At 42.1% G+C, this 139,435-nt stretch overlaps 14 protein-coding genes across 21 annotated transcripts; 9 read left to right on the top strand and 5 right to left on the bottom strand.

Annotated features, from left to right (window-relative positions):
- Positions 1-116: 116 nt before the first annotated feature.
- Positions 117-40,259, top strand: LOC108011956 (serine-rich adhesin for platelets). 7 transcript variants are annotated; one of them, XM_065868927.2, is made up of 7 exons: positions 117-1,029; positions 11,038-11,082; positions 30,792-32,474; positions 32,788-33,565; positions 34,311-35,053; positions 35,173-36,403; positions 36,997-37,494. In XM_065868927.2, the coding sequence occupies exons 3-7, from the start codon at positions 30,853-30,855 to the stop codon at positions 37,048-37,050; spliced, it is 4,428 nt and encodes a 1,475-aa protein (XP_065724999.2). In that variant the 5' UTR covers positions 117-1,029; positions 11,038-11,082; positions 30,792-30,852; the 3' UTR covers positions 37,051-37,494. The 7 variants fall into 7 exon arrangements, with proteins under 7 accessions (XP_065724999.2, XP_036668664.3, XP_036668660.3 ...); XM_036812769.3 differs by lacking the exon at positions 36,997-37,494 and adding an exon at positions 37,516-37,838 and having other exon boundaries at positions 143-1,029; positions 35,173-35,546; XM_036812765.3 differs by lacking the exon at positions 36,997-37,494 and adding an exon at positions 37,516-40,259 and having other exon boundaries at positions 146-1,029; positions 34,323-35,053.
- Positions 40,260-45,280: 5,021 nt separating this feature from the next.
- Positions 45,281-46,862, top strand: LOC108011957 (clumping factor A). The gene is made up of 3 exons (XM_017077216.4): positions 45,281-46,402; positions 46,502-46,630; positions 46,699-46,862. Exons 1-3 carry the CDS (start codon positions 45,452-45,454, stop codon positions 46,750-46,752), a joined length of 1,134 nt encoding a protein of 377 aa, XP_016932705.2. The 5' UTR covers positions 45,281-45,451; the 3' UTR covers positions 46,753-46,862.
- A 332-nt stretch (positions 46,863-47,194) lies between these two features.
- Ube4B (Ubiquitination factor E4B) lies at positions 47,195-53,910 on the top strand. The gene is made up of 9 exons (XM_017077230.4): positions 47,195-47,551; positions 48,146-48,464; positions 48,544-49,974; positions 50,205-50,776; positions 51,572-51,968; positions 52,031-52,143; positions 52,462-52,786; positions 52,847-53,189; positions 53,250-53,910. The coding sequence occupies exons 2-9, from the start codon at positions 48,249-48,251 to the stop codon at positions 53,516-53,518; spliced, it is 3,666 nt and encodes a 1,221-aa protein (XP_016932719.3). The 5' UTR covers positions 47,195-47,551; positions 48,146-48,248; the 3' UTR covers positions 53,519-53,910.
- An 812-nt stretch (positions 53,911-54,722) lies between these two features.
- On the top strand, positions 54,723-56,471 carry Ugt37B1 (UDP-glycosyltransferase family 37 member B1). Its single transcript, XM_017077175.4, has 2 exons — positions 54,723-55,450; positions 55,509-56,471. The coding sequence occupies exons 1-2, from the start codon at positions 54,768-54,770 to the stop codon at positions 56,437-56,439; spliced, it is 1,614 nt and encodes a 537-aa protein (XP_016932664.3). The 5' UTR covers positions 54,723-54,767; the 3' UTR covers positions 56,440-56,471.
- Positions 56,472-56,527: 56 nt separating this feature from the next.
- Positions 56,528-57,388, bottom strand: LOC136116666 (uncharacterized). Its single transcript, XM_065863876.2, has 2 exons — positions 56,741-57,388; positions 56,528-56,677 (listed from the first exon to the last, which is right to left on the bottom strand). The coding sequence occupies exon 1, from the start codon at positions 57,222-57,224 to the stop codon at positions 56,748-56,750; it is 477 nt and encodes a 158-aa protein (XP_065719948.2). The 5' UTR covers positions 57,225-57,388; the 3' UTR covers positions 56,528-56,677; positions 56,741-56,747.
- Positions 57,389-60,166: 2,778 nt separating this feature from the next.
- On the bottom strand, positions 60,167-68,969 carry mTor (serine/threonine-protein kinase Tor). The gene is made up of 7 exons (XM_017077221.4): positions 68,444-68,969; positions 68,169-68,389; positions 67,374-67,943; positions 66,353-67,086; positions 64,353-66,294; positions 61,714-64,269; positions 60,167-61,574 (listed from the first exon to the last, which is right to left on the bottom strand). Exons 1-7 carry the CDS (start codon positions 68,667-68,669, stop codon positions 60,408-60,410), a joined length of 7,416 nt encoding a protein of 2,471 aa, XP_016932710.3. The 5' UTR covers positions 68,670-68,969; the 3' UTR covers positions 60,167-60,407.
- A 464-nt stretch (positions 68,970-69,433) lies between these two features.
- Vha68-1 (Vacuolar H[+] ATPase 68kD subunit 1) lies at positions 69,434-73,219 on the top strand. The gene is made up of 5 exons (XM_017077237.4): positions 69,434-69,573; positions 69,909-70,040; positions 70,262-70,959; positions 71,383-72,360; positions 72,458-73,219. Exons 2-5 carry the CDS (start codon positions 69,965-69,967, stop codon positions 72,548-72,550), a joined length of 1,845 nt encoding a protein of 614 aa, XP_016932726.1. The 5' UTR covers positions 69,434-69,573; positions 69,909-69,964; the 3' UTR covers positions 72,551-73,219.
- Positions 73,220-74,304: 1,085 nt separating this feature from the next.
- LOC139355161 (CD209 antigen-like protein B) lies at positions 74,305-75,283 on the top strand. The gene has a single exon (XM_070999511.1). The coding sequence runs from the start codon at positions 74,319-74,321 to the stop codon at positions 75,255-75,257; it is 939 nt and encodes a 312-aa protein (XP_070855612.1). The 5' UTR covers positions 74,305-74,318; the 3' UTR covers positions 75,258-75,283.
- A 2,060-nt stretch (positions 75,284-77,343) lies between these two features.
- Positions 77,344-86,174, top strand: Yip1d1 (Yip1 domain-containing 1). 2 transcript variants are annotated; one of them, XM_017077240.4, is made up of 6 exons: positions 77,347-77,532; positions 77,592-77,797; positions 79,302-79,336; positions 81,227-81,337; positions 81,890-82,074; positions 85,686-86,174. In XM_017077240.4, the coding sequence occupies exons 1-6, from the start codon at positions 77,438-77,440 to the stop codon at positions 85,846-85,848; spliced, it is 795 nt and encodes a 264-aa protein (XP_016932729.2). In that variant the 5' UTR covers positions 77,347-77,437; the 3' UTR covers positions 85,849-86,174. The 2 variants fall into 2 exon arrangements, with proteins under 2 accessions (XP_070855611.1, XP_016932729.2); XM_070999510.1 differs by lacking the exons at positions 81,227-81,337; positions 81,890-82,074; positions 85,686-86,174 and adding an exon at positions 79,408-79,984 and having other exon boundaries at positions 77,344-77,532.
- Positions 86,175-92,630: 6,456 nt separating this feature from the next.
- Positions 92,631-93,861, top strand: kune (claudin kune-kune). Its single transcript, XM_017077183.4, has 2 exons — positions 92,631-93,587; positions 93,651-93,861. Exon 1 carries the CDS (start codon positions 92,713-92,715, stop codon positions 93,487-93,489), a length of 777 nt encoding a protein of 258 aa, XP_016932672.2. The 5' UTR covers positions 92,631-92,712; the 3' UTR covers positions 93,490-93,587; positions 93,651-93,861.
- Positions 93,862-104,363: 10,502 nt separating this feature from the next.
- On the bottom strand, positions 104,364-108,256 carry Vha68-3 (Vacuolar H[+] ATPase 68kD subunit 3). Its single transcript, XM_017077251.4, has 2 exons — positions 106,963-108,256; positions 104,364-105,516 (listed from the first exon to the last, which is right to left on the bottom strand). The coding sequence occupies exons 1-2, from the start codon at positions 108,130-108,132 to the stop codon at positions 104,434-104,436; spliced, it is 2,253 nt and encodes a 750-aa protein (XP_016932740.3). The 5' UTR covers positions 108,133-108,256; the 3' UTR covers positions 104,364-104,433.
- Positions 108,257-108,489: 233 nt separating this feature from the next.
- On the bottom strand, positions 108,490-113,073 carry LOC108011973 (V-type proton ATPase catalytic subunit A). The gene is made up of 5 exons (XM_017077235.4): positions 113,012-113,073; positions 111,780-111,877; positions 110,246-110,943; positions 109,201-110,178; positions 108,490-109,134 (listed from the first exon to the last, which is right to left on the bottom strand). Exons 2-5 carry the CDS (start codon positions 111,853-111,855, stop codon positions 109,042-109,044), a joined length of 1,845 nt encoding a protein of 614 aa, XP_016932724.1. The 5' UTR covers positions 111,856-111,877; positions 113,012-113,073; the 3' UTR covers positions 108,490-109,041.
- Positions 113,074-117,320: 4,247 nt separating this feature from the next.
- On the top strand, positions 117,321-118,238 carry LOC108011952 (uncharacterized). Its single transcript, XM_017077205.4, has 2 exons — positions 117,321-117,423; positions 117,489-118,238. Exons 1-2 carry the CDS (start codon positions 117,331-117,333, stop codon positions 117,972-117,974), a joined length of 579 nt encoding a protein of 192 aa, XP_016932694.4. The 5' UTR covers positions 117,321-117,330; the 3' UTR covers positions 117,975-118,238.
- Positions 118,239-124,988: 6,750 nt separating this feature from the next.
- LOC108011954 (cylicin-2) lies at positions 124,989-126,651 on the bottom strand. Its single transcript, XM_017077206.3, has 2 exons — positions 126,262-126,651; positions 124,989-125,747 (listed from the first exon to the last, which is right to left on the bottom strand). The coding sequence occupies exons 1-2, from the start codon at positions 126,415-126,417 to the stop codon at positions 125,055-125,057; spliced, it is 849 nt and encodes a 282-aa protein (XP_016932695.3). The 5' UTR covers positions 126,418-126,651; the 3' UTR covers positions 124,989-125,054.
- Positions 126,652-139,435: the final 12,784 nt, after the last annotated feature.

Here is a 139,435-nt window from a genome sequence, read left to right as displayed (position 1 = left end):
ACCGCGGATGCTCCACCTCGCTTCTTCTTGGTCCGCACTCGCCGCACTCTCTTAAGCGCGGGCTCTCCTGCGGCGCTCCGCTGGCTCTCTGGTTCTTCTGGTTGGGCCACCGACTGGTGGGGCTGTCGCTCTGCAGCTGCGTTCGTGCGCTTTTTGAAAATAGTTACAAGATGGTTGTCGAAGTGAGTGGAACGCCGCAGCGGTTCAACGGAAACGGTCGCATGGACTCTTGAGCAGCCGAAGAAGCTCGCTTCCGAAATCGCCAGTAGAAACTGAAGCACAATCGCGTTCTTCTGCGTTCTTCAAGTGGAAACGCCAGCACAAAAGCAAAAAACCCACAACACTAGTTCCTCTGCGAACGGGAAGAATTCCAATTCCCATAGCCAAAAAACCCAGTGAAACAAGAAGTGCATTCGGTTCTCCTGCTCGTGGAGCTATTGTTATTTTTAAATCGCTGACCGCAGAATATTTTTTCTGCTCAAAATAGACGGCAACACACAAAAAGCGATGCCGCCGAATCAGAAATAAACCGAAAACCCAAAGGGTAAAAACTCGAAAGTGCCAAAACAAACAAGAATTTCACTTAGAAAAAGTGCGTGTTCTAAAAATATACAAATACAAAACCGCAACAAGGTGGCGAATAGGAATATTTTGCTGCCCAATCTCAACCGAAACTGCATTTTGTTAAATATATTCAATCTGGAGAAGCAAAGTGTCAAAGTGTAGTGCAAAAATATTTATAAATCTCTGCCAAAACATAAACAACCAAAAGAGAGAAGAGAATTCTACTCACATTTCGTGCATTTTAAAAGATTTTCGTATTTTGGAATACGAAATAAACAGAAACACAAGAAGCGGAATCCATTAGTTCCGCATTAAAGTGTTAAAATAAATTAAGTCTTGGATACTCCGTGAACTTTGCATTTTGGAATACTTCAATACTTCAGCAGCATTTTGGATATCCGTGCTAGTGAATTCTATATATATTGTCGTTCGATCTGGAGGACCTAAGGAAATAGTTTCACAAAGGTTGGTAAACAACTTGTGTTTGTGATCGCTGTGATTCTTGAGTAATAGATTGTGGCTGGCATAAAGAAATCCATTTATTGCCGTCGCAAAATATTTATATTATGCACACGTCATTAAGCATACGACAGGTTGGCCAATGTAAGAATCTGCTTGTGAACCAGCAAGTGGCCATGAGAAAAGTGTAAACAAGAAATATCGCCGTTTGTTTGTTAAATAATTTAAAAATATTGAATTATTCAATATGTTTCATTTTAAAGTGTTAAACTTTTCTGCCTGTGTTCTAAAAACAATTTTATTTTAATTTTTTACTAAAAATAAGTGTTATGTATTTAAGTGTAAGGTATTTAGTCATGTATTTATAATTAAAAATGAATTAACATTTGTGAGTCGTAAAAGTAAAAAGAAGTGGTAGAACTTGTTAACATTTTCTGAAAAATTCATTTTTTATTAACATTTTACTAAACTTTAAATAGGAAGTATATAATAGTTAATAGTTAATAACAGTAGTGCAAAAGTTTTAGAGAGGCGGACTAACAACCGACTAAATTGATCGTGAGGAATTAAATACAATACCGTTATTTGTATAAAGCTTTTCTTAAAAAAATAATCGAAAAAAGTAATGCGGAAAATGTGGGGAAATTAGTAACCAAATTTGTAAAATACATTGTATTTTAAAATATCCATTTTTCAATTTCTGCTAAAAATTCTGCTACATTTTTAAATTTAAATTTAAATTTAAAATTTAAAACTTAAAGACTTAAAAAAAAACTTTTTTAAAGACTTGTAAAATATTCTCTCACATATTGTTTTATTAAAACCGTACCAACTGTTTTAATTTGGAATTAACATAAGCAGCTGGGGTTAGGTAATTGAAAAAGCCCGACAGACTTTCCAGGGAAAACGAATCCATTTCCATCAGACCACAAACACCTGGACACAGCCAAGAGTGGGATCTTTACAAAGAATAATACTTGAGCCCCAGCACACACAAGACGAGTACTGTAAACAAAAGTCCCCGAGTGCATATCTCATTACCAGACCAAGGATCATCGTCAAAACAAAAGAAAGAATCGCAAGAAAGAACAGCCAGTATAGGCAGAACAAAAAGTCGAAACTTTTCTCATTATCAACGCAAGTGTTTTCTGCACTCTTGTTTTCCCTTTATTTTTTCGTATGTCTTGCAAGTAGAAGTGTCAGTCAGGGCCATGGATATGGCCACCGGCAGCTGGGCAGCTGGTCAACCTCAGTTCTCGGTTCCCAGTGGCAAATCCCACACCTCACACCGAAATCAACGTCATTCATAAAGCCGAAAGAGGAAAAAATTATAAGACGGGGGACATTTTTTACATCTGTCATAAATTTTCCTGCACTCGCACATAAATCTATTTTCTGCATTTTATTTGTTTATTTAAAAATTCTTGTGCACACCGAGAAGAACAGAAAGACGAGAGCCATAATTTGCAGCCTGATTGATGTGACAATTCCTTAATTAATTTTTGTTGGAAATACGCCTTACATATGACTGCCATTTAATTAGCAAATCTGTTTTTGGGAGAGGTAATACATCAGGGTAAATGATGTGATGCGAGTGCAGCAGAGAAATGGGTTTATTCACACCGCAGAATCTATTATCTGGCTCGTTTACCTCCCCGCGGCCAGGTAATTGACCCCTACTAATGTCCTGCATTGCCCTTCCTCCTCAGATATAACTCTATATATATGTGACCGTGTTACCTTTTCTCACGAATTGTCAATCAAAATATCATACCCACCGAAGCATTTTGGCATTGTTAAAAGGCAGCGCCCAAAAATTAAGTAAAGCAAGTATAAGAGTTGCTGATAAGAACTGGGTGTTGTGTGCTTCTGTTGAGATCGAGTTCAGTGACTTAACTTATCACTGCCTGCTGAAACTTTTTGGCTCAACATTCTTCGTTCTTCTGGCTTCTTGTTTCTTGCTTCTTCTTCTTTTCTGCTGATAAGACTGGCTGAGGCTGAGACGCCGAAGAAACCGAAGCCGTTGCTAATGTGATTACGCTGCATTTTAATAGTCCAGCGAGAACAGAAATCTGGATGGGATGATGACAAATGCTTGATTCTTATTTAAAGTGATTAACCGTCTTCCAAAATGTTGCATAGGTTTCTGGCAAAATTACTCAGCCATAAACAGGAAAGCATGTAAAAAATTTAAGTCAACATATGAAAAGAAGGTGGCTCTTTCTGAAACCATGGGTTATGATTTAAATATGCAGTGCTCTTAAAGTCTACGTACGATATAAAATACATGAACTTCAAGAAAAAGTTGCAGTTTTTGTGCAACTTTATATATTTATTTATTGTACTCTGTAGCCAAAAGTTTAAAACTTAAGGTACAGGGAGGAATCGGCCATAGTTGCTAAGACTTTCGGCAACTTCACATAATTTATAAGTTATTTATCAGTTTCTCAAGCATTCGAAAACTCCATTATTTATACACCTTTGCTTTGGCAATTATTAAGAATACATTTTCATATCAGACACAAACTCCTTAGGTGGGCCACAAATCAAAAGGAGGAAAAGTTTTTGTTGGCAATAAATAATTTAAAATTAATTGGGCAAGTTGAAGGATATATTTTCAATTAAAATTGTGGTGGAAGGGTCCAATGGCGACAACTAAAATCCTTGAAGAACTACCACTCGAAATCGGGCCATAGTCAACAAATATTTCCGATCCATAAACATTGTTAAGAGTGCAGAAAGCATTATATTTTAACAGCACCATCCCCTCAGTGGCCCACCCAATTAGCTTGGGCTACTTGTGCAGTAAATAAGCCACAAAAAGAAAAATATACAAGATGCTGAAAAAAACAAGAACGCGAAGGATGAAAAGCTGGCAATAGAGGCAAATATTTTCTGCGCCATATTTTGCAGCCAACGCACATAAATAAGCTCTAGACCAAGAAGCCAAAAAGGCAACAGAATGGGCGTAGCAAAACTTGGTCGCATTGTTGCTGCCACTGCCGCTCTGTTGTGGTTGGCAACTGGCCAAAAAGACATGGCCAAATGTGCGCCAGTGCTCGCTGCCAGCCATCATCCAAAATTCGGCCTCCCATCATCCCCAGCCTCATCCCTTCGTTTTGCCTGCTGCCTGCTGCCATCGGCCAATTTCTGTTGTCGGCTCGCTAATAAATAATTTTAATTGTATTTCTTTTAGCCGTACTCTTTTATTTGGCTGCCCCACTTCTTTGGTAATAAAAAGATTTCCATTGTTGCACTAGTTGGGCTGCGGGAAATGGCTAAAAAACGTGATCAACAGCAAATTGAGTTCGCCTTTATGACTTGGCCAATTTGCACAGTGTGTGTGTCTTATCAGGCTGCAGCGACAGCATTGAGGTTGGCCAGGTTTTCCCCTGCTTCTCCCCATTTTTTGTGCACATTTTCCGTGCCGTCTGCTGGTGCCTCCTCCAATCTTCGGTCGACAAATATGTCGAGTGCTTGACTTGGGCAAACTTTGTCACTGATAAGACTGTTGAACACCCCGATCAGCCTTCCTCCTGCTCATGTTCGGAACTCTTCAATTTTATGCTTCTACACGGGAAAAAAGGTTGCTTAAGTCCAATTTGATCTTGAAAATCTTTTCCTTAAGAAAATGAGCTCGAAAAGTATTATTTAATCTTATAATATGAGTTGTTGAAACTTTTGTATTTTTAATCTGAGTTTTTTCTAAATTTCGAATAAGTAATCGTACATTTCTTTCATTCCAGAACTGTTTACAATCTAAAAAAACATTTATTTAAAGCTTACACTCGAAAAGAACAACAAAATACGAATACAAAATATTTGTTAACTTACGAACATTGTCTAATCGGTGACCAATCAGGGCCTTTTTTTTCTCCGTGCAGCAAAAGAACCATAATAACCATACGCCACGTTGCATTGAAACTGAAATTAAATGAAACGAAAGTTGTCTTGGTTGCAAGCTTTTTTTCGGAGACTTGGTCACGTCTTCAGTGCACTTTTGCCCCTCGAGAGGGGGGGGGGGGGGGGGGGGAGGTTGCAAGTGCGGGGTGTTCGGTGGTGTGCAGTGACATTTATTGCAGCTTGTTATTGGTGTTGCTGCAGCAGCAGCGGCAGCTGAATCAGTGGTCCCTCACGAGTATCTGTATCTACACACAGCCAATGCCCGAGTGTAGTACGAGTATCTACATGCAAGACACACCCACACAGAGGCAATGAGTTTTATAGGCGCTTTCAATACTGGGCCAAGGTAGTTTTTATCTTTTTACTTTGCCATTTCATTGTTGATGCGATGGGCGTTGTTGTTGCTGGTCCGTCTGGCAGCTTTATCCGACTTTTTGTTGCCTTTTGTAATTGCAATTTGCAATCCTTGAACAACTTGTGCTCTCTTTTCTTCGCCATTCTCCCATTGCCGGCTGTCTCTTTAATTTTTCATTACTCATCTGCTTAATTTTATTTATTTATTTTTCCTTTGCCAGGTGCGAGGAAATACACAGAAAAAGCACGTGCTGAGATACGCTTTTTCGTTATTTTACAGCAATTGCGAATTTTAAGAAATAGCCACAAACAATAGTCAAACTTAAGGCAATAAACAAAATTTTAAATTCGTAATTTGTTAAAAAATAAATGATTTTTTAGTGAAATTGATTTATTTTACTAGTCAAAGGTCTAACCAATTCGGATACAAAATACACACAAAATCTCGAACAATAATGATTTAAAATATTTACAAATTGAGAAGCTCTTTCGCATTTCAATTTTGATTTTCCTTCCATTTGGTTTGTTAGTTTTATGTTTGTTTTCGATTTTCCAATGACGTCTGCCAGAAATTTTCCATTGCACCGAGACAATTGGCAGCCAAGTCAAGTCAAATGAATGCAATTGGCACACATACAGAGGCACGCCCGCCCACCCCCAGTCCCCTCGGAAAACCCCCTTCCCCACGCCCCTGCACTTGTATCTCTTATTCGATCAACCTTCCTTTCTTGGCTTGACTCTTTTGGTTCGTTTTTCAAACAATGCCAAGCTGTCAAAGCTATTGATTTGAGTGTGCGACTTATGTTTGCCATGTGAATGCCTTTGAACGCCCACCCACGCCCTTTTTCCCGTGTCCAACCCCCTTTCCCGCCCCCACCTACCATCTCGGTATCCTTCTCGGCTGTCTGCGTGTTGCAATCAATGAGTTTTCCTTGGCAAGCGCTTTTCTTCTGCGCTTTTGTCCTTCTGGCTTTCTCCTCGTTTGATCCTTCCTTTCACTTCTTTCTCCCGCCCCCTTTCCCTGGCTTTCAAGCCCCTCCCCCTGGGCTTTTGCCACTGCACATGTGACTGCATCTAAAGGCAAAAATGCAGAGCGAGCACTAAAAAAAACAAACGGAGCAAGGGAAGCGAAAATTTTCCACTGCACAAACTTTGTTGCCAAGCTTGTTTTACTTAAATTGTATTTGTACAAGGCTTCAACACTGCCACTTTTCATCCAAACTCCCTGGAAAATTGCCTTTTTTGAGCTTCCAAAAAAGTGCTAACTTGTAGTTTCTGTTAGTTGGTTAGTTGGTCTTAACTTGCCGCTTTTTGCCTGAACCAATTCGGAGTGGAGGAGAGACAAAGTAGAAGTCAGGGATTTCTTGGTCGTATATGCCAGAATCCAGCTGGTTAGGGCCACTCCATTCCGACCAGGCAATGAACCAAAAATCTAAGGCCAATTCATTGGCCCTTGGCCGCTGTATTGCCAGAGGGAAAACAGCAACAGGGGAAAGGTGGCCATAAACAAGCCTTTCCAGCTGCTGAATACATGGGCATAATCTATGGCCCCGTCCTTGTAGCCCGCCCCTCGCATATCACTCGACTTGGCCCCGGAGGCCTTTTGTTTAGATTTATTGCTTTTTCTGTTTGTGCTCCAGTCCTGCCCCTGCCTGGGTTCTTTTAGTTGATAATTGATGAACATTGTGACTGCTGCACAAAAGGACACCCCTGCACTCGCCCACCCAAGCAAAACTGGCCAGAGATCATCTCGGGCACACACACTTCTCCGTTCGAAGCCCATCCATATATGCAGAGGAGACATGTCAATCACACTGATTCAATTAAGTGAAGTGCAGCCACACAAACAAACAGGCAGGATACACACGGGGCCAACACCAATACAAACAGACTCGAGAGCCCAGTCCGGGCAATCGAGAATCGACCTCAAAACAATTGTTTGCCTTTGTACTCCAATTGCGCTCAGAAGTAGGCAATACAAATGCTCAGCCGCAAATTTCAGATCGGAAGAAGTGATTGATAAACAAAAGTCTTCGGGAGGGGGGATTGATTAAAATAAATATCAATTCTTGTCATAAATTTCACTATCCATAGCATTTTGAAGTTTCATTTCTTATGTTAATTAAGGTTTTCTTTGACATTGTCTTACACAAAGTGTTACAACGACCTCGGTTTGGAAATCGTCGATTGTCTGCCTACAAAAAATTACTCAGTTTTGCCATATAAGTGACATAAATAACAATCGGGGGAACCCCTCGCCCTGCTCGAACCCTCAACCCACTCAGCTGTCAACAAAGTCATTGCAGGTGTTAAGGCGTGAACGTGCACACAGGAATATATTGGTCGGGATGCGAGTGCTAAGAACTGCTGTTAACTGCTCTCAGGACTGAAATCATGTGCCAAATGCCTTCGAGCGGCAACTAAAAGTCGTAAGCAACAGGAGCAACAAAAGCAGCCGCTGCGATGAGGATGCTTTAATGATGACAGCCCAGGAAAAGGAGAAGAACTCAGCTGAAAGCCAAGGACCGAAATCATGGGCACATAGAAATAAAAAGGAAACTGGGTATTCCAAGCTAAGACAGTTACATATCATGATTTTTTAAATTAAACATTTGAAGGATATTAATTACTAAATTATTTTTTAATTTATATATGTTGATAATTCTTTATTTTCCGTAGTATCCTGATATAAAATCGAATGCAATGTGTTTCTCTCTGTGCAGTTCATTGTTTTTTCCCGGCTGTGTGTGTGGTGTGTGTTCAAGTTGAATGATTGCCGGCGCCTGCTGCTGACAAGTGTTGCGTGTTTTGAATATAGTCCTACATCTATTCAGAAAGTACGTCTATACCCGCTCAAGTATGTCCTTTCGACTTGTCGCCTAATGACAAAGCCAAGAGAATTTCGAGCTCTTCAAGTGCTTTGTTTGCTGGCTCACAGCGATGTTGATTGGCGCTGTCGAGGGTTATTTGCTCGTGCTGAAAGGTCCTTCAAAGAGAACATATGTTTGATCTGCATGCAAGGAAAAAGGGCCCTTGAGTTACTCATTTAGTGGGGTAGGTCCTGTCCCAATTCATTATGCCAAGCTCTAGCGGTCAGCTTAAGAATACATGTCAGAGTGGTCAAAAGGAATTTTAATGTTAACAAATTTGAGAAATACTTTGTTAACTGTTTCTCAGCCATAAAATGTTTTGTTACACTTTAAAGAAACAGTTATAAACTGCCTATTTTGTTGGTCCAGCTCTCATATTCAAATGTTTAAGTGGACAGTGAATAACCCGCCCAAAACGCCCTGAACAAAAGCAACTGGCTGAAATCCTTTTGTTGATTGACTCACCTTGAATGCCGGCAACTTTGCCTTTTAGCTGACCTGAAAGTTTGTTAATGCCATTCCCCGGATGGCGATAGAATCCCGGCTATGCAAACTGCTGCAGCTGCTGCTTAGCTTCATTTTAATTTTTAGCTGCTGTGCGAAAAAGAGCAACGAATAGAACTTTACCGTCGGGCTTTTGTGCCACTTCTCATGCTGCATTGCAAATTTTTTCAATGTTGCGAAAGGAGATTATGGGGTGGCGAAAACTTTGTAGCACTCATTTCATTCAAAGTTTGCCGGCACGGAACCAAGTCGTGGACAATTGAAGGACTTACTGCAGTACTCCGGGGGTCATTCAATGGGTCATCAATCATGCCACGCCTTCCAATCAAAACATGAAGTGCCGAACTGGGGGTTCCGTTCAGGTTAGGCCAGCCATATGTGGCCCAATCCCTGTGTGTCTGGCTTGGCCTCCTAAAAGGCTGCAGCAATTTCGTTGATTAGCCTTGTGTCTGCAAAAGTTTCCTTTCCCCACCATTTTGTGTTTGTTATGGCTAAGCATAAAAACTAAACGTTAACGCACACACTCACATATGTTATGTAATTGATACGGAATGATGATGAGAAAAAGAGAGAGCGTAGAAAAGGACATGCCTCAGCAGTTAGGTTATATATGCAGGTATTCTTTTGGGAATCCCCAGTTTTCTTTGGCTGAACTACAAATGCCCAAGAAGGCTTATGGCACTAACAGTGTTCTTGATAAAATCCTTAAATATTATTTAACTTTTCCTTTGTCTTTATAAAACTCAAAAGTTATAAATTCGCACACCTTTTCACTTCAGTCATTTATTTGCTTTTATTTAAATTTTATAGCTTATAGTGCATTTTCTTGTTCGACTTTTAACAGCTTTTCCTCGGAATACCTTTGCCTCTTGCCTTTTTATGTGTGACGCTTCGTTTTTATTGCTGCTTGGCTCGCCTCAAGGTAACAGGCGATGCATGAATGTGGGTATTCACACCACAGAATACTCCCACCCACGGTGCTATTCTGCCACCCCAAACCAAACTCAAACCCAGCCCAAACCTCAGCCATTCCTCAGATGGCGGCCAACACCCAACGCAGCATCATTTGGGCCTGGCTTTATTCCCATTGCCCCGCAGCCCCCTTTGGCACAGGTGCACCTTGATATATGGGCTTGAGGTTGGCCCAAAAGCAGTGGGGGTGGCTCTGGCACGGGCCAAAGTCGTTTTGGGCTTAGGTCGGCGCTGATATATGTATATGGCCACGTGGCAATCGCCAGATCCCCATGGCATATCTCTCCCCTCGTTTATTCGGCATGAGCCACATTTGAGTTTCTAATCAAGGTAATTTTATGTTTGCCAAGCTCGACTAATGCCAAAATTACATTTTTAGTCGTTCCGCCAACAAAGTCCCTCCGTTTCCTTGCCACTTTCCCGCCCCCTCCCGCTGAAAGTGGTTTTTGGCCAACACGGCGTGTGCGTGATAAATGCAAGCCAACATTTGGCTTATCCTTAATGCTCATGCGAGTGCCTGTCTGTGTGGGTGTGCGAGTGCGGCTGCGACTGTGGAAAATGGCTATTCTCTTTGAGCTGCTAATTAGGCCAACATTGTGGGAGGGAAGCCAGCCAAACAACAGCAGCCAATTGTATGCCAAGACAAGCCATTAACATTAGTGGGAAGGATATTGTTGTGTGGCGAGGAGCCAAACAAAGGGTCACATTTGAGGCCGCGTTTGTTGCCTTGACTTGCTGACCAGCGCAGGCCAAAGACGCGACTGGAAAACACTTAAAAACGAGCCAGGCATCCAGGATATCAACTATAAATATAATAATATATTACATAAATATATCAATTATTTAAGAAAAGTCCAATCAATTCTCAAAACTCCTGGCCCCCAAAAAGTATGCTATTTACAATGTGGTCCAGCATAACGACGTGTCAGTGTGAGGTGCACGACCCACTTGACAGCTAAATCCCGATACGAATTGATGCATCCAATCAACCATTTCGCCAGCCATCCATCAGTCAATCAATCAATCAGTCAAGCGACCAATTGCGCCTGCGTTTAGGGTCAATAGAGGAGCGCCTGTCAACGATGAAAGTTCCAATAAGAGGGTGTCGGAAAACTCGCTCTGGTGTGTGGGTGTATGGGCTTGTGGCGGTGTGTGTGGCTGTGGTGTGAAGTGCATCACTTAATGCATCAGTGAGCAAACGATATCTGGGCCATTGGCACTAAGAGTTCAGAACATTTTCATTCCCAGCCTTTTCTTTGACATGCTTAAACATGTTAAAAATCATTAGTTGATAAGTCTAACTAAAAATAGGGATATCAGGAGATTGATGATTTCTACTTATATTTTCCTTATAATATAAAAAATTGAATGATATAATTATAATTTATGTTTACCACTTTTCTCTTTGTAGTTGACATGTTTAAAGCCAACGAGGAACGCTTCATTTTACAAATCGGTAAGTGGAAATTTCAGTGCTCCAAATACATATGGGTTGTGCTCTGCTTAAAAGCTCATTAAAAATTGAATGCATATGCAAATTCAAAGTTTTATTGGGGAGGCAGTCAAAAGGTACGAGTGTGACCCAGAAACGCAGCTGAAATTGAAGCTAATCAAAAATACATATTGACACCACAAGGACGTCAAAAAAACGAGGAAAATAATGGGAACTCGGCAAGTGCTAAAGGAAGAAAAGGGAATGCCATTCAAATGTTGATGTTGGCACTTTTCACAGCATTTTCCCTTTGCAAGCCAACTAAATATATGTTTGTTTGAGATCTTCCATGTGTGAGAGTGTCGGTTATACAATTTCCCACTTTTTGTTTTGAATATTTGGCAACATTTCAACTAACTGACACGCTCAACTTTGAATTCCTTTTCTCTGGTCCCCTCTGTCACATTAATCATACGCCATGTGTTACAGGCCGGCACATTGGATTACCATGGGCTCAAAAAGAAATTCTGGCCAGCACATGAAAATTTCATTAAATTTTAAGCTTGTTATTGTCTGTCTGTCCCTCAGTCTGTTATGGGCCGGAATCTGGCTTGGGTTTCGAGTTTCTGTTGTTGTTGCGATGACAAACGCCCCGAAAAGCTGTCATTAGTTGAAATCACATGTCATTGGCAGGGCGAAAGTGACCCGAGCGTGCTCGTCATAGGAACCCTAGAGAAAGGCGTAGCCAAGGGGGGTCGAAAGGTCTTTGGGGAAAGAGGTGAGCCTCTTGGGGCGAAAAGCTATTAAAGATTTATGTGGCACCTTGGCTGAGTGACTTTGAGAGTTGGCTTTCAGAAGACTTTCTTTAAGATTTGTTTTTCGAAATTTCTTAGGACTATATTTAATTTTGTAGTTCATATGTGGTTCATAGTAATTAATGGAATTGAAAAGAACACTAATATTTAAAAATTAAATACTGTTAAGTATCTTGTTAGTAAAGCGAGTCCTAAAACAGTTCTTAGTACAAGTCGTCCCCTATGTAAATTTCATTGCCTACGCCTATGAGCCCTTGTCAAGTGTGAAATTTGTGTGTCTGTGAGGCACCGCCATGTGTGTATGGCTGGTTGTGTTGGTGTGTTTGCCTGCATCTGTTGTTGTTGGGTGCTTAAATGTTTGCCTACGTGTCACTCTTGTCATTGGCAGTTGCGCTCTCGCTCGCACACAATGATGCTTTTATGACGGTTCATTGATATTCATTTGTGTGTGTGCCATTATATAGAAATATCCTTGGTACGGGAAGTGTCCCTTTAACCCGTTAAATAACTTTCGGCCAAATTCGGATATACCAAGTCGAGCGCTGGTTAAAAAATCAATTAAACCCATGAAAGGCAGCTGGGGAGGAAGACAAAACCGGCAAGGGACCGCAAATCGGCTTATGGCCATAAAGCGAGCTCCAAACGAAACTCAATCAAAAGTGAAGTTTGATTTCCTGCATGCGACTTTCCTTTATTTCCTTTTCCTTGCATACTTTGCTGCGCCCGGGAGAAATGTTGGAGAAATGCTGGCAATTTCCAAGTGCTCAGTCAACTCTGTCTCAGTGTTCCTCGGCCATTTCCCCTTTATTCACTGCCTTTCTCACTGCCTGTCTTTTTATTTCCCTGCCTCAATCAATATGGCTTAGGCGGACTCGTTATAAATTCATGTCCTGCGCTTTTCTTTATTTTTTGTGCATGGAGACCCAGCATGAATATGAATGAACAAATGAATGTGGGTATGTACAACTGTGGTTCAAGTAATAGCTTAACCAAATATTTGTATTCGCTTTTGAATCGCCATATATAAGTAAAATTATCATAGAAACATTTATCTCCAAATTTAAATCGAAAACTAAGAGCCAGTTATTAATTTTAAATCAGCATATTTAAAAATAAATTATCTAGGCTACATTTACTTCGGAATTCAAATCGTACATTTTTTTACCTTTGCTTACTACAATTTTAAGGAAATGTTGATTTACATTTAAAAAAAGGAATTTGTATTTTTGTGATGTGGTAAAACAATAAGTACATCTTTACAATTATCTTCTACAAGAAGTGCCAATTGTAGTACCTATTATCTTGACCATAACTGTTATATAAGCCATATAACTCGGCACATTTCTTATGACAGTTTTTTTCAGCTTTCCCTTTTGTCCTGCCTTCTCTCTGTTTGGCTTTTTCTACGCCAATTGAACTATCTAAAAAGAAAACTCTTTTTCTATTCCCCCTCCTCTTGTTGCCTTTTGTGCGGAAATTCCTTTTCAAAATCCTCTCCACCAGCAGGATGGAAAAGTTCAAGTGTCGACAAACTTTAGCTTCAAAACCAAAGCAAACAAAATCTCATCAATTTTTCAATGCTCACCTTGAGGAAGAGGAAACCCAAAACAACAGCAACAAAAATTAGCAAAGTTAAGGGCGAAGCGGAAATTTCGTGAGGTTAAAGGGGAGGAAAGGTGGGAGGACTTTCCACATCCCCCAGAAAGCCCATTGATATACATCTTCTAGGCCGAGAGCAGACACTGAGACACTTAATCCGCACGTTTACACCTCAACGCACACAACAAACACTCGCAAAGGGGCGGGGGCGTGGCCGGGGGCTACGTTACCTCCGACTTGGTATTCACCATAAATTTGTGTATCCTACTTAATAATTAACCGGAGAGGGGGGCGTGAAAACTTTGAGGCTTCCTCCACAAAAGACTCAAAGACAGCTTAATAAGGATGTGGCATGTGAAGGTCGTGAGGGGGAACCCAAAGGGGTTGCCGTGAATGGAAAGTGGGGAAATCAAAGGTAAGATTAGCTCCAATATGAGGCCAAGATCGGGAGAGGACCTAAAGCAAGAATAAACTCTAGAGACCTCCCTATTAATCGATTTTCTGGAGATAAATTGCGATTCATCGAAGCGGTATAATAACCCACGCCAGGTATCAAATTAGGTGCCGGAAGGCTTTCCATATGCCTTTAATTAAACTCTGATATAGGTAATAGGATTTAATCAAGACTGTTTAAATATGTTTTTACTCGGAACACTTTTCATTATTATAAAATCAAAACTCTCCCTAAGAAGCTGGCTTCCAAATCATTGTAATTCCATTTAGCATTCTTCCACCGCAAATCAAACTTATATCCAATCATAATCCCTCCTGACTTCCATGAAATGATTGACTAAGCTCAACCAATCAAACCAACGTCAACAAATTCTCCCATAAATACCTTGAAACTTAAAAAGTTTTCGCATTCAGCGTCCTAAGCTTTTCCAGAGAATTTCCTACTCCGTATTTACTTTTCCTGCGGTTTTCGCTTTCTTTTTCTCGCGTCAGCAATAAAAAAGGTGAGGGAAAAAGTTAGATGATTACAAGACAAAATGCGGCGTTGCTTTAATTGCACTTGAACCCCCGACCTTCGACTCCAGGCCAACCCCCCCCTCAGTCACCACGGCATCCAGTTCGAGTTAATTTGCTCGGCGCCTGGCTCAACGATGTTCCACTCGCTCATTAATTACAGCTTAGTCCGACCCGCAGTTGGTCCTAATGATTTACCTGCAGATGCTGAAGGTGCTCTCACAAATATTGCTGTTCGCGGTGTTCTTACACTTCTGAAAAATACTTTCTATGCTTGTTCTTGGAATAAGAGATTAGGGTGCTAATAACATCAAACAACCAAAGTCGATTTAACTGCAGAATATGAATACCAACTCAAATAAATTAAGCCAGTTAAGAAATCATGCATGGAATATTTACAAAACTAATGCTTGGTTCAGACTTTCCATATATTTTTCCGAGTATTATATCCAACGAGTATTATCTCCTAGAAATGTTAAAACAAATGTTTTGTCTAATAAAATATTTAAATATGTATGTATGAATATGCTTTTTTATTTTTTAGGCTGTTCTATTTTAATAAAGTAATTACAAAACTAAAACAAAAAATTAAAAAACAGTTTTTTGTCTATATTTTTACATTTGTGTAGAATGGCTACTTTTTTTACTTTAACTTTCTTGCGCCTTATTATTTCCTGATTCCTGCCACTTCGCTCACCGCCCTTTGCACTTTTCCCTCTGTGGCATTTCCGCTGTGGCTGCGGCTGTTTGCAAAAGGACCTTTCTTTGCCGTGGCTTTCCCCGGCTCTCTATCCTCCATGCTTTCTACCTTTCCCCAGCTGCCGCTTCTTATTAATGCTTTGTAATCAAATACACTCTTACTTATCTGGCCCCGTCCCCGTTCTCTGCATTTTTCGTTGATTATTTTGAGCTCTGCGTACTATCTGATGGCCACCCGCCATTTCCCTCACTCTGCGCATTTAATTAAGCAAATAGCAGGAAAAGTTTGTTTGTTTTTTTGCGGGATTTCCCTTTTGCTATTTTGGGGTTTTCCAGGGGTGGGATTGATGCTCACTTGTTGCGCACTTTGTGGCATTTTCTGGCTTCCTTTTCGCCGGTGGTCACTTTGATCAAATAATCAAGCAAAGAGTCCACGTTTGTTTATTCGAAAAAGAGTTAAAGGAATTAATCTAAGCATTTAAGAAGTTAATTTTGTTATTTTAAAAACGGATTCAAGTTTGGCTTAAACGCTTTTTATACTTGTGTTGGTACTAAAAACCCCGACTTAGTCAGTTAGTTTAGTTTGTTTCAAACTTCCACTATGGTTTAATTCTCATGTCATATTTTCTATGTGAATTTGCTGGATTTTCCCTGTTGGCCAAGTGTGACGGTTGGTAGCCCTCAGAAGCCTTCTCAGGTTACACTGGAAAGGAACTCGCATGTTGCATAGAAAACATATAAAAATAGAAAGTAAAAGTGCATTTTAAAATATATTTTGTTAATTTAATGAAAGTCGCTTCGCTAAAATACTATAAATTCCAGGTACTTTAAAGTCATTCTCTATTGGCACTCAACATGAATTTGTTATCTTTCCTTAATGGCATTGATTTCTTTTGTGCACCCGTGAGTGTGTGGGAACCTTTCGCAACAACTTGTCGCCTTTCAACTGCACTCGCTTACCAATTTGCAACTAAATTTGCACGGCTGTCGCTCAGGGGAGTAGAAAGAGGGGGAGAAAGGCAGCCACCCGCTCACGTTTGCCAGCCGGAATTTAATAAGAAAATATGCTGCCAGCACCGTGACAGAAGTGGAAATGGGGAAAATCAAGAAAATCGAGAGGGAATTCCTCTTAAAGCGACTGGCGGGCGAAGAACCGCAAATGCAGTTTAATTTTAATCAAATTGCAGAGCAATTAACCAGTAAAAAGGAGCCAGCAAGAGTGGGGAGGAAGGGGGTGGAGTCCAAGGAGACGACACAATTAATAATGAATTACACGCAAAAGGGGGCCTGGGAGAGGGAGGGGGGCAGACTTACTCAAGCCAAAATGTCAAGACTGCAACTACAAACAAGGTTGCCACTGGCGAAGACAACTTAATTAACCTCGACCTTCTCCTTACAACAACTGCAATAAAAACGATGACAACTGGCTGACGTCAGGCCACCACTGCCGTCCCGCTCTAACCCAAAGCGCCCGTCTCGCTCACTCGCTCGCATCGCAGCTTTTCAGCGCTTCAATGCCGAACGGTGGACATCGTGGGCAAGTCGCCGCTTTAATTTCAATTCCAGTTGACCATCGCCAATTGCCGCATTAAGCCATCAATAATAAACGAAAAGAGAAAATTAAAGTGCATGAAAAAAGAGCTTAAATAAATATAAAGGTTGAAATATAAAAGATATTAAGTAACTTAAAGCAATTAATACAAATTAACTATTTCGAGGGGAAACTATCATGAGTTAGTTATTTATTTAAAGAAATATTGAAAAAGGTCTTTTATATTAATGTCACATAATAAAAATTTTAATAGTTTGCTTGTCAAGCGCAATAAAAATACATTTTAATCATTTACCACCTTATCAAAGCTCATAAACTCCCTAACTAATAAAAAACATTTAATATGGACGAGTCGTAAACTGTTTAAGACCTTTTTTCTGTGCACACAGCACTACCCAGCTAACAAATGCGTGTTGACGCATTGCGAATTTGCGCATGCGCGCACTCCCAAAACCGAAAAAGCCAAGCCGGTGCCCCTTCTCCCCCTCTCCGCCGGCAAGCGTCACGCTGCGTATGCCGGCATAGAGCCAAACCTGTTTGCCAGCCTCTCTCAATGTTGCACAAGTGTCGGCTGATGTTGCTGCTGCAGTTGCTGCTGCTGCTGCTGTTGCCATTGCAGTTTCAAGAACCGGGTCAAGGTTGCTGCTGCAGTGCATCGGCGATCGCAGTCGGCGGCGGCGCAGCAGCGCAGCTTTCGCCTTGTGCGCTTTGCATTGAAAGTCAAGTTCGCGCACACATGTGTTTGATTGACATTGGCCGACGGCGGCGGCAGCAGCAACAACGATCATGGGAGATCGGCAGTAAAAAGCACACGAACCTGCAACATGTAGGTTGCAGTTCTCTTGGTGTGACCATAGAAAAGTGGGATCAGTTACGTAAGTCGCAGATATTTGAGGATATGTCAGCGCTTCAAAAGGATTCAAAACTCTGCTGTTTTCTAAGTCACTCAAAGTATATGACAATCGGAATTCATATCCATTAGGTTATAATTTTCCATTCCTCTGGGCATTTTTCTAAGGCTTGTTCAGCTATGCCCTTTGCTAAAAAAGTATCTCTTATTTCCTAGCCCCATTTCCAAACAAAACACTGCTATTAATACAATGTGTCAGCAACAACTCGCACAAGCATTACCACATAGTAAACACACTCAATTGAGTTCGAATAACAAGTGCTTTCTTTAATATTTTTTAGCACCATTGAAAATACATGGGTATTTTAAACGAAACGCATCTATTAAATAAAGCCTGTTATCCTTTTTCCTGGCTGCATATTCAACATGTTCCAAATTTTTGCACACATACACTTGCAATACGTTAATTGGCCTCAACATAAATTCCGCTTGAAATATTTATTTTGTCCAGCGTGCCACATGGAAATCCTTTCACATTTTTCTCTTAATAGGTTTATGTTTCATTCTTCCATTTTACCAATTCAATTCGCTGCCATGTGCAAAGCCCAGTCAATTGGTTTATATGAATGCAATTCGATACTGAGCAAAATTGTATTAATTGCGAGATACAATAATTAATAATATTTTAATGAAATTGTCAGGCCAAGAGCGGAAAATTAAAACAGAAAAATTCGCATTAAAAGTGGCAATAAAATAAAGAAAAGGCAGACGGGGAAATTGAGGGGGTTTTCCATCAGCTGCAGGCAGCAATTTAATTTTGTTTGTGGCAACATTCTCTCACTGATTAATGGCTAGCCACGCACAGAAGCCAACCCATCCAACCCATCCAACCCATCCAACCCATCCAGCCCAGCCACACCCCTTTTAGGGCCGCTCAATCTGCTCCTGGCTGGGAAAACTCGAGCGCAAGTTAAGCGAAATGCTATTAATTTTCATAAGTAAATGAAAATTGATGTACGTAGCTGCCACCGCCCACTCCACCATGCACACAGATATAGAGGGCCTATATGGGATCTTACGAGCAGAGGTTCAGTTGTGGAGGCCTTGGCAAGTCGAATGGCACTTGAGTGCAAGTGTTTGGCCAACCATTTCTACCTAGATCGCTGGGCCTTCTATGAAGTAATTTCAGATATTGTTCCCATAATCTATATAGGTTCCACCGTCAACAAGCGAGCGCCGTCATTCAGCAAACAGTTCTTAAAGTCATCGAGTGCCAGACCATAACACACTAAAACGGAATTTATTTATACTACGTAGAGTCTGTTTATTTAGATGCACCAGAGACCCTGAAAACTGCAGCAACTGAGACAGCAACACGCGGCAGAGGGAGATGACTGTAGAGCGGCAAGGAGACTGAGTGCGATGAGATAGCATTGAGCAACTTGGCAGCCTCGATTGTGCACTCATCATCAGTAGTTGCAGTTGCTGCTGCTGCTGCTGCTGATTTTACTGCTGCTCCACCGGCAACCGCAATGCCAAACTGCGACTCAAATGACTCAAGAAGTCGCCTCTGATAAAAACTGGAACACTGCCATGGGTTTTCGATACCCTTTTCCAAAGAAGTAAAGTAAAGTATTGTACAAATAATGAACATGTTTTTAATCGTTCTTGCCCAAGAACTTTTATTTTTATATTTCTGCTTAATAGAGCATCTCAAGTGCTTGATTCCATTCCTTTAATTTAGCACCATTAATATTATTGTTATTTTTCAAAGCGATGCAGGCCTTCGCAGTTAAGAATAAATTATGAGTCAAGCCTTAACCACAAAAGTGGATGCCAAAGTGGTTCACTCTTGATGTGGCTTTTAATATCGTAGTTGTTGTCGTCGTCGCTCTTTGTGGCTGCGAAAATCAATTGTCACAAGGCCAGGCTTCGGCTCAAACCCCCTCCCTCCCCACCTGCCCCTCCTGCCCACCATCGCCCTGCACGCAATGCTGCTGCAGAGCCAAAACACTTTTTTGCTGCTGATCTTGAACCAATTGCAAATTGCTAAAACGCAGCCAGCAACAGCAACAGCAGTCGCTGTCACGGCCACCTACAGATACAGAACACTGTTTGAGATACATTTATAGGCATGCCATGGCATTGACTGGCATCAATAAATTAGAATTAGAATTTTTCTCTCTGCGCGCTCTTCGCTATTATTCGGCACCGGGGCGTATGCGTGATAAACTTGAACTTGCGCGTTCTCATTGCGATTCGGTGTGTGAACCGTATGCCATATTCCACCTCTCATGTGGCCATATTTGCACATTGCGCATACGCAGCGGTGACCTCGCCTCGGACAATGCAACTAATTAGCGATTGCAGGCAGATAAACAGGCGAGTGTGTGTGCGCTGCGGACAATTGTTTGATTATCAATTAGGTTCGTTCGGCCCAAGTGGCTGACCTTAGCGGGCAGATAGCTTTAGATAGCCGAGGTGTCGGAGTCTCGGGCCCCGAAAGCCCCCCTTATCTGTCTCTATCGCTCCTCTATCCCTGGCTGGAACAAACGAAACCAATGCCAAATGCTAAGTATCTCACAGCACAAAGCCATTGAAATTTGCATGTGCTGTTTTGTATCTCTGTTAGAAACATATCTCTTCCTCTGTTTCTGAGTTCTTCTCTTCATGTCTGCGAAAAGAGCTTTTAAATGTGTCATCGGCTCACTTGTTGATCACACTCTTTCAGTTTTATATTTAAAACGAAATGATAAGTTCTTAATCCAAGTTCTTTCGCATTAGTACATGCTGTGTCACTTTCCTCTTAATAAAATACAAAAATAAGTACTTAGCTTTAAACATTCCCAACTAATTAATCACCACATTAGTAATCTCTTAATTTTAATATGTTTGCTTAAAAATAAATTCGTGGTTACAGACTTTTTATATTTTTCATCATACAAAAATTATCAGCAACTTTTAAGGGATGCCTACTGTTGCCCTCTTTCTTATTCAAGAATCTAACATCAAAATGAACATGACCTGACATTTCCAGACAACCCAAGCGACCTCGAAAAACGTTGATCAAAGACCAAGCCCAAATAAAAATAAACCAAGCTGGAGCAAGATGAACAGTAGAGGGGTAAAAACAGGGGGTTACACTGCGGACATGACAGCTACAAATAAGAAGGGGAAATATCAGAGCGGGGAAGTAAAACACATGCCACATTTGCAGCATTCTTGGACCTTTATTATTAAATTGGGGAACTTTCCAAATGCAAATACTTTCGTCGCACCCTGCGCTTGCGACATAATTAAAGTGCGATCCATAAATTTGGCCAAGGCAAAAACGATGCATAAATTGTTTCCCTCTTTTTGTGGAATAATTGCAATTTATGGGAGTTTTGCGGCCTATCGACGCGTGGCATCGGCGTCGCCGTCGCCCCATAAATTTCGACCACACTCCACTCTCGACTGGCTCGAAGAATATTTAATAAACAAAACTTGCGCTAATCGTTAAATTATGATTAATGTGCCGACAACAAACATAAACTTGCCCGTCCGAGAACTCCAAAAACGTGCAAATAAAGCGTGGGCGACAGCGTCGGACGTGCCTAACGAAATCCCAGACAAAAGACAAAAGACCAAAGACCAAAAGACCAAGATGGAACGAAATACAGAACCCGAAAGTCGAGTCCTTGAGGGCGAGTCGTGTGTGTGCTAAAATATGCGCTGCCATGAACTCTGCGGGGCAACAAACATGGAAACTTGGCAGGCACTACGTGATAATATGTGACGAAGTGAATAATTAGAGGGGATGTGCTAAAGAGCAAGGCAGCAGAGTTGATGATTAGAGTCGGGAGTAGTGGCGATATCATGAAGTGCCTGCCAGTTTAATGAAGGGTAAACCATATGCTATCACTCGGTACCAGAAAATATGTTTTAGGAGGATTTGGGGTAGGAATATACAAAAATATTGTTGAGTAGAAACTAAGAACTTGAAATAAAATATACATTTTATTTGAAATACACTGTTTAATATTTATTCTGATTCTAATTGTTAACCCAAATGGATGTTTATAATCCATGAAAATAAAGGGATTTGTATGCAATACAATAATATAAGAACTTGAACCATGGTACTAGAGATGATTTCTAAATCCTGTATTCGAGTTTACATACTTCAGGTCACCACAAGAAAGCAGGCCAACTTACTCACTATCTCACGCCACAGGATAAAACCTTTTGCAATCTGCCACACCGCTGCATAATTTCCATCTGGCCTTGGTCTTGTTTTTCCCCCAATTCATTGGCCATGTCACCGTCTGGGCCAAGTTGGCTTTCCGCCCCGCCTCTTTTGCATAATTGAAGACAGCTTTTGCTGCTGCTGGTTTTCCTTCGCCTCTCTTTTTTGAGCCAATGGCGGATTTTAGCCTGGCTCAGCTCTGAACTTGCCTAGACCGAAGGCGGCTTATTAAATATTAAAGCTCCGACTGGGGACCGCTAAATCCTGCGGCTGTCAAGGTGCCGCAGAAACTCAACTCAAAAGCCTGTCACACATCCTGCAAAGCTGGATGGAAAATCGGGGGCAGGAGGGGCGACAAAGGTGTTGCCTGCCACCTGCAGCCGAATTCAATTTCTTGTCGTCCGCTTAGTGCCTCTACCATCTTGTCAAAGCCGAAACTCAGTTGCAAGACTGTAAAAAAATGGAAAAAAAGGAAAAGCTCGTGGAAAACCATGGCGGAGAAGTGGAAAGTGAAAGAAAAAATCAACTACTGAAAGTATTATTATTGTTGGTTGCACCTGGAGGTGGTTTACTTTGTCACGGATATGTTTTCTTTAGACTTACCATGTCAGACCTGACTCTCTATATATATCCCCGTGTGTGTGCTTCCCCTCGGTGTGTTCGTGTGTGTGTTGAAACATGCCGGAAGTTAAATAGGAAATTTTATATGCTTTTATAACTGTGCACGTGTCTACAAGTGGCGAGCTCCGAGTTGCTGGCTGCAACCAAAGCAAAAAGTTCCTAACTATATGGGTATATGTACACAGCAGCGGGCAAGTAAATAACACATAAATGGAGTTTATGAAAGGGATGCTTAGAGCATTTCATAACTTAAAATTAAATTTAAAATTGTCCAATACATTAGGTAATAATTCGGAATCATAATAGCCTCCAACTAAGTTTAATACTATAGTTTGAGTTTATAAAAAAACCCCTCTTATTTCAAGCACAACTGTCTGCAGGTGAGTGTGTGTGACCGGGTGTGTTACCTTGCGGCAAGTTGTTCGTTTGATGAAGCACCGCTCTTGGTTGCGGCTGCGGCTTTGACTGCAACTTGCAGCAACTTTGAGGCGAGTGCGTGCATCCTGCCTCCGTGCTCCTTACCGCACACCCACCTGTACAACATGAAAAACACGTGTGCGGCCCAACCCCTTGAGATCCAATCGAGTTTACCTGTAAAAGCCATGAAGATGCCTACAGCATGAAAAGCGAACATAAATCCCTAAAAAATAGGCTATGAAATATAAATGATATATTGCCAATTCAATCGCTGACAACATGTAGCTGTGATTTATAAAGGGGAATATCAAAGTTATTGACTTATTGATGGTGATGAGTTGGCCTTTGACTTTATTTATTGGGCATTTGTTTTTTGTTTATGGGCGATATTTATTTTGCAGACTTCATTTGTATTTATCCGTGCCTATAAAAAAACATAAAAATAATATACGCGTATGATAAGCAAAGTTCGGAGCAAGAACTAGTAAAAACTGGTTTTTTAAGTTAAAACTGTTTTTTATTATTTTTGACACTTTAAAAAACATAGATTCCTTTTACCTAATAAACGAGAATCATTTGCTTGTTCACCAGTAATTCAAATGCAGACATTTTTCAGAACTTCCGTAATGGTTCTTTAATTTTCCCCATGTCGGTCTCGGATCAAGCGAACAAACTGCAACAAATTATTTTCGTTTTCCCTCTTTTTGATTACTGCAAAAGCCCCGAACAATGTTGTGTGCATTTGTGCGGCTTCATTACACCTCCTTGGCAGGATCCCCCTTGCCCCCGTCCCATTCACTGACCAAGCAACACTTTTTCCACCACATCGACATGGGCGGAGGACTCTGTGCACCCATGGGATTGCAGATGGAAAGCTTCGAGCTCCGCATGCGGTACTCAAGCAACTTTCTCCTCTCTGTGGGCGAAATTGAGCTGCTTCATTTACCTCGGTGGGGAAAGGGGGATGGCTGGGGATTGGGGCTGCAGGATGCAGGCTGCAGGATACAAGTGCAGCTCCATCGGGGCAACAGGCAAGCAAACAAGTCGAGTTTTCGGCTCTGGCTAGACGTGGACCAACACACTTCTCCCCACACTTCTCCCCACACATCCGGAACACACTCGTCAGCGCTTCCGTGGCCGAGTGTTTGATTAGAAAAGTTTACAGAAAAGTTGCTTAAAAGATTTGAGCCAGAACCAACTGCAGTTTACCGTCTTGTCTCTTGTGGTCAATATTTGCGCTAGACACGTTGGCATGTCCTGTTCATAAATGCCAGGCCCAGGCCCAGGAATTAACTGAACGTACAAAAATGTCCCACATTTATCCCCGGTCTATGGTAAACGCAGAGTGGTGGGGAAAACCAAGCAGGACCCGTCTCAATGGCAGGCTTAAATGTCAAGCGTCCGTGTCTGATGCTGGCCATGGATGCTTCCTGTCCTTCCGGGCCTGCATGTCCTTCTAACCCGTTACTGTGACCTCTCCTTCCGCATTTGGTATGCACAGAAAGAAAAAGAAATGAGTGTGGGCTCTGGGGAAATGTTGTTTATTATTCAGAGACGGGGCTTAGAGGTAAGAACAAAATGGGTAAAAGTTTAAATAATGGTGAGGAGCTCATATGCTTTATTTAATTTAAAAAAATATAACATTTTAACATTTTGCAGTGCAGTTCGTATAAAAATGCATGACCGCAACACATTTCTCAACTGAAAAATCCCCCCTCGTTGTATCCTTTGCCTTAAAAGTGTTAAAATGTTGATTGTCCTTTTTTGTCGGCGGCTCATGTGTCTGTGTCTGCGGGTGTGCGTGTGTCTGCCACAGTGTGCGTGCTAAGTGTTGGTGCTTTGCAACGCCTTCAGCCGAGTTCTCCTTCCGCTTTCCCCCGCTCCCTTTGTGTCTGAGTCTCGTGCGTGTCACAAATAAATTTTTAAGTAGCATTTGTGTTGATTGCCTTGAAAAAGGACACGGGAAAATCCCTTGGCCCTCAGTGCTCAGCCATCAGGCCAAGGACCAAATGGAAGCCATCCCAAAAACCGAACCCAAACTGAAGCCCGCGACGCAGCTCGTCTCATTTTACGGTTTCGGCTTAGCCTCTCGACAACTGCCGCCCGCTGAAGTGCGCTTGATTTCCACATTATTTTCCTCTGATGGCTTTTCTTTTTGTCCGTCCCTGCTTTTCTTTTCGAGTAGATCTCGTTCTTCTGCCTGGTTAACAAATTAAGTGCGGTGAAATGTCACTCGGATGTGCGACAAATTAAAATGGCGTAAATGGAGATGTTGCCTCGCCTTTTAACAGGTTTGTGGTTTGCACAGATGGACTTCGGTTGGGAAATTGATAAATAGAAAGCAATGTTTTTATATACCAGAAAGGATGGGCATGTATTAAAAGAGAATGTAATAGAATTTATGGTCAACAAGTTTAAATTTAAGTTGTGGTGGCAATTAATTGTAAAACCCTGTTACTTACAAGATTAGCTTAATAAATTGCCTATCCATACATCTTTGTGTGGCTTAAATGATACTATTCGATTAAAAAAGCATTTAAAAAAGGTTGTCTTAGGCACAATAAAAAGTTACTTAGAAATCATAAAATCCTTTTAGACGCAAATTACTCATCAGATACATTTTAGATTAACAGAGTCTGTAAGACAACAGAAAATCGAAGGATGTTGATTTTCTGTTGTCTAACATTCTCAAAGAGAGCGATTGTCCATCTCTTAAATTCTCTCTTAAGGCTTCTCTTTGCCGAAGGCCAACTGTTAACCGTCCTTAAAAACGAAATTTCGGCTCCTCTGCAGATGAAGAGAGGCCAACTAGCCAACAGCAGCCGAAGTTAAGGCAGCATCCTATCCGCAGGATTTGGAAATCCAACCACGGCGGCCACTTCTTCAGTTGTTGTTGGACCTCTAGAGCGATTCGTTGTGCGACGGTTGAAAATTCGGGAAAAGCATTGGCAAAGAGAGAGGAACAGGACTCACCATCAAGAAAAGAGGGAGAGGAAGAGAGACGCTGTTTTTTGGTGGGCTCGGTTAAACAAAAGAAAGTCCTGCTGTTAAAAGCGACGACAGACGAACCAAGTAAGTGTGTGTGTCTGGCGTGCTTGTGTGAGTGCAGACAATGCAAACGGGGCGCATTAGCAACGTTGTCCTGCCGTTTTTGCTGCCTGTTAATTTGCATGTGCGCGGGTTCATGGATATCTCCTTGTGATTTCTCCCACCTTGTGGTTTTTCACTTCCGCACTTGCAATTTTGTGTGATTTTTTAAAGCTATTTTTTCCGCATATTTTTTGTTACAAACCAAACCATGGGCCGAGCTGTCGAAGCATATGTTTGTTTTTATTTTGATTTTGGTCTTCAGTTTTCCACCCACATAACCGTATTTGCTAATTAGGTGAGGGGTACACACATAAAGCTGAAAAAGTCAGAGCTTCTGATGGACAACGCGGCGTATGAGTGTTAAGTGGAAGAAACTGACAGCTTCGCGTCATGTTTATGTATGAAGGGAATGGGAGTAGGGGACTTTCGGGTGGCTTTACCAAATGGGAGGACTATGGAAATATATTCACACATTCGTAGCCAGAGGGCACAGCAGGTGACTGTCAACATATGCCAACATATGCGGGAACCAACACCCGTAATAAATCCCAAATGAGAAAAAAAGCTAAGTAAAAGCGGTGGATTTTGTGCAATAACTTTTATTAATATTCCGCTTAGGTTCGCCAACAGACTCCGGACTCTCAACTTTAATCCAAAACGGAAGTGGAAGCGCTACCCACTTCCGGTCCACTTTGTTTCCGCGACCAAAATAGAAAGAAGCCATAAGAAATGCCAAAGAGCTCTAAAAAAAGATTGCAGGACTGGTGCGATTTCAAACTTCAATATCACAGCAGAGAAAGTTTTCGACCTTGGTATTTGTCTGGGAGAATTAAGAGGGGAGAGACAGGAAATAGGGAAACACAGCTTTACTTTGTGCTGTCTCATCAGTGTGCGTGTGTGTGTGCTGGGGTCGGCTCAATACGTGTGGGTGACTCCCAGCAAATGGATTTCTACGTGACAAATCTTTATTTAATTTCAAAAATGCGAAATAAACTTTGACGTCTGTTGAGATTTATGTGAAGGCAATATAAATGCGTCGCCCCAATCCCTGATCCTTGAGGATGCAGTGGAGTGGGGCCGACTGTTTTGTAAAAGTTTTGACTGCCTTGACGTTTTAGTTTTAGCAACAGAATCTTTAAGTAATAACACCCAGACCAGAGCTGGCAAAAACTTTTCCCCGCCCAACTTTTGCGCTAAATGCAATAGGGAAGTGGCAAAATCTGGGTAACTTGTTTTAAACTTAAGTGTAGGCAATTTGAATTCCAATTTTAAAGAGGCGAATTGCGTTTAAGGAGGCTGTTTTCCGAACGCTGTTAATTATTAACATTGCCTTTATTCTCAGTTGTTTCGTCCTTTTACGGCGAGCTGTTATTACATTCTCAGACGCAATTCGCACTGCCGTAAACAAGGCGATAACTTCCTCTCGAAAGGACCATGAAATTAAAATGAAATGGCCAGCACGAAGGCCATCGAAAGCGTTAGTTGCCATCGAATAAACAAATTGATGATGAATAAACATTTTGTCGAGCATTCCAGCAGACTTTTTCCCTCTGGCACATTTCTTATTTACTTCACTGCAGTTTGCAGTTAATTTGTAGCAACAACACGGCTTCCGTTCTCCCATTTCCTGTCGCTCCACTTCCCTTTCCGGCTCTCTGCTCACTCCTCCCTTCCCTCTGGCCCGCAACCAAATGACCAAACAAGGAAATTGGCTACCCGAATGCTACTTGGTCCACAGAACCTTAATGATTGCAGTGCCAATTAAGCTGCGAAAATTCAAACCGAACTGTCGAGACATTTAAGTCGCTGAAATTACCAAATTATGCAACATTTTACGAGGCTGGCAAAACTGGGAAATCATTAACGTCGTTGTTGTTTTAAATTGCAACATCAATTAGTATAAGTTAAAGATGGACAAACATAGGAGGTGCCACAGAGAAATTACTTAAGTTTTGGCCTTGTAGGACATTTTAAAGTATGCAATAAAACGAAAAACGTTGGACACAAAACAAAGTCACACATTTTTTTTAAATTTCTACTTACATAGACCGACTTTAGGTTTGGAAAACATTTTGAAAAGCTATAAAAAATGTCTGAAAATAATTGAATAATGCACAGCAGCTAAAACTCGCTGGTTTTTAATTAAATTGACAAAAAGCTAAAAAGCCTTACCAGTTTGGGGCTCTGGAGGCTGAAAACCATCAATCAAACCGCCAACGCTCAACAGTTTTTAATGCAGCCACAGAAAAAAGGCGTTCCACTGTCGCCTCATTATCACCGAAAAACAGAACTGAAACAGACCGAAACGGAAGAAAAGAAGTCTTAGAGCGTCAAAATTGGGGAAAAATGGGAGGCGGGAAACGGATAACCAGGATAACTGAGGATTGCCAGGACAACGGGCTAAGCCCACAGCAAGATTAATTAAGTCCGCGTAGGCTGCAACAGCAGCAAGAAAAACAACAATAACAAGAACAAACAATGGCAACAGCTTATGCCCACGCCCCCAAGTGCGTGCCCCGCCCCCGCCCCCAGCACATCCTTGCCTTATCCTTTGTAGCATACTTTTTGGCGTCGCGTGAGAAATTAAAATTTCAAAGCGAGGCGTGTTGCCGCATAAGCAGGTTGTGTGCCTGTCTGTGTGCCGGTGTGGGTGTGTGTGTTGCCGTATTTACTTGGCCAAGAACAACAAAAACAACATCTGAAAACTGAGAAAAGAGGAAAACATCAAAAATAACAAAAACAAAACGTAAACAAAGGCAAATAAGCAGGAAGCAGCTCGTCGACGCAATTTTCTCCTTCGCCTTCCGTAACAAGCGCGGTGTCAACAATGCATAAGGCTAAGGCGATCCTGTCCAGGACGAGGGCTACCCAAAAACCGTGACTACATAGAGGATTTACGAAGCTTAAAAAAAAAAACCACCTCAAATTTGATATGATGATTATGATATCGTACTAGAGAATACCCCTTAGGTGCTTTAAAGTAAAGTTATCATTAATATTGTATTTCCTGTTTTATTCTATACATCGTTTAAAAGAATCCTCAAAAAAAAAACCTAATAGTTGGTAGGTTATGTGGTTTTTTAGGTTAATTTAATTTTATATCCTTTAATTTTGACCATTTTGCCAAAATCTTATAATTATATTCACAAATTTATGTACTATGATTTGGATAAAAAATTAATTTGAATCGGATTTAATGATATTCTTTAATTAAACTGGGATAGTAAGCTTTTTCCACTCGGTAGTATGTAAATGCACCAATTAACGTTCACCTGACCGACCCCAAGTGATCGCAAACGGTGACTGCTCCACACCACAGCTTCATACATTGTCCTGGCAACCCTGGAGCACCCCTTCACCCACACAAACGCACTCACACACGTACCCACACTTGGACGCCTCTCTCTCTGTTAATGAGTTCCGCCTTGACGCTGATGAGGATGTAGAATGTAGGATGTGGGATGCTGAATGCTGGGGGATGATGAGCTTGTTGCTCTGCGACAATAAACATGTTGAATGTCAAGAGTGCACAGCCCACGCGTGTGTGTGCGGGATATACATATGCGTATTTTAATGTGTTTTCGCGCCATCTCTCTTTATAATTAAATATGTTAGTTAAATGATGACACCAGAGAGATGCTCCCTCAAATTGTTCTTTTCCTTCTGGTCCTCTCTGAGCCCAAACACAATTGCGGTTTCTGCGGTGGGGACCTACGCGCACTCACACACATGTGGTTGAGGGTTGGTAATAAAAAACGCTTAAAAAGCCAAATTACTGCATTTGATAAAAACGACACCCCAAGGATTAGCCACAATCCTGGGAAAGTGGGGAGAACTAAACAGAATTTTCTCGCTTCCTGGGCACTCATGCAAACAGTGGCCCCAAAAAAGGTTGACCTTCATTGGATCCCTTCATTGGGAGCATTGAAATATTCCAGCTCCCTTACTCGAACTCATCCTCCATTTCCCTTTTTCAACTTGGCCAACTCCAATTAGCCCTAAAATGGATTTGTGTTACGCACAAACTACAATACATTTACCTCTGAGATTTGAGGCTGCTCTTAGGGTTCGTTTTCCTGTCAGCTCTCTCGAATGATTTTCCATTTTCCGTTGCCCAATTTCCCTGACTTTCTGTTGATTTTACGCTACTTTGTCGCATTTTCGGCGGACAGAAAACATTTCATTTTAATATCCTGCCAAGGAAGTTGGGAAAACTGAACCAACTTTTGCTGATAAGGGTTGGCGGGGAAACGGAGTGTTTGGGGGAAAACGCTGAAATATTTATGAGATTCGCACACAAACACTGGCGATTCATGTGTGCTTGTGTTAATGTATGTGTAATGAGTTCGGAAAGTGTTGAAATCTGCATTTAAGGCGGCCTTTGTATCGCATTTGCGATTCATTTCCTCAGTTTTTTCTCCCTTTTGGATACCCAGGAACAGGAGGGTAGTATAATCCTTACGCAATCACTAAAAATAAATTAAAACGCCTTTTTAAATGTTGATAATACGTATAACCTTGTCTTAAAAGACTATATTTAATAACTTTAGAAAATTCCTAATCTGCTTCGAATTTATTAAAATAAAATCTACCTCCCGCATAACCGCCAGAAGCTTTTTCAAATCGCAATACTTCTTTCTAAAGATATACGGAAGTGCTAAACAGGTAGTTCTGTTAAACAAAGACATAGCCAAGATCTTAATTTCAATCTATATTCATGCGAAAACAACTGTGAGATAATCTCACATGAAAGTAGTTTACATAAAGCAACTTCCACACACTGCTCTCCAAATTGAATTAAGGAAGCACACACATCATCATGATGTAGCTGTCATTTAGTTTTAATGCGATTACTTGCAACCACAACTAACTGGATTACATCCTTCCCTCTTGCAGTTAACCACTAGCCAGTCTGGAGGGAGTTGCCAGGACAGCATTTGAGAAGCAGCAACGCAACATGGACCTGCCGTCGATGGTGCAGCGTTCGGGAGACACGCTCATCGTGCGCAGCGTGGTCAGCGGAAATCAGTTGTACACGGAGCAGGGTGGCCATGGCCACCAGCCCACCGGCACCGCGGGACTCGTCTCGAGCCACTCGGGCGGCAGCACGGCTGCCTCACAGGCGGGCTCATCGCTCCTGGAGCGACATGTGGAGCGCTTCCGCCTGCAGCAGCTGCTGCAACAGCAGCAACAGGCGGCGGCAGCAGTTGCCGTTGTGAACAGCGTGCAACAGCAGCAACAGCAACAGCAGCAACAGCAGCAGCAGCAACAGCAGGCCGTCATCGGCATGGATGCCAAGGAGGAGGGCCTGCCGCAGTGCAAGATCAAGCGGAACTACAGCTGCAACCACTGCGCTTACTTCACGCAGAATCCGCGCTACCACTTGACCCACCTGCGGGACGTGCACGGCGAGAAGATAGTGATCAACAAGTGCAAGCTGTGCCTCTACGCCTCGCGCCACTTCCAGAAGCTGGTGCGGCACATGAAGATGGTGCACGGCTGCACGGACGGCATCCCCAGTGGTCATGGTCAGGCCAGGGGTAAGCGGGGCATGAGCCGGGAGGCGCGAAAGCGGCGGCTGGAGGAGAGTGTGGGCGTGATGGGGGGCCAGAGCCTGTCCGTGGCCGTGCCCGATGTGCCCACCCTGGAGCAGGTGAAGCGGGAGCTCCTCATGCAGGAGGAGAAGCTGCAACGCGACATACAGGCCTTCAACCAGCGGCAACGCGAGGAGCAGCAGCGGGAACTGGAGCTGGTGGCCTCCAGTGCGTATGACCGACAAATGCAGGTCCTGCGCGACTACGAGCGCCAGTCGCCCGCCGAGCCTCCCACCCCCTCGCCCACCAGTGGCTCGGCCACGCCCCCCTCCAACGGGGAGGAGCCCCAGAACCGCCTGCTCAAGTGCAGCGCCTGCGAGTTCACCACCCTCTACCGCACCCAACTGCGGTCCCACGAGCTGGCCGAGCACGGCAAGACCAAGTTCTTCCGCTGCGACAAGTGCAGCTATGTGACCCACATCAAGGCGCGCTTCAGCAAGCACGTAAAGTACCACTCCATGCCGATGATCAAGTGCGTCACCTGCGACTTCCGCACGCCCTACAAGTGGAACCTGGACAGGCACATGAAGAACCACGGCGGAGCGGGCGCCTTCAAGTGTGCCGCCTGCGACTTCACCGCCGACATCAAGCAGTCCCTAACGGTTCACGAGATGAACCACCACGTGCCGCCGGTGGGCAATGCGGGCTCCATTTGGCCGAGGCGCCAGAACAAAGTGGGGGCAAGCGAGATGTGCGAAGACTTCCTCAGCGACTCGGCCGAGCTGGAGGATCAGTATAACAACAACAATGTGGACGATGAACTGGACGGCGTCGAGGATCCCGACGAGCCGATGAGCGGTGGCGAGGAGCAGCCGATGCACCACCACCACTACGGCAAACGGAGCAAGTACCACGAGGAGGAGGAGCCCACGGATCTGTCGCAGAAGGGCGGCTGCTCCTCGGACACTTCCAGCGTGGGCACCCCCACACCAAGGGCCCAGAGACCTGTGCCCACTCTCATCCCGATCAGCAAGGGAGCCAAAGAGTAAGTAACGAGATAGTAAACCCAATTTAAGCTGCGATTTTTTGCCTTCAAGGCGAAATCGCGAATTCTTCAGATCAGCAAAATCAAATTAATAATAATAACCAAATTAATTATCATTGAGTTTTAATTTTGAATACTATTAGAAAGAAATCAAATCTGTCATAAGCAAACTTTGGATTATTTGATTAATTAATTTTTAGATGATATTTAAATCAAAATTTCATCATTTTAATCGTGGTATAAAGCTTAAAGTATATATAATATATTTGTTAAATAGAGAAACTAACTAAAATGATTATTTGGTACCCCTCAGCGTATTGAACCTGTCGAAGGAGACGAATGCCTCGCGCAGCTCCCTGACGGAAATCGCGTCCTTGTTCTTCAACGAGAAGCAGATCTCGGAGATGCTGGACAAGTCGGATGTGCCGCAACTGTCGCCGGCGACGACGGTGGCCTCCCAGAACTCGACGCGCAGCCAGATGACCAAGAGGTCCAGCTTCCTGGACAAACTGAAGACGGGGGCGCAGCACGAGAACCTGGTGTGCCAGTGCGGCCATGTGGCCAAGTGCCTCTCCGAGTCGATCATCCACGGCAAGAGCTGCCACGCCTCGGCGGTGATCATCGACGACGACGATGCTGGTCTGCACGAGGACGACGCCGACGACAGGCTGGAAATCGACGAGGACGACGAGGACCACCACTCCCATTCGGCCCTGAATCTCAGTGTGACCGGCTCCACGCGATGCCAGCACTGCCGCCACCGCTGCAAGTCCTCCACGGACCTGCTTCACCACCTGAAGCAGTGCGTCGAGGCCATCCGCTGCGCCAACGAGATGTACGACTCGAACTCCGGGGAGAGCGGCGACCGGCGCCCGGACTCGCAGAGCCTCCAGCAGCAGGCGGCCGTCCAGCAGCAGAGGGTTTGCATCTGGAACAAGGCCACCAAGGAGATCGTGGCCGCCGCAGCGGCCGCATCTTTGCAGCAGGAGAACAGCAGCCACAGCCTGGTCAAGTCCCCGGCCGGAAGTCAGGCGGCCAGCAACGAGGAGAACAGCTACTATGGCGTGGAAACGGCGCCCGGCTACGGCGAGGTAAGTCCGGAGTCCACTAAGCACAGATCCTACGGCAGAAAGTACGAGTTTCCCATTTTTAAGTTTAAATCAGAATCTTTGTATTTTAGAAATCACTAAGTAGTGATTGTTTATGTGAATGTAGCAGAATAATCATAAATAATTATAGCTCGTTTTTTATTTGCAATTTGTAGAAGCCTAAAAGGAAAGTTAGTATACACAGAGAAAGACATCGATAAGATAGGATGATTATTTTGATGAAATAAAGTATTTAAGTATACAGGGCGAAGCATCTTCGCCATCTTCCTTTCTGCTCTCTTTTTCTATTTTCGAGAGCTTTTTATACATTGCGGTCTCGCAGAGTAATTCCAGAAGAGAATTTTCGTAGAGATGATATCCGGAAATAACATTCCTTAATGTAAAATTTACAATACTTAATGCTAAAATTAATACTTAATAAATTTACAATGCGAACATCAAAATGATCCTCCTGTGTTTTAATTTTTTTTCTGTGTAGGACAAAGGATAATTAATGAAAACAGTCAAATTTACTTCCATTGCTTTCTCGAATCATTTTTTAAAAATATATATTATAAAAAGTATTTTATTTTGAATTCGTTTTAGAACTAGTACTCCTACAAAGATTTGAATCCACTTATTCTTTGGGTAGCTTAGGGTATAATAGGCATTATTTTGTTGAACCCCTCGACCCCAGCACGAGCATATGCCACGTCAAAATGAAATTTGACTCTTTCACGCACTGCAGGTAACCAAAAAGATGACGCCCGAGGAGGAGGCCGCCAACTCGTCCCTGAAGAAGGTGTACAAGTGCCCGCACTGCAGCTTCTGGGCCTCCACGGCCTCCCGCTTCCACGTGCACATCGTGGGCCACCTGAACAAGAAGCCCTTCGAGTGCTCCCTCTGCTCGTACCGCTCCAACTGGCGCTGGGACATCACGAAGCACATCCGCTTGAAGACGATCCGCGATCCCTCGCACAAGACGGCCAAGGTCCTGATGAACGACGAGACGGGCCGCCGGAACTACACCAAGTACAACAAGTACATCACCCTGATGAAGGTGACCGAGGAGGACGGCGACCCCAAGCTGATGAAGTCCGGCGAGATGACCCCCAACCAGGTGGCCTCGCTGGCCTTCCTCAAGGACTACGCGAAGGTGGGCTCGGTCACCGGGCAGGACATCACCCTGGAACCGGTGCTGCCGACCAAGCCGAATGTCCTGGACGACGCCCATCTGGCGGACAACCTCATCCGGATCCCCCTGCTGGCCACCATGATGAACGCCGCCATGGCCCAGCAGCAGCACCAGCAGCAGCAGCAGAAGGAGCACCAGTCCACGATGATCACGCCCTCGGTGACCATTTCGCCGGTGAAGCGATCGAGTCAGGGATCGGCGATGCAGGGCAAGCCCAGCGACGACCTGATCACCGAGGTGCACCAAGAAGGCAATGAGAAGAGGACGGTCTACCGGTGCCGCAAGTGCAACTTTGGGTGAGTTCGTATGGGAGTTTTTAGGGTCCCTTCTCAATGTTACACAGAAATATTACATTTACTTAGATTAAACACCTGGCTTGATTCTCTGCTAATCAATGGTTTACTCCTTTCAACAGCCACCCGAACCGCGATGCCGTGCTGGCGCACGTGAAGATCCACTACCAGGACGCCAGCTACCCGAAGGCCAGCTCGGCCAACTCCGGCACCTCTCCGCTGCAGGTCTCCGTGGGCGGGAACCAGCAGTTCTACATGAACAAGGTCTTCGCCGCCATGTGCCTGTCGCAGACCCAGTCGCAGTCGTCGCCCAACGCCGGCGCCGCCGGGACGAGTCCGGCCATTTCGGCCGGACTGCTGCAGCGGGCCATCCAGGAGGCCCAGCACTCGCCGACGTCCAACGCCAGCGCTCTGAGCGGACTTGCTTTGGCGTTGGCGGGCGGAAAGCCACAAGCCAATACGACGAAAGCCAGTGCCGCCTCCATTTTAGAGCACGGTGAGCAGAAAGCGAGTCAAAACGAGGCAAGTGCCGACAGTCTGACGTCGCCGAACACCACCACCTCCAGTAGAACCACCAAAGCCACCACTAGCACCACCAAAGACACCGCCAGATCGCTGCAGGATCTGCTCACCTCACCGCGCAGTGCCAGAAATGGAAATCATCCCTCTAACGCTAACAGTAACTCGGTTGTGGGAAATGGACTCCGGCAGGATGCCGCCTACGTCGCCTCATCCACCAATACCACACCACCACCACCACAACCCACCAACTCAGTCAGCAAGCCCAATGCATCGCCTTTGCCAGTAACTACCACTCCTACTCCTTTTTCTACTGCCACACCATCACCACCAGCTCTTTCAAAGTCCTTGGCTCATCAACTGGGTGCGGGTAGCCACAGCTCATCCTCATCCCACCACAATGACCATCCTCCACTCATGGCCGGTGAAGGTTTCCACCTGGCGGCGGGTCTAACCCATGTCCACACCATAAACACTAACACGAAAGCCAATCCCAACTCCAACTCCTTTCCCTCGTCATCGTCGTCGTCGTCGTCATCATCGTCTTCTGTGGCCTCCACTTCATCGGCCGCCGGCTCTGCGTCCGCCTCCGCGTCCTCCTCCGCCACATCGTCGCCACCGCCGCCGGCAGCCTCGTCTTCCTACCTGGCTGCGATGGCGCCGCAGCAGCAGGTGCCGCCTGCCGTGCAGATGCCGCATCCGCAGACGAGGTTCCATAGCCATAGTCCAGGTAGTCCCAGCCTCCTGTCCATGGCCGATGGCGATCGACGCGACCCGTCGCCGTATCGCTGCGGCCACTGCCACCAGGTCTCGAATTGGAAGCATGTCATCCAGGTATGGCCCAGTGCACTTTAATGGAATTGTGTTTTGTCCCATTGAAAAACCGAAACGAGCCGCCAATCCCCGAAAGTTTCGTTTTTACCCGAAATCTTCCAAGAAGCCTGAACCTCTTTGGGCTCTCGAAAGTAGGACTAGACTCTAGAACGGGGCAGATCTGTAGTTTAATTGGTTAAATTATTTTTATTTAATTTGAAACTTATTGAAAAATATAACATCAATTTCGATTAAGAGGCTTAAAGTTCACCATTACACTAAAAAAAGAACTAGTTTGATATCTAAATAAAAGAGTGTTGTAATATATTTCGATTTTTTTACACTGATTACAGAAAACGCTTTCTTCTGTTTAAATTATATAAATTCACATTAAGTTTTTCTTTTAAGAGGGTAAATTAACTTTAGGTAAAGTAAATATTATTTTGTAATAACTCAGATAGAAAACTCGGAATCATAATAATTTATCATTTTGGTTCCACATGAATCTATGATTTACCCCTATCCTAAAGTAATTACGAACTGAAATAAATTCTGTTAGAAATGCCGCCATAAAAACGTATTATAGCTTAGCACTCAATTGAGACAATTTGCAGTCCCCGATCCGACACCTTCCGACCCCCATATCACCACTCCATCTGTGTCCGTAGTCCCTGCGCTGCGCTGGTAAATATGCAAAGTCTATTTTGTAAGCCCCCTTAATTACCCCGATTTTGACTGTTTAAATGTGTGGTGTCTGGTCTTGCTTTTGTTGTACTCTGTATGATAAACGATTATTAACTATAAGAAAATCATTGGTGAAAGTCTTGCTTGCTCTCTATTTACCTCTCGAACTAAATGTAATCCATAAATCCAAAATCATGAAAAAACAAACCCATGACACCATGAAAAATATAAAACAACGCTAACCTTAAAGGGATTCCCATTACGGTGCGAGGGTTTTCGATTGGGCTAAACTCATGGTATTACTCCCTGAAAAGGGTACACACAACACATACACACTCACACACACATACATATATACACATTAAAACAGAAGGACACTTGATGAATGCCATTAACCCATTCGAGGCCGTACTAATTGTTGACCTTTTCTTCTGATTTTTCCCAAACAGCGGCATTGTCGCTTAAAGCATTCCGGGGATATTCGGATCGAGACCCTTGAGCGAGGAGCCAGTGTCTCGGCGAACGCACCACCCATCTACCGACCCCTGGGAGCAGGTGCCACCAACGAATCCCAGTCCCACATCCCGTCGAACCCCACCAGCAACATCCTGAAGCCCGGCAGCAACCCCAATGCCAGCAGCAGCACTAGCGCCCAGCTGCTGATGACCACCAAGCAGCTGGAGCAGCTCCTCCACTCCCCGCTCTCCGCCAGCGCCGCCGCGGTGGTGAATGCGGCCAACACCCAGCAGGACATCCAGGCGGCGGCGGCCTACTGGGCCGCAGCCTGCAAGGCGGTGGTGGCCAGCAGCAGTGCCGAGGAGCTGCTCCAGTTGCAGCAGAACGACCAGATCGAGATCACCCGGCTGCCCTCGGCGGCGGAGCACCCCGGTTCCGGTGGCAGCAACACCAAGAGTAAGCAGCAGAAGTGCCCGGTGTGTCCCTACATCTCGGAGAGCAAGTCCCAGATGAACTACCACGTGTCGCTGCACAAGCCCACGCAGTACGAGTGTCGGCTGTGCACGTTTGTCTGCGCCAAGAAGCAGCACCTGAGCAGCCACATGAGGAGTGTCCACCAGCAGCAAATGTCCGCACCGGGAGCTGTTGTAGGAGGGGCAACCGGAGGTGGAGCAGCTGCCTCCCTGGGTCTGGACTTCAGTGTGGCCCTCCAGTTGGCCGCGGCTGCCAAGCAGGTGCAACAACTGCCCGCCTCCACGCCACTCTCCATCGATCTGTCCCAGGTCCAGCTGGACGCCGCCTCGGATGCGGAGCTCAATCCACAGCAACTGCCGCCGGAGTACCAGTACAAGCTGATCAGCTACTGCCCCAGGTGTCCGGCTCGCTTTGCCCAGAAGCACAATGACGAGCGCAACGCCAAGCAGGAGCTGGAGCAGCATTTGCTGGCCCACAACGACCAGGAGCCGGAGGACCAGGAACAGGGCTATGTGTGCACCTACTGCGAGTATCGCACGGCCGAAGAAACCCTGCTCCAGCTGCACCGGGCCGTGCACATGTCCCACTACCAGGAGAAGTGCCAGCAGCTGTACAAGAACTGCAAGGAGGATGTCGAGTATCCGGCCCCCAAGTTGCTGCAGCTCACCGGCCCGGAGACCATCTGGGTGGTGGACAATGAGCTGAGCCTACAGCTCCTGCAGCAGAACACCGGCGGTGGAGTAAGCTCCTCCACTGGAAGCTTTGATAACCAGAACTCCTTGCTGAAGAAACAGCTGGAATCGGGCGGTGGACAGCTGGTTACCATTCCGCGGGATACGTCAGTGTCCAAAAACGAGGGCGAAACCCCCGAGGAGGATGAAGAGCGACGCAGCAGCTCCACGCCGTCCACCAGCGCCTCGGTGGCCACCAGTGATTTGGCGGCGGATGCCAGCAGTGATGCTGGATCCGTGGACATGCCCCAGTCGGTTCCGGCGCCGGAACGGTGTCTCCACTGTCCGTTTGAGACCCAGCAACACGAGGAGCTGCTGCAGCATCTTCAAAAGCACGCGTGCGTGAATCCTCCGCCACCCAACTCCCAGCAATGTGCCCACTGTGATTACATGACCAGCGAGGAATCGGAAATGGAGGAGCACACGGCTCTGCATTTCAATGCCATTGAGAAACTGAAATCCGTGGAATTCTACACCTGCTACGATCAGCTCGAGATCAGTGTGGAGCGGGAGCCAGAGGAATCCGGGGAGTCCAAGGACGAGCAAACCGAGCACAACAACAACCAGGACAACGTGGTGAATGCCAATGTGCAGCAGGAGCAGAGTAGACCAGACGAAGAGCCAGCTGACGAGGCGACGGAGGAGCCGCTGGCCAAGAAGCCCAGCACCAAGTTGATTCTGTACAAGAACGAGGGCGGCTTGAGTGTGAAGTCCCCTCAGGAGGAAGCAACCTTGGAGTCGCAGAAGAGCGAGAACATCAGCGATCGCCTGCGCCGAAGGATCCTCCGTGGAAGTGCCAACCAGCCGGAGGACCCGCAGGCCCAGGAGCGACCCACTACACCGGACAAAATGATACTGGTCAATGCCAAGACGGGCAAAGTCATTTCCAGAAAGTAGACCTCCAAGGGTCGAACCTTTTATTAAGTTTAATCACGTTACACCTAAGTTAATCATTTATTTAGCCCTAAGTGAGTTTTGGTTTTGTTAATACCTTGTTGTTGCTTATGTTTTCTTTTTTTGGGGTATGCGTTAGTGGAGTTCGGGATTCGTTTTAGGCACCTTTTAAGGATTTCTATTGTCACTAACACACACCCACATACACACACCTAGTTGGAACATGTTCCTGCACTTAAAACTTGTTTAAGCCCTAAGTTAGTCTTACGTACCCCTTATTTATAAAAAGAGAAAAACAAAAATTCGAATATTTTACCTAAGGGAAAACCCGGAATTCTTACTGTAATTACTTGATAGAACGGTGCAAATTGTAATTTAAATTAATTGTATTGTAAATTATCAGACAACTATAACGTACATTTAAAATTAGAACCCTTATATATTTACCATTGGCTAAATATGTAAAATGTTACACGAAAACCTAACCCAACCAGAGCAAGATCCAAAAGCGTTTCAAAGAAATCCACTTTGTATAGGAGAAAAAAGATAAATTCAAAATTAGGTCTTGCTTTAATTAGTTCGTTTAATTTTTTGAATGGGAACTGTGATTATTAATAAATGTAGATGCAACAAAAAAAGTGAACGCGTATATCATGCAAAGAATATGGTACTGTATACATACTATATAAATCTATACATATATATTTACACACAGCTGCTGCAAAAACAAAAACACAATTTAAATGCAATTCAAAAATCAACAAATAGGGAAATTTTTGCAATATTTGCAATATTATTTTGTAAAAGTGCAGCACACGGTTAAAAATAGGTCTTAGTTCTTAGTTTCTACTACGGAATAATTATGTTCTAATCAGTACTACGATTGTTTTCAAGCAAACAGCGTCTTTGTAGCACAGTCTAGCACTGTGCAAACACTACAAACAAAATGTTATCATAAACTCTAAGCGATCGAAAAGAACACATGTGGAATAGCGGGGCCATATTTAAATACACAGAGAAAATTATGACGTTCTGAAATTGAGTATTTGTATTCTCAATTTGAACACGTACTCAATTTAAGTACAAAATTTGTGGAAAAAGCTCATGTTGAGAAAAGCTGCACTCATTTTAAGAAAAAGGACTTGAATTGATCGCAAAATTCTAGGTTTGAGGAAATGTGTTCTTAAATTTCCAACTTGAGAATTAATATTCTCATTATGAGTAACCGATAAACTCAAAAATGAGTTGCGAATTCTCATAAGGAATTCTAGAGAATTCCGTTCTGCGAACGAGACGAGACATGAGCGGCCTTAAGTTCATTGCGTATGTGGTTGTCTCTCTCTCACTAATGGGTGTGTAAAGTGGTGCGCGCCGCATTTGTGTGACTGTCATTTGCCGTGTGATTTAGCAAAGTGAAGACGTGCGCGTAACTCAAAGCTAAAAAACTATTTTAGTGAATTGGACATTCGTACGACCCTTCCGTACCTCGAGGGTAAGTTTTTTAATTTAAACTGTATTTATAATGTGCTAAACAATGATACAGTAACCAAACACTGCAAAAATATTGCCAAAGCGTGTACATTAATATGTTTGTATGTGTGATTGTAAGTGGCGTGATGCAGTCTAGTTTAGTTAGTTTATACGTACATTGTACATACATACATACACATATAATTAAATATAATATTAAATGTACATTTAATAACATTCTAATTTTATTGTTTCATATATATGCATATATATTTACAAGATTTGCTAACAATAACGTTTTCTATTTCAGCCTCTTTGCTCTTCGCTAGACCAGACAGCTAAGGGAAAAAATAATAACCTAGAACACGGAACATGTATATATATAACTGTATTACAAAATAAAATAAAAAAAAATATTTTACCCTTTTTTCTGGGAATGGGTGGCGCGGGTTTAAGTGCAAAAGTTCTTCATTTGAGAATTGAGAAGTTCACTATCAAGAACTTGTTTCTCATTTTGAGCGCTGGAAATTTCTCAGTATGAGAAAAGGGGATACTCGTTTCCAAAATTCAAGCTAAATTATTTCTTAAAATGAGTGCAGTTTGTACTCATATTGAGGAAAATTGTTCAAGAAAGAGCACAAATATACTCAGTTTAAGTACAAATTTTTTGAGAAATTTGTACTGAAAGTGAGTTTTTTGCACTCAATGTGAGAATTTTTGTTCATGCTGAATTTTTGAGTACAAAAATACTCAATTTGAGTGCAAATTACTTGAATAATTCTCTCTGTGTAGTTTAAAGTAAAGAAACATTAAAACAGAGCAAATCAAAACCAGAAATCGCCAGCGAGCGAAATTGTATACAGAAACTTACTTGGATATAACTGCAACCGCCTTTGATATGCATATATACATCTTATATCGATACCGATATCTATACACACAATATATACTATATATTAAATAGTCCTTAACATTGAACTACATTTAAACTTAAAGCTAGTGTAAATAACTTAGTTTTGTTTACTACGCACACGGCCACACACCACACTTACACACACACAAACACACACGAAGATTTACGGCATTAAATTACAACAGAGAAAATGTACAAAAAACAAATGTTAATAAAGAAATCAAATAAAAATACACAAGTTGCTTTACAATTTAACTATTTATTAATATCTTAAAAAATCATCGAAAACTAATGTTTTGAACAATAATTACAAAAAACCGTTTTTTAGGATTTGTACCTTTTATACGCGTTACTCGTAGATTAAAAGTGTATATTAAAACAAGGAAGAACGCTATAGTCGAGTACCTCGACTATCAGATACCCGTTTCTCAGCTAAAGGGAGATGGAAATGGGCCACCTACCCGCGATCTCAATATACATATGGTTTTGTGGGCGGTAGACTGACTTAAGCGTTATGGGCGTTAGAGTGGGCGTGGCAACCTTTTTTTTTGAGTCAATCAATTAATCAATTAATCAATCAATTAATATTTTTTTCTAGCATGAAAATTGTAGGCGCCACAGGCTTGGTCGGTTTGTGGGCGTTAGATTGGGCATGGCAAACTTTTTTTGGGTCAATCGATACGTATTGATGAGAACAACACATTTCAGCCAACATTTTTATTCTAGCATAAAAACTGTAGGAGCCAGAGCTTTGAGCGGCTTGTGGGCGTTAGAGTGGGCGTGGCACCCTGCTGAAACAAACTTGCGCTGCGCAGGAATTTCAGGAATCTGCATGCCTAATCCCAGTATTGTCGGCTCTTATAGTTTCCGAGATCTCAGCGTTCATACGGACAGACGGACATGGCTAGATCGACTCGGCTAGTGATCCTGATCAAGAATATATATACTTTATGGGGTCGGAAACGCTTCCTTCTGCCTGTTACATACCTCCAAAGAATCTAGTATACGGGTATAAGTAACGGGTATAAAAACCCACATACAAAGGCAAATACATTTTTAATTTGGAAAGTCCCTTAAAATCTTGTTTTTGGAATTACTTCTGAACGGAGCATTGTATTTTAACAAATGTCATTCGACGCATAAAAAACTTGGCTAGTAACCTGGGGCATTTATCGCTACCAGCCCCAACAGCTCCAATTTTCTAAATTTTTACTTTTACACTTTCACCTCTTTTTTCTCCCAAACCAATTGAAATTATTAAAGTCTCGGTAAGCAATCTTTTTAGCTTTTGCAAGACCTTCTGGAGAATCAATCGTTATCGGACCATCATTATAGATATTCAATACTTCGGCTTTGTATATAGTAGTCGCCTTCGCACACTCTCCGGTTGCGCTCCGAGATGCAGCAAGTCAGCACTTTTTATACCCTTGCAGAGGGTGTATTGATTTTAGTCAGAAGTTTGCAACGCAGTGAAGGAGACGTTTCCGACCCCATAAAGTATATATATTCTTGATCAGCATGACTAGACGAGTCGATCTAGCCATGTCCGTCTGTCCGACCGTTTTTACGCAAGCTAGTCTCTTAGTTTTAAAGCTATCGGGCTGAAACTTTCCCAAAAGTCTTATATCTTTTGCAGGTAGTATATAAGTCGGAACCATCCGGATCGGACAACTATATCTTAAAGCTTCCATAGGAACAATCGGGAAAAAAAATGTTAAAAAATTATATCTTTGGTGTTTTTTAACATATTACCTCCTTTCCTTGGAAATAACATTTTTTAATTAGTTTTGAATTTGGAATTAAATTTTATCAAAATCGGAAGACTATATCATATAGCTGCCATAGGAAAGATCGGAAAATTGGTGGGAAAATAATATGAAACTAATTATAGCTACGGTGTTTTTTAACATATAACCTTTACGCTTGGAAATACGATTTTTTAGTTAGTTCTGAATTTCGAATTTAATTTTTTCAAAATCGGACGACTATATAATACAGCTGCCATAGGGACGATCGGAAAATTGGTTGGAAAATAATATGAAACAAATTATAGCTTCCCTGTTTTTTAACATTTAACCTCCTACGCTTGGAAATTACTTTTTTTAATTAGTTCTGAACTATAAATTTAACTTTATCAAAATCGGACGACTATATTATATAGCTGCCATAGGAACGATCGGAAAATTGGTGGGAAAATAATATAAAACAAATTATAGCTTCGGTGTTTTCTGACATATATACTATTGTGAATATCATGTTTTGTATTTTTAAATTTAATAAATATAACATGGTTATACAAGATTCGGCTTGCCGAAGTTAACTTCCTTTCTTGTTTTTTTACTAATACGCCACCAAGCCGCTAGGGGCGGTATAGGTTATGTGTTCTAGTGAAAAAAACCGAGTTGCTTTAAGCACTCCTATTGCACTCCCTTGAGCTGAGTAATGGGTACTTAATAGTCGACGCCATCGACTATAGCGTTTTCTCTTGTTTTTATTTTACAATCTTTTTAAACGTCCCAAAAACGGTCACACCTTAGAGCTGGTAATTAATGTTAATAAACACAGTAATACATAGATTGAAATCGAGACTACAAATTTTTAAAATAATGTTGAAATGTTGTCTTAAAATTCAAGAGACCCCTCCGGAAGACGCGTGGATTGAGGAGATAAAAGCTGAATGGAAGATGGTGCTGATGGCTGTACCGGAAAGGGACTATTTGTCATGTTTGAATGATTGGAAAAAACGTTGGCATAAGGGTATTTTACGGGAGGGGATTTCATAAAAGGGGAGGAAAATAAATTTAAAGAATACATAAAGATTTTACATTTTCAAGGCAATTCAACTTATCTTTTTTTTACTTGCGTAAATAATAATTATATTTTTTGCTTCAGAAATTTGCAGGTTGTATACCTAACTAGTTTACTAACTAGTTTACAATAGTAAAAAAGCGTTATTTTTGACGTGTAACTTTCAAAATCGCAGTAGGCCTTTTAAAAAACAACTTAAATTACTGTTACTTACGGACCCGAATACTTTTTACTTCATACATAAAGAAATCTAACAATTCGGCGATTCTGATAATCACATACAAGGGTGAGCAACATAGTTAAGTTGGACAACCAAGTTCATAGTGATCCCTTGCGATTGTTCTTAAAAACTATTTATTATTTTATAACTAATTCGAAAAGGTAACAATCCGTAAAGATTTTTTTCCAGTGAATCAATCGATTGTTGCAAGAAAATCACTGATGCTGGCCAATTTCTGAAGACATCGATAGTATCGAATAAACACAGACTATTGTTCCACCTCTATCTTACCGAGTGGAAAGCAACAAAGTTTGGATGAAAGATTACAATTGAATTGCGATGCATTTACCCAAAATTCGACTGTAGCAGCCACCCGAAACGACAGAGAGCCATCGCAGATCACCCGGAGCCGCAGCCACATGGATACCAAGTCCAACGATGACTCGGCTGGCAGTGACTCGCTGGACAAATCTATGCAAATCAAGTGTGTGATGGTTGAGACGACGACGGGCGACGGAGACTCCAATGCGGACGCAATGCCCTCACCCGGGGATCTGGACAACTGCAGCAGGGATTCCGCTGCGGAATCGATGGGCAAGGGGTCGGAATCGGTATCGGGACCAGAGGCGGGAGCTGGGAAGCAGGCGGATCACAAGACTGAAGCTGCGGCGGGGACGCGGGGCGAGGGCGACAGTCCGCAGAGCAGCCAATCCCCACCAGAACATCCGGCCAACAGCTCGCCCACATCCTCCTGCACTGCCTTCGAGACGAAAGTCAAGCTAATCTCACAGAACCTCAAGGAAACCACGCTGGCCGAGAGTTCCGGCGCATCAGTATCGGCATCCACGTCCGCCTCCAGCAGCAGCAGTCTTCTGGAGTCGCAGACGCCCAACAATTCCACCACAGACATCGACTCCGCGTCGTCGGTCCGCGTTAAGAAGGTGCGCTTCCATCCGGACGTCAAGGAAAACGACGGCGGAAACTGGGTCAAGAAAAAGCGACGCTCCACGCAGACGAAACGGGCCTCCTCGCCCAGCGGAGCCAACTGTGATGGCATGGAGATGGACGGCGAGGCCGAGGAAGAGTACGAGGCCAATGACGACGAGGAGGAGGAGCCGGAGGAGGAGTTCGACCTGGCCAAGACAATCGCCGAAGCGGAGGACTACCTCAAGCAGCATCCGCTGACGTTTGTGCAGCGCGTCGAGCAGAACGGTGAGCGGCTGCAGGACGGACTGCTCAGCATCGAGGATATGCTAAACGAAGTCGGCGAGGAGGTGGTCACCGAGTACAACGACGAGGACTTCTTCAGACGCATCAAGCCGGAGAACGGCATTGAACGCATTCTGGGCAAGGAGACCAAGGCGGGCAAGGTAGGATTCTGCTGTAGTTTTTAAATCTTTTCCGAAAATACCGTTAAAATTCAGCATTCTCCCTTTAAAAACATACGTTATAACCAATATTTCTTACAGGTTGAATTCCTCTTGCGCTATGAGAACCAGGGCGGTCTTTTTTGGGAATCGGAGGAGTTCATTAAGCGTACATGTCCCTCTCTCCTCAAGGCCTACGAAAAGAATCGCGAACGACGTCAGCAACGTTTGGTATGCCCTTTTCCTACGTGTAACCACTTTGAATGTCCGCTTGTAAACTCAACGATTGTATATTCCAGATGCACCATGTTGCCAAACGACAGAGCCTGCGACAGCGATACACGGATTTCTAGTAGCGGCTACTTAGGTATTAAGTTCTTAATTAGGTTCCACATAATTGTAACGTTTTTGTAAAATGAAGTAAATGATTTTCTTTTGTTGAACAAAAATAACAAAAACACAAGATCCGTCCATGATGGGTGGTTAAGTATAGCTCTGCTAGGCTGTTCCAATGAAAAGTTCGACATAAAACACAACTTGGTTTGAAAAATAATTTCATTAATACCCTGTTTTATAGACCCAGAAATGAATAATCCTAGGGACTTGAAAGCAACCAGGCTTTTCGAATACATTTTTATTAATAAAACCAGCCAGTTGTAATATACAGTTTTTGAAAATATGTTTCACTGGGGAAACCACTCAAAATTTAAGCCGCCCTGTCAAGGGTTAAAGCAACTATCGCATAGCAGCCCATCCCTAAGTGTGACCGCACGGGCGGCTAGAGTGACCGTCGGGCAGACAAACTGAAACTCAGTGCGACGACGGACGCGAAACCCAAAAATTAAAATTAATTTTATTAGAGCTCGGTGCGGAAGTCTGCCACATTTGCTGAGCCAGCGCGTCGCTAGAGATTTGCTTGCTATCTATCTGACCGCAGACCGAGTGTTTCCAAAAGATACAGCCAACCGAAGCCCGCTAAGCAATCCTCGACTCGGAACAAAAGAGAAATTTTTTGCGTGGTCACCAGTCGTAGTTTGTTCGGGAATCGCCAAACAGAAATTCCGGGGCCAGGCAGTAAAATGCAATAGCTAAGAGCCGGATCATAAACAAATTAATACGCAGCAGGTGAAAGTCGGAGTCCTGAGAGTCCAGGTAAGTGCACCTACATATGCGCCCCCGCAACCCCCGCCTCCGCACTCACCCTTATTGCCCCGATTATATATCTCGATTTTGTGTACTTCATCCGCTTCCCCAAATGCGCAGATTACTTTTCGGGGGAGTGGGTCTGTGGGCTATATCGGCCACATATATTCCCGGCCGATCGGCTTTCCCTGCCATTATATAAGGCTTCCCCGTCCGATTCGCATATGTTATGATGTTGTTTACTGCACTTGTTTAGGTGCAGTGCGCCCTGTTCGAAATCCCCTTCTATAAATAGTTGCAGCAGTGCATTTTTTGTCAACCTCGGCCGATCTGCGTCTGATTTTGACGTTGATGTTGATTTTGTGGCAGGTCAGTTGTCCTGGCCCCCAGATATGCACACATGCTTCAAGTCCTCCTAGTGCGTAGTTGCTCACAAAGAGAAATCGCCAGCGAATCCAATCCATCTGGCTCTGGTGAAGGCGGCATTGTCTCCTCTTGAACTTGACGTTGACCGCTGGACTTTGTTTTTTTTTTTACTTATTTGTCGACTGCGCGTGCTTTTGTTTGGTTCATTAACCCACATCATCGCCTCTCGTCTTGCAGGAGAAGAAACGGCGGAAAAACTACGCCACAAACAAACAAAAACAGAGAGAGCGGAAAAACCATTTCGTAGCAACTGCGAATCGTTTCGCAACGGATCCGAGAAATGCCGGAAGAAGAGCCACCACAAAAGCCCATGGAGGAGGAGGAGGATGAGGAGCACGATCAGGACCTCGACCCAGATCAGGAGCAGGATCAGCAGCCCCAGCTTCCGCAGGGTGAGGTACCAAGTCAGCAGCAACAGCCGGAGGAGCACACACCCGATGAGCAGCCACAACAGCCGGCGGAGATAGTTGTGGTCGCCGAATTATCCGCCGAAGAGGCAAGTACTTCTAATCCCGAGCTCTTCCAATAACCAGTGAAGCGGCTTGTTATATTGATATTTTTTATTTATCTTACAGATGCGCGCCCGTCGTCTTCGCACTTTGGCTGCCCGAAGTGGCATGCAGAGCGCCCTGACGCCCTTAGCTCCCACCCCTGACAAGGCGCCGCGGAAGCAGACCAATGTCTCCGGCGAATCTCGACTGGTGCGTGAGGCCACGCCCAGTGACAAGGAGGTGTCCCTGCCCACGCCCACTCCCACACCCATTCCCGCGCCCGCCTGGTCGGAGCTTAGCGGCAAACCGGACATGGATGTGGAGATGAAGTCGGTGGCCTCGACTCCAGTGCAAGATGTGGAAATGACTCCAGCCCTCAGCCTGCCAGTCACCGAGGCCACCAAGAGAAGTGTGCTGCAAAGCTGCCAGATCTCCGCTGATAATCATGAATTGGCCATCGAGTCGATGGGTAGCCCAACCAAGAGTGCGAATGAGCAGAACGAGCAGCTGCTCTCCCGCCTGCTAAATGCCACCTGGAATGAGTACGGCAGTGGCTCTATAATATGCGCCCAGAGCGCCAGCTTCCTGGAGCAGCAACCCAGTCGCAGATTCGACTTCGAGTGCATTGTTTCCAATGTGCTCATGGAGGCGGCCCTCAAGATATTCAACGATGAACTAAATGAAGGAGAGGGCGGTTCCGCTCTTACAGACGATAAGGAATTTTCCTCCGCTAAAAAAATAAAATCAGATGATACGGAGGTGCAGGAGATTCTGGCCAATGCTGTAGCCCCTGGTGGAACAACCACCACCGAAGAAACCGCGGCAAGCGGAGCCCCTGGTCCAATGGAAACGACGAGTAGCGAGGCTGGAGGTGCCTGCGTGGCTCCACCGGTTCTTAGCATCGTAACCACCACCAAGCATCACGTGCTGCTCTACCTATTCCGTTGCTACCAGAACTATCAGACGGAATGCTCCCGAAAGACGGCCGTCACCCAGCCAGCCTTGCAGCTGGCCTTCGAGCAGGTGATGCGGATGACCGTCCTGGTGCTCACTGATCGCATTCATCAGAATCTCAACGGCCACATGGATCAGTCGGCTCTACTGGAGCTGATGTACACGGACAAGGTGAGCGAGTCTTTCCTCATTGACTTGGTAGCCCACACGCACCAGGAGCGCGATGCATTCGACGCAATTTTCAGCCAGGTGCTTCGAGGCCTCTTCGCCGGAATGCAGCGCAACATTTGCACTTCCAAGATCAGTGTACAGCAGATCGAGTGGCTGGCCAAACTAGTAGTCATTAAGGTTGGCAATGTTCGACCCATTGCTGATCTCGTGTCCAGGCAACCAAACTTCCTGCCGCCCATCTGCACAAAGATCTCAGGGCGGGAAATAGTAAAATGCAGCTTCCTGGGACCCTTCCTTTCCGTTTCGCTTTTCGCAGAGGAGAACGTAAAGTTTGCTGAGTTTAGCACTAAGAATAAGCTTGAAGATGCTGCTAGCTCTCGGCTGCGATGGGTAAGTCTATTTTATTAAAAGTTTGTAATTAATCAATGCTTCTATCAAAATAACTTTTAACGTATGATAATAATATGTTTACCCTTTTGTGTTTATTAGTTTTATTTATCTTTTATCAATGCAGTAGAATTCCACATTATGCACTATGTATTAATGTTGCTTATTGACAGTTTGATAGTTGGTGTATTTTTCTCTTTTGTAATTATCCTTATTGATTTCTATCCATCCAGGAGCTGCACTCCATGCGCACCCACATGCATGTTGTGTTCCATTCGCTGTGTGTAAATGCAAGCAGTCGTCCGAAGACGCTGGAGTACATCTCCAAAATCCTTCGCCACAATGACCGCCGCGTGCAGTTTGCCAGTGATGAAAAGCTGTTGGCCAGGGACGGATTCGTCATCAACCTGATGAGCGTGCTGCAGCAGCTGTCGGTCAAGATCAAGCTTGACCGCATTGAGCCGAACTTCCACTACTACAAGAACTCCCTTGTCAACATTGAGCAGGACACGAAGATTCGGTATAGCGAGGAGGAGTACCGCAACTTCCTGTCCCGTGATTTTAGCCAGCCCGTGGAGAACGCCAACTTCCAGACGCAATGCTGGTTCCTTACTTTGCAAGCCCACCACTTGGGCTACCTGCCCGCCATCCAGCGTTACCGGCAAAAGGTGCGCGCCATTAAGGAGCTGCAGAAGCTTATCGACGAGCTGGACCGAACCAAGCCCCATTGGGTCAACTCCCGCTACGCTAACCGTAATAATCAGTTTAAGGAACGCTGGGAGAAGCAGCTGCGCAAGCTAAATCGGTAGGTATTGGTTTGTAGTCGTAATTTGTAAGGCAGTTCACCCAAGTCTCGGCCGATGTTTTTATTTTTTGTGAAACCTTTTAAACTTGGATCTTGGCATTTTTTTTATATATTACATATTTAACAAAGTCAATATATAAATTATTTGAAGTTAAAAAATTTAAAGTTTTTGTTGTACAGCTCTTCAAAGAAGCGCAACATTTAAGGAAGGTATTAATAACTTTGACACTTGGCAGTATTTTTATACGAAAAAGTTTTTGTGTCATTATTATTTACAATCAAATTGATCATTCAAATTTGATTCTAGGTGTAGTTTCATTTTCAGCCACAATTTCTATTTTGACACTTAAAGATTTTTTTGGGTGCAGACAAATGTTGTTTTGTATGAACTATTGTTGAATTTAAAAATAACTATGTGGCCTATCCCAATAGTTTTAGTTTATACGATATGCACACATTTTATGAACATATTCTATTTATACAAAAGGGATCGGTCAAGTTGCTTTTGAGATATCGTGGCTACCAGTTGAAGAAACGTGGTAACTTTCAACATGTTTTTTAAAAGTTATACGTAGGTGGGATTTAAGCATAAAGAATGTAAATGCTTTGAAAGCGAGATATGAGTGAACCCACCTAATTTGTATTTCGCTGTCATTATGAAGTTTTTCTTTTTTTTTTGCGCTCTTATCAATGACGCATACCAATTTCGACAATGAGTCAACTTTTTTTTTTGCAAAGTCAGTCAACTTGTTTTTTTTTCAAAACGGTTAATCTTTAAATATTTACCAATTTTAGCTCGAAAACCTGCAGCGAGATCACGCTCTTGGACCCCGCCCTGCTCCAGCGATGCACGGAATTCTATTCTACTGTCTGCGAATTCATGCTGTACCAGTTCGAGGGACGCCCAATTGAGGGACCCTTTATATCCAAGCTGCCTGTGCAGCAGCTGAAGCCAACGGATGCATTTTCCGCACTGCCCGAGTGGTATATTGACGACATCGCCGAGTTTATCCTGTTCACCATGCAGCACGCAAACGTGGACATCCGTCAGGGCATCGACCACTCGATCATTACCTGGCTGCTGACCTGCGTCTGCGCCTCACACCTCATAAAGAATCCATATGTGACTGCCAAGCTAGTTGAGGTGATGTTTGTGTTCTCACTTAAGCCAGCAAACTCGGTCAACACAGCGGTAGGTTCCGGCTTTTGTTGTTTTAAAACTTTACTAAATCTTTATTCTTGTCCTCCGAACAGATGTGGAACCACGAGCTGGCCCAGAACGCCCTGGTCAGCGCCCTGATGAGATTCTATGTGGATGTAGAGACAACGGGCCAAAGCACTGAGTTTTACGATAAGTTTACCATAAGGTAAGCATGCCAATAAACCCATATGAACTTTACCTTTCTTGCCTATAACGTAACTTCGAATGAGCCATAAACATTATTACGATCTCTAGTTTAAATTGCAGACGGGTAGTATAACTATTGTATTGTAAAAAACTTTCTTGAGTAAGCTAAAACTTACTTCCGGAAACACAAGAGTTTATCTTAATTCATTCATGTAAAAGAACTTATTATGCGATATGGAACATGGAAATACTCCCCTTTTTTTTTGTAGTATTACCCTTACATACATTGAACGATTGAAAAAAAAACAATAATTAATATAATTTTATCCCAACACAGATATCATATTAGCCATCTGTTCAAATCTATGTGGGAGAATCCCATTCACCGGCAGGCCGTCATTTGTGAATCCCGGGTGGGCAATCAATTTGTGAAGTTTGTCAACATGTTGATGAACGATACAACTTTTTTGCTGGATGAGTGTTTGGAGAACCTGAAACGCATCCATCAGACGCAGCAGCTGCTATCGGATAAGGCAAACCTCAGCAAGATGAGCGCAGAACAGCAACAGAGCCGACTCACCCAGCTGGCGACGGACGAGCGCCAGTGTCGCTCTTACTTGACACTGGCTCGGGAGACAGTCGACCTGTTTCATTATCTGACAGTGAGAATAGATAGCGAACGCCAGTGCATTCCAGAAATATAATCTTTTTATCTCTTTCAGAGCGACATTAAGGAGCCATTCATGCGCGCCGAGCTTGTGGATCGGCTAAGTTCCATGCTAAACTTTAATCTGAAGCAGCTGGCCGGGCCCAAGTGCAACGACCTCAAGGTTAAGAACCCGGCCAAGTATGGCTGGGAGCCACGCAGTCTGCTGGCCCAGATCTTCGACATATATCTCCACCTGGACTGTGATAGATTCGCTGAGGCCCTGGCTGCTGATGAGCGTTCCTTTGACGTGCAAATTTGCAATGAGGCAGCATCGAGGATCAAACGCCTGTCCCTCCGATCGGCGGTTGAGGTCGAACGTTTCAAAGCGCTAACACAGCGAGCTCACGAAATCTATGGTAAGAGATTCAAAGTGTAATATTCTAGAAACAAATGTAATTCAAATGTGTTCTGCGCAGTTACCAACCAACAGACTGAAGATGAATGCGCAGATGCGCCCGATGAGTTCAAGGATCCGCTGATGGACACCCTCATGTCTGACCCAGTGGTGCTTCCCTCTGGCACAGTGATGGACCGGGCGATCATCACCCGGCACCTGCTCAACAGCTGCACCGACCCGTTCAACCGACAGCCCCTCACCGAGGACATGCTGGTGCCCAACATAGAGCTGAAGCAGCGCATCGATGCCTGGCGCAAGGAGCAGCGCGGCAAGCGGAACAACAGCTAAGCCCCGTCCCCAACCGGCCATGCCACGCCCCTCCTACCCCTACTGCTACGCCTAGGACTAGTTTAATGTGCAGTTTTAGTGTCTACCTATCTTCTACATATAAATATAAATATTCATTGTGCAGGATTTAGTTTATTTGTGGCGCCCGCTTTTTGGGTGGTCTACAAGTACCAGTAATCATTAATCGCCGCTCCCGATTGGAGTCCGGATAATTTAGATGTTTGAAAAATATTGAAAATTTTGCAAATGTCTCGTTTGTTTTTCTTTTGGTCGCTAAAAAACGACAGAATATCGAATTGTTCGTTTACCCTATACGTTTTGTGGGTCTGTGGTGATTTAAAAAATTGAATTTATTTGCAATTGGATTTCCAAATAAAAATAATGAATAAAAAGATTGGTGTGATTTTTTGAAGCCCTAAGAAGTTGGTTGGATTGCGTGTGCCAGCGGTGGGCACGAAATACATCATTCGATGTGTGTGTGTCGACTGATGCTGTACCCTGATTGTGTGGCTGTAATGAATGACCTGAGCCACTATCTTATACTTTGTTGTTTCTCGACCGCTGATATATACATATAGCTGCGAAATTGAAAATCTGCATGAAAGTCCGATCGTTACAGGTATTCTTATTGTCTTGGTTGAATCAGAAGTTGAGGTGAAAGTAAAAAAACAAAATTTAGAAAAATTGGAGCTTGAAGGCCGGTGGAACCTTATGTTATAATCTTCATAAAATACGCGACGAACAGAACAAATTTTATTCCTTTAGGACAACGCGTTCAATGTAATGAAGGCTAATTGGTAAAAGGAAGCGTTTCCGACTCTGTAAAGTATATATATTCTTGATAAGAACCACTAACCGATTGGATTTGGCCACCGTCTCTCTGTCCGTATAAACAATGAGATACTTAAGGCACTCAACTAAAGATATCTCTCTTGTTTCTAACTCTTTTAAGAAACTTGAAGACAAATTGCTATTGATTTATGAACATGTTGTCTTAATTTAAGAACGTTTAATTTTCATCTGTTTTCTCTGTGTAGCTTCCATCGGTACGCTCACAATCTTAATAATGCTTACTAGACATTCTCAATCAATAATCTGAGATATTAAACAGTAGAGCTGTAGTCTAGCAAGGCGTGATAACCTGAGTTGGTTGATAAGGCTTATCTGTCTTACCGACACCGTTAAAGGAACGTGAGACCAGGTGCCCCGTAACCAGTTTACTTTCAATCGCCGTCGGGGTTGCATTATCATGGCTGGACATTCGTTTTTCCTTGGCATCCAGATTGTGGCTCTGCTTGCCGGAGCACATGGGGCTAACATTGTTGGTCTGTTTGCCAGCCTCAGTCCATCGCACTTGGTAATTCAGATGTCGATGGCCCGTATTCTGGCAGAGAAGGGGCACAACGTCACTGTTGTGACCGTCCTGAAACCTCCGTTCCTACACAAGGATATTACACACATCCTTGTGCCACTGGAAAAGGATGACCTTCAAGCCTTTAGTTCAGTTGTTGCCGGCTTATCCAAAACGGACAATAGCAACGCCTACGTGTCTATGTTTCGGTCGATCAGACAAATGATCCAGGCGTTCTCTAAGATGGGCAGCGTAATGAAGCACCCGGTGGTCAAAAACCTTTATGAGCACCCGGACAACAGGTTCGATCTGGTCATAGTGGGCTACTTCATGAACAGTTTTCAACTGGCCTTGGCCCACAAGCTAAAGGTTCCTCTGGTGGTTGCCCTTTCAAACCCACCTTCGTTCTTGGGCAACATTCTGGGAAACCCCGACGAAGTCTCCTATGTGCCAGCAATGCACTTGACTGTCGAACCTGGCATCCCCATGAGCTTTGGAAAGCGACTGATTAACCAGTTTGGAAGCTTGGCACAGCGGCTATTTATGTTTGTGCTTGAGTATAACAATGCAAGGACATACAGGTTGGTATAAGGCTGTTCTTTCAGTTCTAGCATATTTTTATCTAACTTTTTTGTATAGGGAGATCTATGGAGACGATCCTACTCTGCCCAGCTACGGAGACTTGAACAAAAACATTTCACTCATCTTTTTTGCCTCTCATGGCATAAGCGAGGGACCTATCAGGCCCAATGTACCTGCCGTCATCGAAATCGGAGGAATACAAGTGAAGGATCAACCTGATACTCTACCCCAAAATATGAAGGAGTTCCTGAAAGAAGCTCCAAATGGAGCTATACTTCTTAGCCTGGGATCCAATCTAAAAATAGATAACCTTAAGCCCGAAACAGTGCAGAAAATGTTTAATGTCGTCTCCAAGCTAAAGCAGAAGGTGATCTGGAAGTGGGATGACCTGAAGAACTCCCCGGGAGAGTCAAAAAATATACTCTACTCGGAGTGGGTGCCCCAGGACGACATCCTAGCACATCCGAACATCACTCTGTTCATTACCCACGCTGGAAAGGGCGGAGTAACCGAGGCCCAGTATCACGGTAAACCCATGCTGGCCTTGCCGGTTTTCGGCGACCAGCCCGCGAATGCCGATGCCATGGTAAAACAGGGCTTTGGTCTGCAGCAAAGCCTTTTAACACTAGAAGAAGACAGCTTTCTTCGCAACATTCAGGAGCTGCTCGAGAACCCGAAGTATTCTAAGGCTGTGCAGGCTTTCTCTACTCTCTATCGTGATCGTCCAATGAGTGCACGGCAGACACTTGTGTACTGGGTGGAATACGTGATCCGCTACCATGGAGCGCCTCACCTTCAAAGCCCCGTGGTGCACATGAACTACATAGCTGCCAATAACCTTGATATTTATGCTGTGGTACTTGCAGCTATTGCTGCTATCTACTTTATTGTTAAATTAGTTTTTGGTTTACTTATTAAAAAACTTAAAAGCGGTTTAGGAAAATCACATGTTAGGCCGCAATCTAAATTAAAGAAGAAACAAAGCTAGCTATAGAAATAAATAATTGGTAGTCCTGGCAAAAAATTTATATAATTTTGCATGGTGTATAAATAGAAATCAAAATGGCAAACCGGTGGCCAAGATAAACCTGCAATGGCTTCAGACATTTATAAATAAGTTTAAGCAGAACAGATAAGAGCCACCCCCGACCGTCTTTTCTCAATGTTCCGGTGGCAGCACCTTTATTTCAAAATTTGTCGAAAGACCAAACGTGTCAAGACAGCTCCTAAAATTTGTGATATCAATTCACTAAATCCTTTAAAATCCTTGGTATAAGAGAGATATTTACTTCGTCATCACGTATTCTTCTTGAGATACCGGCTCGTTAATTTCGTTTGGGTCGACATTTCGCTGGACTTTGCTTCCTTTTCCATCTGCTTCGTGCCGAACAAGTTCCACCAGAAGGGCTCCTTGTAGATCTCAGAACCTAGACTTGTAGACCGCTTCACACTGTGCTCTGGGATGCCAGTGGCCTTCGGTTGTTGATCTTTCTTGGCGCTTGCAGCACGCTTTCTCGCAGTGACTTTGGTGGAAGGACGCTTCCTGCTCTTGGATATTTGAAGTTTATTTTTCCTTTCCGGGCGCTTGACCCTTTTTTCTCTAGGGACATTGTCACCATCTTCAGCAGGTTCCACTCTGTCCCGCTGAAACTTGGCTGCTTTCCTGGTTCCGCGTGGCCTGGGGAAGTCGTCGCAGCTCGACACGGAATCCTCGATGGATTTTCTTTCTAGCCTCGATTGGAACACATATTTTAAACTCCCAACTTTTTCCATTTCGGAGGGAAACCGTTTATTTGGGATCTGAAACTTAAGAATTTGTTAATGCTGATATTCTATAATACAAATTTTGAACATCTTTAAGATGTAGCTTTGACGTTTTGTAGGCTGTTTGATGATAAATATGTAACTACATAAAACATTATTTTCTTTGTCGAATTTACCAATGCAGAAAGTTTTGCCACTATTCAAAATATTACATTACTTTTACAAGTAGTACACCCAAAAGTGTCAATTTAATAAGTGTGGGTGAAAATGACACTTCACCTAGGATTAAATTATTGGGATCAACTTGATCCTAAATACATAAGAATCAAAAATATACTATAATACTATACTATACTGTACAATATATATTGACATATTAACTCTTGGCATTATCATTCTATTAATATTTCAGAATTTAAAAAAAAAAAATTAAAAAACTCGGACGACTTTATTATATAGCTACCATAGGAACGATCGGGTAATTACTGTCAAAATAATAGAAAGACCTTTATATATCGGTTTGTTACGGTATTAAATTAAAATGGTCTTTATATTTCTGTAATTAGTTTTTAGATTTCATGAAATCGTAAAGCTCTGTACATACAATGCTCCCCCGGTAATGCAAGGGTATAGAATTGTTTGTTTATTTAACATTTATTTGTTTAATTATTATTATTTCTGTGAAAGTATTTTCGGTGCCATACATAATATGAAACTCGGCGCTTGCAGAAGTCCAGACGCTGAACCAAATTCTCGACGATTTTTAAGAATAAACCGGCCGATACTGCTGTAATCTTACGTTCGATGTTCGTATGAAGTTCATCAATCTCCGCGGCTTCAGTTCTTTCGTCAATTTGATCTTTTGGCAAAATTCGCCACAACATCGTCACAGAGATGCCAAGCCGTTGAAAAAAATTTAAAAATTTCGACTCGTTGGATCGTATATTGATTGATATTCCATGATGAAATGGCAAACCTTACTGAAGAGAAATGTCAAAAGAAAGGGAAATATATTGCGTCGTTTGCTGCCCTAATCGGTGTACTTTTATAGCGTCCCTACTAAAAACCCGTTATATACAGAGCATTCCGGTTTTTAGAGAATTAAAATATAATCGCAGAACTTTTAAGACTGTTTCATTTCAATTTTCTATCGTATTTGTTTTATCGATGTTTTTGTATTATTTGTACGTTAAATTTGCGATCCTTCCATCTTCATTATATTTATATGTCCGATTTTTATTATATTAAACTCGTAGTTCTGAAATAATCATTCGATCGTCTGATCATATTATAGGAGCTATAGGATATTGTGGTCCGATCCGCCCCGTTCCTGCAATAGGAAAAAAACTTCCGGGAAGGTTTCATGCCTATTGCTTTTAAACTGAGAGACCAGTTCGCGTAGGAACGGATATAAGGGCAGACGGCTAGGTCGACTAGTCTAGTGATCCTGATCAAAAATATATATATACACTTTATGGGGTCGGAACCCTTTCCTTTACTGCGTTGCAAACTTCTGACTATAATCATTGTACCCTCAGCAAGGGTACAAAAATATTAGTACATGTATTGGCATGCTATATTATTAAGTAGTTCAACAAATATTTTTGTGATATTTTTGTATAGTATACAATCAATCAAGAACTCCTCTTAACTAAATTAAATTAAATGTATATTAATAACTAGTTTATAAAATAAATTTATTTATATATATACAGTATAGTTTAGAGATTCCCTAATACTGTATCTTTAATACTCTAACCAGGCCCTTTGATGGATCAAAAGTTTATATTTCGTATGTAGACTAGGGTGGTCAAAAAAATGAAAACTGGTTCTCACCATTTTACATGGTAGATTAAGGTCTGTTAAAAATGTAATCAAAAAAAAAAAAAATTTGTTGAGGTTTAGACCTTGCGAATCGTCCTCAAAGTTTGCTTTAAAATTGTTCATACAACATGTGTTCCAGCCAGAACTTTATTGAAAAAATCGGTTTCCCATACCCAACTTTGTCAACATTCTAAACTCAGTCAATATTAGTAAAAAAATGGACAATTGCGAAATGTTTTTGGTTGGACATCTAAAATCCGAATTTGACACAACGGATTAACCATCTAAGAGATCCGTACTATCAAGTGTCCTCTATATTAGTAGATTTTCTGGAAAAAGATTGTTACAAAGCGCCAAAGATGTAACACAAATGCTAGTTACCATTTAGAGACAAAGGGGAATTTCAGTCCGGCCTTTTCATCATATTATTAAATCCATAACGCGGCTACACAAAGATTTGTTTAGCCTAAAAAAATGTTAATAAAAAAGGAGAGCTTCACCGAAACACGGAAAGCCGTTTTAGAATCATGTTAAATGAACTCTTTAATATCAACCATGCCATGGCATCTTCATCTGCTATCGCGCCATATAAATTTGGTGTCGCGTTAACGAAGCGAGCAAACGACAGAAAAAGTCCCCTACAATTACTTACTTACGCTAATTTGTTTTTAAATAATAAATAAATATATTTAATTGAATATTGCCTTCTTTGTCCTTCCAGAAGGTCCATTTATGAAACGGTTTTTTCAAAAATAAATAAAAATTATTTGGGAATGACTTAAGCAGCTCGAGGATTTTAATACCTTATTGTCAATATTTTCAAAACTCTGTAAATTCTGGCCTGTTTCAATTTTTAAAGCTTTCAAAGTAGTTCGGAAAGGTGGCAAACGAATTTGAGAAATGAAACCAAGTCAAGGCCACCCATATGAAAATAATATTTTTGATCAAGGGCAAAAGTGCGTATGAGTTATAAACTTTGAAACCAATTCGCAGACCCTAAAACGCGTTTTTTTCAAAAAATGTCTTTTATTATGCATTAAATACCTCAAAGCGCACCGTATAGGCGGGTGAGAGTAGGACCTTAAAAATTTCCAAAACGAAGTCAATAAAACGAGTTTCCAAAAGAATTGATTGTTTCACGGGTTTTTATAATTTTTACAAAATTGGAACCAGCTTCCAATAGTATTCACAAATAAAAGATAATAAAGCGTATTTCTAACATAAATTATAAAAATATTATATACTTAGTCTAATTGCAGTCACATCTTAAGAGATGTGTGCGCACAATTCAGTTAGTGGTAGTAGTTTTCGTAATCTCGCTCAGTCAGTTGCCGGTTGTCGTATCGGATCTCTACAGGACCTCTGGACCTACCAGAACGGACACCAGCCAATGTAGCACTGACAGAGGTTCTCGTTGTTGGTCGCCTGCTGGATGAGCAGCTCCACCTGCTGCTGCTCGTTGACGCTCTCCTTCGTCTGGAAATCGGTGCCGGTAAGCTTGCACTTGACCCGCTTGATCACCTGGCTGGCCTTGCTGTTTGTCTCGTCGGCCACGTTGTTGTGCAGGCCGCCTTGCTGCAGCGTAGGGTCGTAGGGCTTCGACTTAGCCATCGGCAGGGAGTCCTCCACCGAGTTACTAAGGCTGTCCTGCATTCCAGAACCGCCCCTTCCGCCTGGAGCTCCCGCCCCAGCAGCCGCATCGTTACCTTTCTTGTCCACATCCAACAGTCGCCAATTGAGCAGAGGGTCATACACGAAGGCCTCCAACACGGCCATCAAGGAATCCTTGTTTCGGCGGAGCACCAGCATCACGCTCTCGCAGGTGCGTCTGTATGTACCCTCGATGCCAGTGACCTCCATGGCCTTGATTAGCATCCGGGTGAGACGGAAGGGAATCTTTTCGGGAAACTTTTCGCGCGTCATGGCCACCTCGAAACAGTCTCCAAAGTCGATGTGCAAGATCTTGCCGCTCATTCGGTCCAGCATAAGGTTTGACGGATGACGATCGCCCAGACCGAGGATGTAGCCCACCATAGACATGACCGCCAGGGAGCGGGTGTAGTTGTTTCTCCGCTCAAACCACAGTTCCGAGGAAGGAGACTTGAGCCACAGCAACTTAGCCAGGTCGTCGCCTTGCGTTTGACCCAACGCATGTTCGAACACTTCAACCTTCTGCATCAGTGTGAGATGATCGTAGTCCGGAGCGAAGTTGAGCATGGTGCGGTGTTCCTGGTTGAGTGGCACCTTCTTCTTGTCCCGGTAGTCGCGGATCAGGGTGTGGAGGGTATCGCAGTGAGGTACCCACCCAATCAGGCCAGAGTTGGTGCTGAGCGGGATAACCGCGTACCGCTGGATAGCAAGATTTCGCCGGAACGTATCCGGATCGTCCAATAATAATGTGTTTACTAACGAGAAAAGCTGCATCACGCGCTCGTCCTGACGCAGATCTTCGTGGCCCTTTAGCAGGTACATGTAGTCCTTGCCGTTGGACCCACGTATGCATAACTTTCGCGGGCGCTGCTTGGATGTAATCACCTGAAATGAAAACAGCCCCAACATATAATTAGATTATTTAATTTTTAATTTAAGGAACTTTTTAGGGTTCTACCTTTCAGAAATAAGTTTGTTGACTTTTTTGCTACCTTTTTTAGAGAAAGAACACTGCAATCCTTACCTGAAGGTTTGTTTTGATGATGCTAATCCGTATGAGCTCCTGGCCCGGATTGTAGGACCCGGGAACGGCCAACTCAAGGTCTTTGCAGGTCATCAGTTTGGGGGAGACGTACGGTAACTCCAGGGAGGTGAGCTGTGGCAGCTGGCGCGAGATCTTCTGGAAGACGTGGTAGTAGATGTCCCAGGCTCGATCCAGATCCATCACCACCGCGGATGTCTTATACCGCTGCGACCATTCGTAGGCTTCCGTCAGCTCTCGTCCATAGGCCTGCGAGAAGGATGTCTCCTTGAGCGTTTGCGGTCCCCTTTCCAGCATGGCATGCAATGGCTCCAAGATCTCAAACATGCCTTTTACGTTTCGATCTCCAAAGTACAGGCGAGAGGCCTCCTCCAATCCCTCGTGCCACTGTTCGTGCCAGAGAATCGCAACTCGGATGAGCTCCTCGCTGCACATGACCGCCTGCTCCACCAAAGTGGGGGAGTGTTTTCTCATCGAGTCCAGAATCTTAAAGGCGGCATTCCTGCGCGCTAACGACGCTGACTTGGAAGCCACTGTTAGAGGATAGACCAGCGCCTGTGGGTGATTCTTGCCTATGTCCATTAACAGCTGGTGGATCAGCTGCCCCACCAACTGGCGGTGGGTGTCAATACGGGCAATTAGCTGCGGGATTACTTGTAACCAGGTGTTGATTTCGATCAGCTTCATTCCAGAAAGCAGCGCCTCGTACACCTCCGCATGGTTTCCGTAGTCGAACCAAAGGGTCAAGAGGCGTAGCGTATCCTGCAGTGAGTTACCCTTGATTAGGCTGATTGATCGGAAAAAGCCCTGAACCGCTGGAACTGCATATTGCTGAATAATTAGCAGATCACTGTCAAGACCCATGCCCATTGCCATTCCCATGCTGACGCCCGAGGGCTGTTGTTTGTCCAGTGCCGATTTCTGTGCCTGTACCACCTTAAAGTTCATGTACGCCCACAGGTGCCAGGCCTTGTACCAATTCGGATCGTAGCTGGTGGCCTTCTCAAAGCACTCGAGGGCCCCTGGAATCGCCTCCGGTCCGAGACTATCCTGCAGCTTATTTTGCCAGGTGGCCAGGCGTAGGTAGCAACGGGCCATTAACCGCTGATCTTGCTGCTTTAGCGCTTCCGGTGGCAAACAGCTCAGCTCCTGACTATACGTGTTTACAAAGTGTCTCAACTGGTTGTAGGCGTCCTGCAACTGATTGTTGGCAGCCATGTACTTGGTATATGCATAAGTCACTTGGGGTTGATTGTACGGAAGTGGTTGCTTCGGATTCTCTTTGGGATCGGTGCCAAGTAGCATCACAAGAGTTTTGTGGGACAAGTGCAGGGAACCGCTCTTTCTGCACAAACTTGCGTATTTCAACCAGGTGTGTATGTCGTCGTGCGGTTTTACCACCAACGAGTGCACCTGAATGATCCTTCGCCAGTCCTCTACTAGGCGTTGTCCTCCTTGAAGGCGCTTCCACCACATGGTCTTTAAGGGCTCTCTTCTCTCTGGGATCAGTTTGTATTGGATGACCTCCTCCAGTTCCGCCAGCATTTGAACACACACCATGGCTCCGTAAGCTCTTTCATAGGACTCGCCCGCCATTGATGTGAGCTCCGTGTCCAGGAGATCCCTGGTTTCGTCAATAAGGCGCTGGGCGGTTTCAAAGTCGTCATGATGCACCGCTAGAACTGCACGATAGTAGCTTCCATCCTGAGTGTCCTCCGGTATGCATCTCACATACTCTCGCATCGCCTCCCAATCCTGCAGACCCCAGGCAGCCACTGCAGCCAAGGGACTCGCTCTTGACTTCGCCTCCGTACCGAAGTTTTCCCACTCGTGCTTGGTGACATTGCTCAGCTCAGACCAGTCTCCTAGCGCCTCCAAGCAGCGCATGTGACCGAGGCGGGCCTCCAGGTCCGAGGAATCAGTCTCTAGGTTCCTTTCGTAATGCTCCAGAGCCTGATCCCAGTTATGAAGTTTTTCATACCATCTTCCTTGAACGTTTAGCTCGTTGGCTGCATTGCGATAGGTTGTAAGCAAACCCTCTGCCGCTTCCCTTTGCTGCAACTTGTTGTTAATCAGAATCAAGGACTCAAAAACCTGCGGATCCTCCCGCAGAAGAAACTCTTCTTCCTTGTATCGCAAAGCTTTGGCGTAAGCTCTGCAGGCCATCGCCCGAGTTCCCAACAGCTTAGTCTCTATTGGTATTGGGTCGCGATCGCAATGCTCCATGAACTCAGCTAGGTTTAGAATTGTCTGTGTGATCTCCGGCATGTCGGTAACTTGCAGGGCTTGGATCAGCGACTGTGTTAGCTCCGATTTTAGATCCGGCGAGAGCTCCGTCCAACAGGAGATAAATGCGGCGTTAAAGAGGTCTCGCAGTAGAGTGTCATATTCCTGGGCCAACGACCGGCAGGCTCTTAACGCGTGCGAGGGCGATTCCTTTAGCAGGCCAATCGACAGCCGCTTCAGCCACTCCACCCAATCGTCTTTGGAGACGCGCCGAGTAACCTGCCACGCCATTCGCAGTTCATTTGTGGTAACCTACAAGAAAACAATCGAACCTTTATAAGACTGTGCAACTATGATTGTGGCGTTAGAGTGTTATAGTTTTTGATTAAACTAACCTGCAAATTTTTGTTATTGCTATTCCTGTCAGTCACGAAGGGCTCGTTGTTCTTGATCTTGGCCGTGCGCAGTCCTGACTCTCCCGCTCCAGAGCAATCTGCCAGAGTGCTGTTGGATTGGATGCTACTAAGTAGCTTCTCGTATTCGGGATCCGCAATGCGGTGCTTGGTTAGAGTACGCTGCACCATGGGAACGAACACCAGGTACTTCTTGCCCAGTTGTTTGACCAGCGAGCGGAGCGTGATCATCGCTTGGTCCCGCAGCTCCGGTTCAGCGTCCAGCACTCGAACCAGTGGATGAATAATGCGCGAGGAAAAGTCGGTGAAGTCCAGCTGACAAGCCAGGTTGTTGATAGTTTCTAGTGCCACCATTGACACCTGTTGCGGTACGTACGGAGAGTCGAAGAGTTTCACGATGGGCGGAATAATCAGCGGTAGATAGTAACCCAAAGTGCTTCCAAACTTTTGTAGAGCTTGGAGCAATCGTCTGGTGACCATTCTATCTTTCGAGTTATCATGCTGAAGCACCCTCAGAATCTGAGGGATCAGCTCCGCTAAATAATCCCTGAACTCGCAGCCCAAAGCCACGGCAATTTGTTCGATCAAATTAATTAAAGTGTTTTGCAAGGGTGTGTTAATGGTCCAAAACTCTTTGATCAACTTGAAAATTTCGCCCATGTAGCTGATAATGTGCAGCTTCACAAAGGCAACTAGAATGGCAAGCTGCTGAAACAGAAACTCCCTAAGATTGTTATCCGCGGTACGTACGTTATCCAGCAAATTAGGAAGCACTTGGGCCAAGTACGGCACGCATTTGATGCCGAGGCTCTGGAAGATGAAGGTCACAGCCTGCACCACACTTGTATGCCGAGTACTCAGAGTGGGATCCCGAAGGATCCGCATCAAGGCAGCTATGGCCACTGCTGGGTAATACTCGTCCAAAGCATTACCCATATTGACCAGTAGTTCTGCGGTGGAGATGTCCTGACTCTCGTCTACTTTCCCATCAGAGTATGCTATCAGAACATTATCCTTTTGGCTGTCAATCAAGCCCTTGTTCATTTTGTGCTTGTAAGGATCCATGGCTCCCAATAGGCCTAGCACACGGATCGTTTCCCGTCGAATAGAGCGACGCTGTTCCGTTTTGAGAAAGTTGATCAATATGTCGATAAGCACGGGGTACTTGTGGTACGGGCTAACAACCCTGCCCGTTGCACTAATTAGTTGTCCCAAGGTCCACAGAGCCACTCCTCGCTTATCCGGGCTACCAGCATCCCCGAGCATCTCGAGTAAAATGGATAGAAGGTCATCTGCCCACAGTTCCATTTCATCGGAACCTCCATTCACCTCTGCCAGGTCACCAATGGTGCGAAGCACATTTAGAATTACCCCCGGATTCGATTCCGGCTCATGAAGTTTGGGCACTAGCGCCTTTAGGATCGGATTCATGTATGAAGATATCAGCCTGGGCGTGCTTATCACCAGATGGTCTAGCATCTTAGCGCTCTGCTCCTTGTTCCTACTCATTCCCGAGTACTTCAAATCCGTAATCAACTCGATCATGGTGGTTCTTAGCTTGGGCATCACATAAGCCGGGTTCATGGAGGACAATCTTCCAATGGTGACCATCGCCAGCTCCCGTATCTCAAAGATCTCGTCATGTAGGGTAATAAAAAGTGAGTTTAGAGACTCAGGCTGTGCGAGTTTTGCATCAAAGGTCTCGTCCAGCGAGCGGAGGATACGTATCCGCACATTGCAGTCCATGTCCGTTATGGCCACCATCAGCAGGCGCTCAATCACGTGAGATACGGTATCGCTAAGAGTCTTGGAATTTTCCATACTTTCAGATGATTGCACTGCGAGTTTCAGGAGTCGCGTGCAGGTTTGCACCGCCTCCAGACGTATCTCCTGCTGTTCATGAACGATGAAGTAATCGGCACAACTAGAATAAGAAATTCAAACTTTTACTATAATTAAAGGATAATAATCTTTTTGCTTACCGTTGCACGAAGTCCAACATATTCTGCTCCTCAAAGTTAAATGTCCCCAGTGTTTTTAGAGCCAGTACTGTGGTGGCTCCGTCTGCGTTTTGCATCAGCGATGCATCGATCGCGATCGGAGGCAGAGCAGTATATGGAACGGCAGCTGCCTTGTTCATTAGGACCTGAGATAGAATTCCAATCAAGCCTTCTGTGATGGCGGACTTTAACTGCGGCACGTTCTCAGAAAGTTCTCTCAGGCAAACGGTTAGGGCTGGTGAGAGTCCCGTGTAGAACATCTGCTCAAGTATATCCTTAACATCTTCGGCTATCTCCGACTTAACGGCATGTGCAAGAAGCGTTATACAGGCAAAGACTGCAGGGTCCACTGGCACCTTTCGTTTACTGGTCAAGTCCTTCGCTGGCAGCGCGACCTTCACGCTGCCCATGATCGCGGATAGATGAACCTCGATTGCACTTTGAACGGCCACTGCCATGTAACCGATGGTAATGTAGGCGACCGTACGATCCTTATCCTTGCCCCGCAGGATTAGCATTAAGTGCGACACGCAAGTTTGTAGGTACTTTTCCACGAACACTTCGCGGTTAAAAGCAGCCAGTCGAGGAAGGATTTGCAGCAGAGCCTGCTGGACATAGGGTGACTTTAAGGAACGCTGCTCCAAGACATTGTCGCAAATGGTAGTGTAGTGCTCCTGAAGTATCTCGTGAGCGTAGGCAGACTCCAATACGTTATGCTTTGGAAAAATTAGGCTTGTTAGATAATTGTGTTTTAAATATTTTAAATATAACTTAATTATTTTCGAAGATTAGGAAAAAAAAATATATAAATACCAATCAGATTCATTAGTTTTAAATGAAAATAGGTTGAAAAATAAAAAAATCACAGTACACAGCTAGATCTTATTACGTTTGCCTTTCAAATATAATTGGGTCAGCTGATTTCTTGTTACTTACTACGTAAACAAATAAATGAGAGTAACAAATACATTCGAGTGTGGGGATATTAGATCGTTAGACTCACGCTCGCGAACTTGGCCACGCCGTTGTGATGTTCTCCATCGCCCAAATGCGTATGGTGGGTGCTGCCCAGCTTGTCGATGAAGGGCACCTTAAGTCGCGGCACTAGGGTATTCAGCTGGGAGCCCATTCCCGACGTGCTGCTGGCCTCCAGGAACTTGTTGTGCTGTGCTTTGGGGAAAAGCGTCTTAAGCGACGTGTAGCGCCGCTCCCAGGTGGCATTGGCACAGCGAAACAGCTCGTTGAAGACGATAAGGCCGCCGTGAATGCGATCGTCTCTGTAGACGCCCTTCTGCTCCTTGCCAGCGGTGAGATCCGCACTGAAACTGGCATTGGCCTCGTCATAGCAGATCCGGTACCACTGTGGTTCACTTGATTGTTTTGTGCTCTCTCGCTGGGCAGTGACAATTAAAGCAGCCCTTAAAGCCTCCCCTGCGGACTCACGAATGGCAGGTTTCGGATCGAAGATGGCGTTAAAGATGACCTCGAAGAATGTGAGGATGTGCTGGTAGAAGTAAGTCGGCAGGGCGATGGCCAGCTCACGAAGAATAAAGACGGCTGCGTGGCGGCGGTACTGAAAAGAAAAACATTTACAAATGTTCTTAATTTTACCATTCAGTCTTAAATAACAAGTTTAACTCGCTTTAAGAAAAATCCTTTTAATTGAAATAAAAGTAAATTTTCATATATATTTAATTTGATCGACTTAGAACCAAGAGATAAGTTTAGATAAATAGTAAGTTACTTCAAAAACGACTTAAGTGCAGCTCTAAATGTTTAATCCCATGATGTTACTCACCTCTTGTCTCTCTCCTCTAAGCACCTCGAAGGCCTTTTTAATGTCGAAGTCGAAGGAATCGGCACCCTTGGAAGTGGGCATGTTAGCCAGTTTGACCAGAGAGCGGGCGGCAATCTCCATGACGGACACATCGTTGATCAGGAGCAGGTCCCGCAGGCGGTTCAAATAGGGCGAAATGCCCTTCCTGGCCGTCAGGCTGCCCTCGCAGTTAATCAGGCACTCTGAAAAGGCAAACAATAAATCCTCTATAGATCACCAGCGTTCCCAGGACTTACTCATGGCCAGGGCACCGCCCTTCTTCTCGTTTATGTCCGCCGCATTCACCATGGTGAAGATGTGGTGGTCGAACTCGTCGAAGAACTGTGCCAGTTCCTCCTGGGACATTTCGCGCAGCTCGGTCTTCACGTAGAAGAGCAGGTCCTGGGTGGCCTTGTTCTGGACATTCCGGTTGCGGGACTTGAGCCCGTTCACGAACTGCTGCACCACCGACGTCGTCGACATGGCTGGACAGGATATATCCACTAGTTAGAGACGCTTTTCACTAGCATTTGGGAAGGGAAGGAGTGCGGCAGGTGCATCTGCCTGCTGGGTCCGGACTTTAGAGGTTAACTTTTCGGTTGCCCTAGGGGCTGCGCGCACTGTTCCACTGGTCGCTCGAAGATTTATGATATGCTATCACCGGCGCCGAAGGATCTCACGCGGTTACAAGTCTTTCGCTTGATTTAATTGCGAATTAATTGGGTTTTCACGGATATTTATTGCAGCCGCTGCCGATTAGAGATGTTTTCTTCGCGATACTTCTCGATATTTTCCGATGTCTGTGTTGCTATCGATGTTATGCTATGCATCGATATTTCACCAGATCGAATCCTGAGTTATAACCTATCTACACTAGCGCGAGCTTTTTATCGACATGAACAGCGGTTGGCAGTGTACCATTAACTGTTTAAATTTAGACCTACACTTTTTATGTCAGCAAAGGCTTTTAGTTTGAAAGTTTGTGCATTTTGCAAACGAAAAATTAATTTCAAGAGGGCATTGGTCACTCTGTAATATTTTAGTAGCACTAATACTCCACACTAATTACCCAGAACAATGAAGTGATTTCTTTGACCATTGGTCACAGCTGTTTTAAAAGGTCATTCCCTCAATTGCTGAAATTTCTTGTTAAATTTTCAACAAATCAGCACTTTTGGAATTACCAAGAATATACATTTAGCAGAATGTAACAACATAAGCCAATGGAATTCAGGTATTACACTGTACATTTATCGTGCGTGCTTCGACGTGAGTTTAACATAGTCCAGCTCTGTCAAAATCTGGAACCCTCGTCGATAACCGATAAATCAATACTAGAGTAAAATCAAAAAGCAAGAGAATTTTCATAAGAGCTGGTGAAACAAATGTGAGCATATTTAATTTTAGGACAGCGAAAAAAACAGTAATTACCGCATAGAACAAGCAAGAAGCGAAACTCAATGCGCGTAATAGAAAGAAAATGCGAAAGTCGATAATGTGCTGCGGGAAATGTGTAATATTCAGCTGGTCGTTCGTGGCATGCGTGAAAATTGTATTGGAAAATCGATGCTGGGTCGCGGGGGTGTGAAGCTTTTCACTGGGGGCTGCTGCTGCACACCAGCGCCACCTATGATTTTCCTCACACAGCGCACACGGAAAACTCTCGGGGGCATGGAAAATGTGTGTTTTTGTTTAATAATAAAACCGTTACTTTTTTAACAGCCAACGAGCGTTTTGACTGTTACCGAAGCAGAAGAAGAAGAGAAGCAACCGCGACCATGTCCAACTTGAGGAAATTCAAAGACGAGGAGCGCGAGTCAGAATATGGCCGTGTCTACGCGGTGTCGGGACCAGGTAAGCGACGTCACCAGCGTCCTTCAATCGCCGACCCCCAAGATTTGGCTAATCTCCATGTGCTCTTTTTCCCATGCCTTCTCCCCTTCCTGATCCTTGTTCTCGTGCTCCTCATACATCCTCCTGCTTTTTTTCTTTCTGCTGATCCTGCTACTCCTGATTTATGCTTCTGGTTACTACTCTCCTCAACCCTGCTCCTCCTTTTCTTTCATCCCCCTTAGTGGTCACCGCGGAGGCCATGTCGGGATCTGCCATGTACGAGCTGGTCCGCGTGGGCTATTACGAGCTGGTGGGCGAAATCATCCGCCTGGAGGGCGACATGGCCACCATCCAGGTGTACGAGGAGACCTCCGGCGTCACCGTGGGCGATCCCGTGCTGCGCACCGGCAAGCCGCTGTCCGTGGAGCTGGGACCCGGCATTATGGGCAGCATCTTCGACGGCATCCAACGTCCTTTGAGGGACATTGGTGAAATGACCAATTCCATCTATATACCCAAAGGTGTCAACACAACCGCCTTATCTCGCTCGGTGATGTGGGAATTCAATCCGCTAAATGTGCGTGTGGGCTCGCACATCACTGGGGGAGATCTTTACGGAGTGGTCCACGAGAACACGCTGGTGAAGCAGCGCATGATTGTGGCTCCCAGGGCCAAGGGAACTGTGCGTTACATTGCCCCGGCGGGCAACTACAACTTGGAAGATATTGTCCTGGAGACGGAGTTCGACGGCGAGATCACCAAGCACACCATGTTGCAGGTGTGGCCGGTGAGGCAGCCACGTCCCGTTACCGAAAAGCTGCCTGCCAACCATCCGCTCTTCACGGGCCAACGCGTCCTCGACTCGCTCTTCCCCTGCGTCCAGGGCGGCACCACTGCCATCCCCGGAGCCTTTGGCTGCGGCAAGACCGTCATCTCGCAGGTGAGTTCCTCTATACTTCTTTATGTAATATTAATATTAAGTTACTATTAGTAACTATCTTAATATTGTAGTATACCTCTAGGGTCCATTTTTTATTTCAAACAGGTTATTTTGTCAAACTTATGATAGTTGGAATTAACTAGAAAAATAATTAAGCTATATATTGTTAAATAATAAACGTAGCTTAAGGCCACAGTAGCTATAGCTGCAACAATGAAGCATAGGTTACAGGTAATTTCTCAATTGCCTTTTAACCTGAGAATAAATAAATAAATAAGTTATAATACCTTTTAATCCGACTGCTTTAAGCATAAACTTCTTTCAAAGCTAAACCCGTTAATACTACGGGCCTAATGGATTTGTTAATTTTATAGAATAATGGTTATAATTAATTTCTTAATATTTACCCTTTTCTCTCCACAGGCTCTGTCCAAGTACTCCAACTCCGATGTGATCATCTACGTCGGTTGCGGCGAGCGTGGTAACGAGATGTCTGAGGTACTGCGAGACTTCCCCGAACTGACTTGCGAAATCGATGGTGTTACCGAATCCATCATGAAGCGTACTGCCCTAGTGGCCAACACCTCCAATATGCCCGTGGCTGCTCGAGAGGCCTCTATCTACACCGGTATTACTCTGTCCGAATACTTCCGCGACATGGGCTACAACGTGGCCATGATGGCAGACTCCACCTCCCGTTGGGCCGAGGCTTTGCGTGAGATTTCAGGTCGTTTGGCTGAGATGCCCGCCGATTCCGGCTACCCGGCTTATCTAGGCGCCCGTCTGGCCACCTTCTACGAGCGTGCTGGGCGCGTAAAGTGCCTGGGTAACCCCGAGCGCGAGGGATCCGTGTCCATTGTGGGAGCTGTGTCGCCTCCTGGTGGTGACTTTTCCGACCCCGTGACCTCCGCCACTTTGGGTATTGTTCAGGTGTTCTGGGGTCTTGACAAGAAGCTGGCTCAGAGGAAGCACTTCCCCTCTATTAACTGGCTCATCTCCTACTCGAAGTACATGCGTGCTCTGGATGAATACTATGACAAGAACTTCCCCGAATTCGTGCCGCTACGTACCAAGGTCAAGGAGATCCTGCAGGAGGAGGAAGATCTCTCTGAAATCGTACAACTGGTAGGCAAGGCCTCGCTGGCCGAGACCGACAAGGTGACTTTGGAAGTGGCCAAGCTGCTCAAGGACGATTTCCTGCAACAGAACTCCTACTCGCCTTACGATCGCGTGTGTCCCTTTTACAAGACAGTGGGCATGCTGAGAAACATCATGTCCTTTTATGAGACCGCCCGACATGCCGTTGAGTCCACAGCCCAATCGGACAACAAGATCACATGGAACACCATTAGGGAGTCGATGGGCGGCATTATGTATCAGCTGTCGTCGATGAAGTTCAAGGTGAGTTTGCCATAACCCCGTGTTGGTTATGTAATACAATTATATAACATAAAACTACTCATAAAAGTGTATACTATTAATGTTGTTCTAATTTCAGGACCCAGTGAAAGACGGCGAGCAAAAGATCAAGGCGGACTACGACCAGCTATACGAGGACCTGCAGCAGGCCTTCCGAAATTTGGAGGATTAAGCGGATCCAGCCAACAACAACTGCGGAATTCCCTAGCAAGAGGAATGGAAAAAGAAACAAACCAAACGAAATAAGAAACCAAAGCTAGGTTATTATTCGAATTCCCCATTCAATCTAGTCATATTTACATAATGCATAATAAGATATTTGAATCCAAGTTTATTTATAAGTTAAACAAACAGTTTGGCCCGCTTCAGGTCTAGTCAGGTCAGAATCGAATCAACAGAAGATACACAAAACAAAAAACACACGACGACGGCGAGTTAGGAAAGACGAACAATAATTAGTCGGTAGCGCAAAGGAAACGCAGTTGAACCAGCCATAAACATAATTACCATACATATACAACACATATGTATAACTATCTATGTTGATATATATTTATAATTCACAGCTATGTATTGTTAGTAAATTTTCATATAGTTATCGATTGTGTTCGTTACCCTATTGTGTGAAACTAAACCAACTAAACGAATCTAAAGGGAGTTTGAAACTTTACAAAATTACATAATATTATATTCCTACATATTATAGACCTTTAAAGAACGCAATAACAACGTAGCCCCAAAAGCATGTACCTTTACTACCAAAGAAGAATAGCTATTTCAGTAACTTGTGTGTGTTGCAAATGGAGCTATGGAATAAAATGTATTATGAATGTTACAAAAAGTGAGGGTGTTTTTCATTCGGATCTTTGTGGTTCGAATTTAGTACAAAATGGCAGAACCCAGATGTATACAATTTAAATGTATAATTTTTAAAAAATTTCTACATATGCGCAGTCAAAGTTCATAATGTTATTTTGCTAAGACATTGTGATGTTTTACAATGTTTTTCTATGAGACTTTTAAGTTTTTTGTATTTTTAAGACGAGGTCATAACGTAAGGTAAAGGTGCCGTGGACAGTAGGTGCAATTTTATTTTGAACCTAATTATACACATTACTCGTAGAGTAAAAGGGTATACTAGATTCGTCGGAAAGTATATAGCAGGAAAGAATCGCTTCCGATCCTATAAGTGTATATATGTTCTTGATCAGGATCACCAGCAAAGTTCATCAAGTCACGTCCGTCCGTATGAACGCTGAGATCTCGGAAACTATAAAAACTAACAAGTTGATATGCGCCAAATAGATTCTAGAGAATTTTTCCGCAGCGCGAGAGCATTTCATTAGGGTGCGACGCCCACTCTAACGATAATAAACCGCCCAAAACTGTGGCGACCGCAAAAAGATTTGGTCAATAGGTATCGATTGACAAAAAGGTTTTCCACGCCCACCCTAACGACCAAATTTTGTAATCGCCGCTAGGTGGCGGGGGCACCTTGTAATATCGGAAAAAGTGGCTTTGCCGTTTGCCCACTCTATGTATGTATGGTTATTTTCATGGTAGAAAGACACTTGTTTTTGTTCCCAGAACGCAAAGTAATTGAACTATTCCTAGAAAACATTAAAAATTTTAAACTTTTCAGTGAATAAGCTTTAAAAAAATATATTGTTTTGGTTATAAACAATTCTGGGTTTTTCTTCCGAACATTAATAAAATTAAATCATATTCGTTTATTCTGAGAGCACATAAAAATGTCACTGTTTTTGTTTTACCAGTATAAAATCTTATCAGTAAACTTATACCTGCTGATTTCGAATTTTTTATATATGTATGTAGAAATTAACACATTTTTCGCTATCACGACTTTGAGCCTAGATAAGGATTGACAGATTGATTTTACATAAAAGCAGGCAACTGAGCCCCAAAATTTCAGTTGCCCAATGAGACCTTGTTTCAAGCTACGAATACTAATTCTGAACCACTTTGAAATGGAAAAAGTTGCAGCTCTTTGGTTACTCGTGTTAATGGTTGGATGTCCTTATGGATATACAGCAGCTGGAAATCCATCGGAAGATCTAGAGAACCGCTGTAATGGACACTTTTTCACGAGGTTAAAGCCAGTTATGGATTTGGTTCAGTCCAACCAGGATCAGTTGGTCACCTGCAAAAAAATCATAGCAAAAGGCGTCCAGGAGGAAGAGAAGCAGATACAGATCCAACTCGAAGCCATGCTGGAATCCTTATCGAGTGTTAAGACTTCTTTGGAGGCTGCTTTTGAAACGAAAATCGAAAACCAGTTTGAAACCCTGATGCAAAATTTAAAGAAACTCATCCCACAGGACTTAGATGCCAGGTTGAGGAGTATAGAACGACAGATCACATCAAAGGAATTCGAGAAAAATCCGCTACGGATTAAAAACCAAACAGGCACAGAGAGCGAACATCAGGTTAAGTTAGAAGGACAGCCAGAGATTTTACAGCATACACTGAGCAAACCAATTCAAGGTTTCAAGAAGATTGGCTCAAAGTTCTTTTATATTGAAAACGGTTACAAGTTAAATTGGGATGATGCAGTAAGTGCCTGTCGCGGAATGGGGGCACAACTAGCGGATATTGAAAATATGCAGGAGTCTAAGGACCTATATGCTTCTCTTATCTATAACAATTCCTACTGGCTGGGCATCAGCGCAAGGGCCAAAGAAGTCACGTTCATTTCTGTGGCTTCCGGAAAACAAGTTCCCTTTTTAAAATGGAAGCCAGGACAACCCAACAGCGGATTGAGTGATCGACGCTGCGTTTCCTTTTATTTTGGTGAAATGTGGGATGACAGGTGCAGCGATACTCATTTCTTCATTTGTAAGGCAGATATAGCTGTTTAAAAATAAATATATGGGGAAATAAACAATGTTTGGACTTCGTTATCATTGGTTGCAGGCTCAGGGCAGCTTGGGTCAGGTAAACTTTATAGAGGGCGTAGTACTGGTGTTGATTGTGCAATCAATGCTTACTCTTATTTTTGCCTGGGATTGTTTGTTCAAAAACGTGTTCAAGGGACCTGAACACATTTAAATGGTGTTAAATAGAAACATTACTTATTCCCTTTAGGAAAACCCTGCTAGCTTAGCGGTAAAACAGATATAAAACAGCTTCATTTCGAAAGGCTGATACTCCTGCTACAGACTTGTGCTATGTGTCGTTGACAAGGTTTTTTGAAATACTTAGCACGCTACCTTTCCTAATTTGTTGAAATACCATAGTTTACAAATTATGGCCAAACGTTCTTTTTTATCTATTTTTTTAAACTTTTTTTTCTTATCTTGCAGGGGCTATAATGATTTAAGTGAGAAGTTTGCATCGCATTGAAGGACCAATGATGTCGCTTTTTTTCCGTCAGATTTGTCTTTTTTTAAAGTGTTGTTGCGGGAAAAAAATAACAACCGCGGACAGCGGGAATACTAGCTTTTTAAAGGGTATATTGTAATCGGAGAAAAGTATGTAACATGTGGAAGGAAGTGTCTCCGACCCCATAAATTATATATATTCTTGATCACCATCACCAGTCGAGTCGATCTATCCATATCCGTCTGTCCGTGTGAACGCTGTGATCTCGGAAACAATAAGAGCTAGAGGATCTAGTTCAGATTTAGGTTTCTTATTTTCGTACGCAGCGCAAGTATGTTACGCGAACATGCCACGCCCACTCAATGTTTTAGTATCGTCAATTCCTATCGACTTGCCTAAAAATATTTTCCCATGTTCGTTCGTTTCTGTTTTTGGAAAATTTCAAAAAAATTTGCAACTGATTTTTTTTTAATGCTAATTGCCACAATCTTACCAGTTTTTAATTTTTAGCAGAAGAGAAGAGTTTGCAAGATTTCACAGTGCCCCGACTTCTTAACTTCTTAATGCTCCTATTCGAACAACTAGAATCTAGTTACTAGACAGATAGGTGGAAAGGTATTAATATAGAAAATTAAATTTAATTTACACTTTTACAAAATCTTTAAAAACACACATTTTATCGTTATAGTCGTTAGTGTCGACGTGGTCAACCAGAGATAGAAAAAACAAGTACTTCTTTTCTAGCACTTAGAGAACCAATCATTTGCAATACCCAATAAGTATAAGGCAAAGCAAACAAACAAAATTAAAACCGTTTAAAAACATAAGGTCTTTTCAGATTTATTCTCTTTTTAAAGTTCCCACTTTCTTTTGCTGCGGGCCAAAGATTATAAAAGAATTTGTTTACTTTTGCATCATAAAATGGTTAACAAAAAATGTTGTTAGTCTTTGAGTTATGTTATATATTTTAGTAGATCTTGTTTGAGAAACACGCTTACAAAAAAAAATAATATATATAGCATACTTTAAATATATATGAATTCCTAAATAAATTAATTTAAGCAAGGGGAGCACTAATTTAAAACAGCGGTTACCAAAAACAAACTCGAAACCGCTTCGAACAGGAACGACTTAATATGGGAGTGGAACAACGTTGCTAAAAGATGAGAAAAAGAAAATTCTTGATTTCTAAAATATAAATTATAGTGTTACTTGTTAAATCACTTAAATCACATGAAATTTTGGTATAAATATACGATATATTTGATTGCTTAATTTTTCCCAAAAAATTTAACAAATTGCCCTAAATTTTTGTCGACTGAATAGACAGATTTTTAATTTACTTTTAAAGGGCCCTTAGTAAACCGATTTAAAAGGTAATTTGTTCTAATAATTGCACCAAATGCGTCTCATGAATATCCTAAGATGCAGTTATTTAAACAAGCGGGTAAATCGAACTTATTAATGCTCGTTATCGTAATTAAAGAATAGCCACTGCATTCCCGCATTATTTTAAATTTAGCAGTAAAACTATCGATGATTTTTCATTTCTGAAAACATCGATAGCATCTAATAGCTATCGATATTATTAAGCAATGGTTGGCATCGCCAATCACTGAGCAAAATATTTTAAACGATAGGCCGCCTCTAGTTGACGTGTTGTTAAATTTTAATTGTATTTTGTAAATGCATGAATTGTGCTTAAATTAAAGTAATTATGTCTCAGTTTGGCGGACCCAACGACTTTTACGGCTCTGCGCCTTCGGCAGATGCCAGTTACAACTTCGATATGCCGGAATTTGGTCAGGAGCTGTGAGTAGGGCCCGGGTATTCATGTTTCCACCCGCAATTGTTGCTCCTCTTGCTTGCAGGAACTTCCAAACCTTCGACAACACACAGGCCTCAGTGCCACCCAACTATGATGCAGCCTATGCCCAGCCTGCGAGCCAAGGATTGGGCGGATTCTACGATCCCACGGCGTACACTGACACAAGTTACAACCAGAACAAGAGCGGAAACCCAGGCCCTGCCGGAGGAGCCGGCAACGAGTTCGACGATGAACCCCCACTTTTGGAGGGTATGATGGGGTTTTAACTGGGGACTAGTTGAGGACTAAGAATTAGGGTGTCTATGATACTTTTGAAAACATTCTAAGCCATAGTCAATAAGAATTCCTTAACTTTTTGCGATGATCTTGAAGAACAGCCATGATAGTCGAGTTCCTAATAGTAAAATATTTATACATAGTTAAATACTTGTAGAGTTAAAGGGTATATTAGATTCGTCGGAGAGTATGTAACAGATAGAAGGAAGCGTTTCCGACCCTAAAAGTATATATTCAGATCAGTACCACTAGCAGAGTCCAACTAGACATGTCCGTCTGTCCGTCCGTATGAACGCTGAGATCTCGAAGACTAAAAGCTTGAAAGTTGGAATGAGGCATGCAGATTCTAGAGATTCTGGCGCAGCGCAGGTTTATTTCATCATTCTATTATTGTTTTTATTATCAATACCCAACAACTTGCCAAAAATTTTAATTTAGAGACGTGTTTGTTCCTCATGCTAAGGTTTTCAATATTAACTTTATAAACCTACTTTTTTAGTCTTACCGTTTGCCGGACCCCCACTATTGTTGTGAATTGCATACCATAACTTTAAAAATTGTAATTGGTTTGGGAAAAAGAGCAGTTAAAGTGAAAAGTACAAATTCAGAAAATTTTAGCTGTTGCATAGTTGTATTCTTACTGAAAACACGCGTCGAAAAACACCTCACATGTTAGGATCCTACAATAGAAAGCGCTCGTATGTTAGATCCTTTTTTGTCACAAATGTGAATATCAAAACTATTTTTTACCTCGTTAAAAGGTGTTTTTCTTTGTTAAGTATAAATACGGTTAGCACAGTTAGCTTTGAATTCGGCTAGAATTAATGTTGATGCGCTTTAGAAATACAATCGAATTTATCACTAATTGATTTCCGTGTCACCGCGAATCAGTATTTTTGATTATAATCGCTCTGCTTCTACGGTTTTTAGGTAAGATCGAAAACTCTTGTATATGGGCGAAATATGGAACGACAATTCCGTTCAGTTGACATAAGATAGAGGAGTCAACATAGGACGACCTATCTCATGAAAGGGATTTAGCGGTATATAAAGTATGGACCGAAGAAATCATTGTTTGTGAGATTTATTTTTAAAAAGCTGCTGTGATTCTTTTTTTTTCGCAAGGGGTGTTAAAAAAGTCAAATCTATTTTACGTTTGTTCAAAATGTGTCTAAACAAAAAGCAATTTGGAATAGGAAAATAAAAAAATGAATTACCATAGGCCTTAAAACAAAAATTGTAATTAATGAATAAATTCTGTTCCTGATATAGGCCTGTTGACTAAGAACAGATTCGATTTTTAGTAGCCTAAACGGTCAAATATAATTTCAATATTAAAAGTTTATTATGAAATATTTTAGTAAGCCTACCGTAATTTGTTAAATCCGTCGTTAAATCTTTTTTCAACGCAATCATTTTAAAATCTAACAGGTATTTAGTATTCAATAACTACATTTTGCTTTCTTTTTCGTTACAGAACTGGGCATCAATCCGAATCACATCTTCCAAAAGGTAAGTGAAAAAAGCAGAACAAAGAAAGCTTTGCCTTAGCTTTTCATAATTTGCGTACTCCACCTTTGGAGCAGCCCGGAGGTGGAAGAGGGCGGCCCTTCTCTTACCCCGCTGCACCTGAACGCATTTTTAACTAGAGATCTTGAGAGGAGCCAGGCAAATTGCATATTTTATGCGCCCGATTCCCGGCGGATGCCACCGACACACACCACAAAGGAGCCTGGAGTTTTGAGTTGCCCACTTTGTTTGCCCGGACAATTACTCCACCCACCGCATAATTCCAGCTTTGCCCTTACGCATTTTCCCCGGCCCCGTGCCTTTTTCTAATTTGTGCAACGCAGCAGGCGGCTTTTCTTTTGGGCGGCCACTTTAGGCCGCGCTTTTCCACTGCGGCCGACTCCGTTTTAATTGAAATTTAAATGTTTTTGCATTTTGCTTTTGTATTTATTGCTAGCTTCTCCTGCCGCAATAATTCTATTGTTTTTCGTTTTTTTCCTGTAATTTTTGCATTTTTTATTGTGTGCTTTGTTGTCGCTGCACTTGCCGGTTTGTGTCGTTAATGAAGACATATTTTTTCATTGCACTCGCCGCGGGCCTGGTCGTAGTTGTTTTTAAATAAATAAAGCAACTTTTGTGTTTTTAATTAAAGTTTTTCTCGCTCATTTTTTTCCTTTCCCATTCGGTCCAGTTTGCTGTGTAACTTTCTGCATTTTTGTCCATTTTGTAAAAATTTGCGTGCGCCTGATTCTCATTTCTTTCGCTCCGGCACGGAATTTATTACGCTTGTGTTAATTGAAAAATGAAAATGTTAATGTTAATGAGTCCGTGTGCCATCATAAAACTGAAATGAAATGAAATGCTAATTAAATTGTTCATCAGCTAGCTGGGGGAATTATGGTTAGATTTGTGTTTGACTCTGGGGCTGTTTGTTAATGTAATGGATCGGTGGCAAATGGCAGAGTCGCAAAGGTATTTTTAAAGCTTATGAACGGCGGCAGGAAGTGTATACATATGTACAAAGGTTGTTGTATCCGGATATATGACTGCATAGGTTCTCTTGGTTCCTAAAAATATATTTCATTAGCTTCTTTGGAAACTTTGTTTCCTGCATTTACTATGGATAGGATGGTAAAAACAACCTAAAGGTGATTTTACTATTTAACGAATTGATAAATATTACCGAAAGTCTCATTTCGCTTGCTTAACATCTAATTGATATGAACGAATTCATTAATATAAATATATAGCTATTAAAGAGTGCTTCAATTTCATCCAATTTCGGATACTGCAAAAGTTATTTATAAACTATTCTTCTGCATTTTGGACTGTGTATGGTGGCATGCTTCCACTTCAAATTCTTTTCAATCTCAATTAATGTTGGGAAACCCACAGAGAGACACTCGGAATTTCATCGACAATTTTTGGTGGGTCCTTGCTGGCTATAATATCAAATTTCATGGCCCTTGTCCTGTCCCACATTCGCATGCGTCAAATGCGTTGACAGCTTTTGGCCCAGTTCCCAAGCCCCGGCTCACTTGCTAGCTGGCTGGCTGGTCAGCAATATCATTTATCATCAATTTCCATTTTTCAAATTTCTCTGCCACTGCACGAGAGCACACAATACAGAAACAAAGGGAAAAACCAAAACGCATAGAGAACAAATGTTTGGAAAACGGGAGTTGGGCTCCGTTTTATGACCGCTGTGCGAACAAATGAATTGTGTTGTGCACTGTCCCGGGTCCAAAGTCCCGTGTTCCGAATCCCGAGCCCTGCCGCAGGCTCCATGAGTGATGATGGCCTGTTGCCGGACGGACTTCTGCCTGGCAACCCCCTCGCTGTGTAATCCTTCACTGGCTCTAATTTTAATCGAATTACTCTGCTTCGTTCCAGACGCTCGCCGTGCTGAATCCTTTGCGGGGCACCGACCAGCAAATCCTGCAGGACACGGACATGGCGGGTCCACTGGTCTTCTGCCTCACACTTGGCGGCTTCCTGCTACTGGTATGTTAGACCGATAAGCGCCAAATCATCTCTTTTTATGGTTGAATTAAGTTGTAATTAATATTAAAATAATTAGTTTAGAATCGTTTTAAAAGCTATATTTAATATATGTATTTATATCTTTTAAGTGCAACACTAAGCTGATTACCAAAACATGAATTCTTCTTAAACTATCTAATGCTAAAAAAAAAGATTTTATAAGTTGATATAAATTGGCAACGCACTATTGGATACAAAGTTATATTTCTTCATCTATTGAATCATTTTCTGAAATACATTTGGGATTTAGGATAGGTTTCAAGATCACTTTTAAATTTTATTTTAGGTGTTTAAAAGTATGCAATAATATATTTTGTACTCAAAAGAACGATGCCTACTTTTAGACGCCTAAAATTGCATTTAAAATAGATTTCAAAACCGTAGTGGTTTTTTGACACCCCACACATTTTTTAAGATCTCAAATAAAATTTAATAATAATTCCGTCGATGTTGGTTTTAAGCTCTTATCAAATACAAATTCCCTGATACAATTCTTGTTTTCTCTCTTCACAGAGCGGCAAGGTGACTTTCTCGTACATCTACGGAATCGGCGTGATGGGCTGCATCTTCTTCTACTGCCTGCTGTCCCTGATGGTCAGCCGGTCGCAGGTGACCTTCGGGGCGGTGGCCTCCGTGCTCGGCTATTGTCTGCTGCCCATGGTGGTGCTGTCGGGCATCAACATTTTAATCACCATTCAGTAAGTAATTGTTGACACAAGTCGCTGGCTTTTCATCTGCCCTCCGTTCATCCCACTCCTCAGTGCCCCGGCGCCCATTCATTCCATCCGTGGCTGTGCTTTATATTTATGTTTTTAATTGAAAAGTTGCCAATGCATCGGCGTCTACTCCTCATTGTTTGTGGCCTGTAATTACAAACTTTTGCCTAAGCTCGTCCAGCTGCGACTGCAGCACGTTTTCGATCCATTCTGTGCCGTTCAAATTTGTCCAATTCATGCTTCGACTCCGGCTGCCGCTCGTCTATTCAAGTTGATCACTTCTGGATGTTATTATTATTGTTATTGCGGGTGTTGTTTTTCGATTGTTTGATTTGGGCCTGCAGTTTCGGTTGGGCATGGTCATGTATCTGTAACGAAAACGCCTATGTGGGTGTTGGAATTCTGAATGAATACGCCTTATAGAAATTGGATATTTCAACTGGAAAACGGGTACTCCGTATTTACTTATACGTGTATAATTTAACACTTGTTTTTGCCTTTGGGAGTAAGCGCCTATTTTTAAATCCAATTAGACGGTTCTGCCTAACTAAGTGAAAATAGCCATATTATTTTATCCAACATGATTTCCGGAGTTTTTAGTTTTGTTAATTAGGTAAATAATTAACTATCTCCTTTATATTAATCCAAAAGTATAACCTTTTAAGATGACGGGTTTATCAAACATTATATAGTTTGTTAAACTTATTTGATGACTTGTGCATTTTTTAAAATCATGATTAAAGTCCTCCTGCAATAGTTTGGGTTGCGAGCAATGTGCCAGTAAGGCTTGACCTCTTAATTTCGAGAAACTAACTACGATTCTTCCCAACTCCTCCTGGGCCAGCGTTTAATTTTTCTTTATCAGACCATCCTTTGGGCCTGACTTCCCTTGCCTCTTTTCGCACAATTTAGGTTTTTAATTTTGTTGCAGTTTTGGGCCAGCGATGCATACACACGGAGGCGAATAAAAAAGAGTAGCCAACTTAATTTGCGCTTTTAGTGCACTCCAGGGCCACAACTGCCAAACTACAGACTACGGACCGAGGACTCCAAACTACGGACAACGGACAACGGACTGGGGAGTGGGGAGTGAGGACTGAGGACCTCGGACTCCATTGAAGCCAAGGCAAGACAGCAAAAAACGGAGAAAATAACGCCAACTATGCGCCGTTTAATTTTCGCGCTGAGAACGGTTGGAGTGGGTGGTTTTGCCGAGTGGGTGGTGGAAGTGCTCCTGCCAGTAGCCAGGCGGTCCTGTGTCCATCTGTCTAACGTTCCATGTCCTGTTTTGCCACCCGTTGAGTTTCGTTCACGTAGTTTCCTTTTCAAATATGTGTCCAGCACTTGCTAGCCGGGCTTCAGGTCCCCTTCCTCGCCCCAGGACCCCCCGGCCATTTCCTCCGCCTCTTTTTTGTTTTTGCTGGCTGCACTCACTTGCCACGCTTTTTATGATGGCCATGCGAGGAGCAACACGCAAATGCTGCGTGAGTTTTTAGCGCTTCCTCTGGTGGATCCACCTCCGTCCCCTCGGCACGTCATAATTTCAGAGCGGAGCGGGGAACTAAGTGGTGCGGTGGCTGGTGGTGGGTGGAAATGAGCGTGTGTGTAAAAAAACTATGCTCCGGCTTACTCGACACCAGCGCGTTTTGTTTGCCCCACCCACCAGCCACCAGCCCATCGCCCCCAAAAACCCTGGCCAAACCCCCTTTCACCAAACTGTCCAACTGCCCAGTGCAATTGCCATTTTGGTTGCCTGTTTGCCTGCATTTTTTATTTGTTGGCTTTAAGCGCTTGCACTTTGTGGGTGGGCTTGTGTGTGCCAGCTTTGATGTTCATATAGTCCCTGCGAATGCCAGCCAAGTTTACAGTAAATATTTTTGCGATTCCCCGCCGTCCTTTTTTTTTAGACAGACTTTTTAATTGAGTTTGTTTGGTGATGCAAAAGTGCGCAAAAATTACACAGACAGTCGAGTTATCCGGCCCTACATAGTATTGTTTTGATTGGTTTTTAGGCTAGTGCCGGACCATTTAAGCTGCCCAGCCGGGGCCAAAAAATCACTTGGCACCAGCAGCGGACACAGTGACCAACAACAGCCAAAGTTCTGGAGAAGATTGCAGGAAAGTGGGTCGAAAAAATGGTTGAGTGGTAAATGGGAGGTGGAGGTGACAGCCGAGCCGCCGAGACCACAGATAGGCAATCCATTAAACGCGTGCGTGTAGCTGAAAATTGGAACTTTGGAATACGGGGATTTATGTTTTGGTTTCGTAAATAGATTTCAGTGCCGGATTTAATGGGTTAACAAGAAAAGATTCCGGGATTACAACTTTAAACTGGACAGGCAAAAGTTGGGGCAGATAGGTTTTTCTTTCTTTAGAGAATGTTTGCTCTTCAGAAGTCCAAACTTCTTTATCTTCTTACCCAAGTAAAATTTTTGTTTATCTTCCTAAGGGCTGATTTTTTCAACGGCTACATAGAATCAATAAACTTCAGTTTGTTTTCAAATTTTTGATTTAAAGGTTATATAATGTTAGGACTAATGGGTCAGTCAGATTCATCGAGATGTTTGCTTAAGTTTTGAAATGTTGGGTCATTCGGATTTTTTTGGAGAAGTGGAAAGTAAATAAGATAAACCCAATTTTAACATCGAAGCTCTAGCTCGAGAACGTTTAAACTCAAAAGTACATTGAGTGTACATTTCAAAAAGGTTTTATGTGTGCTTAAAATTTTATTAAACGTTAGTAGTCCAGATTTTTTGCAAATTTAATTACTTCGATAAAATCTTAGATAGCTTTCCTTTTAACTTGACTCGAGGTAACATTTCGTATATCCCTTTGAAATCAATTTTTAATTTTCCGCTGGGCTTTCCCTGGGAGAGCGTGTGTGGGTTATGTGTGCGCTTTGTAGTTGGACTGTGTTTGCACATCCTTTCGCCGCACATCGCCTGCTGTCTTTGTTTGCCCAGCCCATTCATTCGCACACACGCTCAGTCATACCCACACACTCATCCTTTTTTATGAACACTCAGTCAGCCAAATACTCTATCCCAAGTCGATGCACCGAGAAAGATATTCCGAACCTGTCCTGATTTCTGAACTAAGTTTTGGGGGGGCGTAGAAATCTCTTACTTTGATAATCACGCACTAATTTAGCCCTGCCTAGAAACCATATGATATACCATATATTATTTTGTTTAATTTTAAATATACTTGATTTTTGTTGAAAGAGATTTGTGTGAAACACCTGAATATAATCTAGGATTTATAAACGAAATGGTTCCGTACATAATATAGACTACAAGAACATTGTCTTGGTCCTTAGCAAGCAAATTTCTTTTAAAAGCCTCAAAAATATCTAGATTGAGTACAATAGTGAAAGTAAAAAATCACAGGTTATAATTTTAAATATCACTTGTATTAAAGACTAACTGTTTAAGTGGAATCGAGAACATTGCACATGGCATTATGCAGCTCAGATTGCTGTGGGGTTTTTCTCAGTCTGTACGACTGCTGCTTCATGCATATGCATTGTTTATTGATTTCACCGCCGCCTATATATATCTGGACTGAGTTGGTATCTCGTTTCACTCTTGCAGGGGCACACTCGGCCTAATTGTGAGCGGCATCTCCATATTCTGGTGCGCCATATCGGCCTCGAAACTGTTCGCCACCGCCTTCTCCATGGACCATCAACAGCTGCTGATTGCCTATCCGTGTGCGGTGCTCTATGGAGGATTTGCGTTGATTACCATTTACTAGGGCCACGGGCGCCCGCCTGCTATTCCACCACCCCCGACCGCCCGACCGCCCGCCACCCTGTTGTTGTGTTTGCCTGGTTTTAATTGTCCTGCAAACACACACTCTTGCAGCACAATAAATACACACATTGAGGCCGGGAGGCGAGGCGACAAGAGGAGGCCGACCCGACCCATGGATATGTATATTTTTAAGAAAATAAGCGCCGATGGTGAATTTGTTTTCCACATTCTCCTTTTTCGCTGGCCAAGCTCCCCTTACTCAATAGTTTTGTTGTCAGCCGATGTAATAAATTTGATTGGGAATAAAAAATGGTTAACAAATTGAAATTGGTTTTTTGCCATTCACAATTGTAGTGGTGTAAGCAGCATATTGAAATTTCGCGCTCTCGTTTCCGTTTCCGTCGCAGTGCACATTTTTTGGGGCATGCAAAATTAACGCCACTCGGCCCATATGCCCCTTTTTTCGGCTTACTTTTCGCGCTCAGCCTGCTTACCTGCCATTATTATTTTTGTTTTAAAAACGTTGGTATTTCGCTGTGGGTATTTATACGGGTGTTGTCATGAATCGTCAGGCGAGAATTTACCTGGAAATTAAATCGATTGCAAGAGCTTTAGAAAACATACTGAAATCGAATGGGGTAATTAAAGTAAACAAATGCGGCAAAACTGCATTTAAAACAAACAAACGCATGTATGGTTAAGTGTAATCGTACCAAAAAGAACACTTATCTGTGAAGAACTGACCGAAATAAATTATTAAATAGCAGTAAGCTTCTTATTTTGTGCAATTTTTTACAGAAGTGGATTAATATGTTTTACTTTGCATTTATAAATCCTTTAATAATAAAATAATTTTGTAACCTTGTTATTATTGTTCAATAAATATCACATGGATATTTCTTAAGTGTAGAAAAAAAGAAAGTTTTGACAGAGAAATGATAACATATGCTTTTTTATTCGCCAATCTGCTTCTGTTCTTATTGATAAATGCTTGCAGCTCAATAAACTAGCAATCTCTTTTCAGTTGCAAATAAAGATTCGAATGCCATTTCCAGCACATTTGATTTACTGGCCTGACCCTCGAGAGACAATCGAATTTTCCACCTTCGATTGCCAGAATTTATGACTTACACAACAGATCTTTGTGTGCCGCTCGGTTGTTGCACTTTGTTGCACTAATCGACAATAAGAGTTGCACGGTTTCCAGGTTTTTGAATTTATTCAATTGTAAACTTGTTGGCTTAATTGAAATTTCAACTGCAGCCGGAGCAGGCCAGAAATGCGGATTTGATTTGCGTGTGGTTTTTGATTGGCCACGGCAATGGTGATAAAAATTAAAAATTCCTAGCCGCATGCGGAGTGTTAATTGAATTTGATAATGGCCAAAAAGCACATCATAAAAAACGAGCTAAAAAAGATTGAAAAAGGGCTCTGTGTTGTCCTGTGCTGCTGCTTACCATATGCAAATAATTCGACGTTGTCCTCGCATTTTCATATTACATAATTAGCGTTTTCTTTCAGCGCTCCTTTGTGTTTTTTTTGGAATTTCTGGGCTGTCCTTTCCCCGTTTGTCTGCCTGAATAAATTGCAAAATGCGTAGCATACTTCTGTGAGCTTGGCTCGGCGCTTTGCGCTTTTTGATTTCCGCCTTTCTCTCTGTCCTGCTCTTATGCAAATTGTTGTAATTACTACAATTCGGTTGAGCATTTTTATGGCCAAAACGGAAAGGCAGCAGAATCACAAAAAAATATATATAACGAAATGTATGCGGAAATATTTGTGCGCTAATTGCGTGGCCCGAAAGGAGGAGGAGCAGCAAAAGCCCGGCCAGGATCTGTGTGCTTAAGCATTTTACGCTCATCAAAGGCGTCGCTTGCCATTAGCGCCATTAATAAACACTCGTTAGCTGCCAGACAGGAGCGGAGCGGAGGAGCGGAGGAGCCGGGTCCAGGACCAAAACGAGAGCCAGAACCTCTCGAATGTGTTGCTGATAATTAGAATTAGCTCACAATTAGCAGAGCCCGGCGAGGATGATGGCTGGCTGGCTGGGCGATGCCAGGTTGCACGGCCATAAGCTTATTAGTTGCCGCTCATTTTTAATATTTCTTTTTTCGCGATAATAAGCAGCTTGGTCTTGAAAAATCCTTGGCAACAAACGAACGCTCGCCAAGTACACTGGCCGAAATTGTAATGACGGGAAAAATTCGACTTTGATTAGATTACAATAAATTATTAATGAAAATATTATTATTAATTATTAATAAATTAATGTAATATTTAAAGTATTATTTTTACCTTAAAAGTGCACACGAAATCAAAATAGTTGAACTATAAAGTATTTAAACATTTCTCTACAATTTTAATGTTGTAATTAAGTTCTTGCAAAAAATTGTGGATATCTAATAACAAATTTGTATATAATTATTCATACTTTTATTTATTTTAATAAATGTATTTTTGCTCGAAACTGTATATAAATTTTTTCTTTTATAATTGGGAACTCTCGAATATTTTCAGCTGAAATCTGGTTTTAGCATCCGCAAGGATGTATCTTTTTGCTGAGTGCCTCCCCATCGCATCGCTTTCATCGAGCGGTAAGCGTTGAGCCAACACAATGGCAAAACACCTGCGGACAAAAGCTGCTTACGGAAATGCATAGCCGGGAAAACCAAGAGGCAGGGGGTGGCGGAAAAGCGGGGGGCCCGACAAGAGTTATTACATTTTAGCTTTTCCTCAGCTCGTTCGTCTTGCGTTTGTGCTTTCATGTGCTGCAACTTTAGCTGCATTTTAATAAATATGCAATCTAAAAACGCTTTCCACACAAACAAAGCCGCAGCAACCACAGGGGCTGAGGGGGGCGCAAGAAAAGCGTGGTTTTCCTTAGTTTTTCCAGGCTGCCAATGCCAAGAGCAGAGGCGTTAATTGCGCTCTCCCAGAGACGCAAAACGCTCAAGAGCGGCCAATAGAAAGCGAGACGACAGCCACATTATGTGGGATCCGTTCGGGCCAGGCCTTAATGGCATGAAAGGCGGGTCGGAAATAGGGGGAGGCGTCTGCATTGGTTACACTTGCCACATTTTTAATTAGCGCTCTTAAAAGCTCATTGAATGGTCGAAAAAGGAGGAAGAAAAACGAAACAAGCTGTCAGTCAGTTGTAAATGTGTGTGAGTGCGGTGGCACTATCACCGCATCAACGTGTGCGTGTGTAAAATGGCCGCATAATAGCAAACAGTTTAAAGGTCAAAAGCTAAAAGCGGAGATGCTCTCACTGCATACAAATAGTCCCTTAACTTAAACCAGTTACTATGTACATAGGTCTTACATCATGGTACATTTGTATTTAATGTATTGTATTTAATCAATCACGCTTAATAAATGAAATCAAGAAGAAATCGCTCTTGAAATCAAGAACAGTTTCGTCTCTGTGAAATAGAGATATTTTATAAAAATCATGAAAGATTTACTCTTAAAATCGAAAGCGCTTATGATCTTAAAACCGAGAAGACTTTTACGGAAATTGAGACAACTTATTTTCAAAAAAGTATTCTTAAATAACTTACAAATCAATATATTACTTAAACTGCAAACTCTGGGTTGGAAATAAAACCCGAATTTTAAACTTAAGAACTCATGGTACCAAACAATTTGAACCGAGAAGTACAAAGTAAATATGTTACAGGTTTATAGCACAATACATTGTCCGAAATGCAACTAATCAGAGAATGCTTCTAGGCGAAGAAAATGTTTACCCCCAACCAGGTGCTCTCAAAGAATGCCAATACCCAACTGGGCGCCAACAAGTGGAAGATTCAAATAGACCACATCTCCGGCCAAAGGGATACGCGTATGGCGGACGGGGTCATGGGGTGTGGGCCATAATGGCAGGTGGATTCCTCCTGAATTGCGGCACTGAAATGCATAGAGAATTAGCCGGAGATGAGCGGTTGGCTGAAGGACGCGGCGCAGTCGAGGCACGTGTAAAAAGGTGGCCAGATGCTGCCTGGTTACCAGCTCGCATCCCCATCCCTGCTGGCTGGGGAAAAGCCAACCCAAATTGCTGGTAAGCCTCATCCTCGAACTCTGCGAGCCCCTCGCCTCCTCCTCCATCGGCTGCCACACACACATCGTTAGGTTGCAGCTTAAAAGCGAAATGCAACATTTATGGTTAAGCTCCCAAAATGGCCGCCAGTGCAGCCAGGAGCGGATGAGTGGGCTTCCAACTTGGCGCGTTGATTGCTGCGGCCACACTTCCGGTGCGCCGGTTCCAGACAGAGATTGAGCATGTTGGGGAGATGATGGATGGATGGCCGAAGGACCAGGTAAATATTCTAGGACTCTCGACCGTTGCAGAACCAATTATCTGGAGAGCGCTGGGGGTTCGATGGGGGAGGAGAGGTTGGAGCACACGACACCACAATATCTACATGCGTTTTACAGGGTTATTTTAAACATTAAGCTAGTGGCAGATAGCCACGAAGGTCTGGTTAGGTGAGACTTTTGTGAATTGCATCTTTGTTCAATCGGTCATTACCCGTGTTTAACTTGAAATTTTAATTGCTTATATTCCTAGACATTTTCTAAACGACTATACTACCCTAAGTGTTATTTCCCGAGACATTTTCTCAGTTTAGGGTCATGCTACATATTTGTCGCTCTTCATTTTCTTACAAGACTCTAATTTCCTTCTTCGTTTTTTCATCTCAATCAGGTATTCCGCGATCAATGCGCGAGATAACTCCACATTGCTAAAACGATGTATTTATATTTAAGATATCAAGCATAGTGGCATTGCGTCACATCCTGGTAATGTAATCCCCTACAAATTGGTACCCTTTTGTGCTTCGATTAAATATGTATTAATGTACCAGCGGAAAGAAATATAAATAGGTTTTCATAAATAAATATATTCAGTTAATCAAGCATATACGAAAAAGAATTTCAATAAATGTATCTTATAAATATATAGATAAAAATATACAAAAATTTAATTAAATTATGATCAGCACATACATATAATGAACCACGTTAGCCTTTATTAATTTGTTTAATATAAATAAGTTCAAATAATTCTTTCGAGGATGGACACATGGGTTTCACGTTATCTTATCCTCGTTTCTAAGCTCTAGGAGTCGGAGGCACTTAGCACAGATGCTGAAATTTTCATTTGGATCTTTATTTATAAATTTGTGCTTTCCTTTTTGCCCTCTATACCTGATCCTTTGGCTCTTTACTTGTAAACAGATTTCCTGATCTTTCTCAGATACTTTTCCAGACACATGGCTGCCTGATTCCTAACCGCCCTGGTCTGTGCCGATGGCGAAAATTGGTTTTGGTGTGGGTGGGGATACTTCTTTGCCAAAGGTGCGGAGGTGATAAAAACTAAGAACGGTTCCAATCTCTTATCATCCACTAGGGGCGTTATTTGCGTTCCACATTTCCCTCCTTGCATGGACAATGTCCTTTGGACAGCCAAACTCAATAAAATTGGTCACACCATCGTTGTTTCAAAACAAATTTCATCATGGTTGTTGGTTGAAATCGATTTGATTTGATATATTTGATATCATATTTAAGGTTAACAAAATAAGAAAAGTAATGTAGTATATTTTCTGAGTAAATTACCTTTGAAGTGACCATATATTACCGTCTGGTTCATGGCCGTACGCAACAATCAATGCATCATAATATATCATATTTAATACTTTACCGATCTGAACACTTACGTACAAAATTTTAAAATCATTTCAGTGTATAGCTATTTATTTACGCTAGGGTGGAGTTATTGTGTTCTGCTGAGCGTTCGATATTTTCCTACATTTTTCCCATTACTAGAGAAAAAGAAAAACAGCTGTTTTGAATAAGACACAGTATTATGTCGAAAGAGAAAGGTAAGAAAGTTTTTGTATGTATCAATAATAAATTAGTTTAAATTCCATTTTATTGGTAGATTCTCGATTCGTGTGGTCATACGCGGCCAACAACACGCTGTTCGACCCATGGCAGGACAACATTGAAAAATCGATTGCTTGCCCTCCGTATTAAAACCAAAAGAAACAACAGCTGACATAACCAGATAAATGGGTTAGCCAATGGTACTTGGGACGCCATCTTAAGAGTTGAGTTTTGGAGTTATTATTATATTTGTGTCAGGCTGAGTCGTGCCAAAAAAAACATATTCGAGTGCTACTGCACATTCTCTAGTGATGACAATAGGCAAAAAATACTAAATATACCAAAAAATACTCTCAACCAAACTCAAACTCAACCAACACTCTACGTTTGCCCAACTTTAGTTGCCTATGCAAAACCTATGTGAAAAAAACAGACTTAATCCCATAACTCCATAATTCTAAAACTCCACCATAGCGTAAAAGTGATTGTAGTTAGAACAGTTAATCGCTTCTAGTTATTAAAAATAAGACTCAGTTAAACTCTTTTCCAGATTCACATCCAAATTTGATGGTGTGTTTATGCGATAGTTAGGCGATGATTTTTCGGTGCAACCCTAAATTCTAAACTTACCCACAGTTCGATATGTATGGGCGAAAATTTTTATCTGTTCTGCAAACGAAAACATATATTTTTGCTGTGTGTGCTTCAAGGGAGTCGGGGTTCACCTTTGTCAGAAATCCCAACTGTTGCATTGCACACGCATGCTCTCTGTGGGGAGGGGCTATTATGGACCATCCGATGATCGTATGCCTGATAGTGGAAGTAACTCTGTGGGAAAAGGCTATAAGCCACCGACACTAATTTGACGGATTTTTTTGATCTTTTGAAAATGCCATATTAATGTGTCGGTCACACTTTGGGCGTGCTTATAAACCATTTTCATTTAAATAAACAATATTTGTCGAAAATAGTTATGGGGGCGTCCAACTACAGCACGAGAGTTGCGCTCGGCGTGTCCGTGTTTTCTGTTCTCCTATTTGTAATCGCGTTTTCAACTCCTTATTGGTTGGTCACAGACGGTCGCTTAAACAATCCGCGATTTACCAACCTGGGCCTATGGGAAGTTTGTTTTAAGAACTTCCAGGACATACACAGATTCTATGACAACCGCTTCAACGGATGCATGTGGGTTTTCGAAGAGGAGTACTACATCATACACGACTTTCTTCTGCCTGGTTTCTACATAAGCGTCCAAATATTCGCCACGCTTTGCTTTGTTATGTGCCTCATCACCGTGCCACTCACCATAGCATTCCTACGCACATCTCGTGATGATGACCGATACATGGGGCTGCTGCTAGCCATTGGATCGTGCCAGGTGGTGGGCTCGGTTTTCGGATTTATAGCCGTGGTCGTTTTCGGGGCCAAAGGAGATTCCCGCGACTGGATGCCTGGCTGGCAGAACAACGACATGGGTTGGTCATTTGCCTTGGGCGTGGTCGGAGCTGTGCTGCTACTGCCGGCTGGAGTGCTCTACATGGTGGAGGCCCGGCGGGAGAGGTACAAGCGACTGAATGAAATCTGCAATCGGGAGGTCAGTGAGTACGGAGACGACTTCTACCAGCAGCAGGCACAGGTTGCGGCTATTCCCTCGCAATCTTATTTCGCACCAGAACCAAGTCGTCCACGACGACCTCAGCCAGGTGCTTCAACGTCTGTGCCCGTAGGAGGAATTCAAACAGACATATAGCACTAGAAAGCTCAATATGCATTCATAAAACTTCTTAATCTCCGTCCATTTACAAAATAATTTACTGAGTATTTTACAATTTGTATGTATTTACATGTGTAAGTAATGCCTATTCAAATTATTATTATTATTATTTTTAATTAATATTCTACAATATTTAGTTCCCGGACTACGATACACCTTTTACACAGACCGAGTCCAGCGAAAAAAAGAGCTCTTTACACAAACACCTAATATTCTCAAAAACAAGAGAAGAAGCTTATTCAGCAAGTCGAATATTTACCCTTGCATCTAAAACCATATGTAATTAAAATGCAACTTTTTGCTGAAATAAGACCGAACGATTAAAAATATTTAAGATTTTTACCTGCACGGTCTAGTGTCTAATTATTTTTCGTTGAAGGGGTGGGATCTCCACTAGATGTTTACCTCGTCAAGAAGTATATTGTCTAATTAGCGTGCCTTCAAAATACTGGGATATGTGTAGTGCTAAATATTCCAAAAACCTTTGGAGCTCGAAGTCTGAATGCTATGGAATAGCCTTAAGATAAGATATTTTCAAACAAGGAAAGGTCTGATATGCTAAGCAGTATAAATAAACTATTTTTAAGTAGGAAACCATTTTAAAATGGCTATTTCCACAAGCCCGTGTAGGAAATGTAAATTGTTGTCCTCTACCAATTAAAATGTTATCTCACAAAAGATGGAGAGCGCCAATTAAAATCAATTTTTGCTTAAATTATCAGCTTACCTAGCTCCGTGGTGGCCGCACTCCAGGAGTAGTAGCCCAATGATGTTTATTGTTTTTCACTTTTTATGCACTTCACTGAACTTTGACTTGGGCTGCCTATGAGTGTGTTTGTGTGGGGCCGAGGATGCCGGTGAGGAACAGTCGATTTCAACTGAACTGTAGATAATCCCCTGACAACAGCAGTTAACAGGCAACGATTACTTGGCAACAAGTCAATTACGACTCAACTGGAGTCGAATCCGAGCCGATCCGAGAATGGTTCCCAAGACCCCCTCCCCCGCCATCCAGCAGCCCGGTTACAGCGATAACCGACTTGGACTTGGGAGCCCAATAAATTCCTTGACCGGCCAGTCCTGCTCCTGCCTCAGTTCCTCGAAAGCTCTGGAATCCCCTTTAATGCGCTAACTAATTGACCGGGCCATAAGGGCAGGAAAGGGGGCGGGATCAGGGGATGGGGTCCTGAGTCGAGCTGTTGGCAGCGTTATCGCCAAGTGGCAATCGCTTGTAATCTGCCGGTAGCTTCCCACCAAAAACTAAGGCTGCTAAAAAGGGTACAGAACTATCGTAAGGGTATTAGACTGGGTACATATCTTACATTTCGATTTGAATTCTGTCTTATTTTCTTAGGATCATGTATTAAGAAATGAATACATTTGGTTGCCTCATTCTTTAACTTTCTTGTCCAAGATTTAAACTCCACTTTATTAATTTACGAAATAAATCAAAAAATATCAAACGGCTAAAAACTGTGTTGCAATCAATCACAATGTTTTAATTGCTATTAAGCGACTTTGGTGTTTTTACACATAGAAAGCATTAATATTTTAAGAGAGGGCAGTAAAACATTCGATAAATCCTCGATTGGAAAACCAACTTGCTTAGCACAAATTACTTTTGGCGAAATTTTTACAACACTTTTATTGCCTGTCGAATGAAAGGGGCAAAAAGGAGCGGAGGTCAAGATTTGGCTGGCTTTGCGATTTCAGTTATGCGGCTTCAAAATTCAATTAAAAGCCAACATAACATTTCTCTTGTCGTCCTGAGCTCTATTCTCCTTTCAGGTCCACTTTCCCAGAGTCTGGGGAGCTGAACTCGGCAAGATAAGACAGGAATAATTGAAACAAAAGGGGAAATGGTGAGTCGAGTGAGTAAGCTGCCATAGCAAGTGGTTGCGATGGAGTTTTATCAGTACGAAAACCCTTGCCAACAAATTAGGAAACTTCTTCGGATGCTATTGGTTTTAATTCAACTGAACTTATACTTTGAAAATTAAGTAAAAATATAATTTCCATGTGTTCAAGAATATGGGAGTTCAATGTTAAGTTTTTGATTTGTAATATTACCTGCAGCAGTCAGATAAGCTAGTCCAATTATATGGTGTCTTTATGTTGACTTGTAAAAAGTTTCAAATTTAGATACTATATTTGGTAATAAAGGGCTGAAATGCCGAATAGATTTCCTTGTATGGGTGCACGGAAAACTGTAGTGATAGATAACAAATACTGTTTAGAAGTAATTTAAATATTACATGTTCTTGGGGCTTTAGAGTAAAATATCGTGATACCGGAAACTATAAGAGCTAGAATTTCGGGATAAGACATGCAGATTAAAAATTGTAACATAAATTTATTGGTTTTGTCAATACCTATCGATTAACCTAAAAAAATGGCCAAATATTATATTCGTCGCTAGGCTGCGCCTTGCGATCTCGGAAAAATTCGCTCTGCCTTGCATATTTCCATATCTCATGTGCTCAGTAAAGGGAATTTGATAGTCGAGCCACTCGCCGCTAGCGTTATTCCTTCTTTTTCTTACGGTTTCAAATCCTTAAATAAAAAAGTAATTTCAAATATTATGCGACTTTTTTATATCGCTCGTTTTCAATTATTCCCTGCTTTCTAGAATATTTTATTTGAGTATACAGTAATTCTTCAATAAGAAAAAATATTTGTTTTTTTGTATACGGTAAGGGCCGAATTTATTTGAATTCCGGAACGAACATGTGCCGTAAGAACAAATACTAACGTAAGAGATTGTTACAAAGGTGATTAAAAGTATTGGGATGTTCCACCCCAATTTTAATTTCGTTGAACACTTACCCTCTCCCTGTGTCGGAGTTATTTAATATTGTTATTTTTTTGCATCACGTGCTGGAAATTTGTCTGGCAAATGCTCGGCTGGAAATCATTCAGGCGGTATCAAACAAACAGACAGAAAAACAATGCGGCAAATGCCCAGCAAAGGCGGATTTCATGGGAGAGAAAAGGGGGCGTGAAAGGGAACGAGATGGCAGAGGAGTTGGGCTCACTCGCTTGGCTGAATTTGCATATTTTGTTGCGAATTGCTCGACTGCCTGCTAATAGGAAAATGCGACACACAGGCCAGCGAACTGAGCAGGGACGAACTTAAGGGGTTTTCGGAGGACAGAGCCTCTCAAAAGTGTTTTAAGGGATTTCCTTAGGTTCGTATACTTGTCGAAAATCACATTTCCTAACTATACTTAATAGTATTATAATTATAATTATATAAATATACTTTGTTTTGGAGCGAGCACATTGTTTTTGTGTTACTAACTCAAAATGTTCTTTTACCAATGTCATTAAAAACATAAAAAAAATTTTAATTTTATTTTGCAATAGTAAATGCTTGATTAACTATTAGAAATAGTTACCCTAACGTAATAACTTCCACACAAAAGTAAATAATAATAGCCTTACAACTTTTCCCAAATGTGTTGCTTATAATTCCCAACTGGGTCCAGCGTCTCGTACACATAAAGTCACATGCCAAACTCTGAACAGTTAAGACTTTATTTAAAACATTTATTCTTTAAAGTCTTCAACATACTTCCACACTAGCTGGAAGTCATGCTTCAGTGACGGTACATACAAGTATATGTTCACTATAAAATTCACTTACTATATTTTATGGGTTGGCTAACTATTAAAATAGTTATTTAACCACAATTCCTGGGTTGGGTCCATTGTACCCTTTTTATAGTTACACAACTATTTCTTATAGTTACCCTTCCGTTTAAGAGTAAGAGTAACTATTTGATGGGTAAAGTTGGCCATTCTTGGTTGGGGATCGTTTTATTATTATATTGGTCAATTTTACCAATCGATTTTTTGTGTGTAAGGCTTTGAAAGATCTTATAAAGGTGTTTAGATGTACATATGCACTCAAACACATAACCTCCGAGTTCAATTGAGTCGCATACTTTTATATCAAAATTAATTTGTGATAATTATTACGTTCATAATTATTATCATTAAACAAGAAGAAACATTAAAAAAAAATCCGTTTTTTTAATGGAACCCCCCTCAAAAGTCCATGGTGAGGCCACTGGGTTGGTGAGAGTCGGAAGGAGGACGCTACTCACTATGGTGTGTCGGCACGTGTTTGTTTTGCATGTCTAATGCGCTTTGAACTAGTCGCTGCAGCAGGGAAATATGTATGTCAAATGTTTAATCAGCCGCACTCACACTTGCACTTGCACTTCCGCAAACACACAAACACACAAACACAGGCCCAGAAAGAATGCAAAGTAGACGGAAGCAAACAAAGAAAACGAGCAAGGCGAGCGTGCATAAATATTTCAATAGCATACTTTTCGGCTACGTGCTTCCAGTCGAACTCCGGATGCAGATCCGAGTTTACCACCGGGCTCCTAGAAATCTCTGCTTGAGTGTGTGTGCGTGCGGGAACAGCAGCGGTGAGAATAGTGGGATTCTTCTTGGACACCAAATATATCACTCCATACAATTAAACGTTCTTAACATTTCATTAAAGGTAAGAATGTAACTAACAACTTAGACGCTTTACTGACAAGAGAACTGGACCAAACTCAAGTAACTCTTTTTGCACTACTCGCATTATAAAAGTTGCACCGGAACTGTATGAATGAGTGCGTGTGTGTCCGCTCTGCTGCGTTTTATTCAACGTGAATAATTGAAACTCTTTTGCCCTTTAACCCAGAGCCTGACAATGAAGGGCAGCAAAACTTTCAGGATTTCGCAGTTCATCGAGCCCATGAAGTGCAAGCAGCAGGAAATACATATTCGATTTGTTCCGAAATTGGGACTATAAGCGAAAAAGTGGGTGTGAGTGAACGGATACTGAAAAAAGTAATGAGAATATTAAATAAGTATCTTAACTATCTGCTTGGTTTTTCACCAATAAGTATTTAACAATCATCAGTTCTTTGGTTGTCTAAATTAGAATGCATATATTTCAGTTCCGATTATGCACTCCTTCTTCCTTAAGCAAAGAGTAGTAGCTGCGCATTTCATTCTCCTCCCAATTTAATTATCCCACTTCAGCTTCAGTTCTATCAGTTTAGCAGCCGTCGGCGAAAGTTTCGCAATCAGTTTCAGCACCGAGTAAATCTTAAAGAAGATTTCAGCCTTGATTCGATTACTTAAACATTCTGCGAAATCTATGGCCACGACAAACAATTAAAACGCTTTGCCAGCATGACAGGCCAGCCGAGGGTCTGGGAAAAGCGGGCGGAAAAGGCGGCCACCCACGGAGTCTATTAAAAATAGCAGCCAGGGAAAATGCCGGGAAATTGTTGTATTTCGGGGGCTCTATGCGTGGCGGAGACAAAGTTTCGGCCTCAAAGTATTTGGAAACTCATTTTGCTTAGCGGCGATTGTTGTTGCCGTGTTGGTGCTTTTTCCTGGCTTGGCTTTTGGTGTAATTTCGTTGTCATTAAGTTGGCATTATAACAAAATGCCTTTTCAATCACTTTTGACTAAATGCACTGACTACGAGCTGGAGAGCTCCCTTTCATTCGTTCACTCAGTCGCCCGCCCCTTTTCACCCACCCACACCCCACACCCCAACCCCCTCAAGGACGCGCTCCACCAAGTTTCGGAAATTTTTCGACAGGGATAAGTAAGCACAACAATGCCGGCGAGCAGAAACAGAACCAGGACCAAAGCGAGGACCAGGAAGCGGGCAAACCACAAAGTTTAAAAAAAATACATAAAAAGTGGCTCCTTGGCACTCAACAAAATACTTTTCACTCCAAAGAGGTGGAACATATTATTAATAAATTTTTATTAAGACGCTATCACATTGACTTGACATCTTGTTGCTAATAAAAACGTGAATGTTTTAGACGAATGTACTTTCCTGATTTTATAGATTTAATTGATTTTGTTTGTAAAACCTTTAGATGATATTTACAGACAAATATTTAGCAATATGTATCCACAAAACCACTTAAACATTACTAAAGTTAATAAATAAGAATCATGTTTCATTAAATAAATTTCATTTAAAAATGATTCCATTTTAAAACTGGTTTTTAAAAACATGTCGGAATAATATTATAACATAACCCCTAAAAGGAAAAATAAAATTTGAAAGGTTATTTGTTTGTTTCAGCATATAAATATAAATAATATAATGTATCTTACCTTTAAATCACCCACTTATTTCTCAGAGTGCGTTTTACTTTATTTTAAAGAGAAGGCGTGGCGGGGGATGTGAGGAGGTCGCAAGCGCAGTAAATTTCAAGCGTTTCATCAATGTCACTGTAAAAGGACTCCTCGTCCTGGCCCACGCATATCCTTTTGTATTTAAAATGTTTGCCTGCCTTCGCCTGATGAACACAGAACACAGCCAAAAGTTTCCTTTCTCTCTGCTCGCAACAATTTCATTATCTGCGGAGAAGCGGTGGGGGAAAGTGAGTGATAGGGCAGTTGTTGTGTGACAGGCGACACGCCGCAGCAAGTGGCAAAGGACCTTCTCTTCCTCTCCATTTCCACTTCCGCTCAGTCCCCCCTTGCTGCGCTTCAAGAAGCGGGCAAATTTTTATGGCAAAAACTTTTTCATAGCATTTTTCAGAGCATACATTAAGGCGCTGATTCATGTGTGCACAGTACAAACTGGATGAACGGCCATGCTAAAAAGAATAGACAACTTCAAATTCAAAATATAATATACAATATAAAAAATTTTCTATATAATTTCTAAAGTTATACCTAATTCAGAAATGATCTGGCATTTTTTATTATTTTATAATTAATTGAATAACGATAAAAATCGTATTTCTATGATAATAAAAAAAAATTTCTAACAAGAAGATAGGGTTTCAATTTGATTTAACCTTTTTCATTATTTTTACTGTTTATATTTAGTCCTAAAATATTTAAATTGATATTTATATTAACTTAAGTTTTAAAAGAAGAACATTTACCAGTTGGCCCTCCTATTTATCTGGCTTACTGTATAAAATGAAAAGATCCGAGAAGAGGGCGTGACTGCAGCCATAATGCGGCGTTAATACGGCCAGCAGTTGGTGGTTCATCCTCTCACAAAAATAAAGAAAAACAGGCGCCGAAGAAAGAAAAGCATCCTGCGGCGAATTTGCATAGGCTTAATTTAAATTCCCTTAAACAGCAGCCCGATAGGTCCCGCCTATGTGTGTTTTGTGCGTGTGTATGGATAGGCCCGAAAAGGACAATGATCAGCGGACCTTTTTTCCACCGAAAACGAAAAGTTGGCCAAGCCGAAACCGAAGAACAGCCGAAAGGAACGTTGAAAATCAGGGAAAACAAGGCAAAAAGGTTGCACCCTTAAGTTTGGCAAATAACTGCAGGCGAGCTGGGGAACTCACATACACGCCAAAAAGGATATTCCAGGGGACACTGGAGACCTTTAAGCGGCGACATAACAAAATCAAAAGGATTTTGCGTATAAGTTGCAAATTAAGTTGCCCTCATCCTTGTTCCCACGCCCCTTTTTTGCCATTTGTACATGTCCTTGCTGCGCCCTGCTTCTCCTCTCATCCCGGGTTTTCCGTTCCGCTTCCAACTTCATCATCTTATGTGCTTATGATATCCTTTTGGCCCTGCGGCTAAGGAACAACAACCAGAAACAACAAAATCAAGCACTGAATCATGTCCTTGGCCTCGGCACACGCTTCCTATTTGGGTTAAACTTGTCAGCGATTGCGGTGAGTTGGGGGCATGGGTTAAGGATTGGGTGCTGAGACCTTAAATTAACAGATGGATATCAGAGAAAAGTCTCAAGAACGCTTTGTACTAGTCTGTAGAAGAAAAATAAATCCTAATCATAAGCAGATCGTTTCTCCAACTGATAATCTTTCTGGTTTTCAAATATTTAGGTAAGTAATTGTATTAAAACTAACTGGAACTATCTCTGTGCTTCCCGTTTTTGCCTATTCAACAGCAAGAGCTTTTGATTAATGGGCTTAGATTAGCTAAATATCTAAACAGTCCTCTTTAATCGGAACTGCAGCGTCATAGATCAATAATGCGATAAGATTAGGCGTAAATATGCATATAAATTATTCGATGATAAAATAAAATATGAATATTATACATACATTCTCAAGAACTTTTTTGGATGTACATTATAACCTACAAAATATTTATACAACCAGTAAGAAAAAGATAAAGTAAAAGACACAGTTGTACCCTAAAAAGTCGAGATGTAGTTACGCACATTACATAATCCAAAGGAAAATATTTAAGCATTTATATTTATGGCATTTACCCGAGTTTTCAAGCATGCTTCTGTTTTGCATTTGGCCCGTCTGATACTCGGAAAAGCGGCTTAAAAATGTGGAGAGGGCCCAGTATCTGGCAGAGGATAACGAGTGGCGCAGAGCTTATCTAACCATTCCAATATTGTGTGGCCGTTAGCCTCTGTCCCGAAAAGAAATCCTTTAATTGAGTGCACACTTAGGCCAAGCAGCAGACGGAAAAGGAAAAAGACACTCGCCCACTCACCCACCCACCCACACACCCACACACCCGCACAACCACATACTCACACCCAGCAGTGGGGTTGGCTCAGAAGTCCTTGCCGCCTGACTGCTGCCTTTTTATGCGCTTTTAGCGCCATTATCCTTTTACGATTATCGCCGCTAAAGCGAATTGACTGTTTGACGTTCAATTGAAATTTTGCATTAAAGCTCAATGGCTTAACCCCTTCAAATTATGCAATAAGTCCCCAGGACCCCAACCCCGTCATCCTCCCCTGCACTTTGGTCCTGTGAAACTCCGCCATCAGCAACGCAATCCCAAGCTGAGCCCAAGCAGCTTTCAGCTGGAAACTCGCAAATGGCAAATGGTTCAGGGACACGAGGGGCGCAGGGGGCGGGCCGGGGTGGCAGGATGCGGAGCAAGGATACTCGGCTGCTGCTCTGAGATCCAGAGCGCTGCCAACGGAACGGAACGGAGCGAGCATCGAATGGCAGCCAATTAGCGCGCATTGCTCATACGCCACGTTTGTCATGGCAGCCAGACGCCCACACCTCCCCCCCACACACACACACACATACAAAACGCTCGTAAGCACACGCACACACTCGCAAGGGCTTGCCACACACTCCAAAAAGAGTATTCCCATTCAATTTACATAGATTTTACTGCTTATTAGAAAATACATTTCGTGTTCCAAAAGATCAGTGTGCAGCTCGGAAAACCTTTATTGGTTGACTTACATCGAAGATTATCGGCCGTTTTCTCATCCGCATGTTAAACTAAAGGTAAGTTTTACTTAGGGTTAAAAACTGTTCTTTGTATAAACACGAAGTCTAGTATTTAAAAAGTTCACTTAAGCTAAAAATCATAAACTACGTTTTATAAGCAAAACACCCATATATCTCAAAAAGCTTTTTCTAAGCCATACTACATTTACATATTTTGATTCTAAATATAATATTTTTGGAGTGCAAAACCTTGTGATTAACTCAAATCAGATGAGATTTTTTTAAGAACAACCCGTTCTTGATGCAGCTTCAAGAACATTTTAGTTTGTTTTTTATTGATAAGAACAATGGTTCCTCTTAAAACATTATAAATAATTATATAACCATTAAAATATATATAGGTATCTAAAAACTATTTAAACTGTGTTTTATCATTATGAGTACCTCTTTTTTCCAAGTGCTCTCGCTTTTGCTCTCAGTGATGGCCCTCGCATAGCGGAAACGGAAGTTGTAAGGGGATTTTCAATTTGCAATTGAACTGATTCTGATTTTTTGGCTTGCTTCTTTTGCTCGGCGCTCATTTTATGGCTGACTTGGTTTGGCCGTAGTGGGCGGGGAATGGAAAGCGGGAGGCGGAGGGGATGGGGAGGGGGGAGCGGGCTGCGGAAATGTAATCATCGCAATCCACCGGGTGGGAGGCCGGGGGGAGGGGCGCTGCAGTGGGCGAGGTGGCGACTTGTACATATATACTTACATTTAATTTCCACTAATTGAATCGAAATCGATCTCTCGCTCCCTTGCTGCGGAAAAGAGCCCTTCAGAGGGCCTTGACGTTTGCTTTTTGGATTGCGGCTGGCAGAGGTGTGAGCCGGGAAATTCGGTCGGTTTTCGGGGCGTGGCCGCTTTTGGCGCATTAACAAACTTTTCCTATAAATCAACGAAATTTTTTATAATCTCCTTTTGGGTTCACCAGCCCTCTGATGTTGGGAAAAGGATTAACTGCGGACTGAATGTGAATCCGCAGGGGAGGTGGGCGGAAAATTCGAGGGGAGGCGGCAGGCGCTGCACCATTATGGCTTCTAATGAGCAAAGCGCGTCAGTTGGTAAATGACTTTTCACCGACTAGAAAATTATCGCGATGAGTTGAGGGAAATAATTACTCGATAATCGCAGTTGGCGGTTATGGTCTAAAAGGGATTCCTCCTACGTGTAAATTTGGTGGGAAATGTAAGTGTAATTTGGATAAACTGGTATGGCTTTGGCAAGGCTTGCCAATGAATATTTAGTAGAGAATAAATTAAATCGATTTGCTACCTAAAACTACTTTACAGTTCTTCTGAACTATTCTTATACAACTAAAAAAGGAGAGCGAATACAATTTTTTATGACTTTAAGAGCAATTCGTAAGCATATTTCGTTCATAAAACATTATAGCTTTGGATGAGATGGGATCAAAAATGAACAATTCATTTTAGTTTTCAAGCAAGCGTACATGAATTGTCCTTATACTTATTGTCCTTATATAAATAATGCTTTTACCCTTAAATACAATTAAATTCCCGAAAGGAAAGTTTAGATTTTATCATAAGCGGGTTTTCTAAAGTTCCAGCTCTTATTTAAGAAAACATCATCCATTAATAGCGCTTTGATTTCAACTTAAGAACAGTTTGTGGATTTAATAAAAGTTTGTGAAAACACTTATAATTTTTAAGACCAATGATAGTTAATAATCCTCGACGTTCTCCTCTATGTCCCGAAACGTAAGCAGGATATTTTCGTAGAGCTTGTCCATTGTCTCCATGACAGCCGCTTGGCCCAGCTTGGGATCGATGAACTTCATGGTGGAGAGCTCGTACAGGACGTTGGCTGCCCGGTTGCGGATCAGTCCCCAGGTGACCCGCGCCTCCTGGTCGGCCGTGTTCTGGACAGCCGTGATGGCCGCCTCGTGGAAGGCCATCATGTTCTTCAGCATGCCGATGGTCTTGAAGAAGGGACAGAAGGCGTCGTACTCACTGTACGAGTTCTGCTGCAGGAAGTCGTCCTTGAGCATCTTGGCCATCTCCAGCGTAATCTTGTCCTCCTCATTCAAGGACGACTTACCCACCAGCTGGACGATTTCGGCCAGGTCGTCCTCCTCCTGCAGCACCTTCTTGGCCTTAGCCCGCAGCTGGGTGAACTCCGGATTGGACTCCTCGTAGTAGTTGTCCAGGGTGCGCATGTACTTGGAGTACGACTGCAGCCAGTTCACCGAGGGAAAGTGCTTCCTCTGGGCCAGCTTCTTGTCCAGTCCCCAGAACACCTGGACGATGCTCAGCGTGGCGGAGGTCACGGGATCGGAGAAGTCGCCTCCGGGCGGCGAGACAGCTCCCACAATGGACACGGATCCCTCGCGATCGGGGGAGCCCAGGCACTTGACCAGTCCGGCCCTCTCGTAGAAGGAGGCCAGTCGCGCTCCCAGGTAGGCCGGATAGCCAGCATCCGCAGGCATCTCGGCCAGACGCCCGGAGATCTCACGCAGCGCCTCCGCCCATCGAGAGGTGGAGTCCGCCATCATGGACACGTGGAAGCCCATGTCGCGGAAATACTCCGAGAGGGTGATGCCCGTGTAGATGGAGGCCTCTCGAGCCGCCACGGGCATGTTGGAGGTGTTGGCCACCAGGGCAGTGCGCTTCATTATCGACTCCATGGTCCCGTTGACGTCCACCTCCAGCTGCGGGAAGTCCCGCAGAACCTCGGACATCTCGTTCCCTCGCTCGCCACAGCCCACGTAGATGATGACATCGGAGTTCGAGTACTTGGACAGGGCCTGGTGAAATAAGTTGAGGAGAAATTAAACTATCTTACCAACTAAGAAATTGTAAGCCAATTTATTTTCATGGTTTTATATATTGTTCCTAAAGGGTTAAGCGATAAATTAATAAAATGAACCACCACGCAAGGTGAAAGAAATTATGTTCATGGTTTGTGACGAGCAATACATATCTCAGTTATCATTAAATCTAAACAATATATCGTACTCATTTTATTAAATGGAGGTCAGGGGAATAATAAATATACCTAAAACGGAAAGCGAATCTGGCATTCAAAATTTAATTTCAGAATTTTCTAGATTACATTATTGAATCTAAATCCATATATGAAATAAATTTAAAGTTTTCTCGTAATGGGAATGGGGAGAAGCCATAAATTAATTAAATTGCTCACAATATATGTTTATTTCATAATATATATGTATTTAAGCGTTAATACATCATTTCGTTATCACTGCCTCAAAATTAGTAGTTAAACAAAACACTTTCCTAAATTCTCTCTGCCATAAATACCATGCTATCAATTAATTTCGTTTTAAATTTGGGTGGTTTTTAATTATTGCTTTGATAGGCAATAGAATTGTTAATCAAAATGTGAGTGTGTCAATGACACTTACAGCAAACATTACAATTTCAATTGAAAACAAAGGATTACATAGGATACTAACTAAATGCGTTTTTTTTAATCATGTTCTTTAAAGTTATCAGAAAATTTTTATAACGTATAAAAATAATATTAGAGAAATAATTTTGCATAAGTTCCTTTGTTAAGCTGGTTAAATTAGTCAAATCAAAATGATCTTTTTAATGAATATGAAAATTGAAAATAAAAGAAAGAACACTATAGTCGATGCCATCGACTATCAAATACCCTTTACTCAGCTAAAGAGAGTGCGGGTGGGATGGAGATATGATTTCTTGTGGCTAGCGCGACCTAGCGCTATCTAGCGCCACCTAGCCCATAGCTCCAACTAGCCCATAGCGCCCCTAGCGGCTTGGTGGCGTATTAGTGAAATTAGCTGTTTTGCTGCTGTGGCGTGCTATTGAATTTACAAAATATTGGTTATTACTTTGTTATACCGTTTTAATGAATGGCGCGATTTCAATCATTTTTAGCATGTAGGTGGATATTAGTAGTAGAAACAAAAAATCATTTAAATTATTCAAAAATATTTACGAATATATACAAGTTCTAGCGTTTTGGGCGTTTGTGGGCGTTCGAGTGGGCGTGGCTCAAGAATCTACATGCCAAATCGGAATTAGCTTTTCTAGCTTTAATAGTTTCCGAGAGCTCAGGGTTCATACGGACGGACAGACGGACATGGATAGATCGGTATAATAATACCTTTCTAAAAATATTTGGTAAATATCAGTGAAAAAATAATTGGTAAATTTAAAGTATCAACTAACAAAAGTATGTAAAAGATAAAATTGTGCCTTACCTGCGAGATGACAGTCTTCCCACAGCCGAAGGCCCCGGGAATGGCGGTGGTTCCGCCCTGGACACATGGAAAGAAGGCGTCCAGGACGCGCTGGCCGGTCAGGAGGGGACTGTTGCTGGGCAGCTTGTCCTCCACCGGACGACACTTGCGCACCGGCCAAACCTGGAGCATGGTGTGCCGCGTGACCTCGTCTTCGAACTCCGTTTCCACGATCACGTCGTCCACGCAGTAGTTTCCCGCCGGAGCCAGCCACTTGACCCGCCCGTTGCATCGGGGAGGGAGCATCAGCCGGTGATCGTGCATCATGCTGTTCTCGAAAACCGATCCGTATATGTCCCCACCGGACACCAAATCGTCGACCTTGAGCTTGGCGGGGGTAAACGAGTACGAGATGTCCCGCGGCAGGGCCGGGACATCGATGCCCTTGGGTACGTAGATGGAGTTGGTCAGCTCGCTGATCGTCCGCAGGGGTCGCTGGATGCCATCGAAGATGCTGCCCATGATCCCGGGGCCCAGTTCCACGGACAGCGGCTTGCCGGTCTGGTAGACGGGGTCTCCGACACTCACGCCCGAAGTGTCCTCGTACACCTGGATGGTGGCCATGTCGCCCTCCAGACGGATGATCTCGCCCACCAGCTGGTAGTGTCCCACGCGGACCAGCTCGTACATGGCGGCTCCGGCCATCTCCTCGGCATTCACCACCGGACCGGAAACGCCGAAGATCCGTCCCATGTGCGGTTCCTCTTCCTCTTCGTCCTCGACAACTGAATAGTTGTGGGTGTCCATCACCTGTTCGTTCGCAAAATGGGAGTCCTCATTCTTCGAGGGCTCCATAGTAATGTGCATGCTCCTGTTGGACGGCAAAGACATCCGAGGCGAGGAAAAGCTATCCGAATCGGCCTTGTCTTTAGATGGTCTACGGACATCGACCGGCGGGTGAATACTGGAGGGACGGAATATTGAGGCCAGTTTTGGCTCAGGCTGCTTGCAGGTGCAGGTGCGACAGGTGCACTTCTTGGCCGTGGCCAAGGTCTGGGGCTGGACCTGAGTCCTCGGCTGGACATCTGGCGACTGGGAGCCCGATCTCCGCGGAGAGGAGTCGACGGAACTCACATTGCTGTTGGTGTTCGAGGTGAGCGGCGCAATCCAGGTCTTCTTTTCGTTATCCATTTACTAACTTAATAACCAAATACAAGTTTCAAAATGATATACTTTTAACGAATTTTGTCAAATAATCAAACAAAAAGGATAGAACGACTTAGGTGATGATGGAAAAAGAAAAAGCAATTTCTTAAAATGACACCTTAGTCCATTTATTATATCTAGTCATAGTGGTGAAACTCTTTTGAATAGGTGATACATCGATAATTTTGAACCAAATACCATACTGATAGACATTCTAACGTTGAAAATGTGTCCTTAACTGTCGTGCCAAATTTTTAAATTAAAATGTAATATCCAGCCTAAAACTGATTTATAGGACACATTACATATATGTAGATGTATATATGAGAAAACCACTTTCAATTACATTAAATGTATTTGTTGTTGCACTTTATTCGTACATTTAATATTTCATACTTTAAATATTTACATAAATTTAACAAACAAACAGGGAGAAAACATGACTTTTTCACAAATAAACAAGAATTTCCATTCATTAAACAATAATACTATTTATGCATGCATTTGTATTTGTGTCTTTTATGTATGTGTTGTGTGCGTGCGCCGTTTCCGTGTACTTTAATTCAAGTGTGTGTGCGTCTTTCGTTGTTGTTGCTTTAAATGGAAGTACATAGAAGGACGTTGTAGTTGTTGCTGTTGCCTTGAGCTGCCCTTTTTCGAGGGCGGAGGGGGCGTGGTTAGGTGAAGTATTAACCGCAGGCCGGAATGTTTACATCTCTCGTAGGCACCAAGAAGTTGTGGAATTTGTTGGACTTTTGTTTTTCTTCGAATGCAGCACGGAATTGTTGGTGTTTGATTAGGCTTTTTCGGATGGTTTTTGACTGCTTTCTTTTTTAAAAGTTAACTATATAACAAATATAAGATTAGAGTGTAAAAGTAGGGCCAACGCGGTCTCTAGTCCTCCAGATTCCTGAAGGCCTGCTGCAGGTCCTCGTGCAGCTGCTCGAAGTCAGCCTTGATCTTGGCCTCACCATCCTTAACAGGGTCCTGAAACAATTAAACAGTGTGGTTAATAAATCGGAACATGCAGACAGTTTCAGTATGCCAACCCACCTTGAACTTCATGGACGACAGCTGGTACATAATGTTGCCCATAGCCTCACGGATCACGTTCCAGGTGATCTTGTTCTCGGACTGAGCCGTCGACTCCACGGAGTGACGGGCCATGTCGTAGAAGTCAATGATGTTCTTCAGCATGCCGACGGTCTTGTAGAAGGGGCAGAAACGATCGTACGAGGAGTAGGAGTTCTGCTGCAGGAAATCGTCCTTCAGCAGCTTGGCCACCTCCAGCGTGATCTTGTCGGTCTCAGCCAGGGAGGCCTTGCCGACCAGCTGCACGATCTCAGACAGATCCTCCTCCTCCTGCAGGATCTCCTTGACCTTGGTACGCAGTGGCACGAACTCGGGGAAGTTCTTGTCATAGAAGTCGTCCAGGGCACGCATGTACTTGGAGTACGAAATCAGCCAGTTGATCGAGGGGAAGTGCTTGCGCTGGGCCAGTTTCTTGTCGAGACCCCAGAACACCTGCACGATACCCAGAGTGGCGGAGGTCACGGGATCGGAGAAATCACCACCAGGGGGCGACACAGCTCCGACAATGGACACGGATCCCTCGCGCTCGGGGTTACCCAGACACTTCACGCGACCGGCACGCTCGTAGAAGGAGGCCAGACGGGCACCCAGGTAGGCTGGGTAGCCGGAATCGGCAGGCATCTCAGCCAGACGACCCGAAATCTCACGCAGAGCTTCGGCCCAACGGGAGGTGGAGTCAGCCATCATGGACACGTTGTAACCCATATCACGGAAGTACTCAGACAGAGTAATACCGGTGTAAATGGAAGCCTCACGGGCAGCCACAGGCATGTTGGAGGTGTTGGCCACCAGGGCGGTACGCTTCATGATGGACTCGGTCACACCGTCGATCTCCACGGACAGCTCGGGGAAATCACGCAGTACCTCAGACATCTCGTTACCACGCTCACCGCAACCGACGTAGATGATCACATCGGAGTTGGAGTACTTGGACAGAGCCTGCCGACAAATAAGGATATTATTGGGGACTCTACCTACTGAAACTACTAGTTAATGTGACCCTTACCTGCGAGATCACAGTCTTGCCGCAACCGAAGGCTCCGGGAATGGCGGTGGTTCCGCCCTGGACACAGGGGAAGAGCGAGTCGAGGACACGCTGTCCGGTGAGCAGGGGGTGGTTGGCGGGCAGCTTCTCAGTCACGGGACGAGGCTGACGCACTGGCCACACTTGCAACATAGTGTGCTTGGTGATCTCTCCATCGAACTCCGTCTCCAGGACGACATCGTCGACCTTGTAGTTGCCCGAGGGGGCGATGTAGCGCACGGTACCCTTGGCACGGGGGTTGACGATCATCTTGTGCTTGACCAGGGTGTTCTCGTGCACCAGACCGTACAGGTCTCCTCCGGTGATGTGAGAGCCGACCTTGACGTTCAGGGGGTTGAACTCCCAGCTGGCAACGCGCGACAAACTGGGCACGTTCACACCCTTGGGGATGTAGATGGACTCGGTCAGCTCGTTAATGTCCTTCAGGGGACGCTGGATACCGTCAAAGATGCTGCCCATGATGCCGGGGCCCAGCTCCACCGAGAGGGGCTTGCCGGTACGCAGCACGGGATCGCCGACAGTCACGCCGGAGGTCTCCTCGTACACCTGGATGGTGGCCATGTCACCCTCCAGACGGATGATCTCGCCCACCAGCTCGTAGTAGCCGACGCGGACCAACTCGTACATAGCAGATCCGGACATGGCCTCGGCGGTCACGACTGAAATGAAGCGGTTTAGCGGGTTAGATGAGTTAGATTTTGCACGTCGCTTTTATTTAATAGCCAATGAGAAAGATTATTTGATTACTAAGTGATATTCTTTTTTAATTAAAATGTTAGAGTTTAATAAAAAATATCTTTTTAAGGATATAAAATGGGACTTATATTATTCAATTTTGATAAAACAAAACAAAATGGTATTTAAGATGTATACATTAGTAATTATGTGAAGTTGTTGTTTTAAATAGGTGGACACTCGTAATAGAAGCAATCCACTTTCCCTTTTATCAAAAAAAATTAAGTATTGAATTCATTAAATGAATAATAATTATTATATGGTATGTAAGTCATTATTTGAAAATATCTTTTCATTCATTCGTTAAACTCTAGTTAATTAAATGATACTTGAACGATACTCTTTGAAATTTATTATTATCACTTCTATTTTTAGACATCATTAGAAATGAATTATTACTAAAGCAATATAATACTTTTTATTTTGGGAATTAAACTCTAAAGGGAGTTAAAAACTTGAGGGACCTATTTACCATGTAGATTCTACATGCATATTAACTGATAAGAACCTGTAGAATCCTGTAGAATTAAATGATACTTGAACGATACTCTTTGAAATTTATTATTATCACTTCTATTTTTAGACATCATTAGAAATGAATTATTACTAAAGCAATATAATACTTTTTATTTTGGGAATTAAACTCTAAAGGGAGTTAAAAACTTGAGGGACCTATTTACCATGTAGATTCTACATGCATATTAACTGATAAGAACCTGTAGAATCCAGGAGTCACTATTTTCAAGAAGGAGGTACTTACCAGGACCAGAAACAGCGAAGACACGTCCATACTTGGACTCACGCTCCTCATCATCGAAACGCTTAAGGTTGGACATTTTGCTTTATTCTGTTTTACAACTGCAAGAGATGGAAAACCAAAGGAAAAATTATAAAATGCTGGCTGGGAAAGGGCAAAGATAAAGGTGAAAACTTCTTATCGCTAATTGCTGGTTAGCCCATCGTCAGCTGACGAGGGGGCAGGTGAATCGCTCCGATTTACAGGTTAAGTTATGGCCAAAACTGACGACTGCTTCGATCCCGATTTAAGGTTATAAAATGGTTTCCGAACATCCACAAATTTCGATTGACTTAATTATTTTTTAACTCCCCCTCTTCGATTTCGATTATGCTGCGTAAAACTTTAAAAGCAGAGCTTTCGTTTCACGTGACAGAGCTTTGAAAGTTCGAAAAGAGTAATTTGCTTAACTAATCGCTTAACAAATAAAGTAAATATATTTGAAAACACACTGGCCGACAAATTGAACTGAAGAATGTAACTGAAACGCTTGTTTTCAAAATATGCGGGTTCTAATATTTATCTCAGAAAAAAAAAACACAAGAGAGGAGAGTCAGAGAGCAAATCTCCGCTCACGCTCTCTCTCTCCGTTCGAGTTCGAAAATTTGACAATTGCTTTGACGTTGATCACAAGACTACTGTCATTGCCGTCAGCTGACAAATGAAAAAAGTGGGATGGGGAAAAGGCAATAATCTGGGGCCGCCTTTTAAATCGCGGTCTCCATATTGGTTTTTCATTACTAGAAAGCCGAAAACTCCAACTTCTGTTTCGAATTTCGAAACGAGAGAGAGATAGAGAGGCGGCGATCACAAGACCCACGGTGCGACAGAGACGGAGCGAGCACGGGGAAGGGGGTCAGCTGACAAGGCAAAATTATTTTCCACGCGCAAATTTTCACGTTCTCAGACCGCACTTTTCCGAGCCTCTTTAAAAATCAACATAGACTTGGAAGTTTTGGAGTTTTTCCTTCTGTTTGACTGTGTACGTGCTGCACTTATTATCTAACACACTTGCAGTCTGTGTGCGATTTTTCGCTCTCCGCTTTGATCGCTGCTTCGTCACTTTTTCGGGGCGAATTCAAGGCGGATTTCAATGCCGCTTTCTTCGTCTACTTTAATTGCCCAGAACCGTTTCGAAACAATATTTATCTTTACTTATTTGCTTTGTGGGCGTGGGTGGGTGGAGGGGGGCTTACTTTGCTGTGTCTTCGCGTTCACCTTGCGAACGTGTGATTGCTGCTTTTCTCCAACAGAACGAAAACCGACTGAGCCGCAGAAATAAAACGTCGACGCTCGCACTTCGAAAAGCTCCCAGCCGCGATTCGATTTCGATTTCGCCCCGTCCGATCGTGAGCTTTCAAACGAAGTTGTGAGCTGATATCGGAAGCGAGCGGAGCTTTCGCCAATCGAAGTGCGGAAGCGAGATGAAGCGAGTGGCGGGACGCGTGCCAGAGAGAGATGGAGCGAAAGAGCGCGAGAGCCGGTGGGGACACACTAGCGAGTGGAAGTTCTCGGGTTGATCGTGAAGTTTTTGAGCCCAATATTAGAACGACCTATAACCCATACCTCCCATGAAAACGATCAGGAAGAAGGTCTAAGTTTTATTTTAAACAGATCACCACATTGTCATCAAATTTACATTATTTTAATGGTTATACTCTAGCCAGAAATTCGCGAAAAAATTATCCTCGATTGACCGCGGTTTCTTAAGAATTTACGTGCAAGAAGAACTTGGCGGTTCTCTTGTAATTGAATTTCAGAGTTCCCGGTTTTGCTATACAAAAACAAGTGTACTTTTCACATACTTGCTATAAAATCGAGTTGTCTTTACATTTTATGTAATATTGAAATTTGTATGAATTTCTCTTGTAATTGAATTTCAGAATTCCCGGTTTTGCTATACAAAAACAAGTGTACTTTTCACATACTTGCTATAAAATCGAGTTGTCTTTACATTTTTTGTAATATTGAAATTTGTATGAAAAATTGTTGTTTATTGATTCATTCTGTTCAACATAACGTGCTAATCCTGCTTTCTAACGTTTGCAAATTTTCTCGGCATGGATGGGAAACCTCATTTTGCGATGGGGTTGCTTTGGACAAGCGGGACTGTCCAACCTGCTGTACCCCATGCAAAATAATTAGGGATGTCGGAAATATATCAAAATATTTGGACGATATTTTTTTATGATATTTCCGATTTTTTATGTTTGGCCACTCTTAAGCTCTTAAGCCAGAAAGCAAAGTGAGAAATGTATGTGAAAATGAGTGCGGCAAAAGATTTTTATACAGAATCAAATGCTACTTCTGCGAAATGCACACAGAAATGCTCTCAGTGGAGGAGCTTAATATTTGTCGCGATTTTTGCCATGTTCTCCAACCTTTTAAAGAAGCCACTGATAATGTGGGCGGCGATTCTTGCACAACAGGACCATAGAGCTCCGAGACTCTGTAGTCTAGAGTTCCGAAAGAAAGGAAATGCAGCTTTTCTTTAGTATGCCATTTTGTAGTTGGGAGACAAATCGTTTGGATTTCTGGATCTCTCAAAAATAAACTATGCCCATGCTAGCGAAGGTGGCATTAAGTTGCCTGATCACGCCTGGTAGTTCGGTTTTATCGGAACGGTTGGCTTCTGCCATAAAGTGTGTTGTTTGTGACTCCCGTAGTCGTATGACAGACCAGCATGTAACCGAACAAGTTTTTCTTAAATCATTAAAAACAGATATTTTTGCGAATTAATTAAAAACAAGTACAAATGTATGTAATTACATGAATTATAATTAAAAACAATAAGTTCAAATGTATGTAATCAGTATTTTTATAAATAAAATTGAAAACATATCCCTAATAATTTTGTTATTTTTTTAATTTATTTATCTAATGATAAGAAATAGTATTAAACTAAGCGCTAAAAGGGGTTTTGTTTTGGAGCCAAAGCAGCTTAGGCCTTTGCCTCGGGGCTTAAGTTGTGGGTTTACTGTGAGATTATATACATATTTACAAGATTATACTATTTATGGAATCCTTAGATTCTAATTGTGTTTACATTGATGTTTATTTATATTTTAAGCTTTATTTTTGAACTTTTTAAAAACTTTATGATGTTGTGGGAGTTTGAGTTTGAGGGATTGGCTATTATTTTCTTATTATTTTTTATAAAAGACCTATAAAAGACCCAAATTTACAGCAACAGGACACCATTTTTCAAACTTAGCTGAACATTAAAAAATATAAAAAAAAATCGATATTTCGATCTTTTTTTATGATATTTCTTAATATTATTGTGTGATATTTTTCAAACAGCAAATATCATCGATACGATATTTTTTCAAAATCCAACAGCCCTAAAAATAATAAAGGATGATGGAAAGATAATACGGGTCTGCCGGCAAAGGTTCTCTGTTGAAAGATCTGCAACGTAGACAGCACTGTAAAAAAGGAGCCTGGAACGTTACCTCAATGGTGGTTCGGAAAAGTGTTCACTGAAATTATTTGAATAAATATAAAGATACAAATTGTTGGAGTGTTATTTAATGCATTAAAATGGTGGGGGACCGTGGATTTCCATGATCGTTTATGGCCGTTACTGAAATCATGGTACAGCATAGTGACATCTGTCATGTGTCCTTTATAGAACGCACTGCACGTATAACATGATTATTTAGATATGCTTTTTCAGTAGACAAAAATTAACATTTTTTATGAAATGAAAAAAAATGTTGCATGATTTTTATAGGAACTCATTTGAAACCGAAATCTGGTTTATAAAGACACACATTTAAAAATTTAGTTAATTTTATAACTACTTATTAAATCATTAAATCAAAGTAATTGTATACTTTGATTGAGAATATAAGAAAACACCCTTGATTTTTATAGCAAAACCGAGAACTTTGAAATTCAGTTACAAGAGAACCATGTCCGACTGCCAATTTTTTTTTTCACGAAAATTCTCAAGAAATCGCGGTCTATCGATGATAATTTTTTCGAGAATTTCGGAGGTGAGTCCCCTAATCTAGAGTATTACCATTTTATTTTTCAAAAGAGAAAGTGAGATGAAGAGTAGCTAACAATTACCACTTTTCGCAGGATGCTGATTTTTAAATGATCGACGAATGTTTCAATAAGTGGTAGTAAAATATGAATGTTATATATTAGCTTGTCTGTTTTATATGAAAAAGAACTTTCGATTTTATAGAAAAAAATGCATTCGTATTGTAAGCTCCTTGAATATTTAACAACGACGCTAGTACTCAAAAATACTTATTAACAAATTATACAAATGTTCCCTTTAGGGTATCCTAAACTTTAATTTCAAAGGTACATATACCGCATTTAAAGTTTTTTTTTCAGAACTGCGCGTTCGGATACTGGTCTACTCCCATACCTCGAGAACTTTTTCAGATACCAAATGATTCCTTGAAAATCAATGTTTGAAGTGTTTAAAAGGCAAAAAAAAGGTTTTAAGTCAATAAAAAATTAAACAAGTAAGTTTAAAGTAAGTTTAAAGTTTCCATCGAAAACTTTGTTGATTATTTAGCTTGGATTAAAAGTTACAACGGCCTAAATAATTATTTTTGTACATATTTAATTCCTTACATGTATATTGCATGGTGTTAAATCACCTCAATTAAAATGGCAATCAATTAATTATACAAGCTATTAGTTACTATTTAAATGCACTGAAATGCCATTTTAAATTAATCAATTTGTGATAATTGCGCGAGGGTCGCCCAATAAGCTCTCCATTCGCCCAACAATACGGCTTTTGTATGTAATTCAAAAAGCCTTTTTACTGCTATGCCCCTCCGTTTTTTCGATGTTGGGCAAAGAATAAAACTCACTGTGGTGGCAAAAACTTTGATTAAAATTCGCATTGTAAAAAGATATTTACCAATGATTTACAGTTTTTTGCTCCCCTACTTTTTTACCCGTTTTATCCATTCTTCCGTCTGCTGTTGTTCTAGTTAGGATTCGATTTTTGCCTCTTTGTTTTTTGTGCGGAAGCAATCAGTGAGAATGGAAGGGGAAAAGGTTAACACAAGAAGGCTAACCCATGTACAATGTATACAGTTTATTTTGATATACTTCCAAACTGGTTCCGAAAAATAAAGGAAACCCCGCTTTTACCTCGTAGCTGGATACAGATTTGTCAGTATCAAAAGATTATGAAATATAATATCGTTTTTTCTTTTCAGCTATTACCAAGTGATTAATCCTCTGAATCAAATTATTAATAAAAATTAGTATTTTATTTATCTTTATCAGACCTGTAAAATTTGCGTTTTGTAATACTAAATATATTTATAGTAAACTAATTGTTCGATCCACTCCTCTAATCATAGCCCTAATAATAAGCTAATATAAGCTTAATTTGTATTTATCAAGTACCCCAATCCCAAAAACATGTTAACACAATCATTTTATAACGTCGGACATGTTGTTAACCAGCCAGAAATAAATGATATAAATAATGCTTACGTTAGAGCAGATTGAAAACAAAGCCGAAGCTGACATGTTTAAAATGCAGTCATTATATTGCACTGGAATATTTTTTCTGTTCTCTGGTTCTTTGGTGGAGGCAATTTCGGTCGAAGCGAGCAATTTGGTAAGCGGACTTATTTGAAATACTTAACATTTTTGACTGGACGTTGTTGAATATTTAATAAAAAGAGGTCCTGGGACTACACTTTAATATCGGTGTCCATGACGACAGACAATGCGGAGCTGGCCGGCGGCGATACTCGGGTCGACCGCATTGGTCGCGGGGAATACGGACTGAGTGGTACCCTGTATGTCAACGTGGATGTTCCCCAGGACTTGGAGGTGGACGTTACCATCTACCGCAGCACCGACGGCGGTGAGACATACAAGCTCCAGCCGTACTCTATTCCGCGCCAGACTGTCTACAGCGCCGTTAACGATTTCTACAAGAAAATAATCATGCCCAGTGCGGCCAATTGCTCTAACCTTCCCCAGTTCGCGGACACCTTGGAGTTGATCCCCGCCCAGGTGTTTAAGTACGAAAAGTGCCAGGTGGGCACCGAGGGGTTTCCGAAATACTTAGCTGATGGCTGGTACAAAGGCGTCATCGAAACCCATGGGCTGATAGGGGTCGTCTGGACGTGCATCGTCGGGGTCAAGCAGAAATCCTTTTAGAAAAGTCCCTAGATTGGAGGACTATGGGCCTTTATCTCCCATAGGAACAAAATAATACATGCCGATTTTCCTGATTATTGATAAAACTTTGCAAATCTTAATACTTTTATGATCAGGATAAAAATCGGTCCGATTGCATGGACTAATACAGTTAGAGAGGTAAAAATTTATTATTTTTAAGAAATTGTTCTATCTATATTTATATTTATACTGTTTAAGTCACATTTCAAGTCATGAAATCTGCTAGGTTATTAAAACTTCGGATGGCCGAAGTAAGTAAAACTTTTTATATTGGATTTTTACCTTTGGGGGTGTAATCACTTGTTTCGTAGTCAATCTGAGTACTGCAGCACTGTGAACAATTCTGGTAAGTGAGACTGTCAACTCTAGGTGATTGGGGTAACTATAATGTTAAATACTTTTTAAAATTAATAATACTTTTTAAATGGTTTTTTTTCGTAGAAGACTATCTTTTTTGCTCGCCAAGACTATGTATGTACATATAAGTCAGCTGCTCTTAGATTGATTTTGTTCAGTTTTTGGATTGCAGTCAGCAAAAGTGGCAACTACAACATAAACCCGTGCTTACAAAGTAGTCAAACAGTGAAAGCCCGATGTTTCAGATGCGAGAGATGCGGATAAGTCAGGGGCGTTGTGTGGCAGGGGTAGGTAAATTCTGGCTCCCGCTTTTTGCATAACTTATAAATCGATGACGTTGGCAGGCGAGAGCGCATCTCGAGTTGGGACATTTGCATAATAAGGCAGCCAGTGCATGCAGCATACAGCATGAGAATCTGCCTGCGATTCATTCGGAAGTTCTGGGGAGGGGGTTTCTCGGGAACGGGGATCCCCCGCACTGCAGATGTGTGTGAGTGACTGAGTGTTTTGGATTCTGTGTCAAAATGGCGCAGAAAAATGCTCGAGTGGAGCTGACTGCAGAGCGCCAAAGTGGAATGAATTTGCCACATCGAAGCTAAGATATGCACCCCCAGCCACTCGATTCCGAGCCACTTCGCAGTGTTTCTCGGTGTGTGTAAGTGTCCTGGCTAAAATCCTTTCCATGTATATTCGAATTATGGACTAAAATGTGGGCCAAATAAATTATGCATATTTCTCAGACATTCCGTATTTCTCCGGCAACTTTCTAGACCTGAAAAATGCATTTCTGCTTGTTAACTAAAAAACTTTTCTGAACATAGGAAATATATCACCCAACATATTTACAAAAAAATATTACATTGTAAATGTAATTTATGTTTACATATTAAGTAATAAGACATGATACACTTCTGTTAAATTTATTAAAATATTCTACAAATGTTACTTATAAATATTCACATTTTTCAGTTAAACATAGAATAGTTTTATAATAATGTTGAATTTCACTTGTGTCTGCTGTCTGATTTCGATTCTTTTTCCAGCTCTAGGCACCACTAACTTTTGCTCCGAAATCTGCATATCATATATTCCATATAAGTTTATTTTCGGTGGGAGATATTTCGGCTTTTATCTTTCTGTTTCTCCCGTTCTCATTTTATATATGTATGGATAACCGTATACATTAAGTCATAACTTCATTTGGCGGCCATGGGCACTCATTTAGTTTATGTTTGTGCAGCCCGCGTACCGCTGCCCCTCCCATATCTCTTCCCATCTCGATAAATTCATTTGGGGCTTGTTAGGATGGCTCCGAACCGCCAGCTCCACTGGCACCACCCAGCCATTGGCTAATCTTGTTGCGCATTGCCATAATTTTCAATTTACATGCACCCACTGAGTCCTGGCCCCTCTCATTTACCACCCATTTCCCCTCCCCCGAACAGGAGCTATCCGGCAAGTCAGTCCGGGCGTTATATTGGTCACAATAAATTGACTGCAATGGAACGACCGTGTGTGTGTGTCCGTCCTTAGTAGAGTGCGGGTGTATGTGCACTGGAAAAATGTAACTTATTTTTATAAATATAACAGTATGAAAAACGACTTAAATTGTTTTACTTCGCTAATAGCCTTAAAAACAAACAAATAATGTTTTACAATATTAACCCGAATTATGCATATATTTTCGTAGAATAGGTACTCAAAACTTTAATAAACAGACAGATACATATATTGACTGATATAATATTTATCAATTTTATTATTTTCTTATCTAATTGATAACGTGAGATTCTTATCAGCTTTACAAACACTTGCATATGACTTTTTCCGTTCCTCAAGTTAAATTATTTGGGGTATCTATGATAAGAATATCAATTACACTAGTTTACAACCCAAATACCCAAGGATGATGATGGTAGAAAATAAGTAAACAAATTTGTTTAGGAAAAAGTTTTTCTTAAAGATTTTTGTAAGAACATTTTTTGGTATCTCCAAGGTTATATTTATATCTCGAGTTGAAAATTAGTATTTTTTTAACAATTCAGTAACTGTGAGATCCTAAAATCTCGAAAAATTTCCAACAAAAAGTCGAAGCAATTAAAGTAATCGTCCAACCGAACCAAACAAGACATATTTGGACATAGTCATCGGTGGAAGAGATTTTATTTTGATTTCATATACAACAATATTAGGCCGGTAACGTCTTTGCGCCTGAAATGGGAATTTCAGTATAGATCAACGTAGGAGGGTTCATGTTTAATTCCTTAGACAGTACTGTCAAACCATTTCTTTTCGTTTTTGGAAATATCGATAAAAGCTATTAGCATTACGAACACTCATATTTTACACAAGTTTTGGTATATGTATTCTTAATTATTATTATTTATATAATTATTATTTCTTGTTATACGAAAATATGAACAATTTGTTTGGCGTCTGATTTGAGATAAAGAGGTCCAACTCAACCAGGAACTATCATAATCCTTCTTGGGTAATTTATAAAAAATATTTTGTAAGCTAGTGTTATCAGTTTGAAGACATTTAGAATTTGTGTTTCGACTTAATGGCAAGTTATAAAATTAATGAGGAGATGGATTATAAATATTATTGAGTTAAAATGAATTTTGTTAGTGCACTGTGTATCGTGCGTCGTTGTCCTTTATTTCCATTCGCTTGATTATGACCTGCAGTTACCACACCACGACACCACCCTTCCCCTTCAGACGCCCCCACCCTCCCCCTCTTCACTGCAGTTGCATTAGGCGCTGACGTCACCACCGACCCCTCCCGACCCCTCCCCTCACCTCACCAGCCCACCGATGCGGAGTGCAACATTTCGATTTGCGCCATCATCGTGGGCATCGTGTCCTTTGTCCCGGCGAGCCTAATCATTGACACATTCATTGATGCATCCGAGCGCATTCTGGCATATTTACGAGCTGTCCTAATTGCCCCCAAGCAGATGCATCGCCCCAGCCATTTTAGGCCCAAATGACGCCAACCCATTGAGTCCTTGGCTCTAATGGTCAATGTTCTTGCTCTTTTGGCGGTCTCCCTAATGTGGACCTCATTTATGTTTATTTTCAAAAACAGAATGAAGTTCCTGAATGGACTTGTAATGGCATTGTTAAAAGGTAAGTCTATTCTTACTTGGGTGCATCTTCAAAATTATATGGTGTTGATAAAACTTAGATATGACTAAATTCAACTTCGTTATTCTTAGTTAGAGATGATTGAAAATATTTTGTGTATTCTAACTGTAATCATAAACTTTAAAATCTGATAACTCTACAAAACTGTAAATGTAGAAACCTGGGATTTTCCTTAATTGGTTAATTCCTCTGGCACTTCACCACAGCAAACAAACCTAAGACTAAGCGATAGCAAAGGAATCAAGAAAACAACATGGAAAAACTGAGACTACCAAGGACCAACAGTCAAGGGAGAAGAAGTTGTTGATCCTCATAAACAATAAACTTTTCCACATACCCACTCACATGGGGGGTTGAAACTAATTTGGAAGAGCGCTGAAAATCCCTTAAAACTGCTGCACCATCTGTAAGCTTGCCTAACATTGCAAATACTGAAACGCATGATGGGACTATTTACGTATATATCAAAAAAAGTAATCTAAGAGTTAATCTTAATTTTAAATTATCAATTTCAATACAATAATTTATTAACTTTTATCCTCAAGATTGGATTGTGCGTTTATCGTCTGACGGATCTAAAAAGATGTTTAACTTTTGTTATTTTTCTTCAAAGGAATACTATTCTTTGTGTGGGATCTCTGGCCCCACAGTTCTTTCTAACTTATAATTATTATTATTTGTATATATTAATTTATGGTATCTTAAATTTTCGAACCACAACTAGTTCTCAAACTGAGACCATAAACCGAAATTGGAGAGCTTCTCGCCATCTTCCCACTCCTCCAAATGGCTCCCCAGCGTGCGTGTGTGTGTGTGTTCGGGGTGGCACTTACCCTCTGACCCCTGGAAACCCCTCGTACCCGCCTCTGGCCAACTTCATCAGCGCTCACATTTCCAGCCCCTCGTGCTGGGGAAACTGTGCAACTTGTGTGTTGCGCATTTCAACTTAACTGAATTATTAGCCGACTTGTGTGAATTATGATCTCTTAGTGCTGATACACCAGGCCACACGGCAGCGCCTGGTTTGCCCCCCTTCTCAGCACCCCGGCGCCCCCATGTGAAATGCACCCCCTCAAGCCGCCGCCACTGTTGCACTCTCAGCCACTTTCGTTAATGCATTTGCCCAGTGGCCATGTGGGATTCTTGTTGCTCCTGCTCCTGCCACATTTGTTGTTGCTGCTCAGGCAATTTTCCAAAAACAATAACAGGAACAGCAAATACGCACACATGCACAGAGAAAAAAGTATGTACATAACATCTTGTATATGTATTTTTTAAAAATTTCCTTGTTGGATTTTTAGGAGCCTAAAGAATAATATTTGAAATCAAATTAATTTTTAATTATTTATTTAACATTTTAAAGCTAGTATATAATACTGAAATTAATATTTTAAGGAAATTATGTTTGATATCTGACAAATTGTAGGATCTGGGAATTAAATTTATTTTAAAAGACCCATGTGGAATTTTGTCTGTCAATTAATGCTTTATCAATGGGATATTTTTTTTTTGCATATGCTTACACAATTTACAATTAAAATAAGTTTCTAAAAAATAAAAGTTACTAATAAAAATACTTATATTTATTGTAGGATATATTTATTGAGCAGACATTGTTTTTCTCCGTGTAACTACAGTTTTGCGTATTTCAACTGTTGACTGTTCACCTTGCAGTTGCAACTCACACAAAACCCAAAAAGACGAAGGCTGAGCCAGACAAAAACTTGTTTTTGAGCCCCACGCTAAGCTTGCCTCGGTCTGGGCCCAAGCTTTTGTTATATTCATACTGTTGTTATTGGTCTTTGCAATTGTTGTGGGGCATTGCAGGATCCAGATCCCTACGGATCTGGCATACATTTTTTTGTATGCTGCTTCCCACAGATTGCAGCATAACTCATCCCTGGAAAACAGGGGAAGCCCCGAAAAGAATGAGCCAGAAAGTATGCTTATGAGGGACGAAGATGGAAGTACCCTTGAGCTCCTAGGGCAAACATTGACTTAAATGTAATATTTTAAAGTTGTTTATTAAAGGTTAAGCTGTTTTTAACTGATTTTAGTGAAGAGGTCTTTGAAATAAGTTTAAGTTTAAGTTAAAGTTACCGATTATTAAAAATATATTATTTAACACTGGTTTTTCTGCTAAAAGGTTTTTATCCTTTCTCCTTTCTTTTAACCATATAGTATATAGGTATTTATATATATTATATTTATGTTAAAGGTAAAATGCAATGAGTAAACGGGGCTGCAATGGTATATTTCGTAAATTATTATTAATATTCAACAGCATATTTCTTTCATGAACTAAATATTAGTAGTATTATTCAAACAAATAGTAGAATTCATACCTGCTAAATAACCCAGCCATTCAAAATTCAAATCAAAGATACGCATTGAATATTTGGTTGAACTCGCCCCGAGAGGGCATCGTCAAACGCTTTTAGGCCCAGACGAACTTTACTTAACCCCGACCTCCATGGTCCTGCAGACCTTAGTCCCTCGGCCACCATCCATTCTCCAGTCGGTTGAAAATGATTTATGACGCTGGTCGTAGGGATTAGCATATGAAACCAAACAGAGCCGGTTGTCCTGGCCAGCTCCTTGCCGCCTTACCACTCCCCTGCGGCTGCTCCGACTAAGCCAGTTTCCGTTTGTTTGCTTAGGCTAGAAAATGGACAAGATTTGGGCTAAAATCGAACCGGAAATGGCTTAAGCAAACACAGACACACGCCGGCATGCATATATGTGGGCTAAAGTGTGCAAATCTCAGTTCTGCTGTGTGTGTGAGTGTTGCGACAGGAAGGCAAGTAAGGGAGTGACCTGCAGTATGCGTAATTAACCTTTGACACGGACGGGTTGGTCTGCCCTTCGTGCTGCTGCCCTTCGCCTACCTCTTTCTGGCATATTCATATTTCACTTACCGTTTGGCAATTAGTTCATTGCAGGTGTGTACGAAAGGGACGGGCCAAGCATCGCCAATTGATCTCTGAACCCTGGGCCAAAGATGGCTACGATTTCCCTCCTAATTATGTTTTCTTTAATCTGCCTGATGAGCTTGTGTGCGAGTGGGCGGGATATATGTCCTGCGTAATCTCTTTCCAGCCAGATACATGAATATTAGGAGCTTTCCGGCCGTAATTTAAAGATAACTATGACAAGTCCTCAAAAGACATTTTGTGTTCATTATACATGTTAAGCTATATGGGACATGTGCGTCATTTTTGGTGACCTGAATAGGCCTTGAATGCGATTACACCATAGAGTACTTGTCAAACATTATAACCAAGGGGACATGAGCTATTGCAAGTACATCGAGGGGAAGTTTGGATTGAATAAAATTTTGATCTGTATGGAATATTTAAGGGCATTATCTAATTTTAAACGTATATAAAACTGTGACCTCAATTGTTTGTGATACTAAAATGTCCTAATCCAGTTCGAGGGTTAAATCAGAAAGCAAGTACGATGTTTTTACTGGGTCTGAATTATCTGTTTTTAGTGCCTATAAAATACAATACAAATTAGGGAAATCGCAGGGATGTCGACTCTATGTTTAGTGATGTCCATGATCGTGCTCGCTGCTCTGTTTGTGGGACTTGTGCCACTTCTTCTTGTGTTCCTCGCCGCCCTTTTTGCCGTGTTCCTTTTTGTGGCCCCACTTCTTGGCCTCTTCGTGCTTCTTCTTGTGACCCTTGTGACCCTTCTTTTTGTGGCCCTTCTTGCTGTGGCCCTTCTTGCCGTAGTGCTCCTCGTGCCCGCCCTTTTTGTGGTGACCTTTCTTGAAGCTGCCGCCCTTCTTGTGCTTCTTGGACTCCTCGAACCCTCCGTGCTTCTCCTCCCCGCCCTCGTTGTGATCCTCGTCGTAGAACTTCTTTTCCTTCTTGTTCTCGTCCAACTTGTGGACGTTGTGCTTGCCCTTGATGGAGTGCCCCTTCTTGTAGGAGCCGTGGTCCTCGAACTCGCTGCCCTTCTCGCCCTTGGAGCCCTTCTTCTTCTTCTTGTGGTGCGACTCGGAGTGCTTGTGCTTCTTCTCGTGACCCTCCTCCTCGCCGTGCTCCCCCTTCTTGCCCTCCTTGTCGTGGTGACCCTTCTCGCCCTTCTCGGAGTGCTCGTCGTGCTTGTGACCCTTCTTGCTCTTCCCGCCTTTCTTGTGGAAGTGCTCGCTGTGGTGCTCCTCGCCGGACTCCTCCTCGCCGCCCTCGGAGTGCTCCTCGTGCTTCGTGGCGGCCACCAGCTGATCGGGTTCCTAAATGGGTTGGATGGATAAGATTCGTACCAAAAGAGTTGTAGCTATTTAAACAAAACTTGAATCCGACATGGCGTATACTTAATATTATTATTCTAGCTTGTCATAAGTGTATTCGAAGAATGAAAGTTATTCAACAATTTTAACTTTAACTCCTTTTAAAAACACTTTCCCCTTGTACTTTAATAATACATACTATATATACACAATGCACACACAACACTAGATCTTTAAGTCATTGACAGTAAGATATTAAAAGTTTTTTTGAGAATCCTGTTACTAAGAGTTTTCTTTTAAACAAAAGTACTAGTACACAGAAAAAATAAGATATGATGATAATTTTGTTAAAATTCAATACTTTGATGTATGATATGATGTGTTTGTCCTCTGGCTTTTTGCTGTCTATTTTCTTTTTAAATATCGATGTCACTCTTTTACCCAGAGTCATTTTATGCTCTGTTCTCTCTATTTTTGTGACAAAGCAAACTGTGGCTGGAAGTGACAGATTTGTTACCTGCTCCTGTTTCTGCTCGAAGTACGGCTGAAAGTCCTCAAAGTCCTGGCCGAGCAGCGCCGAACTTATGGCCATGGCCCTGTCCGGCGTTGAGTGCAGGGCCAAAGCCCTGGCCAGAAGCCCCAGCAGCGTTATCACTTGCCAAGCCGGCCACATCGCTGATGCCACTGATGCCACTGCTGCTCCTGTTATCCTTGTTATCCTGCGTCCTGGGTGGCTGCTGCCTCCGAATTCCTCTGTGTCTCTGGTGCGGCTGCCACGCCCGCTTATCGCCGTCTGCTGGACTCGCCTCGAGCCGCCGGATCTTTTTATCCACACTCTCCTCGCCTGCCCCAGATTGCGGCTGATTTGCCAACTTTGCTGCCCGCTTTTTGCACCCCTTTTGTGGGTTTCGTTTCGGTATATTGCGTTAGATGGGAGGTACTGCAAAGGTATATATGGTGGCTAATACTTTAAGTTTATCATATTTTTCTCTCTTGAGCTTTCTTGCTATACAGAAATATTGTGTTAAATTAAATTTACATCACCAAACGTGATTTTTATAGGGTCTCTGAGGCGAATATTTTGCTAATATATTAATCGGCCTCATGAGTAAAAAGCTTAGTTTTAAGAATTAGGATTTTTCATATTTATTTTTAAGATAGGTAAGATACCTTTACCTTATATATACCTTATTAGTTTCCCAAATTATGAACTAAGGGAATATGACAACAAATAATGATATGGAATAAGGAATAAGTATTTATGCTGTATTAAAAAATCATTGTGTAAATACAACCACTCAATTTATATTTATAAAATAGGTCACTAAAAAGCATAACTATTTACAAGAACTTTAAATGTTTTGTTAATAATTTTTGGTAAACTATAAGCTCGATCATAACACTTAGCTATTAATGAGTCATGTTACAATTACATAGGGTGTCAAATGGTCCAGATATTTTTAGACCTTTCTTACCCTTTTTTCCCCATCGTTATTTGGTTTTTGTTTGGTTGTTTTCAATGTTTCTTTTGTCTTTAAGTGCATAACGTTGTTCCCGACAGAAAAACCCTTCGAACTGGCCAACTTCTTGCGGTTTGGGAGCTCTTTCTTGCCACAGTTGGCGCTGTTGGCCAAAACAAGCGACTTTTGTTACGCTGCACATTGCAAAACCGAAGCAGTGGTTGTTGTCATTGGAAATTACCAGGCCAGAAGACCAAATCGAATGCCCAAGTGGCCCAGTGGATCTTATTGTCTTCCGATTGGTTGAGTTCGACGGCAGTCGCATGATGGATTTGCTACAAGGCTACGCCCCCTCCCCAATTACCCATCAATCATGGGCTTTGCTGTTTGCCGGCTTGATTTTCAACTTAATTAATAATTTATTGGCCACTTGTGAGTGTCTTGTATGCAGTTGATTGATAACAACAAATGGGGTTTGACCACAAAGTCGGACGGAGAAGGGTCTGCGATAAGAAGCTGTTTTAGTGGGCGATGTTCGGACCAGACGTGTCAATAAATGTGGAGTTGCCGGTCTCCAAGAAGCTAATTACTTAATTTAACAAATATGACATGCAAATGACAGTGATGTAGGAAACGGATTTATCGTTTAGTATTTCGTACTTGACTTGACTTAATTAACTAATTGAATTAATTTATTCCCGTTCGTCTTGATGTTTTTAACCAAACTTAAGCTAACCCCTTTACAACATTTTTACCTTAAGATGTTTTCGCTTTCTAGACCCTCATCATCATTTATTAAGTTTCCGCCACATTTTTCCGTACCTATAGGAGTTTTTTTATATTTACAGGGTAAGTAATTTTATTTCCTTTAAACTATCTGCAAGAAATACATTTTATTGTAATACATTTTGTTCGGGCATCGCCCGTTTTTCCAATATTTTTAAGGCGCTCCAAGGCTCTTCCCCATTTATTAGTTGACCTACTTCTTGGTGCTCTTAACTACTCCTCCCAGCGGCATATTTCGGGGACTACGCCCCTGACCACTTCCGGAGTCACGTCGACGCCTCTTGGTATTTATGCGCCCGGTGCGTCGCATAAAGCTGCCGGGTGGCGTTATAAATACACGTCTTTAAGTTATTTCTGCCGCCCCTCGCCTCTCCGCTCGGCACCTCTTAATCCTCTTTTTGCGACTCTGTTTATCCATCGCTTTTTGGCCATTTCTCTTGGCCTCATCTTGGGGCCCGACCTGGTCGCAGGAAATGCATTTTAAATGTCGGCGGCGGCATAAATAAACCGTTAATGTTAACGCGGAGTGCAGGGAAATAGGAGGGGGGTACGGTCATGGGTGGGCGGTGGCAGGAAGGGGGGTGCGTTGCCTTAATTTATGAGCCGCGGCAACAAGGACAAACGAGGAATTTCGTTCGATTTCGCATTTCCATTCCATTCGATTCGATTTCGGGGAAAATTCCTTCGCGCCCGCCTGCTGGCAAAAGTTTGACAGCCACTTGGCACCTTCGGAACTTTTTCCTACCGCCCGTCGAATCTGCCCAGCCCACCATCCGTATCCGGTTTTTGTGCTCCTGCTACTCCAAACTGTCCCCAGTTCCCCGGCTGCTTTCGCATTCACACAAAGTTCAGTAGTTGGCCAAAAGTCACTTGGCATGCATATAAATTGTCAGCCATTAAATTTGCATTGACATTTTGGCCGTGTTTTTTAACCCACCGCCGCCCAGCAAAGGCATCCGGACCCCTTCCCGCCCAGAACCCCCTCCCCCCGGATTTAGCCGGGTGATTTATCTATGCACTCTTTGATTGCATGGAGCTGCGAGCATTGGGGGCAAATTCTCGACGACTCGACGAGTTTTGTTTGCCATGTTTTGGTGCTTGTTTTTATTGAATTTCCTGAATTAATTTGCCAACATCAGGCTGCATATATACAAAAAACTAAACAAAAAGTGGCTGCGATGGGTACGATGCGACAAATGCCCTTACAGCAACATGGGATGTTCGGAAGGGATTGACATTTAACCATCAGTTCTTTAAAAGCAGTATTCCAAGTTATATTGTGATCATAAATATAAATTAAATATTATTAAATATACTTTATTTCCAATTTTTAAATTGTGTAACAATCTAATTATTGTTATAAATCTTACAAATTATAAAAATATGTTCAATCTATTGTAAGTTTCAATTCATGTTATAAGCGACCTGAGAAAGTGTATCAAAAACTATTGGGGGACGTCGGAAAAAATACCAAGAGGGCGAAAAAAAGTATGTGGAACGTTGATTAAACTTGGCTTGGCATTGACATGAGTCGAGGAGTTGCATCCACTCCACAGATTCAATCCGGACCAGGATATCTTTTCAGGTTGGTCCGGCAATTAGCCTAATACCCAAGGACCTGGTGGCCTTCTCGCTTGGCTTTTAGCCATATTGAGTCGACCAGCAGTCGTCTCCCCATGTGTCCCAATCATAATCAAAAAGGTTTACCCACAACCACCACTCGAATTTTTTCTTCGGGATTTATGTAATCACATCGGATGGGAGCTTGGTCAAGAGGCATTGACTAAAGGCTTAATTGTGACTATATGTGTGTGAGATCCCCATGAAAAGAAATCTCGAAATCTTTACCAGGTAATCATTTGCCGGGACATTTCTTAGTAATTCATTCGATTTGGGGCAAAAACTTCTGGCCTAATTTGGGGGACGGTTTTTGTAGAGGGTTCATGAATAAGAAAGACATAATCGACGGATGCTGCTGCAGTGGAGATGAGAAATGTGGGCAAAGGTAAAGGCAAAGTTAGGGAAGGAACCAAGCTATTAGTTATTAAATTGTATCAACGCTTATTTCTTCACTTAAATTTTACTGAAAATTAGATTTAGGAACTCTAGGTTTCGTGCAAAAGACGATGCTCTGTCATTTGCATCTGCATTTAATTTTTCGTGTGAACTAAATTTCCATCGCTTCACTTCCTTCCACCTTGCTGCCTCAAAAACTGACAGGTGCCTGGGGTCAACTAGCCGAAGGTGAAAGCATTTCCGGTAAACGTTATTTACCTGCAGGCGCTTTCAGATGCTTTGCACCAAAGCCGCAGCCCTTGTCGCCTTTTCCAGCTCCCTCGAGACGTTTAGGGGTGGGGTCTTTAGTTCGCCACGTTTATTTATTGCAACGTTTTGACAAGCTTTAAAATATCCCAGCTAAACTTTGATCGCACTGGCGATGGGGAAAATCTGAAAAACTCCAATGAAACAGCTCCTTGTGCAGTGAGCGCAAAATATTTTAAAAAGATATCGCAGTTAGGAAAACAGTCGACTTGTGGTTGGGGGTGTGACAGAAAGGTTTGAGAGTCATCTACAATTTATGGCATTGCCTACTTTTTGGCAACTCATTTAATCTTGAAATACTTGTCAAACTGTTTTACAACAAATAAAATAAAATATTTATGGGGGTGACACAGAAATATCTTTGGGCGGGATTCGGTTGAAACTTGTATTGATGTTACTTAAGTTACACCCCAATTTTGCCGGAAAGATTTCAGTGTCAATCCCGATAAAAACTTTTTATTAACGACACTTAGAATTGCGTTGTTTGTGATCAGGTATATCTATAAATGTTGTAAGCCTCTTAGAGTCACTTTTTAGTGCTTGTCTTGAAAACATCTTTAAGTCTATATAAACTCTTATTAAAAAACTAACTTTAAAACATATAAGAATAAAACATAATATATAGAATAACTCTTGAATTATATTGAACAATTAAATCATTAATCTAATTGTTGAATTAAGAACTTTTGAGTCCATTTCTTCGTTGTTAAAGCAAATTTAAAAATGTAACTAAGACTGATGCATTTTCATCTCCAGTAATAATAAAAAGGGCATTTAAAAAATTTAATTTAAATATGTAGTCATAAAAAGTTATCCTAATATCTCTATAACTAATTCTAAAATATTACCTTTAAAATGGAAAGATACCTTCCGATCATAATCAACATTAGGGATACATACATTTAAAATTAAAAAATTCTTAGTTTCTCATTTAAATAGTGCTTCGATACTTATTTCCTAAGATATTACACCACTTCAAAGTGTAATAAGTTTCGAAAATATGTTTTTGAAGTGTAAACATCCCGCTGGCACGTGCTGGCTTTGGCTGAGCCCGAGTTGCACCTGGCTGAGGTATTCTTCTGGCGGATGCTGCTGCTCCTTGCAGCAAATGCAGCGTGATAGTCGCGGCTTTTTCACTCAGCTCGCACATACACCTGCAAAACCTGTATTGAAATGTGGGTCGCGGGGTGGATGGAAGGGGGTGGTAGGGGATGAGGGGGAGGGACTTCACCTCAGCGCAGCATTTCAAAATTCAATAAAAACCCTTTGTTTTCGCTACGCGCGCATTGAAAACTTTGAGCCAAGGTTTGTTGGCTTTCCATCGGGCTACATGACTTAACCCCCCAAAACCCCCTTCAACCACGCCCCTGCTTGCGGTACATTTTGCACGTACGCTGCATTTTTACGCTTCGCATTTTTAGCAACAATTTCACCTTCAGTCTCTGCGGCTGATGCTGCTTCTTCCAGTCCCATGTGTGCGGGGGCGTGGGGGCTTGGGGGCGTGGCATGTGTCTGTACAATTTTAAATGATTTGCTGGGGGCGGGGTCTGTTGTGTGGTTGTTGCTACGGCGTGAGTTTTCATTAAGACCGAAAACCGAATCTTTGCCCAGGGAAAAACGAGATTCTGCGGCTTGGCTTTAAGTCAAGGTGGAAATGGCATCCTCGCAGATCGATAAGTGAAGTTGAAAGCAGCAAAACTTGCGGAATAAAGCTAATTAATTCACATTGGCGAGGCGGGGGAGGCGACCACTGTGGCGTATGAGCAATCTGTCTGTCTGCCGGCGGTTTCCATGGCCAGGTGTCAGGGCGGGCAACTTTTGCACCTTTTACCCTCATTGCCGTGTTGCTGCTGCCACATACCTGGAAATACTTTGTTGTTTTACAGCTGAAAGGCGGGCTGATCCAGCACATTAAAGGGATTTTGGTGCTTTGCTCTTCAAGGCGAAAGTTTTTACGTAATTTGGCCAAATCAGAGGGTTTCTGTGTGTCGTTTGGCTGTCAGATTTGGCAAAATGATATTGAAATATGAGGTGTTTATGCTAATGTTTTTATTTCTTTAAATTCAAGACAATTCTCATTTTTATTCAATCAATGCTAATCAAATAATAGCCATTTAGCTTAAATACTTAAATACTAACTAATAAGCGATTATTGTCAATGAAGCCCTTTAAAATATAGTATAATTTGGCCAAATCAGAGGGATTCTGTGTGTCGTTTGGCTGTCAGATTTAGCAAAATGATATTGAAATATTATGCTAATGTTTTTATTTCTTTAAATTCTTGACAGTTCTCATTTTTATTCAATTAATGTTAACCAATTATTAGCCACTTAGTCATTTACATAAGTACTAACTACTTAGCGATTATTGTCAATAAAGCCCTTTAAAGTATAATATAATGTATGCAAAATATGGGTAAGTTGAAGTCTTTTCCAGTCCATTTACTCACTGAGTGTAAATCATGCGATTACCTAGACTCTCAGGTGATCAGCGCCATATTTTTGAATCCCTTGGCATAAGCCAAGTTTATGACAGCTCCCAGGCACATGGCAAATATCTCACATTGTTTCGACACCTGAGGTATATTCTCAAATTGAATGGGGAATATCGAAGAATGACGGCGGACTCAAGCTGGTCGACTACATTGACAGGCGTCGTCTAAATTATGCGATGCCCTGCGAAGGCATTCACACAGACATCGCATATCAGCTTATTTCGATCCAACTTTTCCATTTCCATGCCCCCCCTCACCAGTTTTCCGCCCCACCCAATTTTCCGCACAGTGTGTGGGTTCAGCGGTTTGCCCAGCTTCTATTCTTTATGTGTATTGATTTGAAATGAATCTCCATGTAAGCGAGGCCAAGCGCAGAATACGCTTCTGAATCGGAATCAGCAGCAGCAAAAACTGCACCAGCAGCTTTCCCACTGAAAACCCAACCCACCAACGCCACAAATGTTAAAACTCCCAACTACAAATTGCAGCGTTACAATGCCCTGGGTATTATTGGGTATTTCAAGTTCAATCAGGAGCAAACTATACAGTCAAAATGTATTTGTTTTTACCCAAAGATATTTTATTTTTGAAGTAATTGTAAGCCAATATACCAACGATTTTACAATGAAATAAACATACATATTGGATAAATGTAAGGCTTAATAATAGTTAATATTATTTAAAGGAGAATGGCTTTTAATTGATAACTATACGGTCACACTGATTTCTGAGATTTCTCATTTTATTCAGAATTTTGAAAAGCATGTGAGTTTTAAGAACTATTAAACAGTTTATTTCATTTACTCTACAAATTCGGTAAAGAACATTTTCGATGCGGTGTTCACCATTTTACCTTGCAAATTTCTCGCTTTTTCCTTTTCGATACTCCTGTTTCTGGTACTGCTGCCATTTCCGCTCCTGTTCCTGCTTGGCTTTGGCATATAACTTACTGTCATATTTTCATCTAGCCATGGTTCCGATCTCCCCGCCCCGAAGTCCATCCCCCGCTGCTCTCTTTGTTATTATTGTGCTTGCCTTCCTATTGAATGCTTCTTTCGTATTAAAAGTTTCATTCTTTCTGCATGCTGCTTTTTGTTCTTCGGGATCTCTGTTTCATGGGGCTTTCGAGGGGAGAAATGCCCTTCTGGATTTTGTTAACTTTGTTATTTCTGTTGTTGTCGAGGACGAGGAGCTGGTGGCTGCTGCTGCTTGGCGCTATTCAATTTTCAATAAAATATGTAAATTTATACCGCATTCTGTTGTCCTCCTTCTGCCCGACCCAATGTTTTCCCACATCCCCGCTTCTTTTGGCCGTCGTCCTGGCCCAGGACCCGACTCACTCTGCACCCAAAAAAATTTGATTTGGAAAGTATCAGATAAAATATCTTTTATATAATATTATATTTGAACATTTTTACATTATACTTCTTTGATTATTTATTTTTAGTATTTATTTTCAAATCTTAATCAAAATCTATATCAAAAATTTTCATTTATAGCTTAAAAATACATAAATTTTTCCAGAAAACATTTTATTTTAAAGAAAATATTAAACATTGTTGAGAAAGTGTGCATGAAATTAGAAAATAGTGACAGAGAACATTCGCTGAAAATGAGTAAATATATTTTTTTTACTTCTCTAAATGTTGGTACATTTTTCAGAGTGCTGTTCTTATCTGGGCCGTTTCTCATCGGCAACATTTGATAGCTCCAAGTTATGGCCAAAGCCCCCTCCTTCCGCACACACACACAGAGACAGTCCCCTGTCTGCCACTAAGCAGTGAAGTATGTTATTAATTTGTAATTTGTTTATGGTTATTTGTGCAAAAATCAAAGGCCAGAGATTGTACTTTGAAGTAGTCGATGCAAAGAGCTTACCCAAAGGAGAAGTTTATGCTTTATGCAGAGCGATTGCCGGAGGGGGGAGCGGGTGGAAGCGAAATAATTTTGAATATTTAAGGAGAATTATCCCATGATAAACTCGCTGAAATTGAGTCGAAAATTGACTTGGTATGTCGTTTAAAAAACGTTTTGGCTTGTTTTGCTTATTTCAGCTTTTTTGGGAGATTTTTTCTGGGCTTAAACGTTTAAAATAGGGATTTTACAGGCTTTTGTTAGTCTGCAATTTGGCAAACAAGTTTTGAATACTAACTAAAGCATTTCGTATAAGAATTTAAAACAAACGAGTCACTACAAATACTTTGTGACTTTGTAAATTGTTTTTAAAACCAATAGGCCAGTTTGATTTGCAAAGCAGTCAATCAAAATGAGTTAGTCTGAATTCAATTTCTATCAAATAACAAAAAATTCTTTATCTAGTCTATCAAAATATTATATTGACTTATTTCTGTGTGGTTGGTAAATGCATTAGTGTTTTGTATACTCTTTAGAAATGTCGGCATATTAGGCTTGAACTCTGTATAATGCAAATGATACAAATTTTGAATTTTGGGTTCATCTTAATTATATCAAATCAGTAACATTTCAAACTTATTACTTATTGTTGTATTGTTGTAAAAAATGATGAAACAATTACTTATTCTATACAATGGTTATTACATTTAAAGACTATAAGCGATTCAGATTATATAAATGTTTTAAACGGAATTTGTTAGATTAACAATATGGGATTAGGTATTGAAAAATATGTTGACAGTGCAACAAACATATTAACAGATGAGATAGATGGATAGAAAGGGTATCTTCAGATCAGGTACGTTTTGGTTTTTCATCCATCTGCTTGTCAACTGGGCTGCAATATAATCAATCATTAAACTTCAATAGTCACGTTTCTGCTTCCCCTCCGGCTAAGCAAATCAAATCAAATCAAATCAAAGGAAATAAAACGACAGCCAGTGTTGTGTAAGGACGCTTTTTGTTTGACTTCTGCATTTTTCATACAGAATCCAACAATGAATGCAGCCATATGAACAGCAACATTCACTCATTCGCATTCATTGTCATTTGTGCCATCTCGTGTGTATTTATTCATGCATTTGTTTGCTTTCTGACGCTTGTTTCCGAAAAATTATGTGCAAACAAAGTTGAATTAAAACCGAAAAAAGCACAGAAAGTGAATAAAATTGTCAAATAAGCGCAAAGACAAACAAAAGCTGAACGCGATGGAAGAGCACGAGAAACACCAAAAAAACCTCGAATTACAAAAAATATACCGAAAAACAATAAACCCAAGCACACAAAGCGAGTTTAATTGCCTGTCCCAGTAAAAAGGAAAAATAATGAAGATCCTGCTGTTGTTCTTGTTGCTTTGTCAATGTTAATTTCACTGCAAGGGGCACAGTTCATAAATAAGTACGGGTGTGTGCCCCGGTCTTTGTGTATCCACTAGACACAAGACCATTCCCATGACTGGCAAAAGGCAGCATCTCGCCACTCCACTCAAGTTTGTGCTAAAACAAAAGTTAATTAGAATGTTCCTCCATCATAATGCGTGGCCCCCCGAAGACCCATCTTCCGCCCCCTGAACGAAAACAAAAACCCAAAATAAAACCAAAAACAGAAGCTCGGCAGACAAAGTTGCAGGCAGTAAATTAGATTAACAACAACAACAACAAACGTTGACAAAACAAACGCAACAAGCAATTAAAAATGTAAAATTTGGAGCTCTTAGCTTTCGACTTCCTTTAAAATTATTTGCGCAATTTTATGAGCAAGCAAGTTAAATGAAGCATTGCAATTTGGGTTTTGTGCGCAATATTTGGGCCAGTAGTTTGGAAACTGTTCTACTTCGATATGTATTTATTCATGGTTTTAAAAGTCATAAATGACGACCATTCTTAGGCCAACAGATACAAAATAAGGTATTTAAAAGTATTTATATAGTATATACTAGTAGTAGTAGTTCTAAGGATGCATTGCGAAAAACGAAGTGATTTTTCATAGCATGCTTTTGGACACCATTATAAGTGGTTTAAAAGTAAATTTTGAACACAGTAGTCCTACGGAGGCATTGCGAAAAAAGACGCGATTTTTTATAGCATACTTTTGGACACCATTATAAGTGGTTTCCAACCCTTTGTGATTTCTGTGGCTCCCACAATCTTTGTTAAATTTATTATCGCAGAATTGAAACCCTTGGAAACACCAAGAACCCCGCTATTGAAAGCATATTATAGCCTCGGTCATAACTGCCAGTACTTGGCCCTAATTTGCAACTCAAGAAAAGTTGTCCCCGAATCTATTCCCATTTTCTGCAGAGAAAATCCCAAAGTCAACTGTTAATTAGACTCCGCGATTGTACCGTCAATGGCCGAGCATGTTTTTCTTTCGGCTATATCAACTTTTAACTAACCATAATTTATGGTGCTCACTGCTAAAAGTTTGTCGAGGGAGCGTCCTCCATGTCCATGTCTTAAGCTATTTTTAAATGGGCTTCGGACAGAAACTTTTGAGAAGCAAACAAACAAAATTTTTGGCGAGTTTTTCCGCAGACCCTCCGCCCCTCCTGGAAAACTGTTGAAAACTGTAAAACCGTAACAGTTGACAGATCCTTCTAATGATAAACGAAACTTGCAAGTGGCAATGAGTTTTTAATGAAGCCCGGCATGTCCGGCAAAAAGCCTAAGAGCCACCACTGAAAAAATAATTAAATCGTCCTAAATACATTTTTGGAATAAGGAAAATATTTAATTTTCATATTAAATCTATTAGACTTGCTTGCGTTCCCATAAACTTTGGTACTTTAACTAAAAATGACAATTTCAATATTTTGTTTTTTACTAAATGAGGATATGCATTTAAAGCCTTTGTCAGGAACTTAGTTCTTAATTTGAAATAATAAAATGTTTTTGAACTTTCATCTACTTTTTTACCTGGATGTGTAATGCCCTGTTTTATTCTTTTTTTTTAGTGTGAGGGAAGATTCTAAAAGCTTCTGGTTCAGTTTGTGTTTTCAGTTTTCGGTTCCATCTGCAAGTCAAACAAAGTGAAATGGGGCAAAAGTGGCTTTAAGCTAGTTGAGCGACCCGAGCGTGTTTGGTCATATTTTCAACATGGCTAGCAAATAAATAACAGGACAAACTTTTCAATAAATAAAATTAAAAACTTTTCCTCGACGTTCGCCCCGGTCAAAAGTTCGTCGCCAGGCGGCTCGCACACACAAATCTCTTTGGCTCCTTCTTGTTTTATTTTTTCGTTTCGTCGAATCAAATTCGAGTTGGGCAAACAAACAAACAGAGTAACAGGAGAGCGGACCGGCGAATTGGGGCATCAGGGGTCAAAGGGTATGCAGCTGGGGCCGGGGTCCCCAGGACAGACAAGCGGCAATTGACCGTAAAAATGTATATGTATATGCCAGTTAAGCCGAACGCCCACGAATGGCTTCCAAGACCTCTGGAGAAGAGGATGGAAGGGATTCCTGGCCAGGTCTACAACTGTTGTAAACTTGGCCCTCTAAGTAAACCAACTGAGACGCTTGAGGTTTGAAAACAATCACCTTGACGGCCGAATTTCATTTCGAACATCCTTGGCCTGAACGGCCTCAAACAGTGGGCTTAAAAAGTGTGTGGCCAAGGTAGAGACAGACCATGTTTGCAATTTAAAGCTGGGGAAGCCAGCAACTTCGACAAATTTTGATTAAAAATAAAATATTTTAAACAAGAAATCAGTAAACATATTGTTTTTTACCTAACAAAATCCAATTTTAACCTTTTTTACCATTAAATTTTCAATAGATTTTCTCGACCAGCGACCCAAACCTTCTTTCCGATTCCCAATTTGTAATTGCATGTTTCCTTTCAGCTCTTGACCGCCTTACAAAAAGTAAAGCAAAAGTGGTAGAAAATCTCGATACATTTCTGCGATCCCCAGCCACTGATTGCCCTGAACCAATCAGAATACTGTTTGCACTCAGTGTAAGCAATCAGTTGAGCAGAGCGGCGAGTTCAGTTCGCGTCGCGGGGCAGCTAAATCAACTAAAAGTTGGTGCGAAGAAAAAACAAAATCAAATTTGGGTGGTTGGGGGGCGAGGGAGAGGGGAGGGGTGGCCAAAAATGAATTGGTCAAGTGGAAAAATTGGCAGTGCTCTTGGTGGAGCGTTCAAGGGGTGGCCGAAAAAGTATTGAAATACATTTAATGAAAAAGTTAGACAAAGTCGCGAGGGAAGGAAAAAATCGGAAACGTGGAATCCACTTGCCTTCGTGGCTGTGCCGGAAAATGGCAGAATTTCCCGCCCACACACAGAGTATATCCACAACGGATCTGATGTGATTTTAGCGTAAGCAAGAGGAACAAGTTCGAAAATAGGAATTGAGCATGCTAAACACTGATTGCGTTTTAATGCCGGTTATGGATGAGTGGAACGGGATTCAAGAGTGCGTAAAAGTTTTTGCAGAAAGAAAACCGACTAGACCTTCTATAAGACGGAACCATGCGCGGATCCAGCGGATATGGTAATGGTATGGTCATAGATCATCCCACTCGGGTAAAAAAGTATATGTAATATGTATTTTATTGCAAGTTTTTGACAAGGGTGATATATCCCTCTACTCGGTTAAAAATGTATATGTAATATGTATTTTTTTCAAACTTTGTGTTTTTCTTTTTATGAGCCCCCTCCTTTCACAACCAGATTATGGATCCGCCACTGCACGGAACAAATAATGACATAA

Source organism: Drosophila suzukii, chromosome 2L (assembly GCF_043229965.1).
Source record: "Drosophila suzukii chromosome 2L, CBGP_Dsuzu_IsoJpt1.0, whole genome shotgun sequence".
Classification (NCBI taxonomy): domain Eukaryota; kingdom Metazoa; phylum Arthropoda; class Insecta; order Diptera; family Drosophilidae; genus Drosophila; species Drosophila suzukii.
This window is presented reverse-complemented; position numbering and strand designations above follow the sequence as displayed.

What these genes read in the sequence shown, in the direction of transcription:
- LOC108011956 (XM_036812764.3), top strand. Translation starts at nt 30,853, where the DNA reads ATGGACCTGCCGTCGATGGTGCAGCGTTCGGGAGACACGCTCATCGTG. An exon ending in ATCAGCAAGGGAGCCAAAGA is followed by an intron (nt 32,475 to 32,787) that starts GTAAGTAACGAG and finishes GGTACCCCTCAG; the next exon opens with CGTATTGAACCTGTCGAAGG. An exon ending in TGCCGCAAGTGCAACTTTGG is followed by an intron (nt 35,054 to 35,172) that starts GTGAGTTCGTAT and finishes TCCTTTCAACAG; the next exon opens with CCACCCGAACCGCGATGCCG.
- LOC108011957 (XM_017077216.4), top strand. Translation starts at nt 45,452, where the DNA reads ATGGATACCAAGTCCAACGATGACTCGGCTGGCAGTGACTCGCTGGAC. An exon ending in AGGAGACCAAGGCGGGCAAG is followed by an intron (nt 46,403 to 46,501) that starts GTAGGATTCTGC and finishes TATTTCTTACAG; the next exon opens with GTTGAATTCCTCTTGCGCTA. An exon ending in AACGACGTCAGCAACGTTTG is followed by an intron (nt 46,631 to 46,698) that starts GTATGCCCTTTT and finishes TGTATATTCCAG; the next exon opens with ATGCACCATGTTGCCAAACG.
- Ube4B (XM_017077230.4), top strand. Translation starts at nt 48,249, where the DNA reads ATGCCGGAAGAAGAGCCACCACAAAAGCCCATGGAGGAGGAGGAGGAT. An exon ending in CCGAATTATCCGCCGAAGAG is followed by an intron (nt 48,465 to 48,543) that starts GCAAGTACTTCT and finishes TTTATCTTACAG; the next exon opens with ATGCGCGCCCGTCGTCTTCG. An exon ending in CTAGCTCTCGGCTGCGATGG is followed by an intron (nt 49,975 to 50,204) that starts GTAAGTCTATTT and finishes CTATCCATCCAG; the next exon opens with GAGCTGCACTCCATGCGCAC.
- Ugt37B1 (XM_017077175.4), top strand. Translation starts at nt 54,768, where the DNA reads ATGGCTGGACATTCGTTTTTCCTTGGCATCCAGATTGTGGCTCTGCTT. An exon ending in AACAATGCAAGGACATACAG is followed by an intron (nt 55,451 to 55,508) that starts GTTGGTATAAGG and finishes TTTTTTGTATAG; the next exon opens with GGAGATCTATGGAGACGATC.
- LOC136116666 (XM_065863876.2), bottom strand. Translation starts at nt 57,224, where the DNA reads ATGGAAAAAGTTGGGAGTTTAAAATATGTGTTCCAATCGAGGCTAGAA.
- mTor (XM_017077221.4), bottom strand. Translation starts at nt 68,669, where the DNA reads ATGTCGACGACGTCGGTGGTGCAGCAGTTCGTGAACGGGCTCAAGTCC. An exon ending in GCGTGGCCAAGTTCGCGAGC is followed by an intron (nt 67,087 to 67,373) that starts GTGAGTCTAACG and finishes ATTTTTCCAAAG; the next exon opens with CATAACGTATTGGAGTCTGC. An exon ending in TCATCAAAACAAACCTTCAG is followed by an intron (nt 61,575 to 61,713) that starts GTAAGGATTGCA and finishes TTTTCATTTCAG; the next exon opens with GTGATTACATCCAAGCAGCG.
- Vha68-1 (XM_017077237.4), top strand. Translation starts at nt 69,965, where the DNA reads ATGTCCAACTTGAGGAAATTCAAAGACGAGGAGCGCGAGTCAGAATAT. An exon ending in CTACGCGGTGTCGGGACCAG is followed by an intron (nt 70,041 to 70,261) that starts GTAAGCGACGTC and finishes CATCCCCCTTAG; the next exon opens with TGGTCACCGCGGAGGCCATG. An exon ending in GCAAGACCGTCATCTCGCAG is followed by an intron (nt 70,960 to 71,382) that starts GTGAGTTCCTCT and finishes TTCTCTCCACAG; the next exon opens with GCTCTGTCCAAGTACTCCAA.
- LOC139355161 (XM_070999511.1), top strand. Translation starts at nt 74,319, where the DNA reads ATGAGACCTTGTTTCAAGCTACGAATACTAATTCTGAACCACTTTGAA.
- Yip1d1 (XM_017077240.4), top strand. Translation starts at nt 77,438, where the DNA reads ATGTCTCAGTTTGGCGGACCCAACGACTTTTACGGCTCTGCGCCTTCG. An exon ending in CCGGAATTTGGTCAGGAGCT is followed by an intron (nt 77,533 to 77,591) that starts GTGAGTAGGGCC and finishes TCTTGCTTGCAG; the next exon opens with GAACTTCCAAACCTTCGACA. An exon ending in TTGGCGGCTTCCTGCTACTG is followed by an intron (nt 81,338 to 81,889) that starts GTATGTTAGACC and finishes CTCTCTTCACAG; the next exon opens with AGCGGCAAGGTGACTTTCTC.
- kune (XM_017077183.4), top strand. Translation starts at nt 92,713, where the DNA reads ATGGGGGCGTCCAACTACAGCACGAGAGTTGCGCTCGGCGTGTCCGTG.
- Vha68-3 (XM_017077251.4), bottom strand. Translation starts at nt 108,132, where the DNA reads ATGGATAACGAAAAGAAGACCTGGATTGCGCCGCTCACCTCGAACACC. An exon ending in GGAAGACTGTCATCTCGCAG is followed by an intron (nt 105,517 to 106,962) that starts GTAAGGCACAAT and finishes TTATTTCACCAG; the next exon opens with GCCCTGTCCAAGTACTCGAA.
- LOC108011973 (XM_017077235.4), bottom strand. Translation starts at nt 111,855, where the DNA reads ATGTCCAACCTTAAGCGTTTCGATGATGAGGAGCGTGAGTCCAAGTAT. An exon ending in CTTCGCTGTTTCTGGTCCTG is followed by an intron (nt 110,944 to 111,779) that starts GTAAGTACCTCC and finishes GCTTCATTTCAG; the next exon opens with TCGTGACCGCCGAGGCCATG. An exon ending in GCAAGACTGTGATCTCGCAG is followed by an intron (nt 110,179 to 110,245) that starts GTAAGGGTCACA and finishes ATTTGTCGGCAG; the next exon opens with GCTCTGTCCAAGTACTCCAA.
- LOC108011952 (XM_017077205.4), top strand. Translation starts at nt 117,331, where the DNA reads ATGTTTAAAATGCAGTCATTATATTGCACTGGAATATTTTTTCTGTTC. An exon ending in CGGTCGAAGCGAGCAATTTG is followed by an intron (nt 117,424 to 117,488) that starts GTAAGCGGACTT and finishes TTTAATAAAAAG; the next exon opens with AGGTCCTGGGACTACACTTT.
- LOC108011954 (XM_017077206.3), bottom strand. Translation starts at nt 126,417, where the DNA reads ATGTGGCCGGCTTGGCAAGTGATAACGCTGCTGGGGCTTCTGGCCAGG. An exon ending in TCGAGCAGAAACAGGAGCAG is followed by an intron (nt 125,748 to 126,261) that starts GTAACAAATCTG and finishes CAACCCATTTAG; the next exon opens with GAACCCGATCAGCTGGTGGC.